The 113,306-nt window shown below is 45.9% G+C and overlaps 1 protein-coding gene across 7 annotated transcripts; it reads left to right on the top strand.

The window, feature by feature from the left end:
* The first annotated feature begins 13,986 nt into the window (after positions 1 to 13,986).
* On the top strand, positions 13,987 to 105,228 carry UNC13A (unc-13 homolog A). Of its 7 annotated transcripts, none has more exons than XM_078154023.1 (43): positions 13,987 to 14,264; positions 31,384 to 31,413; positions 32,179 to 32,278; positions 33,717 to 33,834; positions 34,681 to 34,804; positions 40,964 to 41,037; positions 41,289 to 41,343; positions 45,149 to 45,184; positions 46,956 to 47,172; positions 48,131 to 48,250; positions 50,108 to 50,611; positions 50,964 to 51,063; positions 53,147 to 53,193; positions 53,462 to 53,540; positions 56,154 to 56,225; positions 58,482 to 58,701; positions 59,602 to 59,829; positions 60,664 to 60,805; positions 60,978 to 61,147; positions 61,634 to 61,749; positions 61,972 to 62,135; positions 63,574 to 63,724; positions 64,318 to 64,386; positions 64,984 to 65,073; positions 65,468 to 65,602; positions 68,820 to 68,953; positions 70,527 to 70,612; positions 71,284 to 71,410; positions 71,619 to 71,715; positions 72,312 to 72,455; positions 75,846 to 75,929; positions 78,127 to 78,204; positions 79,881 to 79,969; positions 80,404 to 80,556; positions 82,027 to 82,150; positions 84,669 to 84,707; positions 87,335 to 87,364; positions 89,131 to 89,187; positions 89,549 to 89,629; positions 90,503 to 90,650; positions 99,070 to 99,162; positions 99,319 to 99,478; positions 100,361 to 105,228. In XM_078154023.1, the coding sequence occupies exons 1-43, from the start codon at positions 14,243 to 14,245 to the stop codon at positions 100,683 to 100,685; spliced, it is 5,232 nt and encodes a 1,743-aa protein (XP_078010149.1). In that variant the 5' UTR covers positions 13,987 to 14,242; the 3' UTR covers positions 100,686 to 105,228. The 7 variants fall into 7 exon arrangements, with proteins under 7 accessions (XP_078010149.1, XP_078010150.1, XP_078010151.1 ...); XM_078154024.1 differs by having other exon boundaries at positions 50,970 to 51,063; XM_078154025.1 differs by lacking the exon at positions 45,149 to 45,184.
* The last annotated feature ends 8,078 nt before the right edge of the window (positions 105,229 to 113,306 follow it).

Raw genomic sequence — 113,306 nt, forward strand, 5'->3', positions numbered from 1 at the left:
AGAGGAAGAGAGGAAGAGAGAAGGCGGGGAAGGAGGGAGGGAGATGAAAACTGGGGTGTGGATGTGTTAATCTAACACATGCCGGTCCAGTCTGGATTGAGTGGCCACCCACAGTCCCAAGGAGGCTGTCCTAACACACAGTCTGTGTGTCTATGAATGTGTGTGTGTGTGTGTGTGTGTGTGTGTGTGTGTGACTTGGTTCCCTGTGCCCGTGGTGGTTGGAATAATCAGACCAATAAGCAGATTTATGAATGACAGGCGGGCCAGAGACATGAATGGGGACTTCAACGCTCTTGTCGTGGTTTTGTGGCCAGGAAGGTCTGTGGCTTAGAGTTTGTTTCAATAGATTCTGCTTTTTTATAGAAGACACATCATCATCCCCCTCCCCATTCTGTGCTACAGACTTGTAGTCAGGAGACCTGGGTTTAAGCTCCAGTTCTGCTAGTGACTTTGTGAATTTGAATCATTTTACGTCTATTTTACCACCTGTAAAATGGGGTTAATAATGTACTACCTATATATCACAGGGTTGTTTTGAGCGAGATGGGAAAGCATTTTGTACTGTAAAGTACAACATATACATGAGACAATGCATGTGAGTGCTTTGCAAATCTTGCCATATAAATTCTAGTAATTATTATCATTATTACACTAATATGAGGAATGTATGCCTTAGTTTCCCCACCTGTAAAGGGAGGGGTTAGGTGATTTTTAAGGGCCCTTCCAGCTCTGACATTGTGTTGCATGATTTTATATGTACCTCATCTGAAACCATAGTCTTTAGAGTTGAAAGGGATCTTAAAGGTCATCTAATTCATTTTACAGATGATGAAACTGAGGCACAGATGTGACACAGCCAACAGAGGTCAGAATTCAAGGGTGGAATTCAAACCCAGGTCTCTTCTTAATGCAGGTCCAACTTCATACCACCTGTTGATACTTCTAATAACTCTAAATATTTCAGATGTACTAAACGTACTCAAACCTATGGAAAAGAAAGGATAGAGTTTTGATTACAGCTTAGGGAAAAACTGAATCCAACTGTCATAATATTCTGGAACTCCATTCCTAGCTCTCTTCCTCATCCATGTAGATTTCATTGATTCATTGATTAATTTATTCATTCAATAAGCATTATTGTGTGTATATATATACATATATATATATATATATATATGTAGGTATAGGTATAGGTCTTGTCTATCTGTATATAAGAACATACAGCTCAGAGGAGATACAAAGTTTAGATAAGAAATGGTCCTTACCCTTATAGAGTTTACAAGTGTAGTAGGGAAATAAGAAAGAATTATATAATAAAATATCTGAGCTCAAAGGAAACTTGCAAATCATTGAATCCAATCCCATCATTTTATAGATAAGAAAACCGAAATGTGGAGATGGGAAATGAGAGGCTAGCTAGGTCACAAAGTTGGCTAGTAGAGTCAAGACCAGAACCCAGGTCTTCTAGATCCTAGCCCATGTAGAGGCATCTTCAACCAGGCCAAGGTGGAGTCCTCAATGGCCCAGATGCACCCACTTGGAGTATTTGCCCTTCTGGTAATTATAATTTAACTCGGTACCATGTGGTCACGGGGAACAATTACCCTCTGGCGATGTGGTTATAGTCTGCATTCTGGCTCTGGTCAACAGGACTGAGCCTTCAAAGGGGATACAGATGTGGTGTGCTTCAAAAGGCCAGGCTGAACTGAGATGTAGCTCTCTCTCTCTCTCTCTCTCTCTCTCTCTCTCTCTCTCTCTCTCTCTCTCTCTCTCTCTCTCTCTCTCTCTCTCTCCTCTCTCCCTCTCTCTCTCTCCCTCTCTCTCTCTCCCTCTTTCCTTCTCTCTCTCCCTCTCCCTCCCTCTCTCTCTCTCTCTCTCTCTCTCTTCTCTCTCTCTCTCTCCTCCCTCCCTCTCTCTCTCTCTCTCTCTCTCTCTCTCTCTCTCTCTCTCTCTCTCACACACACACACACACACACACACACCACACACACACACACACACACACACACAGTGGTAGGGCAGCAGGGTAGATATGATTAAGAGAGAATTGGTGGTCTGGGTTCTATTTTCTTTCTTAGAACCCAGTAAATGCTTCAAGATCAGCAGCTGTTGGTCAGTGGCCCTACTCCTGGGGGGAAGGGAGAAATGAGATCAAGGTCTGTTAGGGGAGAAGCAGTAGGTCTTTCCAAAAGATATTTCTGGATGAAGGGCAGGGAGAGACCTAGAGACTGGATTCAGGGATGGGAGGGGCATGGGTGATCATCAAGGTGGCATCTGTTCCCCTACCTCTGGACAGAACTATACCAAAGTGGTCTGGGCAAAGAAAACTCTACAGGGCACCAATCTGATGAATTACTCTAAGCTGGATGGCTCAGATCAAACCCAGTTCTTTGTTCCTGACAGCTAGTTAGAAGACAGTGTGCAGGTATAGAAATTAACCAGATGGCTAGAGATTGTGTAGATCTGGGCTCAGACTATGGGGGTGTGTGTCAGTTTTTATCTTCTTAAGTTCCTTGGGAAAGGTTTGAATCTGCTTGACCCCAGAGATCACCATAGGAGAAATGAGTGGAAGCTACAGAGACACAGATTCAGCTCAGTGTAAGGTAATACTTCCTGGCAATTAGAGCAATCTCCAAGTGGAACAGGCTGCAAGGGGAGGTCCGGTTTGCTGGAGGATTTTAAGCAAAGTCTGAATGGCCACTCCTCGGGGGTGCTGCAGAGGGGTTTCTTTTAAAAGTACAAGTTGGACAGCCTTCCTTGGGGTGTGTGTGTGTGTGTGTGTGTGTGTGTGTGTGTGTGTGTGTGTGAGAGAGAGAGAGAGAGAGAGAGAGAGAGAGAGAGAGAGAGAGGCAGAGAGAGAAAGAGAGAGACAGAGACAGAAAGAAGGAGGGAAGGAGAGAGAGAAAAGGAGTGGGGTGTGGGTAGAGAGGTATTTGAGATGATGTAACTGATGACTCTGCAGCAGAATGTACACCTGGACAGCTGAGTGTATAGATGTGTGCAAGAAATCCCAGGATCTCCAAGTTCTTAGCTATGAAAAGTGATGGAAGTAGCTTCTAGCCTCTATCTTGGGGGAAGGAGTAGGGAGGGTTATCTTGCTGGTGGTTCTAGGGCTAGAAGAGGGCTCCAAGATCACCAAGCCCCTTTTCATACTCTGTGCCCAAAGAAGTTGGTCATGGGGGTGGAGGATGTGTGTGTGTGTGTGTGTGTGTGTGTGTGTGTGTTATTCTGTGATTTTAAGTTATAAATTGCTCAGAGCTAAGGGCAGAAGCAGGGGTGTCTTAGCTTGTTCAGCTCAGCTCAGCATAATTGTCTGCCTGGCAATCTTGGTTACAGGAAGCCAGCCCTGAGAGAGGCAGACAACATCTCAGTGGATGCCTGGAGAATGTTCATTGCCCTTTCTGTCTAACCCTCTCCCCTTCTCCTTACAGAGACTCAGAGAGCTGTAGACCCAGAAGGGGCTTATATGAGTAGTCCACCTCACCCCCACCTGACTCCCCTTCCTCCTAGCTCCCCTTATGATATCTTCGGTGTAAAAAGTGTCTGATGCTCTCACCCACCCACCTATTTTCTCCATGCTTCCTGCCCCCAGCTAGGGACCCTGGGAAAGAGAGAGATGCTGTTGCTCTGCCAGCCTCTCAAGGAACATAAAAATGGGACCTTAAAATATGGGACATAAAGGGGACCTTAGAATATAGAACATAGAATAGTGGCACTAGAAAGGACCTTAGAAGCCATCCAGCTGAGGAATTCTAAACCCTTTTTGTTCCCTATATCCCTTTGTCAGTCAGTCTTGTGAAGCCTATGGACCCTTCTCAGAATCATGTTTTTAAATACTTAAAACACACAGCCAATTATACTGAAACTAATTATACTAAAATGCAGTTATCAAAATATATCTTGAAAAATAAGTTCACAGAGCCAAGGTTAAGAAACCCTGATCAAGTCTACCCTCCTCTTTTTACAGGTAGAAAAACTGAGCCTCAGCTGGATCCTCGTGCCCCACCCTGTCTCCTATTGGAATCCATTTCTGTTCTCTCTCTAGGCAGCAGAGGGCAGTGCTTGTCAAAAGAATGAGCTGCTGGGGGTGGAAAGAGGGAGGGGGCTCTGAGATGGGAAGCTGGGACGTAGACTAGGGGTTAACTGAGCTGCTTGTTGGTGTGATAGGATAATATGCCTCCCCCAGTTTGGCTCAGAGAATCTTCCCCAATCGTCCCTCTCTCTGGTTCTCAAAGGCACATAACTCCCCCACATACACATACACATATGCCCACACAGGAAGCAGCAAAGGGGATTTGGAAAGATCCCTAAGGAAAAGCCAGGAAACTACTCTCATTCTGGGACCTTAAGTAAGTCACTTTCACTCTCTAAGCCTCAGTTTCCTCCTTTGTAAATTCAACTGAACAAACATTTCCTGCCTACTATTCCATGCATGATCCTAATTCTTAGGTTTGGGGTGGGGGAAGACATAAAGAAGAGACGAAGTTGAGGATCTTAGGCAAGGCAAACCCTTATCAGCTCTAAGATCTAGAATCAAAAACTGTGAGAACTGGGCCTTAGACAGCAGCCAGCACAATCCACCCATTTCCACTCCCACCCCAAGCCTTAGCCAAACTGAGGTCCAGGGAAGACAAGGGACTAGCCCAAAGAGAAGATTTCTATCTATGTCTCCTGACTCTAAGTCCTGTGTTCCTTCAATACCTCTGTTATTTGAATCCTTCCTGATGCTACCTGACAGTCCTAGAATACTGAGCTTGTTATTGAAGTCTGTATTCAATATCTTGAAGGAGGACAAGAGAGGGAAGTACAAAAGACAGTCCTTTGTTGGCTAACTTTGAGGTATAGAGTAGGCAGTGTTTGTTTTCAGTCACTCCTTTCTTCTCATCAAAGGATCTTCCCTCCTCCTCCCAGTTCTGAAGGGCTCTCAGCTATGGGATTGCCTGCTCCCTCCAGATACTACCAAAGCTTTTTCATTCTGGCCTCTCTGCACCCAGCTTTCTGTGCCAAGTAATGAATCCCTCCCTGGGCAGGAGGGACAAGGGGCTAATGGGGTCTTGAGGCCTTCTGGACAGATCCCAGTGCTGAAAAATCCTAAGTCAGGGAAGTCCCATCACCAGGACAGGGATGGCCCAAAAGGGCAGTTTATGGGAAAGCTGGAGGGAGAGGAGGAAGAGGAATGAATGCCCTCAGAGAGACGGAGGGAAGGAGAAAGGAGTGGGGAATATCTTCAAGGGAAGACTAGATAACCACACAATGTGGAATGTTGAAGAGACAGTTCTTGGTCAGGTACAAGTTGTACTGGGTGGCCTCTGAAGGCCCCTTCCAGAACTAAGATTCTGTGTTCTTGAAGGGGAAGGGTGAGAAAGAAAGGGAGGAAAAGGAGGGGGATGCTCTGCATCTGATGTCTGACCATACAAGCTCCCAGGGACCTTTAATGAAATGGTACTAAGCACCCCCCTTGGCAGCCAAGCTGAGAATTGTAAACCATTGGTTTATTGCCTCTGCAGTATCCTGTAGTGAGAAGAATGCTGGAGTTTCTGGGGTAGATTTCTGGCTCTGACACTTCCTGGCTACATGATCATGGGTAAGCCTTTTCTGCCATAAGTGAGGATAACACCTGTATTACCTGCCTCATGGGGCTGTGGTAGGGAAAGCCCTTTCCAACATGCTTTGGAAAGGAAGTAGAAAGAATTGGAATCTGTCTCTCTCTGTGTATGTGTCCGTCTCTGTCTCTATCTGTCTGTCTCTTTGTGTCTCTGTCTCTCTCTCTTTCTCCCCACGTCTGTTTCTTTAGTCATGCCAGGAACTTTTCCAGCCCAGAGCCCACGTCTTCTCCTTTTGTCTCCTCACAGGGTCTATGTAGCTCAGGGCTAAGTACACAGAGAAGCAGGGCTTACTACTTGTTTCCTGATCTGGCTCGAGGTAACCCAAATCTAGGGAGGGAGAAATAGAGAGGGGGAGGTGGGGCAATCATAGAAGTCAATTAAGGAGCACAGACTCTTGCCTTCAGCACAAGGTCCTGCACTAATGCTACAGAACATGTTAATATTATCATTGATAAGAATGATAAATAATCAACACCCTCAAATTCCAACCCATCGTCCATGCCATGGAGGGGGTAGTGTTAGCAACAGGAAAATAGGGAAATTCTTGCCAAAGCTTTGCACAATGGGGGTTTTGTGTGCCCAAGATGATTATGGGAACTGCAAATACTTGGCAAGAACTTGGAAACACTGATAAATTAGGCTCTGGCAGTACACCATTGATTGGGTTGGCACCCTGGTCAGTGTGATATAACTGCTCCCAAGAATCATAGAAATAGAGCGGCATAAGGTTGCACACTGGCCCTACTCAAAACATCTTGATATGAAGGATAATGGAACAAGTGGCTCTTCTTCATGCTCTAGCACCACAAGAAGGTAAGCTACATAAGAACAAATCACCTCTACCTGCTGGCTTCCCTGCTTCCTTCAAGACTCAACTCAAATCCTATCTTCTGAAGAAGACCTTCCTGCCACCCCTTCCTCCAAGTGCCTTCCTTCTGATATTATCTTACAGCTTCTCTCTGAATCTCTGTCTCTCTCTTCTCTTCCTCCTCCTCCCTCTCTCCCTCTCTCTTTCTTCCTCTCTCTGTTCCATACACACACACACACACACACACACACACACACACACACACACACTGTAGAACATTGTTTGTATGTTGTCTCCCTCGTTAGAATGTGAGCTTCTTGGGGCAGGGGGTATCTGGTTTTTGCCCTTTTTTACATCCCCAGTAGTTACTTAGCAGAGTACCCAGTAGATAGAGCTTAATAAATGCTTGCTGACTGACTGATTAGAAATGATTCAGTGAAGATGGTGATGACACTTTTGTCGCAGTAGACAGGGCAAAAGATTCAGAGTCAGAAACACTTTTGTTCCAATTTCACCTCAAACCTGGCTAAGTCACTAAACCTCTCTGTGGCTTGAAGAGGTTGACTTCAGTGGCCTCTGAGGTTCCTAAATCTGTGATCCTATGAATCTATGACCATTGAAGGGGCAAAGCATGAGTGAGCATGAAATGGACTGAGATGGTGAATATTTACATTATGTGACAGTACTATACTAGCAAAGTTAGAAGCAAATCTTTCCAGTTAAAGGAAAGGATTTCATACTACTCTTCATTTCTAAGCCCAGATTAAAATAGAGAGGAAATTGAGCAGTGACTCAAATCTAAAGAACCTAAGGTTACTGGAAATCTCTACTCAACTCAAACTACAAAAATGACACATAATAACAAAAAGTAAAGCGAAAAAGAACAATTATGTCTCAAATGATTTTGAAAAAGAGATGGGCATACTTAGACTGGAATTTTGAAAAATGTTTTTTCTGTTTTACAAACTATCCATCCAACTAACAGACCCAAAATATAGCCAAATATAACAAAATAAGGTAATTTTGGAAAGCTGGCATTTTCTAAAAGCATCATGAATAAACATAGCCTCCTATAACATTGGCAAACAATTTAAAAACATTTCAGGACCTGCACGCAGCAGTATATTTGGAGATCATTGCCTTAGTAAGAACCATAGAAGGAAAAGGGAAGATAGTAAGAAATACCCTTAACGACCAATGTTAAATATTAACATGGCAGAAGCAATTTGAGAAAGCTACAAAAAATCATCAGAAGAATTTATTACCTTGATAGGTAGTGCTGGATCATGTCCCAGAAAAGGATGTTGCCCACCATACATAACACCATATTACCCAATTAAAAGCAGCTAAAGAGAATCATTCCAGAATGGAATCTGGAAAACAAAAGTACATGTGAAATTCTAGATTACCTGAATCAGCAATTAAAGCAAAAGTCAGTCAATAAATATTTATTGAGTTTCTATTATGTTCCTAGCATTGTGCTAAGCACTGGATGAAAATAGCTACTATTTGTATAGTGCTTAAAGGTTTACAAAATGATCTACAAATATAATCTCATTTTATTCTCTTAACAGCCCTGAGGAGTAGGTGCTATTATTATCTCCATTTTACAAATGGTAAAACTGAGGCAAAAACGTGGTATGAAGAGTCAAAGCTATGCAAAGAACAGAATAAATGACTCAATATCAAAACAAAAGAGTTTACTACAGAGGTCTGAAAAATAAAGAAATTAGAAGAGAGTGAGAGAGAGAGAGAGAGAGAGAGAGAGAGAGAGAGAGAGAGAGAGAATTCCCAAAGAAGGTGGATGTGGAAAATTTCTGTTCATCTCTATGACCAAAGAAGTTCAACATAATGAATACACAAGTGGAATCAAATGAGAAACAAAGCTTGCACACAGTTCATATATTGAATAACAGAATATTGCCTTAGCAGGGAGAAGGGCCACCTCTGTAAATATTTCATGGTGGTCTGTGAATTATTAGTAAAATACATGACCATGTTCCTCTCAGATGCAAGTCTGGTCCCAATTTTTTTTAGCAGAAGGGATCACTCATTTACTACCAGAAGATGAGAACGTGAGGCATCCCTTCAAAGACAGGCCAACTGAGTATTTATATACTTTATACAAATCATTCACAGTATGTGTCACAAAAAAAATTATAAACATAAGAAAACAATAGATTAGATGAGGAGGTGAAAGGACGTGCCAAAAAGTGAGGTTGTAAAGACCAACTTATATTTCCTTTTGTGTATTGTCTTCCCACCTTAGATTGTAAGCTCCTTGAGGGCAGGGACTATCTTTTTTTTCCTAATTTGCATCTCCAGAGCTTAGCACAGTACCTGGCACATAGTGGAAGGGTATAAATAAATAAATATTTATTGAGGGACTATTATCCATCTGGCAATTATTGAACAAGTTACCTTGAAAGTACTAAAACATGTACATTGCCTTTATTGGTTATTGCAATGCTTCTGACTCAGTTCCACACTCATGGCTTATTCATGTACAGTACTGAAATGTGAAATAGAGCCAAATATAGTGAAAATGTGAGAGCATTTGTTGTCTCTATGGAAAATTGTTATGTAAAACATGTTGTGTATATGTAAAACATGCCATCAACATAATAATGGTGAGAATTGATATAAAATGTCATTTTTTTCCAAGGAGCCCATTTATACTTATGATTCTGCCTGTCTTTAAGCTCATTATTATATCTTCTGAATAAAACTAAATAAAGTGATGCACATGGATGTTCTCAAGGTATATGATTCTACTGCAAAGCACATTAAACAGCTCTTCATCAACTATGGAGCATTTATTTATTTTTTTCTACCAAGCATTTATTAAGCTCTTACTAGGTGCCAAACACTGAGAATACAAAGAAAAACCAAAAAACCCTCCTCCTCAAGGAGTAGATTCTAATGGACTTATATCCTAATTAGCTTACATTCATTTCAATGTACCTTCTCCCCCAGCTCCCTCCCCCAAGGTCCTAGAGGGGTAGTCGGAATATTCCTTGCTATCCACTTTCACTTTCACACTCTCCCTTTACCTCCTTCACTCAGGAACCTTTCCTCTTCTGAGGAAATAAACATTTTCCACATGTTCGTAATCATGATGGCTATAGTATAAAAACTCCCAGGTTATTCTTCCTCCTTTCTCAAGGATCCTCTTGGCTTGAGGATCTTCTCTTCCCCAATTCCTATCTTTTTATTAGGGGACTTTATAGCCACATCAATATTCCCCCAAATTCCCTAACCTTCCAATTCTTCAGCCTCCATAAATTTCATGAGCTATTCCATCACTCCACCTTAGCCACACATATAGATGGTTACATATTAGACCTGGCCATAATCCACAAGGGTTCTACTTTCCTAATTAGTACCTGACATTCCCTTATCTGAACACAACCTCCTATCATTCCACCTTGGAGAGGCCTTCCCACTCTTAAACCTGTTTTTCATCCTCATCAAGACCTCCAAACCCTCCACTTCTCAATATTTTCTTAGTTAATCCTTGCTCTGGCTTCACTTTCCTTTCTCTTGAATCTCAACCCAATTCATTTCAAACTCTACATCATTCTCTGGTCTTGAATCCCTTGCCTTTTCTGTTTATCTCTTGCCAAATTTCAGCCATGGCTTACTCCCACCATTGGCTTCTGTGCCTATTCATAAGTAATTGAAGACAGCTGGCAGAAGTCTCAAAACTGTGTCTACTAGGTATATTACAAATTCATGTTATTCAACCTCAACTGTAGAAAGGAAGTCCTTTTATTCTCCCCTGATTGATTTCCTATCTCACTTCCCAGAGAAGCTATTCCAAACCTTCTCTTTCTTCCTCAAGCCTCATATACCTCCCTCTGGCCCCCCCTCTCTCAGCTCAGGACCTCACCACTTACTTTACTGAGAAAACTGAGGCTATTTAATATATCTTCCTTCTTCTCCCATTCTCTTCATTTCAAAACCCCTTGACATCATTTCTCACTCTCTCCTTCTTTTCCCCATCCTCTAATAGAGGTGGCCCTTCTCCCTGCTAAGGCAACCCTTATAAATATACTCTTGAGCTCATCCTTTCCTGTCTTCTCCAAAGGATTGTATCGTTGATCATCCTCCCCTTCTTTCTCTAATAATCAACCTCTTCCAATCTACATCCTCCTTTGCTTTGTGACCTTCAAACACTCCCATTTCCAACACCCTTAAAAAACATTCACTAGACTTGACCATCTCGTCAAGCTACCTCTTCTCTCTTTCTCAGACAAACCCCTAGAAAAAAAGTTACTTATACTTTGCTGCCTCTACTTCCTCTCCTCCCACTCAATCCTCAACTCTGCAATCTTGCTTCTGACCTTAGCACTCAAATGAATCTGCTTTCCAAAATTGCTAATGATCTCTTACTGGCCAAATCTGATGGTCTTTTCCTCAGTCCTCATCCTTCTTGACCTACCTACTGCATGTGACATTGGTGATCTTTCCCCACCCCACCCCCAATACTCTTTTCTCTCTGGGTTTTTGTGTTATTGCTCTTTCTTTGTTCTCCTATCTGTATGATTGCTTCTTCTCACTCTCTTTGGCTGGTTCCCCATTCATATTTTGACTCCTAATTGTGAGTATTCCCTAGGGTTCTATCCTAGGCCCTCTTCTGTCTCTACATTCTCTCTTGATAACTTTAGAGGCTCCTGGGGGTTTAACCATCATCTCTGTGCAGGTGATTCTCAGACATTATGTCCAAAGATGAATTCATTATTTTCTTCCCAAACCCTTGCCTCTTCCTAAGTTCCCTATTTCTGTCAAAGGCACCATTTTCCTCCCAGTCTCCCAGATTCATAACTATGGCATTATCCTGGACTCCTTATACTCCTTTACCTCACATATCCAACATGTCACACATCTGACCACTTCTCTCCACTTGCACAACTACCACCTTAGACCAGGCCCTTATCTTTTCTCTCCCAGATCATTACAACAGCCACCTTCTTGATCTTCTTACTTCTGATCTCTTCCCACTTCAGTCCAACCTATAAACCACTGTCAAAAACTTTCCTCCAGCACAGATCTGACTCTTCTACTCAACCCCAGTAGCTTCTGATTGTCTTTAGAATAAAATGCAAATTTCTTTATGGAATTTATGAAGTTTGACCCAATCTGCCCCAGTTTACTCTTCCAACCTCATTGGCTATTATCCCCCCTCCCACACTCTGCAATCCAGCCAAATTATTCTTCTCTCTGTTCCTCACACACGGGAAACTCTATCCCTCCCATCTTTGTGCACTGGGTGTTCTCCATTCTTGAAACAAATTGCTTCTTTCCTCTCTTCCTTTAATATGTATTTGAACCTCACGGCAATCCCATGAGGAAATTATTACAGGTATTATTATCTCTAGTTTACAAATGAGGAAACTGAGACTCAGAGAGATTATGACTTGACCATCATCATACAACTAGTAAAATAAATCTGTCTCTGAAAGTAAATTCTTCCCAAGAATGAGCTCACAGAGATCCACACTTCCTCCCCTCTTACCTTCTACAAGTCAAATTAAGGAGCATTTCTTAAGTGCTCACTATGTTCCCAGCACTGTGCCTGTACCTGGGAATATAAACCCTGGGAGTACAAAAGCAAGCTAAAAGAAAGACAGTCCCCACCCTCACTGAACTTAAATTCTAATGGATGAAGACAACATAAAAAAAGGGAGCTGAAAAGGGTGTGTGTGTGTTTGTGTGTGTGTGTGTGTGTGTGTGTGTGTGTGTGTGTAAGGTGCCTGCTTGAAGGCATAATCAGCACGTCTGGAAAATGAAGGATGGCTGTTTGGGCTCTTCCTCACAATTCTGAGGAAGAAGGTAGTGGGAGTATGATGGCACCAGTGAGTGAAACAAATTGGATCTGTGTCCTTTCTCAAAATGGAGGTCCTCACACCCTCTCTCTTTCTCCCTGTCCCCAACTTCTGGAAAGACTGATTCAAGCAAGGGCCAGGCTCCTTATTCAGTCCTTCAACAGTCACTGAGTGTCTATTCTGTGAAGTCTTTGTCCAGCAGATTAATTAAGAGATGATTTGCTTAACAGAAGAATTGTTCACTTCACAAAAAGCCTCACTTAAATTGCTGCTCCCCAGAGCATTTCATATTAGGTTCAGATTTTTAAAATCCTTTTAGGTACAACAACTGCCCTTTTTTTTTCATCTTTGTATCTCCAGCATTAAGCAAAACACACGGCCAGACCAGTAAGCTTTTAATAAGTGTTTGTTGAAGCATGTGAACAGGGAGATTTGGTAAGTCCGGGGGCCCGGCCCCTGAGCATCTTCTTCACTCTTCATTTTGTCTAGTCCCTGGGAAGTGGGTGGGGCATCACAAGAGAGAAAAAGAGGCTCTTGCTACAAGGCCTAGCCTTTTAGAAAAAGTAGCCCTGGCTTTGTCCTAACCTCTTACCCTCAGCCTCCCACTTACACTATCAAGACTTTTCTCTGAAAAGAATTTCTCTGAGTGAGGGAGGCACAAAATGATACACACTCAGTGTAAAAGAAAGAAAGAGGAGGGAGGAGAAAAGAGGACAGGAAGGAGGGAGGGAGGGAGGGAGGGAGAGAGAGAGAGAGAGAGAGAGAGAGAGAGAGAGAGAGAGAGAGAGAGAGAGAGAGAGAGAGAGAGAGAGTTCTATGGTACTCAAATAGTATTTGAAAGACTGTCATTATTTGGAAGAGGGATCAGCTTGTTTGGCTTGGCCCCAGAAGCTAGAACGGGAAGTATTAATGCGAAAAGCAAACTTTCTCATAATGAGAACTGTCCCAAAGTGAAATGGGATGGAGATGGTGTGGGGGAGGCTCTCCAACAGTGGAGGTCATCAAGCAAAGATAACCACGTGTTGGGTCTGTTGTAGAGGGGATTTTTCTTCAGGGATAGGTTAGACTAGATGACCTTTCAGGTTCTTTTCAACTCTGAGATTATTATTCCCAGACAAAGAGACAAGAGAAGAACAAAGACAGATGGGAGAGAGACTGAGAGAAAGTGAGCCAGCGACCAGAAGCAATAATTAAGGGAAGAAGTAATTAAAGATGGAAAGACGCAGGTTTAATAAATAACTTTTGAATGAGTGAAGGTGTTTCTGTGAACAGAGGTGGCAAGTCTAAATGGTTAAGCTGATTCGAATGATAGCATTACTTGGAGAAAGGGAGGGGGAAGATTGGGCCATGAATAGTAAAGAAACAGTAGAAGAGGAATAGAAAGACATAGAGGGAAATGCAGAGTCAAAGAGAAGGTTGAAAAATGAGAGCGTGAAATGACAGATGAGACAGAGGCCCTCCGACCCAAGGTAAGAGAAAGATTCAGACCACTATGATTATCACCCTCTGGGGATTACTCAGAGGATACAAATATTTCCAGAATCTGCTTCCCCACCCCCCACTCCCCACCCCTCCCAAGCACCAAGCCCAAGCACAGGAATAGTAGGGTGCCTTTAAAAGCCCCGCCCCGTACTGTTCTCTCCTCCTCCCCCTCTCCCCATCTCCTACTCTTTTCCTCCCCCTGCCCCCAGATCAGGCGTTCCCAGGCCCCTCCCCTTGCCCCCCACCCCCCTGACGTCAGGAGCTGTCCGCGGCCCCCGGTGCTGAAACAAAATGGCTGGTGACGGTGGAGGCAGGGACCCGGCGTGAGCGGAGAGCCGAGCCCAGGGAGCTCGGGAGCCAGGGAGCCAGCGAGCAGGGAGAACCAGCGAACAGGCCGGGTAGGGCTGGGCTGGGATGCCACAGCCCCGCGGGAGGGCGTCGGCGCATAGGCAGCCTCCCTGCTGAGCTCCGGGTCCCCCCCACCTCCGCCCCCAGCCCCGGGCCCGGCCCCCAGGACCATGTCTCTGCTCTGCGTTGGAGGTGAGCTGAACCGGTGTAGGGATGCAGACCCACACTCTCCATCCCCTGTCTCCTCCTCGCTTCTGGGGTTCTCAAGCTCTGGGGTTGGGGTGTGGAAAGGGTGGGACTGGGTGGGGGAGAAACGCTGGGGTCACCAAGGCGCCCCATCTCATCGCCTGCAGGCTGCTCACCCGGGTTCACACTCCTGGGGGTGAAGGTTGAGCAAGACCTGGGTAGGAAGGGATGTGAGGGTCCTTAGCGCTGCCTTTTCCTTCCTCCTCCGGACTTCCCGCCAGGGTTCGTATGCCCGGGGTGGATAGGGGTGGGGGATGGGGAAGCAGGGATCTGGGGAGGAGAGTGCCGAGATTAGATTGCCCCGCTTCTACACCTACCCACCTGAGGTTTATCCCTGTCCCATATTCTCTCTGGATAGGGCAGGGTTCTCGGCCTGGGAAGGGGTCTACTCCCGCTCCTACCCCCACCCCACCTAGTGTAACTCTCTATTCTGCGTTTGGAGATTCTCCAGCATTGGGTTCTCTCCATTTCTCGTCCCTGTTACAAATTTAGGGCTCCCCCCCCGCCAGGGGTGGTTGTGTGTGTTTGTGGAGGAGAGCTATTTTTACTCTTTCTGTGAGCTGCCCACGCTCCGCTCCCTCTCCGGAAGCTGGGCCTGGGGGTGGGACTGGGTGTGTATTGGGGGCTGGAGATGGGGTGGGGCAGAAGACTGCCCTGGGGAGGGCAAAAAGGATTTTCGTGCCAGGGGCCCCAATGCTGGGGAAACTGTGAGCTCTCAGGGGCCCAGGCGCAGGAGCAGCCAATGGGGCTCAACACTCTCTAGGCACTTCTGCTTGAGGAGACTTTTGGAAGCAAAGAGTGGCCCTTCGAACCTCTATTCGGGCTTAAGCTTCAGAAGGCTGCCAGCTCCCCCTCCTCTTCTCCTCTGCAAGCGTGCCCCTCTCCCACTTCCGAAGCTTCATTCACAAACCCTCTCCCGCCGCGGGCACCGCCCCTCAGGGTGTCTCTCCCCCCATCCTTATGCAAATCGCCCCCCGACTGGCGTAGTTGGCACGCTTGCTTAAAGGGATAGGGGTACTTGGAAATCTGTCTCTTTCGCCTGTAAGGTTCGTGGGTGGGGTATGAGGAAAGGGAAGAAAGTCTCAAGCAGTCAGAGGTCCTGGAGTCCAGGGCCCTGCTTCCTAGAAGATTGGGGGATGAGGGTAACCAGGGAAAGACTATTTGAAGTGGGATGAATCATACCCCATCTCTAATCCTAGCTCTAGTCTGAGAGTCAAAAGATCATTCTCACCCCCAAAATGGGGATGAGAATAAGGGGTATGTGTGTAGGGGGTGAGACCCAGAGCCTTCTGCTCTTGGAACCACCTTCCACACAGGAAGGCATAAAGGATTCTAGCTATTCCAGCTGGCACTGGGGTGGGGGTGGGGGTGTGGAGTGTGGGAAGAAGGAACTGGGAAGCTCTTGGTTACCCCTGGTCCATCTGGCCCCCACCCCTCCTCTCCCAATTTCCTCCTCTGAGAGCCCCTTCTCCTCTCTCAGGACTGTTTCCTCCACCCAAGAGGGGAGGGAAAAAAGGGAAAATGTGTCTGGAAGATTCCCCTGGGGGAAGAGAAGAGGGAAGGGGAGAAGGGGGAGGAATCTTACCACAAACTCTGACGCAAATGTTTGGGGAGTGGAGAAGGAGGGGCCAGGGCCCTGGGGTTCTAGTGGTGGAACCAGGAGACCAGGAGCCTTTGCTGCCACCCTAAATCAAGAAACACTATTACAGACCTTAGGTCCAGGATCTGAGGAAGGCTGGTACTAGGGCTAGTCAGGGAGCTCTGAGCTGTCCTGATTGGCATCAAAAACCCAATGCAGAGAACTCAGGAAGCCTTGGCCTCAGCCTGAGGATCTTCCCACACCACCACACCAGCACTGGAGCTCAGCCTGGAGGAAGGGCTATTCACCGGGAAAGAACCCAGCTCTGGGCATTTACAATTTGTATTTAAAATTGTTGTCCCTGGGTAAAGCTGGGCCAGCATCACCTCTACCCAGATAAACACACATCCAGAAGCATACAAACATATGTGTACATGCATGTGTATGCAACACACAACACAAACATATGGTCACATTTATATACATGTACATATATGTGCAGATATTTTGTTACCTAGAGGCACATGTGTACTCAAAGGGACACATGTACAAAGATGCATACATACATACATGCATGCATGCATGCATGCGTACATACGCTAAATCATATTGTGGTATACCAGAAAGAGCACTGGGTTTCAATCCCAACTCACTTACTGGCTGTGTGTCCATGGGCAACTCATTTTACCACTCCAAAGCTAAGTTTCCTCATCTGTAAAATGAGGGCAATATTTGTGCCTTCTACTTCATATAATTGTTGTGATAAAAGTGCCTTGTAAACTTTAAGGCCCTGTAAAATGAGTAATTACACACACACCCCAACCATCCATGCAAAGAATACAAACATAAATATACATATATACATATATACACATATATAAAAGCATGCTTACATAGACAGAAGCATAAGTACATGTAGGCATATACTTATGTCTTACTTAATTTCTTGTAGTTTCAGTTTCCTTATCTACAAAATGGAAATAATACTTACAACTATATATTTAAATGGGATAATATATGTTAAATGCTTTGTATATGACTTAAATGTCATATACACTTATTATGGTTTTCAAAGATTTCCCCATTCTGGTCACTCTTCTCTAGGGGAGCCAATATCAGTTCTCAAATGTGATACCCAGAACTGAACTGAAGTCAGATGGGGATCTAACCTAAGTAAAGCTGAACTATATGACCTTTCTCATTTGCTCTACTCAGCTCTCAGACTTATTAGCTCAGACTCAGTGGGGCTGGAACATACCTCATTTGCTTCCTCATCTACATTTCCACCCTCCCCCTACATGGCCAGGCCTCTGGAAGGTATTCCAGTCCATTGAGCAGTTTCCACTCCCACTGGGACCCCAGAGACTCTTTAATTAGAATGCTCTTTTCTCGGAAGCCCTCAGAAGGAAGTGGGGAAATCAGTCTGACACAGAAGTTCCAACCTCATAGAATATTAGGGCTGGAAAGGCCCTTAGAGAGCATTTGCTCCAAATATTTAATTTTTACGGATAAAGAAACTGAGGCCTGAAAAAGAGGAACTGACTTGTGCAAGATCTTGCTCCAAACAAAGGGCATTATTGTGAGTTCCTGGCAGGAAGGAAGATGTGTCCATTCTCCATGCAAAGTCTTCCCAGAGAAAGTAGGATTTTGGTCAGATTTTGAAAGCTGGGTAAAGAGAATGAAGGAAGTCATGAATCAGTTATCCCCTACCTAAGTCTTACTGATGTAGACTTCAGTTCTGTTATGGGTACCACATTTTAAGAGGAACATTGTTCCTCCAGAGGAAGATGACCACATGCTAGAAGTTTTTGAAATTGAAACCATGTCAGACAATTTACAAAAACACGTAATCATCTCCATCTTACAGATCAGGACTCTGAATAAGAGAGAAATTAAGTGACTTGCCCAGTGTCACACAGCTCACAATATTCAGCAGCTGGATTCTCTTGAGGTTTCACCTCTTGCCTATTTACCACTACACCACACTGCTTCTCCTGACATGTAAGACTCAGATGAAGGAGCTAGAGATGTTTAACCCAGGGAAAAGCCAACTTAGAGGGGCAATGAGAGATGTCTTTAAGTATCTTCAGGGCTGTCGTGTGGGAGAAGGGATTGAACATACTTTGCCTGGTCCCAGAAAGCAGAACTGTGAACAGCTGGAGAGGACTAGAGTTAGTAATAGGGAGGCAGATTTTATCTCAGTAAGAACTGCTTCCTGATATTAGAGCTGCCCCTCAATGAATCAGCCTGTCTCAAGTAGTCACAGTTTCCAAATGGAGATATTCTATAGGTAGAACAGTGACTTCTTGCTACCTCTAGAAGCAACTACAGATGCTTTGGTTTGGCACTTAAAACCCTTCACTCTTCTCCCCTATCACTATCATTCCCTTTCTTGAACTATGCATTTCAGTCAGACTGACTTTCTGGGTATTCCTCACACATTACCAGTCATTTCTCATCTCCATGCCTTTGCGCTGGCTTTCCCCCATACCTGGAATACACTCCCTCCTCAACTCTTGGAATCTCTTAGCCTTCAAAAGTCAGCTCAAATTCTTCTTTACAACATAATTAATTTGAAAACATATTTAATAGAATGTATAATGTACAGCCTATATCAAATTGCACTCCATCTTGGGGAGGGAGGGGGAGAAAATTTAAAACTCAAAAGCTTATGGAAGTGATTGTTGAAAACTAAAAATAAATTAATTTTAAAAACTCAGCTCAAATACCACTTTCTGCATGAATCCTTTCTCAATCCTCCCAGCTGTTAGTACTCTTCCCCCTCTACATCACCTTGCATTTATTTATTTATTTATTTATTCATTTACTCATTCATTCATTCATTCATTCATTTAATGTGTATGTATATATATAATAAACATATAATATATATGTACATGCACACACATATATACACATATATTCTAATTATGTACATACATGTTTCTCCTGATAGAATGTAAGCTCCTTGAGGACAAGGACTATTTTATTTTTGTCCCTGTATACTCAGTGCCTAACATATAGTAGGTGTTTAATGAATACTTGTTGAATGAATGATGTTGTAGAGGGGTCTTATTCTAAAGTACCTTCCAGCTCTAGGATTTTGAAAAGAGAAAAGTCAGTTTCTTAATCTTATAATCTACCAGACCCCTGTGTAACAATCACAACAATCCTCTTTTGCTAAGCCACCTTTGTCTTCAAAACAGTCAGTTATTTTCCTCTGTTGGGTTCATGTTTTATAGAGCTGGAGGCATCCATCCCTTCCTCTTATAAACATGCTCTGGTCATCTGAAAGGGCAAAGAAGCCTTTATATCAACTCTCCACTTGCAAAGTCTCCAGGCTTCCTTATTCTCTAACAAACTCTCTGGTGCTGGAAACTGATCAACACAATACAACAAACATTTATTAAGTGCTTACTGTGTGCAGGGCATTGTGCTCAGTACTAGAAAGAGAAGAAGTTTAGCTAAGGTATGGTCCTTGCCCTCAAAAAGTTTCCAGTATAATAGGATCATAACTTTATAGGTAGAAGGGTCTTTAAAGGTCATTGAATCCTGTCCCTTCATTTTAGAGATGGAGAACTGAGGTTAAGTGACTGGCTCAAGACCACAGAGCTAATAAGCATCAGAGACCTGATTCAAAACCAGCTCTTGGTGGAGGCCTTTGAACACCAATCAGAAAATTCAATGGTGTTTATAAGGATTCTATAGAAAGGATACCTGTCTATGCTTTGAGGTAGGACAAGATGCCCCAGTACAGCAGAAAGGGTATTGGATTTGCAGTTGGAGGATTTAATTTAAAAACTAAGCTCTGCTACTTGCTGTCTGTATGACCTTGGACAAGCCACTTCACCTTTTTGGGATATCAGTTTCCTTATCTATAAAATAAGGGGATTGGCATCAAATGGTGGGGACAACACTCTGGAGTGCCACCTGAACCAGATGAAAATAAATAAAAGGATAATAGAGCATAGATGTGTTAACATATGATTTTCTTAGTCAATATGCAGCCTGCAGGGATCCTTATGGACCTGATTTTTTTGTTGAGTTTGATACCACTGAACTACATGATAGGTAAAGTTTCAACTACAAATCTAATATCTTATAAGCTAATCAATCAGGAAGCATTTATTAAGCACCTACAAGTGCCAGACACTGTGCTAAGTATAGGGATACAAAAAACAGGAGACAATTCTTGTCCTCAAGGACTTTACATCCTAAGTGGGGGGAGGGGCAATAAGACAATGTATACAGAATATATACAAAATCCTTAATATGTTCTATAATTCTCTTCTTTCAAGACTAGGAAAGCCAGATCCAAAGTGAGGAAGGTAAATCCTGGGCTTGTGTGTATGTAGTATTTTCCAGAAGACAATTTGGGCTCTATGGTTCTTGGTTAAGAACAGAACCAAAATTTCTCTTCTCCTTCTGGAAAAGCTGTATAAGTCTGGTGAGGAGTATATATGATCATCACTTGGCAATTCCCCATATCCTTGCAGTCCCTGCAGTACTCCTAGTGACATTGTGGAGATAAAGATCCAGGTTGACTACATTTCAAGGACTGGGGGAAATAAAGGAAGGCTTTGTGGAGGAGGTAGCATTTTAATTTAGCCTTAAAGACTTCATCATGTGAAAGTTTGAGGACATTTTGGGCACAGAGGAAAAGGTCTCTGAGAAAAGGAGTTAAGAGGGCATGGTGCACCTTTGGCTGAAGTGAAGAGCGCACAAAGGAAGGACCTTTCGTTCTTAACTTTTCCTAAACCCTTCAGCATCTAGCATCCCACTCAGATGGTCCCTGGTGGGTCCTTCTGCATCTGTCCTTAGCATTTTGTTCCCTTTTAGCAAGCATCACTGCCTTTCCCTTTACTACCTCCTTTCCATACCCTTCTGGATTTAGAACCCCTGTTTCCACAAGGTTTTACTCATAAATGAAGAGTTAATCAGAAAGCATGTGGAATAGTGTGCTCAGTTCTAGGAACTACATTTTAGAAGAGACATTAGCAAGCTGGCATATCCAAAGGAGCATAACCAGGGTGAGGGCATATGCTAATAAATGTTTAACAACTGACTCTCTAAAAATGTACTTACAACACACATTTAAGTTTATCCATTACTTTATTAAGTCTGGAAATCAACAAAACAATACATCAAGTCCTGATTTGTTGTGTTTTTCTGATTTCTAAGGTGTAAATTCTTATACTGAAATTTTAACATCAAGTTTGTATAAGCTCTGGCCCTAAGGGTGAGAGAACATGTAATAGGAGGAGATGTTTACCCTAGAAAATAGGAATTAAGGGAGGGCACGCTAGCTGCCTTTAAAAGCTGAAGGGCAGTCATATGAAAGAGGAACCTGTTTGGACCCAGAGTTAAGAACTAGGAGTGGTGGGTAGAAGTTGCAAAGAGGCAGATTTAAGCTTGAGACTAGGAAAAACTGACTAAATGCAAGTGCTATTCAAGAATATAATGGATTCTCCAAGTATTCAGTAGGTTCTCTTTCACCTGAGGTATTCAGAAGGTGGATAATAACTACTTCTCAGGGATGTCAGTGGTCATTCCTATTCTGAGATCATATGATTCCATCATTCTGTGATGGTGTCAAGAAAACTAGAAATGGAATCCTTTCCTTCCCCAACATTCCATCAAACTAATAGCCTGGTTGAGCTGACTCTGTATTTTTCACTTTGATCAATGCTTTCACTTATGTGAGTTCTGTTGCCCTCAAGCCCAGGGCAGCTGTTGCTTTCAAAGGCAGCCTTTTCGAAGAACACCTATGTGTTGAGGACAGATAAAGAATGGATTCTGGTCCTGGGCTGCAAACTTGTCGTTCAAATACTCACAGACCAAGCACAATCCCCAAACCTGAGACTAGAAAGGGCAACACTCTCAAGGAGATGAGCGGTCAGAAAAGAGAGTCAAGTGGAAGACTCAGCAATATGCTTTTCATTTAGTTCTATAGCTTTGCATCCTCAGAGTTAAGCCAGGAAAATTCTCTTTTACTCTCAGAAAATTGGAACATCAGAGGAAAAGACTTTGGAGAATATAAAGCCAACCTAACAGGGGTCAGAAGAGACCCCCAAAGCCACAGCCCTTGGCTCTCTAAATGCCTCCCAGGTTTGGGGAGCATTTTTGTTTTTGCTTCCTGAAAATCCACAACACACACACACACACACACAACACACACACACACACACTCACTCACTCACTCACGTAGTTATTCAGTTATTTATGTGGAAAAGATCAGGGGAAGTTAGTAGACTACAAGCTTAATGTGTCAACAGTGGGGGTTTGCTAAAGACAGCTCAAATAGTAGGGGAGAACAATTGTTAGATTTTTAGTGTAAGCATTTTCACCTCAGGAATCAGCAGAAGCTACAAATCAGGGCTTGATTTATTGTTTTGTTGATTGTCCCAAAGGTTCCCAAAGTGGATAATACCACCCTGTGGTGGGGCACTGGAACAATCCAGGGGGGTGGTAGTAGCCTTGGGTGCAACTAGGGAGCATTGTATAAAAATAAGGGGATAATGGAAGTGTAAGGAAAGAAGAAAAGATAAGAAAAATTTGAAAAACTGTTCCTACATGTTTCATTTGTTATGTAACAGAGTTAAAGTCATAGTGATTACATTATTTTCCAAATGAACACACAAAATGCAAATTATAACTGATCAGTGGTCAAGTCTGCTGACAGGTCTTAACAAGCAAGTATTGGCAAGCCAGCATATTGCACACTGTTGGGAAGTCCAGCATGCATCAGCAGGAGTATGAGCATGTAATGACTTGTTTACAATATGATACTATATAGTTCCATGATGCAATACTGCATCATCAAAATTTCAATGCAGGGAAAAAACTCCATAAGTTTACAATAAATTATTACATTTGAGATGCATCTTTTTAAAATTTTATATTTTTTGAAATGACACACATTCTTAAAACTGTTAAAGATAATGAAGGGCTGCTGAATAACTTTTTAAAAGGGGACAGTAGGCCATATAAGTTTGGGAACCTCTGGTCTAGACTTAAGAAAATGACGGAGCAGATGTTAATGCAGATTGAACTTTAAAATGTGTTGGAGAACTAGTTGTTAAACATTTACCTGCACACCCCTACTCAATGGTCTGATAGGAATTCCTTCCTCTTCCCACCCTCACCTGCCAAACCCCTTATGCAATGTTAGGCTACATTAATAAAAACCGAATATCCAGGGGGAAGGAGGTGATAATCCCAACTACTTCTGCTCTGGTCATACCTCTATCCCCAATCTGGACCATTGAGCTCATTTCTGGGCACCATATTTTAGGAAGGATATTGATAAGCGGGATTGTGTCCAAAAAATAGTGACAGGGTTATAAGGGTACTGGAGAGTGCGCCATATGAAGGTCAGCTGAAGAAAATGGGGCCATTTGGTCTAGAGAAGACTTTCAGTGGAGGCAGGAAAGGCACTGTATAGCAGGGAAAACATTGAACTTGAAGACAAGAGGCCTGCATTCAAGAACCAGCTTTGCTGCCTACCAGCTTTGTGGCCTTGGGTGTTGCCTAGATGGTCCCTAAGTTCCCTGCCAGCTCCAATGGCTGTCATCGAGTGTTTAAAGGGCTCTTGTGAGAAGAATTAGATTTGTTTGGCTAAGTCCCAGAAGGTAAAACTAGGACCAATGGGGGGAGTTTGCAGTTAGACAGATTTTAGCATCCAAAAGTAGAACTGAGCTGTTGTGATAAGTGGTCAGTTCTCTATCTTTGAAGATATTCAGGTTCAGGTTGGGTGACCCCTTATGGAAGATGTTTTATAAGGGATTCCTGTCTAAGTACAGGCTGGACCACATGATATTTGTGGTTCTTTTAATTCTACTATTCTATTACCCATCCAAAAATAAACTGCTTTAAAAATACCCCAATGTCATCTTTCCTGAAATTTGCCTTGTCTTTTTGGGGTCCAATTCATGCTTAGCACCCTGGGGTGAGTACTTTAGCTTATTTTTAAAAATTGAACCCCAATCCCAGCTTGTTCCAAGTGTACTGGTTGAGGCTTGATATGTCCCACATAGTCCCACATGAGCTTGCCATTGTGTGACCTTCCTTACTCAGGGATGGTAGTGGTGGATTGGGTGGTAGAGGAAGGAATACTAATGACTCTCATTTACATAGTAATTTAAAGTTATCATAGCTACCCTCTAAGGACTAGTATATTATTCCTATGTTTAAAAGGAGAACATTGATGCCCAGAGAAGTTAAAGGACTTGATTTTGGTCACACAGCTAGTAAGTGCCATGGGTACAACTCAAACCCAGGTCTTTGCTGATTCCAAGTCCAAAACATGTTATTACTAAGCGCCTTTCTAAATGAATGAGGGTATCAACATGAATAAAGTTACTCATTACCTAAAAAGGAATAGTTCACACCACTCCTCTCCCCTCATGCCCCACTCAATTCATCTGGAATCTCATTCTTCACAATCAGCTGACTCTGGATTTGGCCAGAGCTGCCTTGGAGCCAAAAGAGAATGCAAGTGGATAGAGCTTCAATGGGAAGATTTTCCTTATTTCAAGCCTTAACATTCTCTAAGGTCCTGTTTCTGCCTTCTCAACAAAAAAGGCTAATTCCTCCTCCAAATAACAGCTCTTAAAATATTTAAAGACAATTATCATTCCCCACCTAAGCCTTCTCTTCTCTGGGCTAAGGGTTCCCAATTCCTTCAAATGATTGTTACATAGCCTGAGGCTCCTCATCATTTTGGTTACCTTCCAGAGATCAGTTCATTAATGTACTTAATCTGTGGTGCCTACAACAGTATAATATTCTAGGGCAGACTACAACTGAAATACAATTTCTCTTTTGGACACTGCTTCTGATAATGTTTTATTTATTCTTCAAAGATTTTGCTAGCTATTGTGGTTGCCATTCAACACTGTCAGATCATTTATTTGGCCAGTTGATTTTTTTGAACCTGTGCATAGAACTTTGCATTTATCTTCATTACATTTTTTTCTTATATTTGACTCATTAGTCAGTGCTCTAGATGAGAGGTGTCAAATATACTGTGGGTGGGCTACAGGCAGCCAGCAATACCCTGCAATGTGTCAGGAACCAGATTAAAATTTAGTTGAGAAATATTTAACAAAATAGATAAAAATACAACACAATATTTTGAAATTAAGTCATTATGCTGCTGCAGGAGTCCTCGTATATGGATTAGTGGTCCTAGTTTCTATTTGAGCTTGACACTACAGATCTAGGCAACTCTCTAAATTTCAGAGAAGGTGCCAACCTTCAATAGCAGAGCACATTTCCTTATGTAGAAATTCCCTAAACCAATGAAATCACAGGTTCAATCCCTATCCTTCCATTGGTTCTACCTGTTGATCTTTTAAGGTCATAAACCAGTGTATTAGCTTCCCTTCCTAGCTTCATGTCATTCCCAGTTGCTTTCTACTTCCTCCAATTCTTCTATTTACTTATCAGCATATATGTTGCATTCCCTCAGTAGAATGTAAGTTCCTTGAGGACAAAAATTGTTTTGCTTTTGTATCTCCAGTACCTAGCATAGTACTTCAAATGTTTTTGTTGTTGTTGTTCAGTTGGTTTAGTTGTGTCAACTGTTCATGAACCCCATGGACCATACTGTTCATAGGTTTTTCTTGGCAAAGACACTGGAGTCATTTGCCATTTCTTTGTCCAGTGAATTAAGGTGAACAGAGGTTAAGTGACTTGCCCAGGGTCACACAACTAGTAAGTGTTTCAGGCTGAATTTGAACTCAGGTCTGTCTGACTCCAAACCCAGTGGTCTATTCACTGAGCCATCTAGCTGTCCTCCACTCCACTAGCTGCTCCTATCCACTAGCCATCAAGCATGCTGTTGTTTAGTTGTGTCCGACTCTTTGTGACCCCATTTGGGGTTTTCTTGGCAAAGATACTGGAGTGGTCTGCTATTTCCCTCTTCAGCTCATTTTACAGATGAGGAAACTGAGGCCAAAAGGTTAAGTAACTTGCCTAGGGTCACACACCTAGTAAGTGTCTGGGGCCAGATTTGAACTCATGAAGCTGAGTCTTCCTGATTCCAAGCCCAGTGCTCTATCCACTGATCACTCAGCTGCCTCTCAACCATATTAAGTGCCTAATAAATGCTTGTTGAATTCAATCGCCCACAAGCCGGTGAATACAGAGAGCCAGCCCACTCCAGCCCCTATGATCCTTCCTCTGGAGTGCTTCTTCCTAGGGCCCACTAGGAGCTGGGAGCCCACTACCCTATTTTATTGACCAGGCTCCATCTTAGAAAACGGCACATGATCAGAGCCTCATGGCAATTCCTCTGCCTTAGGTGGTTCCCAGGTTATGGGATAAGGGTGTAGCACAGAGTAGTATAAAATAGGACCAACAGCCCAGAGGATTGGGGGAGAGCAACATTCTAGAACTCCAGAATGTTAGTGGTAAGAGGGACCTCAGAGGTCCACCTAACCTAACAATACCTAAGCAGTAATGCCTTCCACAGCATCCCTGACAAGAGGTCATGCAGCCTCCACTTGAAGACATCCAGTGATTTGCTAATTTTCCAAGGCAGCTCCTTCCACTTTTGGGTAGCTCTAATTGCTAGGAAGCTTTTCCTTAAATGGAGCTGAAATACAACTCTCTTTCCACTTCCTTCAATCACTGCTAGTTCTTGCTCCTTCAGCAATCCAGAACAAACTGAATCTGTCTCCCTCTTCAAGTATGATTACAGTCATCATGTCGACTGTAAATCTTTTCTTTCCTCATATTAATATTCCCATCTTCTTTAACTAATCATCACCATGCATAGTTTCAAGTCCCCTCACCATTCTGGTCACCCTCCTCAGAACGATCTATCTACATCCTGTCTCAGAACCAAACAAGATAGTTCAGATGTGGTCTGACTAGGACAGAAGGCAGTTGGACTGTTGATTATTTCCCTCATTCCTTTCTTTTATAGCATATATTTGGTTAGGGATGTTATCTACTGTGTCTTACTGTTCAAGTCAATAGGACTTTATGGTTATTTAGTATCAAGTACTGCTGCTGGCTCGGTGATGAGGGATACAGTGACCACAATGAAACATTGCCCATCCTCAGGAGACTTCACATTGTACTTCAGAGAAACAATGTGGACACAGAGAAATGCCAAAATATACCAATATAATGTCAGGGGAGGGGAAAGAATTTCAGGAAAGGCTACATGAAGGAGGCTGCCCTTGAGCTGAGCCTTAATTAAATCTCAGGATTCCAAGAGGAAAGGGGAAGAGGGACATGGCATAAGAGACAGCCCATGGAAAAGTACAAAGGTAGGAAAAGGCATGGTGTATAACAGAAGAACAAGAAGATCAGTTTGGCTGGAATTTAGAGTATGTGAGAAGTGATGTGAAATCAGCCTAGAAATATAGGTTAGAGCCAAACTTTGAAAGCACATAATAAATGCTAGGTGACTGACTGACTGAAAGACGTTAGTGCCATACAAAGGAGTTTGTGTTTTATCCTTCAAGTAAGAGTAAGCCCCTGGAATTCTTGAGTAGGGGAGTGGCAGAGTCAGACTTGCACTTTAGGAATATCAATTTGGCAGCTGTGGAGAGAGTGAGTTGCAAAAGGGAGGTACTGTTGGCTCTTGTGGAGCATGAAGTCCAAAATCCTCATTCTGCAGATGGGGAGACTGAGACTCAGCTAGGGGAAGCAGTTGTCCAAGGTCACACAGTGAATTTAGTGACAGCCAGCACCAGAAACCAGGTCTTCTGATTACCCAGTCCAGGGCTCTCTCAGAGGCACCACACTGTCTCTGATCATTAGTAAATGGGTGTCGGATGCTGGTGGATCACAGCCATACTAATTACAATGAGACTTAATAATAAGGTGTCTCCAGGCTGCTCATTATCATTGGGCGGGCCTTGTTTTGTGTCTCCCCTGGGTCCCCCTCCCCCTCCCCATCTCTTTCTCCCTCCGCTTTCCCAGCCCATCCCCCATTGTTCTCAACTCAGACTTCCTCCCAGCGGCTGGCCGCATCACCCACATCCTCCTCTGGCGGCAGCTCAGTTTTAAAAATAGCCCTGGAGCGTGTGACTGGGAGCGGCAGTGGGGAGGGGCCACTGAATCTGGCAATAGACCTGCCAGGGCAGGGCTCTGAGCTTCTCTCCTGGCCTTACCCATTCAAGCTAGCCCTATGGTCATAGGCCAGGGGCAGTGAACTTATTAGTGATGAATGTGGCTGCCCACAATGCCCCATGGCTGCTTTCCCAGGTCTGTGGAAGGCAAGGGGAAGGGTAAATAAAGGGAGGCAGGGTCATAGAATATGAAAGAGCAGAGAAGCAATAAGCATGCAGACCATAGGTGACAGTTTGGGAAATTGTTTAAGACAGACCTGGGTCATTGGATCTTAGAGGATTTTTTTTTAAGCCTGGAAGAACAGGTAAAGATTATTTTTCATTTTAAACCCCTTGTTTCACAGATGAAGAAACTGAAGTCCAGAGGAGTTATTATGACCATCTCATTGATCACTAACACTGAAATTCCCTCCCTCTTTCTGAACCTTAATTCCCTTATCTAATCTTCTTTCTGCTCACTGAACCCCTATCCTCTAAGTCTCAATCCCCCCACCCACTATCCCTCTAGGTAAGACCCCATTCCTTTCATGGAATCTTTATTCCCTTGCAGTCTCCATCCCTATCACTGAGTCTGTCTCCTCTTTTACCTTCCCTCTAGATATTCCATAGTCCAGGGTTGTTGCCTCCTGAACGAAGCTTATAGATAGGTAGGGAAAGACACCCCTAATTTGCTGGGGATGAAACAATTCTAATTAGTCTCTTGAGGAAGGGGTTTACTTTGGTTTGTTTTTATATCTTTAGCATCTAAACAAAGCATCTTGAATATACTAGGCACTCAGTAAATGTTTGTCACATTGAATTTGTTATATAATTGATAATGCTAAAAAATTGTCACAAGTGTACAACACTTTCTTGCCTCCATAGCACCTTACCATGCATATTTAAAATTAATTTTTGTTGATATTTATTATATCACCAGAATTACTCTCAGTATCTCTATTCTTCCTGCTCCTAGAAAGCCATCCCATATAAAGAAGGAAGGAAGGAAACAATCATTTATTAAACACCTACTGTGTTACAGCCACTGTGCTAAGCACTTTACAAACATCTCATTTGATCTTCACAACAACCCTGGGAGTAGATGCTATTACTACCCCTATTTTACAGTTGAGGAAACTGAGGCAAACAGAGGTTAAGTGACTTGCCTGGGATTACATAGTGTATGAGGCCGGATGTGAACTCAGATCTTCCCGGCTTCAAGCCCAGCTTTGCTCCACCTAGCTGCCACATAATAAAAACTATTTTTAAAGAAAAAGAAAAAATGAAAAGGAGACAGAATAGGAAATGCGAGGAACTAGCTTATCCCCATTTTATTAATGAGACTCAGAGGGAATAAATTACTTACCTGAGGTCATACAATGAATTAGTGGCAGAATCAGAACTCAAGTTTTCTGACTTTCGAACCAAAACTCTGTACCTAGTAAAAATAAGGACTGTTTCCTGGGTAGGAGGAGGCCTGTGGTGCTCAGAACCAGAAACCATATTTCCATTTCTTGGACCTGGACTCAGAGCAGGCCTTCACTGCCCTGCTCTAGGCTGCCTACTCCCTGGGGCTTCTAGAAAGAGGAGACAGGGGAGACTGGGTCTCTTTTCCTTAAATCAAGTTTTGGACTCCTCTTCAGCCCCCTACCACATTTCCCAACAAGCAGGCAGCAACAGGGTCAAGGAGCTGTCCTGCATGTAGTGCTGAAGATGTTCTCTCTGGCGCTCCTGGTTTCCTTCTCTCTCCCCTTCATCTTTCTTTCCTCACACCTCTCTCCCTCTTCTTCCCACCACCCACCTGTTTCCTTCTCTAGTCTTTACCACTCCAGCTTGCATCTGCTTATCTCTCTCTCCAGCTACTTGTTGTACTTCCCCTCTTCCTCTATTCGTCTTTGCCCCAGTGCCTCTCTGTTTCTATCTATTCATCTTATATCTAATTCTGTTTCTTCCATTTCCTGTAACATGTCTCTCACCTCTTCTGTCTCATTTTCTCTCTCTCTCTCTCTCTCTCTCTCTCTCTCTCTCTCTCTCTCTCTCTCTCTCTCTCTCTCTTTCTCCCCGCCCCCCTTGTAATGTACTTTCATCTCCACTTCCATGAGAATTTGGGAAATGAGAAAAGATCCCTTTCCATCTCCCCACCCCAATCCCCTGCTGTGACAGATAAGTTAAGTCATGACTCTCCAGGGACAAAGGGCTGGCCTCAATGAGCCCAGCTGAGATCTGACTAACCAAAGTCTAACCCCAGGAGCTTGACTTTGTGATGTCTGTCTGGCCTTTTCCTTCCATCCCCTAACTTTTTCTCTTTGCTCACAGACTCTCTGCATGAATTGCTAGCCATAATGTCTTCAGAAATACATCCGTTTTCTCCTCCATAACTGTTCCTGGCAGTGAAAAGGGAGCCCCTAGAAGGGCCTGGACACTTTCCAGGAATGATTGCATTAGCCCAGTCAGGCCCCCTATTAAACTCCATTCTCCAGCCATTGATGGGAAAAACTTGAGGCGTAGGAGTAGGAAGTAGGGAGCCTGCTTTTGCCAGGGTATCACTAACCCAAAAGGAGCCTCTGGCCAAGTCCCTAGGGGCTAAAGGTTCAGAATGCAGAGTTCTGGGTAAGACAAGAATACCGGTGACTCTCCTTTTCCCCCTCCCCAAGACAATCCACAGACCTGAATAAAAGGATGAATACTGGGGATATTTCTGTTGGTGACAGTGCTTTGATAAACTTCATTGGCAAGAAGCTCTACTGGAGACAAGGGAGAAAATGGGTCAAATCTTCCTTCTCCCCTTAGGTTATTGACATCTTTACCAGCATCCTCTATCCTTCATTATGTATCTTTTTGCATACCCACATGCATGCCCTATTCTCTCTGGTGTAGGGCACAGAAGATGTCTCTATTTTAATTCTTTCTTGGCCAGATCTCAGAAAAGGGATGGCTGGTCAGGTTCTTCACAAGAGGGAAAGTTAAGGGTGGGGCATAAGAGGTGGTGGGAGGGGAACACCTGGGGCCAAGGGTTAAGGGTCCACTTTTCCCTTATCTCTCCTGCTTTCAGTTTATAATTTGTCTGTCTTTTCAATAACACTGTCCCTGTTCCTCTCTTTCCCTTTCCCCTCTCTCCTTCTCATCTCTCCCTCATATTTTCCTTTTTCATACTCCCTTGCCATCTCATTTCATCTCTTCATCTCTTCTCATCATTCCCTCTTTCTTCTACCTCTTCTCTCTCCCCTCCCACTCCTTTCTCTCTCATTTTTCCCTTTTTCATCTCTTCTATCTTTTCCTCTCCTCACTACATCTCCTCATCTTTCCCTCTACCTGTCTTCTCATCTTCATTTCTCTTCCTGTCATTTCATCTCCATGTTTTTCCCTCTCCCCGTCTCTCCCTCTCTTTGCCTTTCCTTCTCTCTGTCTCTTTCTACAGTTAAAAAAGCCAAGTTTGATGGTGCTCAAGGTAAGTGACCCCTGCGTTGTTTTTTTGTCATGATAGAGTGGAATGGGAATGTGTGTGAATGACCTCTCATTTGGAAGGGCAATGTTTAGGGATAGGAGGTGGGATGGGAGAAGAGAGGCAGCTTATCTCTCTTCTAACCCTCCCCAAATCCTTTGTAACAAAATAGTGTCTCATTGAAAGAGATACATCAAGTCTCTGTTGGGAAGGAGGGGGTTGGCTGGAGGAGAAGGTAGGTACTTTTCCACAGAGGGTTGATCTAGGACCAGTGGAAGAAAGTTGTAGGGAGATTCATTTTGGTTCAGTATGAGAGAAAACTTCCTAACAGAGACCTATCCAAAAGTGAAACGGTCTGCCTTGATTTGTAATGAATTTCCCGCCACTGGAGGTCTTTAAGTTGAGGCTGGCTAACTACTCTTCTTTTGCCTCTTGTAGATTGGATTCTTACTCAGATTCAGGTAGAACCAGGTGCCCGACCCTGAGACTATGATTGGTACTATGACTTGGGGGCAGACTCTTGGGCAATACAACAGACTCTGCTCCTATTAATTGAGCTGAGACTGTTTATGGGGATGTGAGGGCATGGGCATGAAGACTGCCTGTGTTCTTAATGCTTTCCACACACCCAAAGCCTGTTTGGGGTTGGTCTGGGGGTGGTTCAGGGATGTCTTAATGTTGATAAGTTGGAACCCGCAAGGGAGAGTCAGGGAGGCCCAGTGGGCTCAACCCCAACAACCTGTTCATTCTGCCTACTATCTCTTCCCCCAGAAAAATTCAATACCTACGTGACCCTGAAGGTGCAGAATGTTAAGAGCACCACCATCGCGGTGCGGGGGAACCTGCCATGCTGGGAGCAGGATTTCATGTTGTGAGTATCTGTGGTACCCTGGTAGCCAGCAGCTGTGAAGGGCTGCAGAAGCTGACTCAGAGCGCCTGGCTGAATGATAATTATTACTCAAATATACATAGTACTTTACAGATAATTTTTCAGTTTACAGAGCTTTTCTCCATCCATCCTCTCATTTGAGCCTCAAATACCCCCTGAGAGATTAGTAGAGTGGGGATTCTTATCCCCATTTCACAAATGAGCAAGCTGAGGTTCACATGGGGAAGTGACTTGCCTAAGGTCACCAAGGGATTCACTGGTAGAGCTGTGACTCACACTTGGGTCCTCGGACTTTAGGTCCATTACTCTTTTCACTGCACCACATTATTCAGCTACTTAGGCCTCTATTTTTCAGCTTGTAAAGAAAGCTGCCAAGTGAAAAGCTGGGCCAGCACTCACCAGACTCAATCACCCCCACCCCCACCCACCCCCACCCACCCCACTCCTAGACAGATAGCTCCTCAGAGCTGCTAGGATTATTCTTGTCCCTACCACCTACGGCCATCTGTCCTACCTTGTTGTTAAGGTATCAGATTTCTCCAGATCCCTGGCCTTCATGTGGACAATTTTATTTCTTTCTTCACCTTACTTCATGCAAGATGAAAGTTGGTTGGGCTTTTTTTCCTACCAGAAGGGCCCTTCTCCTAACTCACTAAATTTCCTTTGATCAAATCACTTTCTTTAAGCCTCAGTTTTCTTACCTATTAACTGGAGGTGGAGTTGGACTAGATTGCCTATAAGGCCCCCTTCTAGTTCCCAACTCGGTTCTTTCTGACTCCAAATCCAGCATTCTATCCATTATATCCCCTAGTTGCCTCTGGGTCTATGATCCAGGATGGGGTAAAGAGGCAAAATAGTTGGAGGAGGAGAAAGCTCCAAAGTACTTGCATTGCCAGGCTCTCTAGTGCCCTGTTGGGTTATGGGGAGCCTGGGTTGGGGAGGGGAGAGTAGAAAGATAGCTGCCTAGCTCAGTGATCTCTAATGTCCCCTCCAGCTCCAGATAGTAATAATCAAAGCTAGCATTTACTTGGCACATTAAGGTTTTCACATTTTTATACACACACACACACACACACACACACACACACACACACACACACACACCTTTAAGTGACTGGCCCAAACTGAGGTCTTCCTGACTCCAGGCCCAGCACTCTAGCCACTGTGCAACCAGCTGTTTATGGTAAGTGCTATCATGACGCCCATTTGACAGTTGGGGTAAGTGAAGTCAATGGAGTATAAATGACCTGCCCAAGGACACACAGCTGGTAAGTGTCTGAGCCTGGGTGTGGACTCAGGTCCACCTGACTCCAACCCTGGTACTTCATTCACTGTGCCTTCTAACTACCTTATATTCTCATTTCCGGTTATGGATCTAGGAATGACTGCTCTCCCCCTTTCCTTCTGCCTCTCCTGCTAGTGAAATTAATCGCCTGGACCTTGGCCTGACAGTAGAAGTTTGGAATAAAGGGCTCATCTGGGACACCATGGTGGGCACAGTATGGATCCCCCTCCGGACTATTCGCCAGTCTAACGAGGTGAGCACAAGGGATGGGGGATGAGCAGGAGCAAAGAGCCAGGCACTGTCTTTAGAACCTGAATAAATGTTCAAAAGCGGGGAAGGAGGCAGGGCAGTAGGAGGAGGGAGTAGTCAAAGGTGATGCTGGCAGATTTGGGAGCAGGGCCAGGGCTCACCAACAAGGCTTTCCGAAGGAGGTATCTGGGAGCTGTGAATAGTTCCTAGCTCATCTTTCTTATGGAATCCTCCCCTTTTCCCAAGGTAGAACAGGAAGGGAGTGGTGGTGTATTTTTTTGCTCTTTGATACGCAGCACCTGTTCAGTTCTTTTTCCTGCCCTCAAGCTTAGTTGCATCACTCTGACCCAAAGCCCTCACGCTGCTGTGATCCCCCTTTAGCCCCACCCACCCCAAAGAGATACAGTGGTTTTCTTAGAATAACATTGTATTTTGAATGTCTAGTAGTAAGAACTGGCTGAACTAGTGCACAGTGGACGGCTACCACGAGACTTAGAATGAACACTAGCTAAGGAAGGCATGCAAGGGTACCAGCCACCTGGTTCTCCTACCCTCCTCCAGGAACACCCATCCCAAAGAGATAACAATGGTTTTCTTAGAATAACATTGTATTTCAAATGTCTAGTAGTAAGGACTGGCTGAAATAGTGAGCAGTGGAGGGGTACCAAGAGACTTAGAATGAACATTAGCTAAGGAAGGAGTACAAGGGTACCAGCTACCTGGTTCTCCTATCCTCCTCCAGGAACATTTTTTCCTTGGCACTGGTTTTAACCTTTTGATATTCTCTTCTCTCCCTAACCTCCTTCTTCCTCTGACCACTTCTGGATTTGATGGGGGTTCCCTTTCTCAGGAGGGCCCCGGTGAATGGCTCACCCTGGACTCTCAAGTTATCATGACAGACAATGAGATCTGTGGTACAAAGGACCCCACCTTCCATCGAATTCTCCTGGACACCCGCTTTGAACTGCCTTTGGGTAAGTGCTCGAGGAAGAATTTTGAACCTACTGGTCAAAGGAGAGTTCCCAGAGTTTTTTCCAAGCTCTACTCTGTTTCCTTTTCCTTCACTCTGAGACTTGCTAGAATCTGACCTATGTCTAGCATTTTATATCAAGAAAATATACGCTATGTGGACATCCATGAACCAAAATGCAGAAAATATAATGGCGGGCATTTGGTTGAGGATTAATGAATAGAGAACACACATAATATTGTAATACCAGCATATTACAGACTGCTTGGCCAGAGGGAAGAAATGGATAATGATTTCTAGAAGCAGATCACAAGGAGGACTTATGTAACTGTGATGAGTGACTTCCAACCACCATCTGCTAAAGTTCTCTGCTAAAAGGTGGGTAGCTGAACATTGGCATGTGGACCTGATTCTAACCAATAAGGAGCACCTGGAACCCAAAGTAGAACTTAAGAGAATGTTAGAATTTGTGATAGATGAAAAAGGGCATTGTCAGGTATGTTTCCTATGTTTGACAGGACGGAGTTCAGAATTCAGAGAAAGGATAGGTAGTATTGTAAGGTTCTACAGAGGATGTCAGCTCAGGAGTGATGAGATTTTTTCAAGAAAGAAATTCTGATCATATAAAAGCAAATTATTCTAATACAGAACAAAAGAGCCAGCTGCCTTGAAACCACTGTGACTACACTGAAAGTTCATCCTCTACTGAGATTTAAAGGACACCTGAAGAAGAAATCAAGGACAAGTGATAGAGAATGAGTACAAAGCATGTTGTGATCCTTTAAGGATAGTGTTAGCCACACTAAATCCCAGAATGAGCTAAGGCTGGTAGTGAATGCTAATAATAATAACAAGGCCTTTCAAATAGATTCAAAGCTCAATAGGCCTCAACAATATATTGAAGTGATCAAAACAGTTAACATTAATCCTTTCTTGTTGTGGAGTCATTTCAGTAATGTCCCATTCTCCATGACCCCATCTGGGGTTTTCTTGGCAAAGATACTGGAGTGGTTTGTCATTTTCTTCTCCAGCTCATTTTGTAGATGAGGAAACTGAGGCAAACAGGGTTGAATGATTTGCCCAGGGTCACACAGCAAGTAAGTATCTGAGGCCAGATTTGAACTCAGGTCTTCCTGACTCCAGGCCCAGCACTCTACCCACCACACCAACTAGCTGCCCAATGTTATCCTACTCTGCCATTAAAAAGGCATGGTATCCAGAATGGAGGTGGTGAAGACACCCAATGTCCTCTGCTCTAATCATACCATATGTGGAGATTGTGTGCTATTCTGGGTATCACATTTTAGTAAGGTTATTGATGAGCCAGAATGTGTCCAGAGATCGGGGACCAAGATACAAAAGAAACTGGAAATCTTGAAATATGAACATAAGGTGAAGGAACAGTGAATGTTTAGCCTGAAGGAAAGATTTGGAGGACATGAGTATTGTCTTCAGGTATTTAAAGTACTGTCGTGTGCCAGGTCTTGTTGGCCTTGACCCCAGAGGATAAAATGAGGAGCAAGGGTACAAAGTCCATTCAAGCTCAGTGTAAGGGGAAAAAAAACTTCACAATTACAGCTAGCTAAAACAGGAATGGGATCCTTTTAGAGGTAGTGAGTTTTCTGTTATTCAAGACTTTCAAGTAGAAGGTGAATAACTACTTCTCAGGAATGTGACAGTAATGATTACTATTTAGGTATGGATTGGTCTGTATGACCTCTTTCTCTCACACAGATGCTGAGATTCTATAAGGATATCTCTATCTTGGGAACATTCTGAGCCCTTCTCCTAAAGCCAGACCCATCCCTTGGTCTTTTCACCTTGAGATAGAACTAAGAAATTCTGATCCTTGGTAGAGTTCTGCAAGTTGGCCTCTAGCTTCACCATCTTTGATAGACAACCTTGGCCTCTTTTCCTAAATATTCAGAACATCAAAGAAATCATTCCTCCTCTTGTCTCAGACTGGATTGTCCTACTTGCAGAAAGTCAACTTGTATTGTTAGGAAATAACGAGCTCCCCATCAATGTACAGATATTCAAGAGAAGATTGGACAACCTCTTATCAGGGATGTTGTAGAGGGGATTCCTGCTTGGGCAAGGGTTGGTGTAGGTGCCCTGAGATTCTGTAATAAGTGTCTACTGTGTACAGAGCACTTTCCTAGCTAGTCATTTTTCTCAGGTGGTTGGAAATGATGGCTATGGCCATAGCAATTTAGCTTAGTTACTGAGAAAGAGGGGACCTGAGGACAACTCTATCACCCTTCAGCTGGAGGCACCTTGTGCAGCTGCTTTCCTCAAGCCTACTTGTGCTTGCTATTCTCTCCACCACAGGGCCGCCATTGTTAGCAACTTCTCATTTCCAGGGCATCAGCCTTGGTTCCAGAGGGGTGCCAAGGAAGGACAGAGCAGCCATGGAATGAGAAGGGACCAATGACTAGCCTGAAGATTACCTTGATTGAGTGTTAGGGAAGAAGATTCCATTTATAGGGCACAAACTCTAAGAGGTCTTTGATGGACCCATGGTTCTATTGATGCAGTTCGTCTCTCCATTGACAGTGATCACAAGAATCTCATCCTATAAAATTCTTGTCCATGTCCTTCCATCAATTCTCCATGCAGGAGCTACTCAACTTTCTAGGAGCCTTTCCTCTAGATCAGGGGTGTTTAACCTAGGGGCCAAGGCCTTGGATTTTTTTTAATTGGTAATTATACTTCAATTGGTTTCTTTTGTAATTCTGTGTATTTTATTTTGTGCAGTTAAAAACATGATCCTGAGAAGGGGTCTGCTCTGCAGTCTGCAAAGTACACGTATACTTTGCAACTTTCCATTGCCTTTTGGGTCACTAGCATTTTTGAGATCTTGATACTTTATGATCTGAAGCCATATAGCATTCTGAGTAGACTGTTGATGTTTAAAAGGATGGACTTTTTCAGCCTGGGATCACTGAAAGCAATGAACAGCTTCCCAAATGCTATCCATTCTGTTCTGATCTTGTCCAATTTATTGTCCATCTGCCATGCCTATCCCAGGTATATGCACTGATGGACTAACTGAATGGGCTGCCCATCCTACTGCTTCACATTCTTTATCCACTTAGCTTTTTGGGTGCAGACAGGCTAGTTTTGTCTCATCTGATGGCTCATGGAAATCACTTTAGGAGGTCCTTTACTGTGCAGAGCTTGATGATTCTAGCCCAGTGTAAAAATAGGAATACCTAGAAATCCTTGCAATCAATTCAGAATCCTTCTTCCATTTAGCCTACATCATCCTTGGTTATATCAGCAAACACATTTGTCAAGTATATGTCTCTCTGTTTTATGCCTAACTTGCTTAACAATTTAATTCCATGGTAGCATGAAATAATGGAAAGAATTCTATACCGGAAGCCAGGAGACCTGCATTTAAATCCCACCTTAGACATTTACTTTGTTTGCCCATGGCAAGGCACTTAATTTCTCAGAGCTACAGTTTCCTCATCTATAAAATAGGGATGATAATTCTTTCAAAAACTGATAGGCTTATTGTAAAAAAAAAAGCACTTTGAAAACCTTGTAGTGCTATATAAATGAGTTATTATAATTCAACAAACCCTTATTAAGGACCTACCGATATTCAGAGAATTATTGAACAAAGTTATCTCTGCGATTGCATTTGTTGTGGAAGCTTGTATAATAACCTATGCAGGAGAAATACTTTATTGAGGAGAACCTTTAAGGGTACATTTTGTTCTACTCAGTCAAATGCTTTTATTTATTTTTTTTGGGGGGGTGGTAATGAATGAACAGTAAACACAAAGGGATTTTGTATTTTCTATACCTTTCATTGGGCTGTTAGGTGGTGCAGTGGAGAGAGTGCTGGGCCTGGAGTCAGAAACGCTCCTCTTCCTGAATTCAAATCCATCCTCAGACATAGCCATGTGACCCTTGGCAAGTTACTTCACTTTGTTTGCCTGAGTTTTCTCATGTGTCAAGTGAGCTGATAAAGGAAATGGCAAACCACTCCAGTATCTTTGCCAAGAAAATCCTAAATGAGATCACGAAGAGTTGGACACGACTAAGCAAGGACAAAAATACCTTTCACTGTGTGGCTATGAAGATGTGGTATGATACGGAAATTTGGTTGTAAAAATCTATTACTCCTTATATTTTCATCTGGGATACCCTCAACACCTATCTATGCCATTCTTACAAAGTTTTTACGTAGATGGGAAAGAAAGTATTGATTTACAGTTGCTGGTATCTTTTCAGTCAACTTCTCTTTAGTAATAATGCTGTCCATGAGGTTTCTTTTTTCATTCTTTTGGAAATTCATCACCTTTGCAATATCCTCAAAACTGATTCTTTCATGTCTTTAAAAATATCACGTCCATATGGACTTCTTGTGCATTTGGGTAGGTAAAGCTGTTCTCACTTCTTGAGTGCCAATTTCCACTTCCACATTGAGTACTGATGTGGTAGAGTCTATATATGGTGATTCTACTGTTATTTATGATGAAAATAAATTATATGGAAATGCTGGTAAGTGCTGTATTTCATATCTATTGTTGAGTTTCCCATTTCAGCTATAAATATTGTCAAGATTATGGGGCTTTGTTGGATCCTACACCAATTATTTGGAGCCTTCTTTTCTCATTCACTACTTTTCACTCTTCTGTAAGGCAATACTGTGAAAAATCTTACATCCTCTTTTTCTGTGATGTTTTGCAAATGAGCAAGTGTTGTACTCTAAAGTGGTATGGCCTTTGTTTTTTATACCTCTCTGGTTGGCAGAGATCAACGTTTGCTAGCTGAATTGCTTTCTGGGCTCTTTTAGCCTCCTAGTTGTGGTGACTGTTTTATATTTGTTAAATTTTTCTAAGAAATAATGATAATTAGACCCAATATCTTTATTTTTTCATTTTTGGATGATAATAAGAATACAGGATTATAGATATCTTTTTAAAAGAGGATTTAGAGGCAATAGTTTATCTTAATAGGTGACTTGGAATGGTTATAATTGTTGTAACTAGCTTCATGATGGCCTCCTTGCCTATGCTCATCATAAGCACTGCAACTTGAGGTGACCAAGTATACCATGACATGATCTTTCTTATCCATGGGTGAATTATGAAACCAACTCCACTAGTTACTTTATTTACCTCTCTGAGGGGAACTTGAGAGCCAGACTTCCATTTAGCTGCAACTTCTTGATGTCTTCTGGTTTCATATAAAGAATGTAAATGTGGATGAGGTTCAGTTCCTCCAGGACTGGGTCAGCTCACTGGTGATCAGATGAAGAACTTACATTTAGAGTACTGGTGTTTAAACTGATGTTTTGTAAACAACCTAAAAATGGTAAGATTCTCTTACCTTCTTTTCATCCTCTACATTCTTTTCAACCACTCTACTCTAGTCACTGTAGAATGAGAACCAAAGGCCATTTGATATTTTTATCTGTTCCAATGTATTGCCATGGCCAAAGAATTCATCATTTAATAACCAACAACCTGGTAATGTGAGTCTTTGAACTAATTTAGGCCAGTCCTAGGATTGGACAGCTTGTTGCTAGGACCATACCAAAAGTCTTTCCAGTTTAGTAGGATCTGCCAGAGCTTACATGTACACTGGCAAAATCCTCCAAACCTGGTTTACCTCCATGCCATAATGAGTGAGCAGATGAAGCCTTTTGTAGAAAGGACCTACTTTGGAGGTGGGAAAAGCAGAAGCAGGGGAACAGAGAGAGAAGAAGGAGGAGGAGGAGGAGAGGAAAGGAGAGAAGAAGAGTGGAGAAGACAGAAGAGAAGAGAGAAGACCCAAGCCTTTCTTGCTCATGCCTTCCAGGAACTGAATTTGCTGCCATGCAGCTGCCTAATTAATGCTAATGATGAACTACTTTTAATGATGAATTACCTCTTTCCTTGGTCATCCATCACTAAGAGTACCTGTAGGTGAAGCAGCTTTCTTCTCTCTCACACTTTTCTTTTCTCCCTCCCCTCCCTCCTCTCTTCCTTTTGCCCCATCCTTCTCCCTTCTCTTCTTGCATCCCTCCCCACCAGCCATTGTCTTGGGACAACCTGTTTTTCTCTCCCATGCTTCAATCCATGTCCCAGGGGGGCAAAGCCAGTGGGAGGTTCAGGGACACAGGACTTCCTGCTAGGCTGACAGATGTGGATTTGGTTTTCAGACATCCCTGAGGAAGAGGCTCGGTATTGGGCAAAGAAGCTGGAGCAACTGAATGCTATGAGGGACCAAGATGATGTAAGTAGACATGGACATGGTGCCCAGATTCTGTTTGCCCCAACACATGGCTATCTCTGGGGACTGTGTGAGCAGTTCACTCAGTCTACTGGTTGTCCAAATTCTTTTTCTTAGTGGAGGAGAGTGGGGTAAGACAGACCTGTGGTTGGGTAGGCGATGGGATATCTGAGTTCCACATTTCTGACTTAGGGCAGCCTAGAGTCCTCTGCCCTCCCTGAGCTTCCTTCTCCCATTCGCTCTTCTCCCTTCAGTATTCATTCCAAGAAGAACAGGACAAGCCTCTTCCGGTCCCCAGCTCCCAGTGTTGTAAGTACTGCTCTCTTCCTTTCATGGCCCTAAACAGCAGGGTCCGTCCCTGGGGCACAGGGCATTAACGGGCATAGCACATCCCTCACTGCCTTATTGCCTGACCGCCTGCCTGGGTCTGGTGCCACCTAGGATTTGGGTTTTGGATGTCTTCTGAGATATAATTCTTGGCTTTGATCCCTCCTGGCATCCCCTGGGGTGTATATCTTCACATTCCAAGGAGCTAGGCTTACTTAGGTCTGATTGCCCTTGCAGATCCTACGGGACCCACTTCTCTGAGGTAAAAATAAAATAATAAAACAACCCAGTAGACCTCTAATGACTTCTACCTTTGAACTCCCAGTTCAACTTACCTTATCTGGAATTTATACACCACCAGATTCAAATTCTCTGTTTTGGGGGAGTATTTCACCAGTAGAGTTATCTCTCATTTCTAGCAACCCCTGACCTCTTCCAGAGCCCTGGCCCTGCCATTCCCCAAGGCCCCTCTCTCCCTGGCTCCTCTTTCCTTCTATCCTTCTCCTATCCTCCTCCTCACCTTCATATATCTCCCTGTCATCCATTATCCCTACCACCCTACCCCGACTTCTACATGTGCCTGGGATAGATTGAGGGAAAGAGTTGGAAGGGGGAATGGCCAGTTACTCAGAATCTAGAAGAACAATCTAGTGGAAAGATGTAGGTCTAGGAGCATGGAGACTTGGGTTCCAGAAGTATCCAATAAACCATTGTGCACTATAATAACATGGGAAGAGTTTTTATTTTTATTAGCCACTTCTGCCACTAACTCACTGTGTATCCTTGGGCAAGACATTCAGTCATGTGCCTCAGTTCCTCATCTGTCAAAAGAACAGAATAATCTCTGCTACCTTCCCAAGTTATGCTGGGAATCAAATGAAATGATAACATTAAACTTCTTTGGGGAATTGAAAGCACTCTCCAGACATGAAGGATTTTTTTTTTTTGCATGGGGACCTGCTGTAGCTCCCAAAAAGGGGAAAGAGCAGGGAAATGGGGAAAATTGAGATAAAGAATGTTGGGAGCATGACAGGAGAGACTGCTCACCTCTTTGGCAGGTGGAATTAGGTTGGGAATTGGGTGAGATATGGAACACCAAAAAGATATGGAAGAGATCTATGTCAGGTAAATACCTTTCTTTTCCTCTTCCTCTTTAGCTGCTTAGTTGGTCAAATGCTCAGATAGACACTTAGCAACAAAGAGACCTATGGGAACTAAGAAAGTTCACCAAGAGAACAGCTCCCACTGTCAGATTCAGTTGTCGTTGGACCTCTCTTGTCCTAGTAAGGAACCAGTTGGCGTAAACCTGCTCGGGCTAATGCTTGCAAACAGCTGGCTGGCTGGGCAGGGAATCAGATGGATTGATAATAGACATATTTCCCTAACAACCAAGATCTCAGCCCAGCTTTGGATGCCAGGTTGAACCACTGAAGAAGGGAGGCTTCCATGCCGTACCCACCCAAGGCTGTCCCATCCATCTGGGTACACAACAGTCCAGGGCCAGTAGGTGAGAAGAAGTACGGCACCTGGATCAGCAAAGCTTCTGACAAGTAAAAGCTCAGGCAGTAACGCTCTTCCCCTGAAAACCCAGGGCCACAGCCAAATTAGAGTCTGAGGATTCTCTGTCCAAGCGCTGGGTTGAATCCAAGTGCCAGGGAAAGTGGGCAGGCAAGGGAGTTAAATTGGCAGTGGGTGTTCTGACCTCATGCCTGGCATCAAAGGTAGCATCACTAACTTCTGGAAGCCAGGGCAGTTTTTCTCATTGACGGGATGATGGAATCAGGCTCAGAGCTAGCCTGTAAGAGAGGCAACATGTCACAGGGGAAGGAACGCTACATCTCAGGTGGTGAAACTTGGTTCAAATTTGACTCTGCTCCTCATTAGCCATATGACATAGCAAATCCCTTAACTTCTCTTTGCCTCAGTTTCCTCACCTATAAAAGGAAGGGGCTTTATCTACCACATGAACTCTAAGATACCTTCATGTTCTAAATTGAGATTTCACCATGGCTAGAGGGCTGCGCTTGGAGTCAAGCAAGACCTGAGTGTGACCCTTGCCTCAGACACTTAATTACCTGTGTGAAATGGCAGGTCACCTAACATCCCTGTGCCTATGCATCTATCCAAGGAGGGGGTTGGACCTGGCCTCTAAGGTCCCTTCTAGCTCCAAATCTATGATCCTATGACCCCCTCACCTAGTGTCCCAGTATTGGGGACTTTTTTGGGTATCTATGCCATATGATATACCCAAAGGCCAAGAATCCAGTCCTGGCTCAACCATTAACATGCTGTGTGACCCTGAGTGAATCACTTCTCTTTCCTGTGCCTCATTTTCCTCCATCTCTAGAATGGACATAATCCCTACCAGGCCTCCTTTACAAGGTAGCCATGGGGGCCAAATGAGATAATGCATGTAAATTGTCAAGTGTGAATTGTCAAGTGATAGCTAAATGTCCCAGTGGATAGGGTGCTGGACTTGGTATCAGGAAGCTCTGAGTTCAAATCCTGCCTCAGACTCTTAACTAGCTGTGTGACCTTGAGCAAGTCACTCCACCTCTGTCTGCCTCAGTTTCCTCATCTGCAGAATGAGGTAACTGAACTCAATGCCCTCTAGGGTCTCTTCCAGCTCTACCGCTATGATCCCAGGACCCATAAAGTTTTACTCTTAGCATCTGAATGCCCTCCACCCAAGGGATGCTGGCAGATTGGCCACTTCCTCCTTTAAGATACAGGCTCCTCTCCACCCCCTCTCTCCCAAGAAAAGGAGGAAGAGACCTATTTCAACAAGGAGCATGATACTTGTGCCGTTACGAGCATCTACCCAGGTAGTATTAGGTAACTGAGAACCTCCAATGCTGTATCCTTCACAGACATGCATGTTTCTTAGCCTGAGTGATGCCCTAAGGCAGCATGGCATGTCCCATGGACCTGAAGTCAGGAAGATCAGGGTTCAAAGGCTGTCAATGAAAGTGGACAAGTCACTTAACTTCTCCCAGATTCAGTTTCCTCATCTGTAAAATGGGGATAAAAATAGCAGCTATCTCATAGGATTATTGGAAGGCTCAAATGAATTAATTTATGCAAACCTAAAAGAGCTATGTAAATATAATCTATTATTATTATTGATCCCATCAACATCCCCTGGCCCACACAAAAAAAAAAATGGTGGGGGAGGGGTCAAAAGGAGGATTCTCTCCAGTGAAATCAATCAGAGGAAATCCTCACCCACTGTATAAGACCCCCACTTCTCACCTCATAAGTTCTTTGCCTCTGAAACTGGATGCATGAGTGAAAAAAACCCACTTATTAAGCATTTACTATGTGCCTAGCACTGGGAATCCCAATAGTTCCTACTCTGCTTTGAGGGGTCTTTCCTTATGAGCAGTGTTCCTTCTCCCCCTAACCTAGCCCATGACTTTGGTCACACCTACTTCCTTAGCACGACCTTCATAAGATGCTCGGTACACCTCCAACTTTTCTCTGATTCCTCCCTCACCTCTCCTCCCACCCACCAACTCCTCCCCAACCTTCCCCTCCCCCCTCCTTCCCTTTCAGTCCCATTCTTTTCCAGTGTGGGGGAGGGAAGCTGGACTTTGGACTGTAAAATTCCAAACTGCTTTGGATCAAGGGACAGGGGGCAGTGATGGAGAGAGGGAGGTGGCCTGCGAACAATGGGGGAGGAAGAGAGCAGGTGTCCAGAGGGTGCTCACAATTCAGCCCCTGCTCCCTGTCCTGTGCCCTCTTCCATGCCCACTGCCTCAAGTCCTGCCCATATTTTTCTTTGTAGGCAACTGGAGTTATTTTGGCTGGGGGGAGCAGCAGAGTAAGTACTCAGCCGGCGATTTGTCCAGTGTGAGGGGGCGGAGTGGGGGCATATGGCTCCCCGGATAATGTTCCCCCTCCCTTCCCCACCCTACCCCTGGAGAGAGCCGTGAGGAGCCTGGGGACAGTCAGCCCGGCACATCCCTGCCTTTCCCCTGTCCCTTCACCCCCTCACTCTCCAGTCTCTGGTTGGCCTCCCCTGGTGCTGGCAGGAGAGGTGTCCTTATGTTACCTGATAAGCAGAGGAAGAGTATGGGAATTTGGGGCTAATCTTGGAGCCCGTGCAAGGCATCAGCCTGATAATGAGGGCTACAATTTGGGACTGGATGGGACTAGATGCCCACAAATACCACCTTAGGGACCTTCAGGACCTCCACCTCTGCCCAAATCTCTCTCCCTACCCTCTGCCCCCATGTCCAATCCCATATCTCTTTCCTTACCTGTCACCTACTCCCTTGTTGATTCTCTCCTCCCCCTTCCTTCTCTCCCCCTTCCTCTCATGGGGGAGAGGGATGAGTGTAACTCTGGACAAGTCTTCTCTCTGAGCCTCAGTTTCCCTATCTGTAAAATGAAAGAGTTGGACTAGAATAATATTCTAGTCAAACTAGATCATCTAGTCACTAGATGATCCCTAAGATCTTTCCGAGCTCTACTGTTACACTATTTTGTGAAAAGGGTCCAGAGGTGAAGCTAAAGATGGTGGCAGGGCTGTGGTGGTGGTTATTAGAAATCCTCAGTTACCTCTCAGTTCTGGAGGGATGGATGGGGATCTAGGTGGACATTATTCCAGTGGTCCTATGCCCTGAACTTCTGCCCATGCTGTGCCCTCAAACCCCTCACCCCAACAATTCCCTACATCTTCTCCTCCTGCTTCCAACAGAACATTCCAGCCAGTGGGTCAGTGTTGCTATACCTCTGAAGGAGTATCACCAAGGGGTGATAGGTGAGCCCCAGGCTGAGGAGGCAACCTTGACATTGTACCATGGATTGGACCTGGCCACCCCAGAGAGCACTTGTAGCCTCAGCACCATTGGGGATAGCTGGTTCTGGAAAAGAGTAAGGCAGGTGGAGCTACCATGCCACTTATGTCTCCTCAAGGCCCACTTGAGGCCTGGTAAACCAGTCCTCCTTACTTCCTTCTCCAGGCCTACTTAAGCCCTGGGTATATTTCTGTTGACCACAGGTCTGCAGGTGCCTCTGCCTCCCATATGATGCCCTGATATCCTGTGTCCTGTCTCCTCCCTTCTTCCTCTCTCCAGCTTGGGCCATCCATTTTCTATGGACTGTGTTCCAAACTTCTACACTTCCCATTTGCCATCATGGATCTCTCTATCACCTCTCTTTTATTCCTTTCTCTTTGCCCCTTGTTTTACTCAAAGCCCATCCGGCTCCATTCCTCAAGCACCACGAAGGCCCAGCTGAGCGTCTCTTCCTCCCTTCCAACCTTCCTTTCACGTTCTCTCCCATATAAGGAGTCACATGGCACATCCCATGTTAAAGAAAACTCCTTTGACTTGCATGAGATATTTAATCTTACTCTGTGTAGGGACAGAGGGGAGGAAAGCAGCTGGCATTGGGGATACCCTAGGTCTTGGGGGGAGTACCCCTAAATTCACAATCACTTTTTTGATCAAAGGCATTTTGGTGCCACACATAGTCCCTGGAGGGGAGGAGGTTGGGTTGTCTATTGGGGACAACCCTCCAGCCCACCTCCCAGCCCTTCATCCTTTTCCTTTCTGCATTCCTCCCTCCCAATTGGGGGACTTTTCCAGATGAAGACCCAGACAGCGCCGTGGATGACCGGGACAGCGATTACCGTAGCGAGACCAGTAACAGCATCCCACCGCCCTACTACACCACGTCCCAGCCAAATGCCTCTGTCCACCAGTATTCAGTCCGACCTCCTCCACTGGGCTCCCGAGATTCCCGGGATTCTTACAGTGATTCTATGAGGAGCTATGAAGACTACTCAGAAGCACCTCCAGTCAGGTACCTGGGTAGGGACTTGAAGAGGAGAAGGGGTGGCATGAGGAAGGACAGGCAGGAATGGAAGGAAAGAGACTGTCTAGTCCAATTCCTCTTTCATAGATGAAGGAACTCAGACTCAGCAAGGGGCAATGAACTTCCTTAAGATCACCCAGTTAGTATTGGAAGTAAACCCCAGATCTGACTTGTAGGCCAGCATTCTCTGTGAGACAAGTCTGCCTCCTGCTATATTGTTGAATGGAAGAGTAAGGTGCAGGGAAGAGGAGAAGGAGGAGGTGGATGGAGCTTGGGCTCTAAAGAGGAAATGGACCCTGCTTCTGGGCACAGGGTAAGGTCTAAGAGTTTTGATCTTCTGGAAAACTCTAGTCCAGAGGTTCCTAACCTTTTTATTTCATCATGGATCCCTTTGACAATCTGATGAAGCCTATGGATTTATCAGAATGATGTTTTAAAATGCATTAAATAATTACAAAAAATTATTGGAAAGTAATTATGACAAAAACAAGTTCATGACCCCTAAGGTTAAGGACCACTGTCTACTCTAGCAAGGAGTTGCCTCACTCACAGGTGCAGGATCACTGCAATGAGCATACTGCCTTGCACAGAGTTGGTGTTTAATCCAAAACAGGTTGGATTTTCAAAATTGAATTAAGTTGTCATCAGGACCAGGCAAGTTAAAGGGGCTGTTCTTGGTTGGCCCAAAGATGATACTGAAACATGGGCAAATAACCCAAATGTGTGGGGCCCTGAAAACGGGTTGTTATCTTGGGACATTCATGAGCCCAGTGTAGGCAAGGGGGAAGAGCTTAGCCCTCCTGCCACATGGCACCCAGCTGAGCTGATCCCAGGGTAACTCCACCCATTGACATTTGCCCTCCCCTCCCCCGGGGGAGCCTTAGCTAAATACTCCTCCCCTACCTGCTGACCATGTTCCTCCTCCCCTTTCCCCACTCCCTGGCAGACGCTTCAGTAGCGTCGATCCAACCACTCGGGGCCACAGCGACTCGGAGGCTGGCTGGGGCCGGCCAACCCGCCACCATTATTCCCTTGAGAACAGGCCATCCTTAGACCTGTCAGATAGGTGGGTCCTTTCCCTGTTGTGAGCCTCATGCCCAGTCCAGTGCTGTGGTCTGCTCCTCGTGGGCTGGGGCAGGCCGATACCGTTGGCCAATCACTCCTGGTCCATATAACTCCCTCTTGGGTGAGTGGGAGGGCACATTTTCCAGGTATCAGCAGAATGAATGGCATTTTAAGCAGATCTTTCTTCCTTGGCCCCTTCCCAAGGAGGCCCTGTCTCCTGTCTTCATGGGGAGCCCCTCCCAGTCCCCTTCATCCTTTTTCAAGAAAGAATGTCTCATAAAGTTGTAGCTCCCATAGTGAGAAAGCAGGCCATCTGGTCCAGCCCCCAAACCTTAAGGAAGGTGAGGTATTATTGAACCCATTTTACAGATGAGGCAGCAGAGACCCAGAGAGTTTAAGTGGTTTGGATAAAGTCATCTACCTGATGGGTAGTGGTGACTGTGGTTGGGTAGAAGAGGGAAGTTAGCACCTCATTCGTAATGTAGCGTGGTCTCCTTCCCACTTATCCGTATCGATGATGATGCTACTAATCTATATCGAGGCCGTTTCCCATGTTGTCTCCCATTGGAGCCACACACAGCCCCAGGAAGGGGAGCAGATTACAGGCTATTGTCCTTTCGCAGAGGGAGGAAACCCAGGCTCAGAGACTAGAAATATCTTACTTAGTCAAGGTTATACCTTCATTCAGTTACAGAGTTAGGACTAGAACTCAGGTGTTTCAGCTCCTGGCCCAGAACCTTAGTAACCACAGGGGCAGAATGTCTGAGTGAGAAATAGTTCTTGGGGGCTTTCTGAGCCAGCCAGACGTATCCACGGATGTGGTATCGGCCTCCCCCACACTGCCCCTGTCCTTGTCTGCATGGTGCGCTTTTCTGTCCCTTTGGGGGCCTCTTCTTCTTGTCCTTTGGGTTTGTCTACCTGTCTCTGTTTTGGATGTGTTTGCTGTGAGGGTAAGGGAGGAAGAAGGGAGGATGGGGTGGGGGGACTCAAGGTGGGTAGAAGGAAGAAAGATATTGGATATGGTCTTAATCTAAGATGGTATGGTGAACAGTTGGCCACTGATCTGTGGGACCTCCAGGGAAGGGAGATGGAGAGGGCAAAGGAATTCTGGGGAACAAAGACATAGAAATAAATTTGGGGGCAAAATGGCAGATGAGGGTAAGCAAATACCCATACCCACCTAGACTCTAGAGGGAGTCAGCACTGTCCACTTTAATACTTTCCACATACTTAGCCAGATTTTTAGAGAAAGTGCTCTTTTCCTTTAGAATAGTGGGTCCTTAGTCATATTGATGGAGAATGAGGCCTAGGGACAGATGCCAGTAGCCTTATGTCCTGGACTGAACTCCCTGGGCTGTAGGGTTGGCATCCAGGACATTTCTGCTCCGATGAGAGAGAAGGAAGTGGAATGGGGATAACTGTAGAGCTATCACCTTACATTATTTATATTGGGCTTTTATACTTCCCTGTGGAGAAGGGCACTTTTCCATATGGTTTCTCATTTATTCTTCACCAAAGCCCTGTAGAGCATGGACTATTCTTCTGGGGATACAGATTCAGAGAGGGGAAGCCTCACTCTATGTCCCACAGTTGGCCAGTGGCAGAGCTGGGGTGTTAATAAAGGGCTCTAGGCTCCCAGGCCTGACACTTTTCTACCATCTGCTAGTGTTCCAACCTTTTCTGACTTTGGGTTAGATGAGTACTTACCCTTAGGATGAATAACCCATCCCACTGAAGGCCATCTGGTGCTCAAGACTGGAAGGAAAGGGCACAGGCACTTCTGAATTGGAGACAACTGTACTTTTAACATCCATCTATATCTCCTCTCTCCTCACTCCCAACCCTGCCACCCATATAGCCCAACCGGTAGCAGCCACTACGCCTCCTCAGGGGAACTGAGCCAGGGCAGCTCCCAACTGAGTGAGGACTTTGATCCAGATGACCAGAGCTTGCAGGGCTCCGAAATAGAGGAAGAGAGGGACCGAGACTCTTATCACTCCTGCCATAGCTCGGTGAGCTACCATAAAGACTCCCCCCATTGGGATCAGAATGAGGAGGAGGAAGAGGAAGAAGAGGACTTGGAAGAGGACTTGGAAGAGGAAGACCTGGAAGAAGACTTGGAGGAAGACCTGGAGGATGAAGAGATGAGGCAGGGAGGCTACAGTGAGAATGAGGAAGAATACTCCAAGGAGGACAGCTACCTACCAGCTGTACCCACCTCCTCAGAAAGGGAGGAAAAGGTCTCTCCAGTGTCTGCCGAAGGCCCTGAAGTGACCAAGATGCCTCCAGAGCCAGCAGGAGCTGAGGAGGTGCCAGGGGGAGAGCGGGTACCTGAGTCAGAACCTCCGAAGCTGGAAGAGAGGTAAAGGAAGCATGATGCACAGGCAGCCATGGGAGGGTAGGGGAAGAGGAACAAGAGACAAGCAGGCTCAGAGTCTAGTCCTGGGCTCTAGGCCACACAGAGTACTGGGCGAAATAGTTATAGACCCAGAAAACAACCAGGGAGGCCCAAGATGCCTGGCTTCTCTACTCATTGCCTGTCTCTCTCCAGATGGGAGCATGAGGTCTGGCCCCCACCTCACCAGGGAACCAGGGAACCCCAAGCTGCTCCTCAAACAGACAGTAATATTGATGCATGGGAATCACTAGAGATCCAGACACTGGGGACCCAGGGGGGAACCTAAACGCTGGCCCTGGGGTGGGGCCGGTCTCAGTTACAGGGCTCGGGAAGATGAAGAGGGGCAAGACTCCATGTCCAGAGCCAAGGCCAACTGGCTACGAGTATTCAACAAAGTCCGAATGCAGCTCCAGGAGGTGAGTATGCCCTGTGAGGGGACCTGCCTCGCTAGGCAGAGACCAAGAACATCCGTGTCACAAGCCAGGAGGGGGTCTAGATTGGCTTGGGAAGTTCCCAGGTTTGTAGGACTAGATGTGGGGATTTAAGATTTGGGGTTAGGGTAGAGGTTAGGATTAATATCAGGGTTAGGGTTGGGTTCAAGATTGAGGTTATGATCAAGGTCAAGGTTGGCCTTGCAATCCAAGTTATGCTCAGGATTAAGGTTTAAATTAGGCTTGGTTTTAGGATTAGTGCCAAGCATTGAGTTGGGTTTATGATCAGGGTTGGGGTTATTGGGCAACTAGGTAGTGCAGTGGATAGAGTGATGGGCCTACAGTCAGGAAGACTCATCTTCCTGCGTTCAAATTTGGCTTCAGACACTTACTAGCTAGGTGACCCTGGGCAAGTCACTTAACCCTGTTTGCCTTAGTTTCCTTTTCTGTAAAATGAGCTGGAGACGGAAATGGCAAACCACTCCAGTATCTTTGCCAAGAAAACCCTAAATGGGGTCATGAAGAGTTGGACACAACTGAAACTACTGAACAACGTTGGGCTTAGCATTGAGGTCAGAGTTAGAATTTGGATAAGGATCAGGGTTAGATCTGGGATTAGGATAGAATTCATGATCGGGGTCAAGGTTGAGTCAGCATCGCATCTGAGAGGAAGGTCATCGTCATGACCAGGATTAAGGTGAAGGTCATCTGTCAGATAATGGTGAAGACTAATGTCAGAGTTAAGAACCATGGGTGGGCACATTTAGCGTGGGAGTCAGGAGTAGATTGGCAGGCAGGACTGGGTTCTGGGATGGGAGCCAGAGGGGAGGAAGGAACTGGTCTGGGTAGCTGAGAGAGTCTCAGGTTGGGCTGCATTTAATCAAAGCTCAGCTGGGCAGGGGTGGGGATTGTGCCTCTGTTCGCCCCTTGCTCCCTCCATTGTCTCCACTGAATCTCTTGTCCTCCCGTTGCCTGGCTCTAGCCACCCTCCCTCACCTCCATCAGCCATCATTTCTTTTTTGTTTGCCTTTGGCTGCCCTTCGGGTCCTCTCATGCTTTTCAGTTGCTCATCACCATCACTGCCCTCATGCCCTGTGAGCACCACTGGCACAGGTAGGTGTGTCCCCTCCCTCAGGGTCCCCAATGGACACCAGAGCAGGAGGGGGAAGAAGGCACAGTCCAGGAGATGGGCAGGGATCCCAAGAAAGCAGTTGGTCTCTCTCCTCTGCCCTGTTCTCATGCCCTTAGCATCTCTTTAGTGCCTGGCATAGCTTGCTAGGCTCCAGAATGGGATGTTTTGGTTTCAACTCAGAGATGCAGGGGAGACAAATTAATGTTTTGTCAAGATACATGAAACACTGAGATCCCTCCACTCTCATCCAGGCAGTGGGTGGGGAAACCTGCTCCAATTAAAACCTCTAAAATAACAGCCATCTTTCATCATTTCTATGGCATTTCCTCAAGGCAGACTGCTGTGAAAGTATCACCCCCATTTGACAGTCGAGTTCACTGTGATTTAGAATGGACAAGTGAATGACTTGTCCAAAGTCACATTGAGATAATGACTGAGTCGGGACAGAAGTTGTCCTATTTATAATCTGCCTTGTTTCCCAAGGGTCTCAGGAATAGGATGGACCTGGGGTTGGTTCAGACCCTCCTGTCCCATTGCCAGTGGACACCCCTTCCCCACCCATTAACACTCATTAATACATTAACATTAACCCTCTGCCTCATCCCAGGAATCCTTGACACTAAGGTCAGACTGGATAGATGAAAGCTAAGAGATTGGATTGATGGCCAGGAAGTCTTGAGGGGGAGGGATCAGGGCAGCAGGGACATTCCTCTCAAACCTCAGGCTACCGAGCTATAAGAAGGAGGCTGAGCTCCAGGGTCTTGGAGGGACTATGGGGGCTTTGCTCCCCTTAGGAGGCCCAGGCTAGGAGAAGAGCCAGGATCCTGGAGGTTCACAGAAATCCCCCCAGGGTGTCCATCTGTGAGTTGGAGGGGGGTGGAAGGGATGGTGACTGCCCTTTGGATAGAATGTCACAGAGTTGTGATTGTCCCTCAGGCTCGAGGAGAAGGAGAGATGTCTAACTCACTCTGGTTCAAAGGAGGGTAAGTAGCTAAACACAGGCCCCTCAAGCCCAAATTTCTCCCTCCCCTTCCCTGGGCACTGCCTAGAATGAGCTTCCTACTTTGGGAGGGCAGATCGAGGACTCAGGTTTGTAGGTACATTTGGGTGTTTAGAGATCCCAGAAGTGAAAGAGCATTGTGCCCTCATGCCTTGGAAGTTTGAGGTACCAAGGTAGGCCCCTAGGGTATTGTAAGGGGGCCCACAGGCATGAGCAGTGCCCAGGGGGATTCTTTGCTGTCTCTCTCCCAGACCTGGCGGTGGTCTCATCATCATAGACAGCATGCCTGACATTCGAAAAAGAAAGCCGATTCCCCTTGTGAGCGACCTGGTGAGTAAGCAGCATGCCCTTCTCTCCTAGTCCTGACCTGTCTCCAGAGCTGGTCCAAGGGGTCCACTGGGACTGTCTCCCTTTATTTTCCTGGAGCCCAATGCTACATCACATTTAACTCCTAGTAGTATCATGTCTCTGTCTCTTTTTTCTTGGTCCTTTTTTCCTTCTCCCCCATCCATAATAATAATAGCAACAACAATAATAATAATATCCAGCCTTGGACACTTCCTGACTGTGTGACTCTGGGAAAGCCACTTAACTTCACTGGGCCTCAGTTTCCTCATCTGCAAAAAGGACATCATAACAACACCTGCCTCACAGGGCTATTGTGTTGCTTTGTTACTCTCAGAGTGCTACATAAATGCTAGCTATTAGTATCCTCATTTTATTTCCTTGTTGAGGGAACCGAGGCTTAGAGATGTTGCTTGTGACTTTCATCAGGGTCATAGAACACAAACAATGTGGAGAATATATCCAAAAAAATGGCAACTGGTGATAGAAAGGGCTTCAAGATCACACCCTCTGATAATCAGTTGAAGGAACTGGGAATGTTTAGCTTGGAGAAGAGAAGGCTATAGGGAATGATAGTTTTGTTCAAACATTTGAAGGGCTGACATTTGGCAGAGAGATTAGGTTTGTTCAGATTGAGCATGTAGTAGGTGCTTACTAAATGTTTGTGACTTAACTACCTAAGGATATCTTTTCTTTGTCTAGTCAAATGACAAGTATTTCATAAGCACCTACTGTGTTCTAGACACTCTGATAAGTGTTGGAGACACAAAGAAAGGGGGGAAGGGACCAGTCCCTGCTCACAAAGAGCTCACAGTCTAATGAGGGGCAGGGGGAAGGAACAAGGAGCAAATGACTATTTGGGATGGGCATGGGCCCTGTCTACCAGGAAGCTCCCTCTTTCCCTCTCCATTCACTCTCAATCTGGCTCTTGATTCTCCTTTCCTGCCCTCTTCCTTCCCCTAAATGCTTCCTCAGTTCCATATCTGTAGCATCCAGTCCCATGACTTGGCCAACTGGTGCATATTTCCCATTGAGTACATTCCCAGAAAACCCTTGGGGGAATTTCTGGCTTCGGGAAGGGGAGGAGCAACTATTCTAACTCCCAGCGTATACCTCGGTGTAATGGAAGCAGAGTCGTGGTGAGCTAAGGCTTCCTGTTCTGACTATTCTGAACCTTCCCAACATCTCCCAGGAATGTGGCCAGAGATTCTGCCTTGTTGCTTCCTGGACTTTCCAGCATAAGTGCCCAGAGGTAGCATGGAGTGACGGAAAGAGCTGGATTAGGGCCCAGATCTCATCTGTGTTACTGTGCACTGCTATGGGCCTCAGTTTCCTCATGCCCTCATATAGGGCTTGGATTTCCTGATCTCCAAGGTCTCTTCCAGCTCTCCATCTATGATCCTATGACTGGCCTGCCATCCCCCATCCATCCCTGGCTACTGCTTATTCCCTAAAATTAACAGCATACAATCTCCACGTTAAAAATTTGAAGCAATAGCCAATCTCCTCCCTGCCCCCACCCCATTAAAGAGTTCCTTCTTTCTTCCTATAGAACATGGAAAGGCCACCCTGGAAAGGGCCTTAGAGCTCCTCTTCATTTTACAAAGGAGGAAACTGAAGCCTGGAGAGGATCCCTATTCCCTACCCCCAGACCACATCATACCAGCCAGGGCTATTCCTGGGCTGGGAGGAACAAAAGGGTGGAATCAGGCACTTTCCCATCTGACCCTGCCAAGGCCTCACTCCTTCCCTTTCTCTTCTCAGATGGGTCTGACATAAGTACCAGCTTCCCAGAGCACCCTTCCCATCCTGGGCCTGATACCCTTCACTCCTTACCACCTTGTACCATTGTAGTGCTTGTGACAGGTGGGAGTCACAACCTGCTTCTGTAGCCCAGGGAGGGGTAGGATTCTGGTGACTGGGCCCTTCCTTATCCTTAAGGTTGCCAGCCAAATGTGGGCCTTACTCCCATAGCATTTCCAAAGAAAACATTTGAGAGCAGGGCTTTCACAGACCTGGGCAGATAAATATGTCTGAAGGGGGTATGGTGTAAGTGTGTGTGTGTGTGTGTGTGTGTGTGTGTGTGTGTGTGTGTGTGTGTGTGTGTAAGGGAATGGTGGGTGTGGGGAAAGGCTCTCTGAAGCTAACACCATTCATTTCCTTTTCTCCTGCTGCCTGGATATTCAGGCGATGGTAAGTGACCACCATAGTTTCCTTCCCAACAATCCTACCCTCAAACACTCTCAATAGCCCTTCCTGCCTCTCCTACCTCCTGCTTACTGTCCCTAGGACACTTTAATATCCCAAAGAGCTTGTGTCCCACTATTGTCCTAGGAAACTAACCTTCCCACAGATGTGGGATGGCTAGGGGGTTCATGCCACAGCTATCAGTCGACAAGTGGGGGAGGTGCAAGAGGCAGTTAGCTCCTTCACCATGGTCCATGATACCAATGTGTGACCAGTGATTTCAAATGAAGACTGATGGTTCTGATTCTGTGGCTGGTGGTTTCATTCCATGGCTGGTGATGCTAACAATCATCATGATCAGGGATTCTGGTCCATAGCTGATTTCTTCCACCTTTGGCTTTCCTCTTTTAGTCCCTGGTCCAGTCCCGGAAGGCTGGGATCACCTCTGCACTGGCCTCCAGCACCTTAAACAATGAAGAGCTAGTAAGTGGGCATGGGTAGCGGGATGGTGGAGGAGAAGGGGCCCCCATTGGGAGCCTATGGATCTGGGCTTTTGCCAACAGATGCTCTGGCCTTGAGGATGGGAAAAAGCAAAATATAAGGTAATCCCCAAGTCAACAAGCATTTATAAGCACCTACTATGTGCCAGGCACTGTGCTAAGCTCTTCAGAAACAGAGAAAGGCAAAAGACAGTCCCTGCTCTTGAGCAGCTCATTAATGGTGGAGGCAACATGTAAACAAACAGGACATATGTAGAATAAACTGAAGATAATCTGAGAGAGAAATCACTAGTCTTAAAGGCCTCCTGCTGAAGTCTGGATTTTAGCCAGAAGCCAGGAAAACTAGGGGGCTGCGATAGAAGTTGAGAGAGTTTCTGGCAAGGGGATAGCCAATAAAAATGCCTGGAGTCCAGAAAATGAATGTTTGTGCAAGGAACAGCAAAGACGCCAATGTCTCTGAATTATAGGAAGGGGCCAAGTTATAAAGGGATTTAATGTCCAAAAAAAATTATGTTTGATCCAGGAGGTAATAAGGAGCCACTGCAGCTTACTGAATAAGAGTTAGAGACAGGAGGAAGGTGGTGTGACATGGTCAGACCTATGCTTTAGGAAGATCTCTGATGGCTGAGAGGAGGATACACAGGAATAAGGAGAGACTCAAGTCAAGGAGAATATCCAGAAGGCTACAAAAGTCCAGGTATAAGGTGATGAGGGCTTGCACCCTCAGGGTATTGGCAGAGTCAGAGGAAAGAAGGAGAGACGTTAAGAAGGCTGAAATGGTAGGACTTGGAATCTGACTGGATAGAGGAGTGGGCTAGGGGAGAGAGAGAGAGTAAGGAGTAAAGGATAACAGGTTTTAAGTATGAGTAACTGGGGAAACTTAGAAAGAAGGGACAGGATTGGGGAAGGGGGATAATGAGCTCAGTTTCTGATGGCTCAGTGTTGAGTTTAATGTCTATGGGACATCCTATTCAACAATCCTTCCTGACAACTCCCCTGACCAGCACCTATTTTTCAATGTTGCTCCTTACCAGGGACCAGGGTCTTCTTTGTAGGCATGAAAGGTGCAGGCTACAGGCAGGTGTAGACTCTCGGAGACTGGTGTCCCTGGCTTTTTTTTTTTTTTACTGCACAGTTTCTCAAAAGTGGTCCGCCTTTTTTGAGTCTTCTAGGAGAAGGAAAGAGGTGCCACAGTCAATTAAAAGGCATTTATTAAGTGCCTATGTGTGCCAGACACTGTACTAACTTCCAGCACAAAGAAGGGCAAAAAACAGTCCCTGCCCTCTAGGAGCTTATATCTTAATGGGGGAGATAGCGTTTAAACAACTATGTACAAATAAGCTTATACACAGGGTACATTGGAGATTATCTGAGAGGTAAAGGCACCAGCAATGGGGGGTGGAGCAGACTGGCAAACTTAATCAATGCATCTCTCTTAAGTACCCCCAATGGGCCAAACTCTGTTCTCTGCTGTCCTCGGAGCTCCAGAGACTGAGTAGGAAGCAAGACTCAGACCAGCAAAAAGACAGGAAACAAACAGAAGTTCCCATGAGCCAAACAGATCCTCAGAACTGGAGAATTTAGAGAGGGACTCTTGTGGACTGGGATAGATGGGGAGGGTTCCCTGGAGGAAGCAGGAATCCAGCTGGGCTTGAAAGGAGAATAAGAAATGGGCACAGAGGAAGAAGGGTCAAGGTGCTTGTTAGAAGTTAAAGGAAGTGTCGGAAGCGGACCAGGATGGTGAAGGGCCTGGAGACTATATGGTTATGAGGCTCTGCTGAAGGAACCAGGGATATCTAGCTTGGAGAATAAGAATTGGTTGGGGGGGAGGGAGAGTGGCAGGGGACATGAGCTCTCTTTTCAAGGATAACCAGCAGGTGTCCAACTATTTGAAAAAGAAGAGGGATTAGCCATGTTCTGCTTGGCCCCAGAGGTCAGGATTAGAAGTAAGGGGTGGGAGGAGGGGAGGAGTCAAAGAAAGGCAGATTTCTGGCACTAGGAGGAACTGGACAATGGGCCAAAGCAGGGGGACAATGAGCTTGCTGTCAGTGGGAGTCTTCAAGGGAAGGAGGGGTGAACCTTACAAGGAGATGACTTCTAAGGTCCTTTCCAGTTTTCAGGTTGTGATTCTGTGTTTGCCAGTATAAGAGGAGGGGTGTAGATGAAAGGGATGCTCTGTTGGTCCGGGCCCCTGCCATCAGATTCCCCTCTCTCTGTCTCTGTCTTCCTCTCTCTCCAGAAAAACCATGTTTACAAGAAGACGCTTCAAGCCTTAATCTACCCCATTTCCTGCACAACCCCCCACAACTTCGAGGTGTGGACGGCCACCACACCCACCTACTGCTATGAGTGTGAGGGGCTTCTGTGGGGCATTGCTCGGCAGGGCATGAGATGCACTGAGTGCGGGGTCAAGTGTCACGAGAAGTGCCAGGACTTACTCAATGCTGACTGCCTGCAGCGTAAGGACAGACCCAATGGGGACCATCTTGGGTGCACTCTCCCTAGGCCTTTTCTTCCCTCCCCTCTGGGGCACGAGGAGGCATTTTTCTGCCTCTCTCATCGTCTGTCTTCCCCTAAGCTGACTTAGGTCAACTCAGACACCAGCAGTGCCGACTCTCTTTATATCTTTCTTCCTGGATTTCAGCACCAGCTCCCCAGGTCCTACAAGGGACTTTGAGCCCAAATCCATAATCATCTCAGCTATTGGCATGGGCAGGCCTAGCATATGGCATACCAGACTCATGTTCAAATCTGCCTCACATTTGGTGGATTCCAGTGGCTATGGGGACCTGGGTATCCTAGGGCAGTGTAGGAGAAAGCAGGGATGTCAATAGCCAGGGCTCAACAGAAAATGGAGTAAGTGTGGAAGTGACCATTAGCTATGTGCAAGGTGAGGGATCTGGCTCAGTCAGGGGATGGGGAGAATGGGGATTCAGTAAAGAGAATGAAAAGCTCTGAGGGGAATGGGAATTCATTGGGCAAAGTGATGGGTGATCACTGGGTAAATGGAGGCTGCAGAGGCAGTGTGATACAATGAGAAAGAGTACTGGATTTGGAGTTCAAGTTTGGGTTCAAATCTTGGCTCTGCCACTGACTCCCTGTATGAATTTAGGCAAACCTCAGTTTTCTCATCAGCAGAATGACAGAGTAGAGCTAGATGGACCCTGAGGTCCCTTCTAGCTCTTAATTTTATCTGAGTTAAAGGGGGAGGGACGTCTGGAGGAAGGTGGGGAAACAGTGATGATGATTGGGGAGGGAATTGGGATTTAGTAAAGGGATTGGAGGATCAGTGAAAGGGACAGATGCTCAGTGAGGGTTTAACAGCCTAATGTCCAAGAGTTCTTTTGCTGCTACTCCAGGAGCTGCAGAGAAGAGCTCCAAGCATGGGGCAGAGGACCGCACACAGAATATCATCATGGTGCTTAAGGACCGCATGAAGATCCGGGAGCGGAACAAGCCTGAGATCTTTGAGCTGATCCAGGAGATCTTTGCGGTCTCCAAGACAACACATACACAGCAGATGAAGGCTGTGAAACAGAGTGTCCTGGATGGGACATCCAAGTGGTCGGCTAAGATCAGTATCACTGGTGAGGTCCACCTGGGTGCTGGGATGTATGACCCCAGAGGCATGGCAGTGGGGTGGGTGCCTGAGGGTAGGCCCAGTTTATGGTGTATAGTAGGCAGTGGTGGCATCTATACCCTTCACTAGTATCTCTTCTCAAATGGTTTTCCACCTCGCTATACCTACCCCAGGCCCTCTCTGGAATCACCAGGCTCCAAGCCACTTCCCAAGAAAAAGTTTTCTTTTGGGTCCCTGGGAACATCTCCTTGGCCCTCTAGTGATGTCCTTAGCACCCGCCTCTTAGTGGTTTTTTGTCTAAGCCAAGGTCCAGAGGCAACTTACACAGTGCTTAGGATAATGCCTAGCACATAGTAGATACTTAATAAATTATTAATTTGCTATTGACTTACTCCTTTGGATGCCCTGGGAAATGTCCATGCCACCCTGTGTCCTCAGCGTCCCCCTAGCACCATCTTATGCTTTCGGTATTACTTAGGGCCATCTTGCATTCCCAACACGCCACCAGTAGCACTTTGGGCATCTTGTCCCTAGGGTTGCCTTGTTTAGTTCAGTTCTATAGAGGCTTACAAGCATGTATGGGTATATGTACAGGTGATATGTGTGCAAGATTATGGTTTGTGTATTTGTGTCTGTATCTGATCATGTAATATATGTACATGTGAACACATGTTCTGGTATACATATGCACGTGTGTATGTATTATGCAAGTGTGCTAGTATACACACCCCTGAATCATGTACGTGTATGCTTACATTTGTGTGTGCACGTGTAATCTGATCTGGCGCATGCATTTGCATGTGCTCACACATGTGTTTGTATATGCATGTGTGTGTTCCAGTGGTCTGTGCCCAGGGCCTTCAGGCAAAGGATAAAACCGGCTCCAGTGACCCCTATGTTACTGTCCAGGTCGGCAAGACGAAGAAACGAACTAAAACCATCTATGGCAATCTCAACCCTGTGTGGGAAGAGAACTTCCATTTGTAAGTGCCCTCACCTGGGGGTCTCCCAATGCTCAGGGAGGACCCACCTGGCCCTGAAATCCCTTCTGGCAAGGAGGTTCAGTCCCCCTCCTTTCCCTCCTTCTCTCAGATCCCCCCTGGCACTGATGGCTGGGGCATGAACAGTTTCCCCTTCCCTCCATCTACCCCACAGTGAGTGCCATAACTCTTCAGACCGCATCAAGGTGCGTGTCTGGGATGAAGATGATGACATCAAGTCTCGAGTGAAACAAAGGTTCAAGCGAGAGTCAGATGACTTCCTAGGCCAGACCATCATTGAAGTCCGAACTCTGAGCGGCGAGATGGATGTCTGGTACAACCTAGGTGAGCACCCACAGAGCTGCTCCTGCTATGTTTGGACTTGGCGGGGAGAGGTGCAATGCTTTGCTGGGGGAAATCTCTGGTCTGAAGAAGAGACAAGACTTTTTCTTCAGGAAGTCTCCAGTCAGAGGAGAAAACATTTGGATAGGTCCTAATTATAGAAGGGAGACTAGAAAAGAATACATACACATATATGTATGTGTATATGTGTGTGTGTATATGTGTGTATGTGTGTGTGTGTGTGTGTGTGTGTGTGTGTATAATCCTTGCCCTTGGGTCTTCAATCTGATTGGAAGGATTTAAATGCCATCAAAAGCCAGGAATCATCTGGTTCTTTCTCCTGTTTCCTAATCCATAATCCTATCCCTAAGCCATACATAGGGCTAGGTTGTCTGCCTCATGATGAAAGCCTCCCAGGTCTCTCTTCACTGATCAGATCACTTTGGGGACACTTTCTGACCTTCTGTCTCTTTTTTCTTTGGTTCCCAGACAAGCGGACAGACAAGTCAGCCGTGTCTGGAGCCATCCGATTACATATCAGTGTGGAGATCAAGGGTGAGGAGAAGGTGGCACCATACCATGTCCAGTACACATGTCTCCATGAGGTGAGACCATCTCAGTGTCCTCATTCTCCCTCCAGGGTTTCTGGGCCCTGCCAGGTGTGCTTCAGGCCAATGCCACTGTCCTTGGACTGAAGTGCAGGTGGTCCTGTCCGCACGCCACCCTCTAAGTCTTATACCCCTCTCCTTAATCCCTGTGCCCCTTCCTGGTCTCAGTCCTGTCCCCTCTTATCAGTGATCTGATCTGTTTCCCCTCTTCCTCTTCAGAACCTGTTCCACTTTGTAACAGATGTGCAGAACAGTGGTGCAGTCCGGATCCCAGATGCAAAGGGTGATGATGCCTGGAAGGTCTATTATGATGAGACTGCCCAGGAAATTGTGGACGAATTTGCCATGCGCTATGGCGTTGAATCCATCTACCAAGCCATGACGTGAGACTAGCCATGGGGTAGAAGGGTGGGCTCTAGAAAGTGGGGGTAGGCAATAACTGCTTGGTATAGGAGTAGGTGGGAGGTGGGATGGATTCAAAACAGGAAGGAGAAGGGAGTTAGGCAGGCTGCTAGGATCAAACATCAGAGAGGATCAATTGGGAAACCTGGTATGATGAGAGTGGAGAAATGTGAGTCTGCATTAATCAGTCTTAAGTTCAGGATGGTATTGGGGAAGTGGTGGGTCACCAGTGGGGTTAAAGGTAGGAAGTCTGTTAGAAGACAGTTGGGCAGAACTTGAGTGGACAAGGATGTGGCCACGGGAAGGAGAACCAATCAGGAAAACATACTGGGAAGTGGAGGAGGGGAGGAAATAGCAAGTTTGGGATTTAGCAAAACAATGTCACTTAATGAGCAAGGAGAAAGAAGAACACAGAGAGATGGACAAAGAGAGACAGACAAAGGGAGGGGAAGAACAGATGAGACAGTGAGAAAGGCAGAGAGACAGACAAGCTGAGCAAGACAGAAATCGAGGAGGGAGATAGAGAGACTTTTTTAAAAAATCTGTTAAGTGGAAGTTATTTCTCAAGTCATAGGGAAAACTCCACATAATTTCAAAGATGTTTCAAAATGATTAGTTTTTATATTTTTGACACATTTCATTCTTTTTAAAATTTGATTTTATTATTTTTCTAACAGGCATTCATTCAAATGTCTCTCCCACTCCCCCACTGAACAATTTCTTAAAACCCTTATAACAAACATGCATAGTCAGAAAAACAAATTTTCCCGTTGGCCATGTCAAAAAAATGTATGTCTCATTCTGCATTTGAAAAAAGCATCCTTAATACTCAGAGACAGAAACAGAGACACAGATTCAAGAGAGGAGGAGAAACATATAGAGACTATGACAGAGAGAAACAGACAATATAAAATTAACAGAAAGGATACATAGAGAAAGACAGAAAACAAACTGATAAAGTGAGACAGGAAACGGAAGAAAGGAGGGGAGGGAAGGAAGGAAGGAGGAAGGAGGGAGGGAAGGAGGGAAGGAGGGAAGGGGGGAAGGAGGGAAGGGGGGAAGGAAGGAAGGAAGGAAGGAAGGAAGGAAGGAAGGAAGGAAGGAAGGAAGGAAGGAAGGAAGGAAGGAAGGGAGGGAGGGAGAGAGGAAGGAAAGAAGGGAAGGAGGGAGGAAGGAAAGAAGGGAAGGAGGGAGGAAGGAAAGAAGGAAATGAGGGACATATATTCCTCAGAGAAACCTTTTGTAGGGAGACATTTAAAATGACATAAAGCTATGGCTGAAGTCAAATCTGAATCCTCCTCATTGCAAGCCTTCCTGGAGGCAAGGAGGACAGGAGCTCAGTTCCCTGACTGGAGGGATGAGATGGCCCCTCTACAGAGCCCCCTGCTGACTTCTCTGCTTTGTCCCTCCCTTCCCCAGACACTTTGCCTGCCTCTCCTCTAAGTACATGTGCCCTGGAGTACCTGCTGTCATGAGCACCCTGTTAGCCAACATTAATGCCTACTACGCCCACACCACAGCCTCAACCAATGTCTCTGCTTCTGACCGATTTGCTGCCTCCAACTTTGGGGTCAGTACCCAGCCTCCTGGGCCTATTAGAGGGAGCCTCTTACCTCTGCCCTTTGCCCCATCCAACCAGATGGACACTCCCTGCCAGGACTGAAACAGAACTGGCCAAATTCCCTGTACTCCTTAATGACTGTGGGAAGAGATGCCAAATCAGTTTCTTACTATCCTGGAGTTCCCAGTAAAACTCTGCATTGAGATGTCAAGCCTAGAGACACCTGACCGTGCCCACAGCCCAGAGGAAACTGTTGAATGGTACAGGCTCCCTCTGGAAGAGCTTGTTCCTGAAGTCCTAGGTCCTCTGCCTTCTCAACTGGGCCTTTGAATTTCTGTCTTCAGTGCCCCTAGGTCTTACCAGGTCTGGATTCTGTCAAGATGGGGCAGTAGGTGACAAGACCACCATTCCTGTCTGGCAATTGCTACTGTTTCATGCAGGGTTGGTCTTGTCCTGCTGGGGAACACAAGGGTAAAGAGCCATCTCTGATCCTCTCCTTCCACCCATGGGTAGGTGAGGCTGTACCTGCTACCACGGTAGGATAATCACTGGCATCTCTAATCTTCCCCTTCTTCCCTGCCCCATGCCCATTGTCTCCTCAGAAAGAGCGCTTTGTGAAACTCCTGGACCAGCTGCACAACTCCCTAAGAATTGACTTGTCCATGTACCGGGTAAGAGACTCATGTGTGTGCACATGTATGTAAAGCACATGCTACAATATGCATGTACAACTACAAATCACAACACGTACACATGTTCATGAGGAAACACATAACCTATGATGTAGGTGTGAGCATATGGAGCAATATGCCCATATGTGCCTTAGTGCATACTCAGGGAAGATGGCACCAACACACAAGCACACATGAAAATAAACATACTACAACATCTGTACTTGCACATGCCATGGTACATAAGTCAACTTGTACACACACATACAGGCATATATCTTAATGTGGATGGAAGCTGTGGATTTCCATGTGGAAAACCTATATATATAGTTGCATACCCTTTTCCCTGCCTCCACCCCAGGCCTCTCTTTAGTTCTTGGTAGGGCCCTTCCCTGGACTTCCCTATGCTGTGGAGGTCCCATATCTTCATATCCCCTTCCCCAGACTCAGAAAAGTTCCCCTTTGCCATCCCTTATTCTCCTCCCAGACTCCTACAATCCTCAACTCCTTGGAATCATCTCATGAGAACCCCTGTGGTTGGGAAGGGTTTGGGGGGTTTCTGTGATCTCTGGTAATCCATGTTCCCTCCCCCTTCAGAACAACTTCCCAGCAAGCAGCCCAGAGAGGCTTCAGGATCTCAAGTCTACTGTGGACCTGCTCACCAGCATCACCTTCTTCCGGATGAAGGTAACAGAGAGGTCCTGCCTGGGGTGTGGTTAGCAGTCTCCTGGAATCTCCCAGGGACTCCTGGCTACTAGGTTATTATCATTATTATTATTATTATTATTGTTGTTGTTGTTATATTTTTTTGCCTAGGGAGTAGCACCATGCCTCTCCACCGGAACATACCATACCACATCATCATGTGCCTATACCTCAGAACTGTGTTTCTTTCCCAATGACCTGGTTTCCACTAGACAATTGGCTCTCTCCTCTGGCATCACCCCTTTGAAACTAGAATCTATTGGCCAGTCAGGCTTTATTTCACACCTGTATCCCCTCCTACTGTTCCAACTTCAGCTTCTGAGATGAGGACAGATCATTTTCTAGCCTTGCCCACCTAGACGTATCTCTCACATAGGTCCAGGAGCTACAGAGCCCACCTCGTGCCAGCCAAGTGGTAAAAGACTGTGTGAAGGCCTGCCTCAATTCCACCTATGAGTACATCTTTAACAACTGCCATGAACTCTATAGTCGAGAATACCAGACTGACCCGGTAAGGAAGTGAGATGAGGAGGTGCTCCATGGGAAAGGGTGGCTAAGGATAGACCACGGTTCTTGTAAGATTAACCCTTAACAGAGACTAGAAATTGTATAAGCCAAATGCAGTTGGGTTAAGTTGGGTTAAATTGCACTGGATAAGTATGAATTGAGTTGAATTGAATTGAGTTGGGTTGAAGTGTGCTGAGTCATTTGAGGTCATATTTGTCTGGGTTGAACAGGCTAGGTTCCACTGAGTTAGGTTAGATTGATCCATATTTGATTCAATTGAATTGTGTTCAGTTATATTGGATTAGGTTGAGTTGACTTGGGTTTAATTGCGCTGGGTTGGGTTGAGTTCAATTAGTTTAGATTTAGTTGGATTGGAGTTAAAAAGTTGAACTGAGCTGAGTCCATTTTGGTTGAGTTGGGTTATGTTAATTTATATTAGGCTGGATTGATCTGAGTTGAATTGGGTTGGGTTGAGTTGGGTTTAGTTAGGTTGAACTGGACTGGAGTTGGGCTGAGTTGGATTGGTTTAAATTGGGGAGGGTTTGGTAGATTCGAGTTAGCCTGGGTTGGGTTGAGTTGAGTTATGTTGAACTGGGCTGGATCAGGTTGAATTGGATTGCATCATGTTAAGTTGGGTTGGTTAGTTTAAACTGGTCTTGGCTGAGTTGAATTGAGTTGAGTTGAGCTGAATTAAGCTAACACAGGCTGGGTTAGGTTGAGTTGAATCAGACTGGCATAAGTTGAGTTGTGTGGGTTAAGTGGGCTTATTTGAGTATAGTTAAGTTCAGTTAAGTGAACAAAATTCAATACAGCAAATACTTATCAAATGCCTACTGTGTAAAAGGCACTATGCTAGGCACTTGGGATATGTATAGGAAGCAAGATTATCACTACCCTTAGTAGCTTATATTTTGCTGGAGGGTGTGACAGATGAACATATAAATAAATATAAGCTCATTTGAAAAGGAAGAGAGTATTAACAGTTGAGGAATTGGGGGAAGGCTTCATGAAATGAGGGGTGCCTGAGCCAAACTTTTAAGGAAGATAAGGATTCTACAAGGGGGAGATGAGGATGGAGTACATTTATAGACATGGAGGTCTATTGACACAAATGTACAGTTGTAGGAGATGGAAAACCGCATCTGAGGAACACCTAGTGAGACAGGCTAGAAAATAAGATATATGAAGAGAAATAATGTGAAATAAGGCAGGAATAGGAGAAAGTCTGATTTTGTGGATAATTAAACACTGGGATGAAGAATCTGTATTTTGTCCTAGAGGCAACAGGGAAATATTGAGTGTACTTGAGAAGCAGAGTGACACAGTTAGCTCTGTGATCCAGGAAGATTATTTTCGTAGCAGCATACTGGATTGGAGAAGGCTGAGCCTGGAAGGGAGATTAATTAGGAGACAATTGCAATGATGAGGGAGATGATGAGAACCTGAGTTAGGATGGTGGTCTTGGAAGTAGAAAGAAGAGAATGGATATGAATGTGACAGGTGCTGTGGAGGTAGAAAAAACAAATCTGATTGGGTATGGAGAGTGAAGGAAAGGAAAGAGTGGAGATGACTGAAATTATAACCCTAGGTGACTGGAAAATGGTAGTGCACTTGGTAAATAAGTCTGGAGAAAAAATGGATTAACTTTAGGGAGTTCATTTCAGTATGATTCAATTAAATTCCATTGATTTCAATTCAGTTGAGTGAATTTAGCTGAGTTGCTTTCAGTTGAGTTGGGACGAGTTCAGGCCCAATCCAAATCTAGCAAGCATCTATTAAGCACCTGTGCTAAACTGGTGACACAAAGACAAGTTGAAAGATTATCCCCACTCTTCAGGAGTTTCCATTCTATTTCTCTTATGATATGTAAGCAGATAAGCTTATACATGAAAAATTGAGTAAGAGAGAGCAGCAGAAATCGGGGCGGGGAGGGGCGGTACGGAAAGGCTTCCCTTAGGAAGTATCACTTGAGCGGAGCCTTGAGTGAACCTCAACCAGAAGTAGAGGTGAGGAAAAAGTGCTTTCCAGCCTTGCAAAAGTGAGTAGGCAGGAGATGGAATGCTAAGCTTAAGAAACATCAAATAGGCCAGTTTGGTTGGAAAATAGTTTGTGAAGAGGTAATGGCCACTAAACCTGGAAAGGTAGCTGGGAACCAAAATGTGAAGGCCTTTAAATAGCATCCCAAGGAGTTGGGATTTTTATTTTGTGGTAATAGGGAGCCAGTAAAGATTTTAGAGCAGGGAAGTGACATAGGATTGTACTTTAGGAAGATTATCTTGATAATTATGTGGAGGATGGCTTGGAGACAGGAGAGATTACAAGCCTGGACTCCATTTAGGAGACTGTTTTAATAATCCAGGCAAGAGGTGATGAGGGCCTGAACAAGAGTGGTGGTTATCTGAGTGGGGAGAAGCTAGATTTTCCTTCTATAGCAAAGATCAAGGATAATGCTAAGGTTACAAACCTGAGTAACTGCAAAAGGGTAGTGCCCTCAACAGAAATGGAAATGTTTGGAGGCAGGGTGAGTCGAGGGTGAAAGATAATGAGTTCGGTTTTGGAGGGGTTGAGTTGGAGATGTCTGTGGGGCATCTAGGCAGTTGGTGAGATAGCACTGGAGGTCAGGAAAGAGACTCAGAGCAGATGTACAGATATGGAAGTTATCTGCATAGAAATTATAACTGACCCCATTAAAAGTGGTGAGATCACCAAGAGAGAAGGGATAGAGAGAGGAAAGAAGAGGACCTAAGACAATAGTGTCCCACAGATATACAGGGGTGATATGGATATCACATCCCTTCCTGTTCCAATTCCTCTTCAAGAAGCCTTAAGAAAGATGAAGGAGGGGCAGCTAGGCAGCACAGTGGATAGAGCACTGGCCCTGAAGTCAGGAGGACCTAAGTTCAAATCTGGCCTCAGACACATAACACTCACTAGTTGTGTGACTCTGGGCAAGTCACTTAACCCCAATTGCCTCACAAAAAAAAAAAGATGAAGGGATTCTCTATATTATATGGAGGAATGGACTCTGTAGTTGCAGGGAATGGGGTTCAGGAGCAAAGAATTAGTTGGAATATGACCTCTGGAACCACCCAAACATCACATCTGAATTCCCTACTTTCTCAAAATAATGAAGCATCTTCCTCACCTTCCCCGTCAGCCTACAAAATAAGCAGATCCAGATGAATTGTCCTCATGATAGACATCAACATTGACCTTTTCAGGCTAAGAAGGGTGAGGTGCCTCCAGAGGAGCAGGGACCCAGCATCAAGAACCTAGACTTTTGGTCCAAGCTCATCACACTCATCGTGTCTATCATTGAGGAAGACAAAAACTCCTATACACCCTGCCTCAACCAGTGAGTGGAGGAAGGGGAAAAGATGAATGTGGGTGTGGGCAAACTTTGCAAATGTGTGTCATTGGGTGAATGTGTATGGCAAAGGGTATTTAGAAAGGGAGAGGCAGAAGGGGGAAAGGGAGAGAGGAAGAAAGAAGAGACAGAAAATGCGGCTAACTGAATTGCGTGTGTATACATACATATATGCATGTATGTGTGTGTATGTTCAGTTGTGTTTTTTAGTCATGTCTGACTCTTGTGACCCCATTTGGGGCTTTCTTGGCAAAGATGCTAGAGTGATTTGCCATTTCCTTTTCCAGATATATACATATACATGTATTGTGTGTATATATAAATTTATACATAGTATATATGTGTGCTTGTGTCTATGTGGGTAATGACTCATATGCATAACTTTGCATATGTGAATAATCATATATGGGTGCTTATTTGTAGGGAATTGTGTGTATGAGTATTATGTGTGTGTGTGTGTGTGTGCGCGCGCGCACGCGCGTGCGTGTCTGTGCAAGGTGCAACTGTATACATTTAGGTAGCTATATGTATTATCAAATCAACATTTATTAAATGCCTTTTATGTACCAAGTACTATGCTAAGTGCTGGGTATGTGTGGAATTGTGCATGTGGGAAGCTGTTTAGTTATATGCATGAGTGTAGCTCTGTGTATGAGATCCACCCTATCCTCAGGACTTTGAGTGGAGGAAACTGAAATTTATGGTGAAAATGAGCATTTAGTGTGAGTAAAAATGGGATCAGGCTGACCAATATTGGGAAATCAGCAAATCAAAAGGAAATGAGCATACACTCACTTTCCCAGAGGAGAGATTGTTGCCAGGTATAGGCTGGGGGCCCAGGAAAGGGGAGGCAGCTAAGACAGGAAAGAGGGGGTAAAGATGCTAGACTCTGAGAAACAACAGGGTCCTAAGTCTAGGAATTCAGAGTCAGAAAGAATAGTGCTAAAGAACAGGGGCGACCTTCAATCCTAGGAAGGGGGGGGGCTCTCAGCTGTGTTCTTATTCTGCCTATTGGGTGTGAGTGGCTCTGGGCTCAGAGGTGATCATTACAGCCTGAAGGAGGTCAGAGTACTGTGGAAGAACCATAAACCACAGGACCATAGACGTAGAGGTGGAAGCAATCTTAGTTCAAATCCGCCCTCAGACGCCCTCATTTTACATATGAAGGAACTCAGCCAGGAACCTCAAACAACTTGCCCAACATCTCACAGATAGTAAATAGTAGAGACAGAATTGGCATCTACATCCCCTGGCTCCAAATCCGATCCTCTTTCTGAGGTGACCCCAATGAGACAGACAGAGACTCAGAGAGAGACAGAGACCCAGAGAGAGAGAGAGAGAAAGAGAGAGAGAGAGAGAGAGAGAGAGAGAGAGAGAGAGAGAGAGAGAGAGAAAGTCCAAGTGTGTTCTGTCTATGGAGAGAGGATGGAGAAAAGAGGAAAGAGGGAGAAAGCCAGGGGCAGCAGAGGGAGCCCCCTGGTGGCCAGCTCCCTCATCTCAGCCTTTTCCTCCTGTCTCCTTCCCCTCCCTTCCTCCTTCCTTCCACACTCTTTGGCAAAAGGTTTCCCCAAGAACTGAACGTGGGCAAGATCAGTGCGGAGGTGATGTGGAACTTGTTTGCTCAGGACATGAAGTATGCCATGGAGGGTGAGGAACCTGTCCCCAGAGCCTCTGTCCCCCTGGGTGGCTTGTTTGCCCCCCAACCCTTTGCCTGGACTGCCAGGGGACAACAGAGTGCTTCCTTTGTACAAGACCTGTGAGCTGTAAGCGAGACCTGCTTCCTTCCAGTCCCCGCTTCTGAGGCCTGGAGAATTCCCGGCTTCTAAGAAAGTAGAGTACTTAGAGAGGAATCTTAGAGATCTCCTGGTCCAGTCCCCTAGAATTACAGAGAGTAACAATAACAACAGCTAATATTTATATAGGGCTTTGGTGTTACAAGAATAACAACAATGAAAGCTAGCATTTATATAGGGCTTTAGGTTGGGAAAACACTTTCCATACATTGTCTCATTCCACTTTACATGTTATCTTATTTGATCCTCTCAGTAACCCTATGAGGCAGGTGCCCTTATTATCCTCATTTTACTGATGAAGACATTGAGGCCCAGAGAAGGAAAGAGTCTTGCCCAAAGTCACACAGCTAGTAAGTGGCAGAGTTGAGTCTTGGGTCGAAGTGAGGATTCAACACAGATCCTCTGACTCCAGATCCAGTCTTGCCTGGGGTTGAGGCTCAGCCATGGGCTGGGGGAAGAAGACAGGACAGGCCTTTTCTCTGAGCCGTCCTGCTTCCTATCTCTGTACCTTGCTCCTCTTCCCAGAGCATGACAAACACCGATTGTGCAAAAGTGCCGACTACATGAACTTGCACTTCAAAGTCAAATGGTTGTACAATGAGTACGTGACCGAGCTGCCCTCCTTCAAGGACCGTGTGCCTGAGTACCCTGCGTAAGTCATGTTGCTCCCCTCTCCTAAGCTGGGCTGTGTGGGAGAAAGGGAGAGAGGAAGACAGTGGATTACCTACCATTCCCTGACCTGGGATAGGTGCTGCAGAGGAAGCTATGGTGGGGAGGGGGTCATTGTCCTGGCATGGATGCATTGGGAGATTATGGGAGGTGGGGACTGAGAGTAACTAGGCAGACATCTCCCATTGCAGGTGGTTTGAGCCCTTTGTTATCCAGTGGCTGGATGAGAACGAGGAGGTGTCCCGGGACTTCCTCCATGGAGCTTTGGAGCGTGACAAGAAGGATGGGGTGAGGCAGAGAGCCCCGGCAGGTGGGGAGTGAGAAGGAAGGTGTGGCTCCCCAAGCTTCCCTGACCCACCCCAAAGCCTAGCCTGGTGTTTATGAACCCATCAGAGTATCTAACCCAGCCCTTTTCTCCCACCCCAGTCTTGGACTAGCCCTGGAGCTGATTAGTCTTAACTCAGACATTTATCTCAGATGAGTTTGGTGGAAAGATGATATCCCCACCCAGGACGAAGTCAGACCCCAGACTTCCAGTTTCCTTGAGTGAGCATCAAAGACTCACTATTCTAGGATATTCCAAGGAAGCTCTTCTCCAAGTCCAGGTTCCTCTGGAGGCCCCTATTCTGTCACTCCGCAGACCTAGAATAGGGCTTCAAACATCTTCTTAGGCTCCAGGAGCCCAACCATGGTCTAAAGGACACAAGCCTGCATTCCCTTAAGGCTTAAGACTGGGGTAGAGTGGCGAGCAGTCTCACAATGTGGAAAGTGAAGGTCCTACATTCACCCCACTTCCTGTATACACTTCCTCAGTGTTCACTTGTGCCAGGTAGCTTCTATGCCCACTGATACAACCTTCTTCTTCATTCCTTGGCCCTCTACAGTTCCAGCAGACTTCTGAGCACGCCCTATTCTCCTGCTCCGTGGTGGATGTCTTCTCCCAGCTCAACCAGAGCTTCGAGATCATCAAGAAACTTGAATGTCCTGACCCCCAGATTGTAGGCCATTACATGCGCCGATTTGCCAAGGTACTGGGGTCAGATGGGGTGGGGGTAAATTAGCCACTAGGAGTCAGAGCCACTAGGAAAGGATTCAGCCTGCACTCACATTTTTATAGACATTAGAAAATATATCTAGGTGAGATCTTTCAGGTGGGAAGAACTTACACCAAGAGAAATCCCTATATGATGAGTTTTCTGGACAACAGGAAACTGGATTGATAGAGAAGGAAAAGAAATAGGCATTCCAGGAGGAGGGCATGTCCTGAGCAAAAGTGTGGAAGCAGGAATTTGCTTGACTATGAAGGATAGGAGTGGGAGGGGAGGGAAATAGTGACTAGAAGGACCTGACTGGAGTGGACAAGGCAGCCATGTGTTTCAGGCCAGATCGTTTGGCAATGAAGGTATCAACTAAATATAACCATCTACCCCGTTTCCTATCTGAGCCAAGGTCATCCATGGTCAGTGTGACCACGGGCAAGTAACTTCCCCCTCTGAAAATAATTTTCCTCATCAGTAAAACAAAGGGATGAAACTAAGTGATTTTTTGGGAATCTTCCAGCTCTAAATCTTACAATCCTAAAATGAAATGACATTTGGGAACTATGTCGGAAAAACCTTATAATGCTGTGTAAATGTAAAGATTATCATTACCTAGCTTGAATCTTTCTGGAAGTATTTTGAGAACCATTGAACTTTAGTTTAAATGTGTTTCCTGAATCTTCTTCCCTGGGTTTTCAGAGCCCTCAATGGATTGACCATCCAACTAAATGGCTTTTTATCATGGAATCATAAGGGAACTTCAGGGATTAGCGAGGTTAAGCAGGGATCCCCTCACTACATACTTGGGGAATGATAACTGAGCCTGCAATTGAAAACTTCCAGTGACACTACTTCTCAAGGCAGATCTTTCCATTTCTGGGTGGTTCTAATTGTTATAAAATCTTTCCACATATCAAGCCTAAATCTTCAACTTTCTCCCATTGCTCCTATTCGGCCATTGCTAGGACCAAGTGGAATAAGTTTGATCTCTCTTCGATTTGAGAGGCCTTCAATCACTGAAAAGAACTATTATGCCCCTCCCTCCCCCCAGACTTTTCTTCTCCAGACTAAACACCCCCAGTTCCTTCAATTGAATCTTCTATGACAAAATTTCCAATGCCCTTGCCACCCTGGTCACCCTCCTCTAAATGCTCTCCAATTTGTCAATGTCTTTCCTATGATATGCTGCTCAGAAATGAGGACATATATGGACTGACCTGAGCAGAAAACAGAAGGACTCTCATCTGCCTTGTCCAGGACTTGTCCAGGACAGAATACTTCTGTTAACACAACCAAAGAAGGCATTAGCTTTTGGAGGCTTCCATATCATGCTGTTAACTCTTACTGAGTTTGGAGTCTTTTTCACATCAATTGTCCATGTTTCTCCATCCTATACTTGTGCCACTGATTTTTTTTTAACATAAGAGAGAGACTTTACATTTACCCTTGTTTAATTTCATCTTATTAGATTTGACTCAACATTCTAACCTTTCCAGATCTTTTGGGATCCTGATTCTTAATATGCAACATGTTCGCTAATCCTACCAGCTTGTGTCATCTGTAAATGAGAATTCTATACGTACCTTCATCCAAGTCTTTGAAAAAAAATAAACAAAATAGAGATGGAGATAGAACTCTGTTCTCTCCAACAGTAAACTCCCACAAGATTGATATTGAACTATTAATTGCCTCTCTGAGTCTAGTCATTCAAACAGCTGTGAAATCAGCTATTACAATCTGGTCAATATGTCTCCATTTTGTCTACAAGGATACTATGAGACAGATTTCATGAATTCCTTGTTGAATGAAATCCGGTTATGTTGTGACTAAAGCATTTTCTTGACCTACCAATCTAGTAACCCTGCAAAAAAAAGGAAATTATGTTAGACTGGAAAGATTTATTCTTGCTAAATCCATGCTGGAATGTTGTGATTGCTACTTCCCTTTGTAAGTGCTCACAGACTGATTCTTTATTAATCTACTGGAGACTTTTGCCATGGATTGACATCAGGTTCACCAGCCTGTAGTCTGAAAAGCTATAGTTTTTCTCCCTTTTGAAAATCCACACAGTGTTCGCCTGTCTCTCTTCCTGAGACACACCTCATTCACTGCCAGACCACCAAACCCTCACAGATATATCTCAGTACCCTGGAACGTGGTCTGTCCAGGCCTGGTGATGTGATTTCATTGTGAACATCAAGGGACTTTCTTTCAAGCTCCTCATTTCCTGTTAGCCATTTTTGCTTCTATCGTGCTGAAGGTTGGGTAGTTCTGCCTTCTTTTTGTCCTGGTCTCATCTACTCCAAATCCAGCTCTGTTATGATTTCCCTTTGGGACGCTGGGCTGGATGACCGGTAATCAGGGGTGCTATCTATAGAGTGGACTCCTGTTCAAGTATAGATCAGACTGAGTTGTCTCTGAGGTCTTTCCCAACTCTGAGGTTCCATGATTACAGATGTGCATTCCATCCCTGCCCAAGAGATCATCATTCCTATAGCTGAAGTCACAATGCAGAGACCCAAATCCTATTCTCTGACATCATCTTCTCAGCCCACTGCTCATTTCCCAAATCCTATTTTCTCTTCTGAAGCCTCTACCTTTACTAGACAGCAGGAAGGAAAACACCACCTAGGCACCTAAGATCTTTAGCTTCCTGCCCAGCTGTTCATAACCCTAAAGATGATTCTTAGTTTCTTTATGGTGGTATCATCTGTCAGCCCATAAGTCACAAGAAGGTAATAGTGATTGTTGAGTTGTCTTGTCCTGGATTCCTGTCCCCAGGAAAACAGAAGAATTCCCAGTTGGTGATATCAGGTCAACACATAGCAGCTGCCACATCCCTCAGCAGCAAATCACAAACCAACAGGGTACATCTCTTTATCCTGCGTCCAATAATGGAAATCTTCATGATTAGTATCCTCATGGATGTGGGTTCTTTAGGGAACAGGGATTTAATTCTCTCTTCAGTTTTATTAGACATCATGAGCTATAATGAGCTCAGCTCCTGATAAACTATGGCTGCTTGGGCAACTAGGCGGTGCGGTGGACAGAGTGCTGAACCCGAGTCTTCCAGGCTCAAGATCTTTGGCTGTGTGAATGAGGCACATCACTTAACTGTTCTCTTCCTCAGTTTCTTCATCTGTAAAATGGGGATAATAAAAGCACCTACCTTGCAGTGTTGCTATGAGGATCAACTGCGATGTCTGAAAAGCGCTTTGCAAACCCGGAAGCCAAACAGAGATGCTAGCTGCCAACCACTAGTCTTATTGTTGTTTATCATTGTGAGGAGTTGGTTCATGGCCCTGTCCCACGACCACTGGCAGAGCCACGTGGTCCTCATCCTTTGTGTGCTGTCTTGTCTCTATGCTTCCCCCGCAGACAATCAGCAACGTCCTGTTGCAGTATGCTGAGATCATCTCCAAGGACTTCACCACCTACTGCTCTAAGGAGAAGGAAAAAGTGGTAACGTGTGCTCCCCTCCCCCTCCGGCTCCTGGGGCCCTCCTTGCCCACTCCTACTACATCACCCCCTATTTGGGTCACACAAACCTGAACACATTGTGTGTGTGTGTGTGTGTGTGTGTGTTCACATGTGGTAATGACCGTGGGTATTTGAAGATATATGAAACAGCATTGGAAACACCACCAGATTTGAAGTTAAAAGACCTAGGCTTAAGCCTTTGCTCTGTTAGGACAATACCTTATGACCCTGGGCAGGGCATTTTTCGCCTTTGGGTCTTAGTTTTCTCATATTATAGGGGAATTGGATTAAATGATCTCTAAGATGCCTTCCAACTTTAATTTCTATGAGTCTGTGTAAGAGGCAGAGAGAGAGACAGACAGGGAGAGAGACAGAGAGGGAGAGAGGGGAAAAGGAGGGGGAGGGGGAGGGAGGGAGGAGGAGAAGCAGATGGCAGAGAAGTATCAGAAGGAAGAAGAGCTGAGTCTGAGGGTGTGTGTCTATGGGGGTCTATCTATACAGAGTGTTTTAAGACTACAACCTAACTAATATTAAAAATTTAGACCATCCATTAGACTACCATTTAGATAGGTATAGAGGCTAGAACTGTGATTTCCTTGGTATAGGGAACTCCCTAGAGAGGAACTCCCTCTTCCAATGAAAGTTAGCTGTGTCTTGGTAACGTATTTCTTAGAATTGCCTTGTGTCTTAAGAGGTCAAGTAGGGGCAGCTTGGTGGCACAGTGGATAGAGCACTGGCCCTGAAGTCAAGAGGACCTGACTTCAAATCCAGCCTCAGACCAAACACTTGACACTTACTAGCTGTGTGACCCTGGGCAAGTCACTTAACCCCAATTGCCTAAAAAAAATAAAGAGGTCAAATGACTTGCCTAGGGCCACAGACCTAGTATGTGTTACCAGGCAGGATTTAAACCCAGGTCTTCCTGACTCCAAGGCTGGCCCCTCTATAAGCTATGTTGCATTGACCAGTCCAGCTGCAATGTGGTTCCCAAGTGCATCCTTTCTCCAATCTTTCACAATCTTTATGTATGGCCTTCCTGCCTCTTACCTCAGACCTGCTCCATAGACAGATAAATATAGATTAAGGTAGACAGATCTAGATGATATAGATATCTATATAGAGATAGATACATATGTACATATACACATACATGTATGCACAATATACATGCATGTGCATATACAACATGTGAGCATGTTCTTCTTTGGCCATACCCCAGAACTGTTACTAGCAGGCTGTATGCAGAGAATGGGGTACCGAAGAGTGCACTTCAGCCTCTCAGAGGGTATGTACTCCGCCTTTACTGGACAAGCATTCAGAGATTTGGAATTAACTTTCGAGCAAAGATGTATTCTATTTCTTTGAAGAAAAGTGTGATGAAACCAGCTCAGAATGCTATCTTACCTTGACCCACTCCTCTTGAAGGAGCAGTATCTTAAAACTGGTGGAGAGGGGAAGAGAGGAAGAGCTTTTCTAAAGAGGCAATATTTAGACCCATATCACTTCTTGTCCACATTTACTTCAATCATACCAGACATTCAATTCAACCCCTTGGATGTAGTATTTGTGTATGTGTGTCTGTCTGTCTGTCTGTCTGCAGGTGCATTTTTATGTCTAAGGGTAGATGGGTGTGTACAGAACATATAACTGATGTGACCAGATGTGCCTGTGGGTGACTTCCCTTTCTCCTACACCCAGTTGCCTCATCTGCCTACAGTCTCCATCACCTCCCTCCCTCCCTTTCCCTTACTTTGCCCCCAAAGTCCTTGCTCTATTCCTTTCCCTCAGGACCCGGCTCACTTGGCCACTGTCCTCAGTCCCTCCCATACACTAGGGCCATAACTTACACTTCCTTACCAGAAGGGAGTATGACTGTTACTCTATCTTCTTATCTCTGACTCAACTTTTGAGGAATCCTAGAGACCCCAAAGTCCACCTTTAGTTTCCAGACATGCTGCTAAATCCCAGTGTGATGCTGGGCATATCATCATCCTCTGTCTAGGTCTTTGATTCCCATCTCTGCCTAAGGACTCTGAAGTTACCGCAGCCCCTTCCCTGTTGCCTGGGGTGGAAGGTGGGGGCAGGGGTGCTGATCAGGGGTCTCTCATGACCTGTGCTTGCAAGAAGAGCCCCAGGGTATGGATTCTGACCCTCTGGTATCTCCTGCCTCACCCCACAGCCATGCATCCTCATGAACAATACACAGCAACTTCGGGTGCAACTGGAGAAGATGTTTGAGGCCATGGGTGGGAAGGAGGTAAGACTTGACTGGAGGGACATGGGAAGAGCAGGGGCCCCAGATGTGCTCTCTCTGATCCAGCATGTCCTCAATGATCTCTTCTGTTCTCTCTGACTTGCATCACCTCGGACCTATGACCACTTAGACTCCTTCGTCCCCTCTTACCCAGAACTAGGTTGTCCAGCAAGCTCCCTAGGCAAGTGCCCAAGATCAGTGGAAACAAAACTCTTAGCCTGGGTCCCTCCTCTTCTTTTTCTGAATCAAGGGCCCTGAGGTAGATGGGTGAGAGGCAGAGTCCTGGCTTCCTCCTCCACCTTTACTCCAGACTCACTCAACTTCATTTACCTTGAACACTAAGGAAGAGATGACTGACCAGGAGGGCTCATGGGATGGGATCAAGAAAGGAATACAGACCTTCCATGGTATTCACAGGGGCCAGAACTGGGAGGAACTTGAAGATAAATAGACAGGAAAGTCTCCTTTTCCTTGTTCCCTGTAAGAGTTGCCTGGATGAAAGCATTGATGATGGATTTACCAAATTTGCAGAGTGCACAAAGTTCAACGTCAAGGGCAACACCTTAGCTGTCAGGCTTAGGATCCATCAAACCCTTTGCATTTTATACCAATTTCAATAAGGTGAAATTAGAGACAAATATAAAACTCAACACTTAGCTTCAATCATTTTCACGTGTGTATGTGTGTGTGTGTGTGTATATGTGTGTTGTGCAGGGGAGGGAAAGGGACATGAGTGGATGAACGGTAATATCTGAAGATGACCTATGGCTCTTACTAAACTGAAAGTTGAACAGGAGTCATCTGTGTGATGTGGCCACCAAAAAATGCTAGCAGGATCTCAGGGTGCACTAAGAGAGGCCTGGTGTACGCATGCCAGCTGATGGACTCTTCGGACGTCTCAAAAGTCCAGACCACAATGAAGTCCTCCCGCTGCCCCCTTCCCTGGTCAGGGAACATCTGGAGCCCTGGGTTCAGTTGTAGGTATTAGGTTTTCGGAAAGCCACTGACAACCTAGAGTATGTCCAAAGGAAGGTAATCAAAATGGCGAGGGGACTGCAGACCACGCTAACTATAAGCAAGTGAAGGAAAGTGGGTATTTTCCTGGGGGGATGTGGACCTCCTTCAAGTATGTAAAGGGCTCTTTTATGGAAGAGGAATCAGACTTGGCCTCCCTGAAGGTGAGGCGAGGGACAACGTGGGGAAGTTGTAGGAAGGTCGATTTCAGCATCAATCCAATTCAACAAGTATCTATTATGTGCCAGGCACCAGTAATACAAAGACAAAAATGAAACAGTCCCTGTCCTCAATAAAGATATATTTTACTAAAAAGCGGGGGGGGGGGGAATTGTAAAGGAAAACCTCTCCAACAGCTAGAGCTACATACATGTGGAAAAGGCAGGCTCCAGCGTTAGGGAGGTTTTCAAGTAGAGACTGGATGACACTCTTCAGGGATGTTAGAAGGGATTCCTTCTCTGATTGGGCTCTAGGGCCTTAGAGATTCTATGATCTTCTGGGCCTCTGGTCAAAGGGCGTTGTCAGTCTGGCCAGTTAGATCAGTTGAGGGAGGTGGTGCCTACTGACCCCAGAAGGACTGAACCTCCAACTATTCTGACTCTTCCTTGCCCCTCTGAGTGCATGGGTCCACTCTGACCACAGTCTCCACCGTTCCCTGTCCCCAGCTGGATGCTGAAGCCAGTGACATCCTGAAGGAGCTTCAGGTGAAACTCAATAATGTGCTAGATGAGCTCAGTCGACTCTTTGCCACCAGGTGTGTGAGTATTTGTGTAGGTATGCCTGTGCACAGTGAGGGGAGAACGGAGGGAAGGGGAGAACTAGGCCTCTGGACTCCTGGACCTCAGCCATCAGAGGACTCTGGGAAGAGGCCCCAGGAGTAATAGGGCCAGGTTTGAGGTGGGGGTGTGTATGTGGTGGGGGGAGGGAAGTGTCTGCATGGAAGAATTTCAATCCCAAAACTACAGCCCTGACCTCATCACTCCATCCCTCTATCCCCTCAATCATTCCATCCCTATGTCTCCCTGACCCAATCACTCTGCTTCCTTTCCTCATTCCTCTGCCCCAGGCACTCCACACCCTCACCTGACCCCTTCTTTGCCTCTGCCCCCATCCCAAACCTCCCTGTTCTGGGGGATCAGGGCTGCCCTTCAGGGAGCCCCAGGCTGATGACTAGCCCTATGCCCCTAGCTTCCAGCCACACATAGAAGAGTGTGTCAAGCAGATGGGGGACATCCTGAGTCAAGTGAAGGGCACAGGAAATGTGCCAGCCAGTGCCTGCAGCAGCGTGGCCCAGGATGCTGATAATGTCCTGCAGCCCATCATGGACTTGTTGGACAGCAAGTGAGTCCCCACGCTCAGGGCCCAGAGCAAGGAGGGAAGGGATCACGTAGAGCCAGGAGAATGGGCTTGGAGGGAGGATCATTGGGAAGGAGGGCTTAGTGAGCGTGATGAGAACCGCAGAATCTTATTATGATAGATTCCTCGTCTATGCAGGTAGGTGGTGCAGTCGACAGAGCACCAGACCTACTGCCAGGAAGACCTGAGTTCAAATCTAGCCTGAACACACTTACTAGCAGTGTGTGACCCTAGCAAGTCACTTAACCCTGTTTGCCTCAGTTTCTCATCTGCAAAACGAGCTGGATAAGGAAATAACAAACCACTCTACTATCTGTGCCAAGAAAACCCCAAATGAGATCATGAAGAGTCAGACATGCCTGAAATGATGGAACAGCAACATTATCGCAGAAGCTTAGAATCATGATTTTCGACTCTTAGACTCACAATCACAACTCACACTTTAAGGCATACCGAGCACTTATCTGCATATCAACTCTTTGATGTAGGCGGTACAAATATCATTACTCCCGCTTTAATGACGAGGCTCAGAGAGAGGGAAATGACTTTTCAAGAGTCAGCCAGCTGTCAGGATTTGAACTAAGGTCTCACCCAACTCCAACACCCTACTAGTACCTTTTCATTTGAATTTCATGGGATCATAATACTTAGAGCTATAAGGAACCTTGTAGATCTTCTAGTCTAATCCCCTTGTTTTACAGATGAGGAAGCTGAGGCCCAGAGAAGGGAAGGGATTTGCCTAAGGTTATACAGGTACTAAGTAGCAGAATCAGAATCTGAACCCAAGACTTCTGACTCAAATTTTAGTACTCTTTCCAGGATACCATCAATAGAATCCTAGAATCTTAGACACTTAAAATTCTAGAATCTTAGCTTAATAGAATTCTAGAACTTTTGTCTCATAGACTGCTAGAATCTTAGACTAATACTTTCTTAGATTGTTAGAAACTTAGACTCGCAGACTCTTGAAATTCCAGAGTGCTACAATTTCGGAGTTTACTATAAGAGATTTTAGAGATGACCAGCTCCATATTTCCACCCAGCCCAGAAATCACTTGTTGGCTGAACTATAGTCAGAGCCTGGGGTTTGCAGGAGCCAAGTAAAGGGAAGGAAGGCTGGCAGTAGTGAGAGGGGTGGCTTTTTTGGGGTGGGGGGAGGAAGAGATGGAACCAGGGTTGCAAACTAGAGGGGAAGCATGATATGCCTGGAGACATGGTGGTCACCTGGGAACAGTGACAAGGGAAGCCTATACTTGGAATCCTCTCCAGCCTATCAGACGTGAGCTCCCCTTCCCCATAGCTAGAAGGCATCAGGAAGGACCTGTGCCACCTCTCTCTCTCCTCTACCTGCTGTGCTTTCTGAAGTGGGAAAGGGGAGAAGGTCTGAGACATGGGCGAGGTCCCTGCCAACCCATGGATGCCAGCCCAACTCCTCTAACCACTCCCTACCCCTAGCCTGACCCTCTTTGCCAAAATTTGTGAGAAGACGGTGCTGAAGCGAGTATTGAAAGAGCTCTGGAAGCTGGTGATGAACACAATGGAAAAGACGATAGTCCTGCCGCCCCTCACAGACCAGACGGTAAGTCTCAGCTGCGGGGTGCCACCACCCACCTGTGTTCTGCCTCTGCCTCTGACCAGGCAGGCCCCAAGAATTCAAAGTTGGGGCCTACTGAGTCACAAGCAGAACCCATGGACAGGTCAGAGAACAGAGACATCCAGGAACCAAGAGGTTAAGTGGAGACATGGGTTTGGGTCAGGGGTCAGAGGCATTATTAGAGAGTAAAAAGATCTGAGGACAGAAATCAGAGATGTCCTAGAGCAGAGACAGGAGAGAGGTCTGGAAACAGAAAGGTCAGAAGTCCCTTCATTTTCTTCCATCTCCAAGAAAAGGTTCATTCCTCCAAAAGGACACTTCCAAGATAGCTAGGGCAGGACCAGCGCCCAAGGGTAGGTAGGAGAGACTAGCCTAAGAGACTGCAGCCTTCACCTCCCTCCATCAGCCACGAGTTTGGGGCTGTAAGGAGGCCATCAGGGGCCCAAGAGAAACAAGGGATCTATGAGGAAGGAGAATGGCCCTAGAGAAGACACAAGAAGGGCTTTGGAGAAAGGGCGGGAAAATGGGGAAGATGGGATCCTTCCAATAGCCCTTTGTTGGATTCTTGGCAAGCTGTCTGAGCCCACCCCAAAAGGAGCCCCCTACCAGAGCAATACCCCTTTTGGGAGAGGGAGGGGTTACTCCCTGTGACTCCAGGACACCCAACATAGAAAGGAGGAAGGGGATTGAGTCATTAGGCCAAAGGTCTGAATGGGAACAGAGAATGAAGAACTGCTAAGAGTGGTGGAAGGGACCCCAGGACCAGTGGGGACCAAACCCCAAATCTGGTCACCAGAGGTGAAACTTAATAGAAGCCAGACGGTTTAGGACTGAACAGACAGTGCCTTCTGCAGGCCAACCTCAGAATGATGGGCTACACAGCCCTCTGTTAAGCAGAGACCACCTTAGACTGACCCTTAGAGGTATAGGAGAGAGTGGCCCAGCCTGAGGTCCAGCCTAGAAGGACAGAGACTGAGCCTCAACCCTTACCTATAGGAGGCAATCTTTTGCTAATTCTTGATTATTCCATCCCCCTGCGGCAGATGATTGTAAGTACAGCAGCCCATCTCTGTCTGTCTGTCCGCTCAGTGTTCAAACTTGGTTGGTCAGTCCCCTGTCTTGTGTGGCTGCACTCCACCTCACCACCCCAGCCCGGCCTTGGCCTTGGCCTCAGCACCTCCCCAATATCCTCATGTTCTCGAGAGCCCCTGCCTGGACGGACTGCTTGGTGCCAGTTGGGGTACTCACCACGGGCCCTGCCATTCAATGATTCTGCCTTATGTTTGTCTTGGGGGAGGAGGGGACCACTGAGGGAGGGAAGGGATGTCCCTCTCCCCCCCGGCCCCAGTCTTGCACTCTCTTCCCCATGCCCACAATGGCATGGGTAGTGCCCACAGCCCTGCCTTTGAACAACACAGTCTGGGGGGCAGAACCTATTATTCTATTTATTCTATAATCTGTATGCAATTCTGGGGATCCCTCTTTAGAAGCTGCCATTCCTGATTTCTCCTCTCCCCTTCTGTCTCTGACCAGAAATTACCTAGGAACAGGGTGGGGCAAATAATGCTATTGGGACAGACCAGTACCATGCCACCACCACCACCACCCCCAACTCCAACTGGAGACTTCATCTAGAACCCCTGATTCCTTTCCCAGAGAGTCACATAAACTTGCTTGGCCTGCAAGGATTTGGAATTGGAGGAAATGCTCCCTCTCCTTGTTCCTTCTAAGAACTGTCCTCTTCCCATCCCCACTAAGGGCTTTCCTATCCCTCCTTCCTGGCCTCAGAGGCTCTCCTCTTCCCTCTCCTCACCTCTCAGGGGTTCCCTTCTCCCCTTCCCTTCTCCCCACTCACCTACAAGCCAGGCCTTTGGGCCCCCTGGGAAACAGGATTCCCTGGGCAGATGGGAATACCAGACTTCCTAAAGCAGTGTGGGAGGGGATACCTAAATGACCCAGGTCAAGAGGCTCCACACCCCCTTTCCATCTTAGACCCACCAGCTCAGTGGGGGAAGGGGAAGGGGGAGAAGGCTTAGGGAGAAGAGGGGCCCCAACATAACAGTAACATCCATGTCCGCTATACACTAACCCCAGGCTCCCCATTCACACACACACACACACACACACACACTCACTGAAACATGCATTGTCATACACACATACAAATACTTAGAGATTCACACAGCTCCATAAATATGCTTATTCCCTCTCTAACACATAATTATTATGTGCCTAACACAGTTCTAGGCATGCCAGGAAGTTACAAAAGAAACCTAAGACAATTTCTGAATTCCTGTGCTCACACACACACAATTCTAATAAACACAGGAACATATGTGAATAGCTTCCTTTAAAGGTACCTCCACACACACATAGATATATACACATCATGCACCAGGACCCTCGAGCACCCACAGAAACACACATATATACATGCACAGCCTTACGATACCCCTTGACACCACTTGGCATAGTTGATGGACTTGTGACATTGTTTCTACAGGGAACGCTCTTGAGAAAACATGGCAAGGGATTAGAGAAGGTAATGAGGGTCGATCCCCAGCTGACCTGAGGCCCGGGCCCCACACTCAGCTCTGCCCGTGCTAAGCCTGTGTGTCTGTGTGCCTGTGTGCGTATGCTTGTGTGGGGAGTTAGACTGAGGATGGATTGGATAGAGAGAGTACAGATGGCTGGGAAGATATAGTCAGGGGACAGACAATCAGGGCTTGACTTTGTAGGGAGGTAGTTCTGTGTATGATGAGTGTAGGTGTGTGTTAAGTGCACAGGTGTCTGCACAATGAATATAATTCACATCCCCTCACAACAAACTACCAATGGCCCCCAGCATATGCTGAAATATCTCAGTATCAGGCAATGCTCTACCAACCAGACCATCCCCTCTGGCTTGGAGGGCTATTTCTTACACAACAATTTGCATTGTGATGGTTTGTTGAGATGGGATTTGACCTACAGAGAAGGTAAAGTGTGTGTGTTTATGTGTGCACATGTGTACATTTGTTCACATGCATGTAGAAGCAACCCCCTCTTTTCAACTTTACCTTCCTCTCTCACTGCTTGATGAGCAGGGGATGTCATTTCTGGCAGTGACTCCTTTGTTAGCGCTTATTAATGTCTTCCTGAGACAAGTCAATAGTGCATGGGCTATCAAAATAGTGTATCCTGATGATCTGTGCACTTTGGGGAGTGAACTTTAGGGATGTGTTTTGTTTAAAAGTTGGGGCTGCCTATTCCGTGTACAGGTATGTGTGTGTATCAATATGTTGGTGTATTTAATGTGTTTCTGTGTCTATATGTTTCTATGTTTGTTTCCTGTATCTTATGTTTTAACATGTATGTATATTTGTTGACATTTGTCATGTACATTTTTGTTTTCTGTTGATGTGCATTTGTACATTTTTCCGTGTTTGTATCTGTGTCTATGTCTGAGTCTATGTCTCTGTTTTGTTCAACAACTTGAATGAAGATATAAATTACGTGTTTGTCAAATTTGCAGATGCCACAAAGCTGGGAGAGCTACCACATTTTAAGAACAAAAGTCAGGATCCCCAAAGATCTTGATGCGCCAAAATATTGGGTCAAATCAAGTAAAAATGAAACAGTAGCAATAATATAAAGACCTATTCTTGGGTCCTAAAAGTCAATTATCAAGTACAAGATGGAGGAGATGTTTAGCAATCGTCTGTGAAAAAGGCCAGGGACTTGGACTGCAAATTCAACATGAGTCAACACAGGGTGATATGGCAGAAAAACAAACTAACTAGGGTTGCATTCAGAAATAGATGAGGGAGTATGCGTCATTGTGTTGTGTTGGATTTTTTGCACTCCTTCTAGCTGCTCTTCAGGGTTTGGGGGATGTGGGGGCTTTTTGTTTGTTTATTTGTTTGTACTCTCTGCAGGGCAGAGAATCTACCATATAGCACAGATACCCAAATAAATAATAATGGCTGTTTCTCACTGCACTAACAAACAAGCAAACAACAAAAGCAAATGAACAAAAACCCAACCTCCCATGAGGGAGGTAATGATCCTGCTGCACTCTGCCCTGGTTAGGGTGGCATTTTCTTTTCTGGGCACCAAAGCACTGGAAGCATTCAAGAGGAAGACAACCAGGATAGTGAGGGGGCTCAAGAGCATGTCAGCTGAGGATTAGTGGAAGGACATGGGCATGCTTAGCCTGGAGAAGAGAAGACTTAGGGGGACAGAATAGCTGTCTTCCAGGATTTGAAAGGCTGTCATTTGTGAAAGGGATTAGATCTGTTCTGCTTGTCCCTAGAAGGCAAGAATGAAGAGCAATGTAAGAGCGGGGATGGGGGGAAGTGACAGGAACATAGAATTCTGCTTTGTGTAAGTCTCAGCTTTCTCACAATGATCTCTCCAAGAGTGGAAAAGGCAGACAGAGGACAGTTAGACACTGGCAGGGAACTGCCTGTCTCCAGAAGTCCTCAAGCAGAGGACAGATGACCGTTTGTCCGGGCTGTTATGGAGGGAGTCCTGTTCAGGGACAGGTTGAACTAGGTTCAAAATTTGAGTTTCTGTGATTCTATGGATATAAATATGTGTGTCCATGCGTCTTCTTTGTAAAAATTTCTGTGTGTTGTGTGTATGGAATAAGTGTGCTGTGACATATGTGACCACGTATGAGGGATTGTGTATGCGGAGTCAAACTGTGATTTCCCCCCTCCCCAGGAGTCCAGAGCCAAGTTTTGTGGGGACTAGGGTTGGGGGTTGGGGGGGGAGAGCTGCTTAGCTCTCCTCTCAGAGAAGGACTCAGGAGAAAAGGGCACCCATTCCTGGTGTGGGTGGGGCTGGCTCTGGCATGGCTTAGAGCCTTTCAATGTGGAAGACAACTATATCCCCACAATCCTGGGTGCCCAGCAAGGAACCCAGCAGAAATAGAATGTTAACCTTGAGCCCTGAGTCCCCCCCATCCAAGGATGGAATGAGAGGGTTGATGGGTTGGGGAGTAGAAGGAGGATTTTATATCTAGCTGGTGGGTAGTGGGAGAATGAGGGGGATGGGCAAGGGAACTGGGCAGGCTCCAGAACTGTGCCAGGTTGAGGACAGAGGGTGGGGGAATAGGAAGGGAAGTCCTACTGACCCCCACCCCCAGCAGTCAATGAAACCTCTGAACTCCTATTCTCTCCACAGGGCAGGGTGAAACTCCCCAGCCACTCAGACGTAAGATGTTGGTCTCTCACTGTCTGTCTGGCTTCCCCCTCTATATATGACCTTGCACCCCACCACTCCCTTCCCAAACCTCTTGCCTCTGTGATCCTGTGTTCCCCAGAGTCTCTCCCTCCAGCGTGGGGAGAGCTGGACCCCTGTGCTGTCCCTCTGTCTGTCCGCTCTCTTTTCTCTGTCTGTCCGGCTGGCCGACTTATTCATGTTGGTGGGGGGAGGAGGAGTGGATGGGCTGGAGACTGGAGGCCCCTACCCCCAGAAGCCTCCCAAAGATGAACACAATCCATTGGTTCTGGGCTTTCTAGGTTCTTTTCAACACCCCTTTGTCAAATTAGTCTCATAACACCTTCCCAGAGGTAGGCCAGGAAGGGATTATCATTACCATTTGACTGAAGAGAAACCTGAGAGAGGCTGTGATTGAGGAAGGGATATTGCTCTAGATCACACAGCCAGTTAGTTGAAGAATCATAGAACCATAAAGGAGACTTTAAGTACTGCCTAATCCAACTTCTACATTTTAGGGACAGAGAAATAGAGACCCAAAAGTAGAAGTGATTTGCCCAAGACCACACAATGAGGGCATGGCAAGGATGGCACTAGGACCGTAGGATTATTCTCTTTCAGGAATGGGGAACCTGTGGCCTGGAGGGCACGTGTCCCTCTAGGTCCTCAAGTGTGTCCCTCTGACTGAATCCAAACTTCACAGAATAAATCCCCTTAATAAAGAATTTGTTCTGTAAAACTTGGACTGCGTCAAAAGGCCATACCCAAGGACCTAGAAGGCCACACGTGATCTTAAGGCCTCAGGTTCCCCACCCCTGTATACCATACTGCTTTTTATGGACAGCCCACACCCCCTGCCAGGACCTCACTTATTGTAACATCCAGGGGTTGGGATGGTGGCAGAAGTGGGGACCAAGAGGGCAAATGGAATGCTTTTCCATGAAGGTCATCAGCGGCTTCTCCTGAAATGATCACACCTATTCCTGCCCAGGGAGACAGAGCCCAGGGGGTCACATGGGAGGGGCTACCTCCCTCTCTGGAAGCCCCTTCCCAAATCCTGTACTTGAGACTCCAGACAGGACTAAGAACTGGTACATGACCAGCTTGCCTTCAGCCTCTGCCTAGCCTGGGCCTAGTAACATCTGGCCTCTTGCCTCCCCCCACACTCTACTCTTTTTTCCCCCTAATCTTTTTTCTTAACTCTGGCTCTTTGGCCTCTTGAGGAGAGGGGCATAACTTCACAGGACTCTGCATTTGTTGGGGTGGGGACATGACTTCCCCAGATAAAATCCTACCCTAGAGATGACGGCAATTTCTGAGAACCACTGTCCACAGAAAGTTCAGCCCCAAACCAAGCACTCTTGTCTAGATTTTACTGGCATTACAGGACAGTCAGCACCGCCCCCATGCTCTGGGGATCCCCTCTGAATGGCCCACAGTGGCATCCTCTGCGTTCAGGGATCTTGAGACTGAGCAGGGATGGAGTCAAAGTCCTTGGAGTCCATGCCCAGCCATGGACTGCCTTCACCCTTTCCTCAGGTGGCCATCTGTGCCAGCCTCCATCTTGCCCTAATGCCAGGAGGCCTGGTATTTGCCTCCCTGCCACCATGGCCCTGGGCACATCAACTCTGTAGAGGGTAAAGTGGCTCAGCCCAGGTCCAGTGAAGGGGTGATGCTCAGTACAGGAGGGTGGGGTGGGACCCAGGGACATGCAACCATATCCTTACCCCCTTCCCTGGGTATCTCTGTATGTTCTGCAGGGGACCCAAATGATCTTCAATGCTGCCAAGGAGCTGGGTCAACTCTCAAAGCTCAAGGTGAGCTGGGGGTATGGGAGAACAGACTTGGGGAAGTCATGTGGTAGTAGTTGGGGGAAGGAATCTTCATACTGACTTCCTCAGTTCAGGTTTCAGGCCATCCAGAGTGAGCCTGGGGTCAGGGATTAGAGACCATCCTTGACCTCCAATTTCATTACTCTGGAACCTGCTCATAGAATATAGAGTGCCAGAGCTAGAAGGGCCCCAAAGGCTGAAAATTTCCCATTAGCCTCCCCCGAGAGTCCAATGCCCATGGGCTCCTTGCTGCCAAGGCTTGGGCAGATAGATCATCAAGTGGCTGAATTAGTGTGTCAGCAGACAGAATCATTCAACCTTTTCCCTTTTTGCTCTGTTCTTCTAGGACCACATGGTACGGGAAGAGGCCAAGAGCTTGACCCCCAAGCAGTGTGCTGTGGTAGAGCTGGCTTTAGACACTATCAAGGTTAGTAACCACAATCCCAGGACCCTCCCGCTACAGGGAAGAAGGAGAAACTGGGAGCTGGAAGGGCCCTTAGAACACTGTCAGAGCTGGGAAGGGCTTTAGAACACGGAATGTCAGGGCTGGGAAGGCCTTTAGAACATGGAATGTCAGAGCTTGGAAGGCCCTTTAGGACACAGAGTATCAGAGCTGGGAAAGCCCTTAGGATACAGTGTGTCCTAAGAGCTTATCCAGCTCTGACACTGAGTGTCAGAGCTGGGAAGGCTGTTAGAACATGGAATGTCAAAGCTGAGAAGGGCAGGATTTGAAGAGGAAAGACTTGAAGCTAGGCAGTGAAATCATGGAGGAAGGAAGGAGAATATCATTTTAGGACATACAGTGATGAAGCTGGAAAGAACCTTAGAACATGAAATATTAAAGCTGGAGGGGAGATTAGGACTTAGTTACAGAGCTAGAAAGAAGTTTAGGACTTAAAATGTAGACTATCAGAGATAGAAAGTACCTTAGAGATCCTCCTGGCCTTTGCTGGACGTATATGAGTCTTCAGCATTAGAACGTGAGCTCCTTGAGGGAAGGAACCATGCTTTTGCCTTTCTTTCTATCCCCAGTGCTTACACAGTACCTTGAAAATACTAAGCACTGATTGAGTGATACGGTAACAGATACGGTAGCTGGGTCCAGAGATCAGAAGGGATTTCACCAGTCACATTACAAGTCAGGGACAAGAGCTGAGAACAGAACCCAGCCATCCTGATGCTCCTTCCAGGAATCATCCCACTACATTAATCCTGGCACCCTAGGAAAATGTGGCTTTGATTCTCCTAGACTCAGAGGGAGTCTTGAGAGCCACCCCTGAGCGAGTCTCTCCCTTCACAGCAATACTTCCATGCGGGGGGTGTGGGGCTCAAGAAGACCTTCTTGGAAAAGAGCCCAGACCTGCAGTCTCTCCGCTATGCCCTGTCTCTCTACACGCAGGCCACAGACCTGCTCATCAAAACTTTTGTCCAGACTCAGTCAGCTCAGGGTAAGGTCTCCCCTTCCCTTGCCCAGAGCTGGGCACAGTATGGTGGAAGGGGAGGGAGGTTCATGCCTAGTGCCCAAACCGAGGCACTGGGAAGCACAAAGAAAGCCCAGGTGCTCCTCAGTCCATTCCTCTAACCAATGACAGCTGTCTTCTTCTTTTGCCCTCAAGGTCTCTGCTCCAGGCTGGGTCATAAAGTGGGGGTGGGAGGAGGAAGGAGCAACATTGGATGAGGTTTGGTAAGAGCCTCTATGATACCACAGGAGAAAGGGCAAGATCCATAGGATATTAGTACAAGGTTCAGAGATCATAGGAGCATCATTGTAGAGTTAAACATTGCCGGTAGAGGACATTGGACAGTCACTGCTGGGTGGGGATGAGGAGGCCACCCCAAGTTAACTTCTTCAGTGCCAAACTCTTTTGCCAGGAAGCAGGAATTCCCATGTCTCTTGGCTTGGGTTAGGGATGGGGAGGTTGAGGAAGGCTAATGTCTCTGGCCTCCTGTCTTCTTTTTGGTTCTCTCCTGGTCCCTTTCTGGGTCAGTGCCTAAGGCTGGGGTGATTGGGTTGTGAGAAAGGGGGGGAGGAAGTGTCTGCCCATGGAAGAGGCCCTAGGCTGCCTCATAGAGCTTCTATGCCCCCATCATCAACTACAGGTCTAGTGGGAGGCAGGTCCGTGTAGATGGGGGCCTGAGCAGACCCCTTGGACCTATTCTGAGCTGGATCACTGACCCTCTGGGGGTCTCCCTGTTCAAAGTGCCATTTTCCACGTCAGAAATACATTTCAATAGAACCTTTGAGGGGGTGCAGGTACATGAGCACAGGATGGGATTTTGGAATGGTCTTCTAAAGTGGTTGTTGTCAAGTGGGACTCTTCCTCACTCCTGTAGAGAGACCCCTGAGAAGGTTGGGCCTGGCTCAGAGTCAGGCTGGGGCAGGAGGATAGAGGCTAAATAGGAAGGACTTCTTGACTTTCACCTGACTTAGCCCAATCCTGGATTGTACAAGGCCATTCATTATAACTCAGAAGCCAGGAAGGAGTGATGGAGATGTCCTCCGCAAATCCCCACCAGGCCTTGGGTTTGGGGGAAGGGGTATCTAGCAATACAAGGAAAGTTACCCACCCAACCTGAGACTGCTGAGGAGGAGGGCTGGGGGCCATAGACCTTCCCCCTTCTCTGCCTGCCACTCTAACTCCTGCCCCTCACAGCCCCAGGGGCCAGTCTGTCTCATCTGTCTATCTGTCTGTCTGTTGGGAGCTGATGTTTCTCTCTTTCTTGTTTTTTCCTTCCTTTCAACTCCCAACCCTCTCCTCACTCTCCCCTCTCCCTCTATAACACTGTTGTTCTCTCCCTGTCCCTCTTCTGCTTGTCCTTTCTCCTGTCTCCATGTCTCTGGGGTCTCTCTTTCTGCTTATCAATCTCTGTCTCTATGTTCATTTGTGGGCCTCATTGCCTTTCTCACTTTCCCTCTGTGTCTCTCTGTCTCTGTCATTTTCTTCTCTATTATTTCATGATCTCTACCTCTTGGCCTGTCTCTAATTGTCTCCTGTTTTTCTGCCTCTGTGTCTCCCTCATTGTCTCTGTTTCCCTGTTTCTTTCTTCATCTTTTTCCTCTCTGTGTGTCTCTCCTTTCGCCCTTTACTAGTTCATGGTGGAAAAGGTATTAGGTTTACTCTTAGTGAAGAAATTTATCCTGAGAAGGGTACGTCTCTTTGCCCGCCTGCCCGTCCCTGGTACCCTCTCCCTGCACTTTTGGTGCCCTGGTCGCTGCCCCTCACTCCCTGAAGCACCCTCCCAATGCCCTAGCTAGTAAAAGGCCCCATCCCTTGCTCCCTCCCTCTGTCCTAGTGGCTGGCCTGGTGGCTGAGCCAGGCCTGCTATGCTCATACCTGCTGGGGTGTACCCTGGCCACCCCAGCCCCAACTTCCTCCTCTCCACCATGGGGCCAGGGATTTAGGATCTGAGCTGTGGGAGGGACAGGAGGGTTGGGGGATGGGAGGGCACAGCAGGTTGCTGGTTCCAAAGGGGAGGGTAGGCTAGGGAAGGGCTCTGGGCCAGAAGATCATACCACTACCCCTCCACCAGCCTGGCTCAGGAACCACTGGGAAGAAATCCCAGGGCCTAAGAACCAAGATTTTCTAAACCACTTGTAAACATCTTTTCCAAACTAAAGCAACCCTGATTAGAATCATAGAATGCCTGAGCTAGGAGGAACATGAAAGACCATCTAGTTGAATCTTCCCATTTCACAGAGGAGAAAACTTAGATGTAAGAAGAGGAGAGGGAAGGAGAGGGAAGTTGAGAGGGAGGAGTCCTATTTCTCCAAGATTCAGTTATCTTGATCTGAATTTTAGGTGCTCACTCTACTGAATTGATTCATTGGTCTTGGCCTTCCTTGAACCAGTTCAGCTCTCTCCCAAGCTGGATCTTTCTTGTTCTGAGCTAGATCCTATTTTTTTTCATACTAGATCCCAGTTCTCTCAGTCTGAATCCTAGCACCACTCACTGCCTCATTTGGTACCTGCCTCAAATTCCTAGTGGTCAGGTCCAGTGGGACCAAAGGCCTTCTGAAGAAAAGAATGAGCCTTTTCCCCTCATTTCCCTGAACCAGACCTTAAGTATGGGGGCAGGGGTAATTTGGCAAGACCCTTCCCCTTGGAGCCAGCAAAACAGGGTGGGCCTCAGGCTCTGACTCCCCCAATCCCATGGTGGGGGACCCAGCACTTCTCTCTCCCTTGCCTTGGGGGCCTGGCCCTGCCCGATGAGTGACCCACCTTCCAATCCTCCCTTCTTACCCTCTTCACCCCTTACCCTGAACTCCCTTGGGTCTGGTTTGACGCTTGCATAAAAAGCATCGAATTCCAGAGGGGAGGGAGATGAAGCTGAGCATGTGACTTGTTGGGAGTGGGGGGAGGGGCTCAGGGTCTGAGCCCCCAGGGCAGGGAGATCCATGGACTCCCCCCCAGCCTGGATCTACTTCTCTTTAGCCTCCAGCCAAGCTGGCCTGGTATGGTTCTGCTTGGAATAAATGATTCCCATCTCATCCCCTTTGCAGCCACCACCTCCTCCAGTGCCAGCCACCTGCTGCATGTCCCATCTGGCAAGCCTGCCCTCATGGGGGATGGGAAGCTGCCTGCGGTGTGGTGGGGGGTGGGAGAAGGGTGGGCAGAGTGGGAGATGAATTGGGGCCCGGACTGCTGGGGGCAACAGGTCCCACTTTTGGGCGGTCACTGGTCCCACTTGAAGGTAGATCCTGATTCCTCTTTCCCTACAAGGCCATGTTGACATTCAGCGAGGAAAGGATGCAGAGGAATCCTGAGACACAGCCCTGGGGCTGTGACAGTCACTCTTATCTGTCCTCTGGATAGACCACACTGGAATATTATATTTGGGGAACCATATTTTAGGAAGGACATAGACATGCCAGAGCAATTACAAAGGAGGGAGAGCAGGGGACTGGAGGATCCTGGGGAAGGAACTGGGAATGCTTGTCAAAAGAGAAGACATAGGAGGAAGATGCTAGCTGCTTTCAAGTAGGTGAAGGTCAGTTACGTGCAGGAGGAATTTGTCTCTTTCTTTCCATCCCCTAAAGCCAAAAAAGAAGCAGGAGCAATGGGTGGAAGTCATGGAGAGACGAGATTCAAGATCAACGTAAGGAGGAATTTCCTAATCATCAGAGCAAACCAACAATGGAAGGCGAGGGATGCCTTGTACGTAGTGAATTCCTTGTCATTGGAGGTGTTCAAACAGGAACTAGAGGATGGCTTGTCAGGAACATCATTGAGAAGATTCCTGCTTAGGCCAGAGTTAGAATTGCCTTCTGTGGTCCCTTCCAGCTGTGCAGTTCTATGGTCCTATGATTGTTAGTTCATCACAGACACCACGTGAGCCCTCAACATGGCAGGGCACAAGAACTAAGGCTTAACTCACAAAGCTGCTTAGGGTGGACAAGAGAGTGTTCTGGCTGGGGACCACATCAGTGCTGTGGCCACTGGCCCAGGGCCTGCCTTTCAGTATTAAGCTTCAGTGTTATGTGATCTACTCAAAGGTGAGGAGGCCCTGAAAGGTCCATTCAAGACATTTCCCAAAAGATTGATTGAGATACCAGACACCAAAGAGCTGGAACTGCCCAGAAAGATAAGAGACTTTAAAACATGGACCACAGAATGTTAGAGCTGCAAAGACCTTAGAACATGGAAAATCAGAAAGAGAAGAAACCTTAGAACATAGAACACAAAATATAGAACAGAACAAAATGGCAGAACTGGAAGGCACTTTAGAATGTGGAATGTCAGGACTAAGAAGGGACCTTGGAACACAGAATGCCAGATCTGGAGGGAACCTTAGAATGCTGTTCAAGAACTGACTCGATAATTCTGCATTTTCTGGTTTAAAGTCATTTCTGTTGCTTGTGGCTATAAGAGAAAGCCTGGCCTATGGACACCATGGTCAAACTCTTCAAGCTGAGTAGAGCTTAGATATTTATCATCTTTTGAAAATAGAGGGGAAAAAATCAAGTGAAGGTGATAAAAAGTTAGTTGGGAGGGGAAGGTACAAAGTTAGGAGGCTGATCAACTCAATTCAATAAACATTTATTAAGCACCTATTACGTGCCAGGCACTGTGCTAAATGCAGTGATTAAAGTATGCAAAGTTGGGGGAAAACAGTGAGGCTGAGCAGCTGAGTGATAGGTTTTGGAATATTCTGAGGAAAAGGTCGTATATTGACAAATAATTGATGACAGCAAGTTAAGCAGGTTCTTTGCATCGGCTTGCCTCCCTAGAGGGAGCACAGTTCACAAGGGAAAAGAGAATTTCTCCCAGTACCTCAGCGAAGTAGCGTCCAGCTTGTCCCTAATTTGTTGCACTAATGTCAAGCTCTGTAGAATCACAGCAAAGTAAGACAGGCTTCGAGGTGATTCTCTGCCACATAACATCGAATCTTAAAATATAAAGTGCCGAAGCTGGAAACAACCGTAGGGATGATCTGGTCCAACCCTCTTATTTCACAGCTCAGGAAAGTGAGAGCAGGAGATGGAACAGCACGGAAAGGACAGACTAGGATTCCTGTCCCTGGTTCCCAGTCCAGAGATCTTCCCATTGTATCATGTGACCTTCTAGAATAACAAAACTCCCTTTATCCCACTAACGTAACAACTGAAGACCAAGCAACTCGCATTTCCATGTTTATTACTGCAACGTTTCCAAAGTGCTTTCCTTCTGACCACTCCATGTGATAGGGAGTACAAGTGTTTTTATACCCATTTAATAGATGAAGAAGCTGAGGCTCTGAGAGATTAAATGACACAAACCTAGTAAGTGTCCAAGGCAGAATTCAAGTCTAAGTCTCTTGATTCTAAGCTCGAGTGTGTTATCCCCTACCCCACAACGCCTTCCAAGTGTCCCTAGTTATACAGCAAATTAATTCTTTCTTCTTTAAGGGAGATGCCATGGCTTCCTGCTGAGATTTAGGAAAAAGCCAAGTTATATTTTTTCTTTCTCTTTTAATTTTTATTAATTTATTTTGATATATCAACAATCACTTCCATATGCTTTTGAGTTGAAAATTTTTCTCCCCCTTCCTCCCCCCCCCCAACATGGCGCACAATCTGATATAGGAAAAGCCAAGTTATATTAGTAACATATTTGCCATTAGGATGTGTTTTCCCAGTTGAACCCAACCAGCATATATTGTGTCTATTGTACCAGACAATAAGAGATAAGGACAAAATAAAAAAGATCCCTGTGCTTCAAGAAGCTTACAGTCTACTGGGGTGGTGGAGGGGTGTGTGGAAAGGTGCCATATGTAAATACGTAACTAAATACAAGGTAATTGGAGGAGGAGAAAAGCAGCAAAAGGCAGGGAGGTGGTGCAGAAAGTCTTGTAGGAGGTGACACTTGGTTGAGCTCTGAATGAAGCTGAGGATTCTAAGAGATGGAGGTAAGGAGGCATTGCAGGCATAGGAGGCAGCTGGTAACTGTAAAGGTAAGGAGGTAGGAACTGGGAGGTCAGTCTCTACCCAGCAAACAGACTGAAGCATTGAGGGTATGAAGGGGGAGTAACATGGAATAAATTTGGACAAGTAGGTGGCAGCCAGACTGTCCAGGGCTTTATATACCTGACTGAGAAGTTGGTATTTTAATGATGATGATGACAATAGCTAGTATATATACATAGCTCTTTATACATATTATCTCACTTAATCCTTACAACAAGCCTGTGAAGCTAATATTATTATCCCCACTTTGCAGAGGAGGAAAGTGAGAGTGAGGGAGGTTAATTGACCTGCCCAGGGTCATACAACCAGCAAATATGTGAGAAAGGCTCTGAATTCTTATCTTCCAGACTCCAGATTCTATACACTAAAGGCATCAAATGAACAGCTCCCAATACCCCCAAGAACAGCCTGAACCAGATTAAAATGTAATGGGGAAATATTGAAGAAAATAAAAATACAATAGAGCATAGATAATGTTAACATGTGGTTTTCTATGTTAATATACAGTCAGTTTGGATCCTTATGTACAGTTTAATGGCCCCATATCTATTGGAGTTTCATGCCACTGCACCACCTAGTTGCTACATATCCTAAAGGCAATAAAGAACCACAGAAAATTCTGCCTCAGGCCCTTAGTAGCTGTGTGACCCTGAGGGAGTCATTGAACCCCTTTGAGCCTGAGTTTTCTCATGTGTAAAATGAGGCTAGGCGCTAGGTGGCACCATAGTGCAGAGTGCCTCGCCTGGAGTCAGGAAGACTCATCTTCCTGAGTTCAAATCTGGCCTCAGACACTTACTAGCTAGATGACTCTGGGCAAGTTATGTCACTTAACCCTGTTTGCCTCAGTTTCCTCACCTGTAAAATGAGCTGGAGAAGGAAATGGCAAACCACTCCAGTATCTTGGCCAAGAAAACCCCCAAAAGGGTCACAAAGAGTCAGATACAACTGAAAAAAAAAGAGGGGGATAATAATCTCACAGACCCATTGTGAGGATCAATTGAGATATTTACAACATACTTTGCAAACATTAAAGCACTACATAAAGCATAAACCATCATTAATAGAACAATCGACATTTATATTCTGCTTTAAGATGTGTGAAGCACGTAACATTATTTCCAATAGCTGCTTGAAAATGATCTGGAGGCTTTAGTGGACCACACGCTCAATAGGAGATAAATGTGATGTGGATGTGAATCCACAGTGGGATATGGCAGCCAAAAAGGTGTATTTGAGCTTAGTCTGTTTTAAGAGACTCGCAGCTTCCTGGAGTCAGGAGGTGATAGGTCCTTCACACGCTGCCCTGGTCAGACCACATCTGCAGTACCACATTTAGTGCAGGATCCCACAGTTCAGGAAGGACGTTGATAATCAGGAGAGTGTCCAGAGGAGGGCAAACAAGACGCTGAAAGATGCCACATGAAGAAAAGCTGAGGCTGATTAGCCTGGAGAAGAAAAGACTTGGAGAGACATGGGAGCTGTCTTCAGTTTCTCTAAGGGTTAAGATGGAAGAGATAGTAAATGTCCTCTGCTGGGCCCCAGAGGGCAGAACCAAGAGCAGCAGGTGGGTGTTGGAAAGAAACAAAAACAGGATTGATAGAAGGGGGCAGAGGAGAAAACGAGAATAATCAGAACTCTCTAAAACTGTAACAGGCTGCATCAGGATGCAGTGGTCCAACAATTAATTTCAGCAAGCGTTTATCAAGCATCTGCTATGGCCCAGACGATGCGCTGGGTGCAAAGCGCACAAAGGCAACATAAGGCTGTTACTGCCCTCAAAGAGCTTACATTCGATTAGTGGAGTCTGCATGGCTTTCCCTAAGGACCGCTGTCTCCTCAAACACTTCTAGTGTCTGAGTAATGAAACTGTAGTAAGCAGAGTAGCAGAAGGGGTGACAACCATTTAAAATAAGAGCCACAGACTTTCAAAGTTGTCCCTTGTAGGAGGTCTTCCTGAAGAAGCTGGGTGACTCCGTGGTGGGTGGGCAAGCTGTAGCGAGGATTTTATCCCCAGTACTCAAGAGCCTAGTGACCTCAGATGGTCCTTCTGATTCTGGTTTCATTTAAATCTCACAACAACCCGGTGAGATACAGATATGATTATCCCAACTGCTGATGAAGAAACTGAGGCTTGGACAGGTTAAGTAAACGTGGCTCAGTAAGTGTTAGAGGTGGAGCTGCCTGCCTGACTGATCTCATTCTCTCTATCCAAGGTTCCTAGTCCAGGACTCTTCCTGCTCCCGCTGCATTGCCTCCTCTCCCCATCCCCCTCTTGAATGACCTGCCCCATAAATGTGGTTGACCTGAGGCCGCCAGCATGGGTGTGGTTTTGGGGTGGGGTGAGGTATGTGAAGAACACTGCTTGTGGTCTCCAAGTGGAGGACAGAATTCATATCCATTGTCTCCTACCCCACCACCATCAGGATCAGGAGTGGATGACCCTGTCGGTGAGGTTTCTGTCCATGTGGAGCTCTTCACCCACCCAGGTACTGGGGAACACAAGGTTACAGTGAAAGGTAAGTGTGAGTCAGATGGTGTGGGCTTGAGCCTCCTGACCTCTGTCCCCTAGAAGGCCCTCAACCAGTTCAGCTGGGAGGCCAGATCGGGGGGGGGGGGGAAGACCTGGTATATCTGACTGGATTCTCACTTGCCCTCTCCTTCCTCTGGAACAGTTGTGGCTGCCAATGATCTCAAGTGGCAGACATCAGGCATCTTTCGGCCCTTCATCGAGGTCAATATCATTGGGCCCCAGCTTAGTGACAAGAAAAGGAAATTTGCCACCAAGTCCAAGAACAACAGCTGGGCTCCCAAGTACAATGAGACCTTCCAATTGTGAGTAGGCTGGGCCAGGGAAGACACATACAAGTATTTAATATGTCACGTCTCTGCTAGTAGCATCTACATGGGACAGACAGTTGAGTAGGGGTAAAAATATAGTCACAAATGTAACATCCGTACAAACATTTGCTGTAAAGAAGCAGCTCTATAGGAAACATCTGCCTTGGCATAACTATCTGCACAAAAGTAACACCCGAACAAGTCCATTTACAGGTGCAAAATTTGTACTGGCCTAAGTATCTGCATAAAGTTAACACCTACACAAACAAGTACAGATGCAAGATCTATGCAGGCATAATCATCAATGTGGTAGCAACATCTGCCCTGGGTAGGCCTAAGCAACTACACTGGAAAAACATCTGTCCTGGTATAAACACCTGCACAGGAAGAACATCCCCACAGAAATAACACCTGCCCAAACATAAGCATCTGCATAGGAGTAACATCTGTACAAGATCTGTACAGGCTCAAACATCTGCACAAGAATAACATTGGTACAGGGGGTAACGCCTGTACAGCAAAAATATCTGTATGGAAGTCCCGTTTTTATCGAATTAACAACTACCTAACAGAGGGGGCATAGCACAGCAATTAGATTGCTGGGTTTAGGGTCAGGAAGACCTGGATTCAAATCCACCTCTGACATTTGCTAATACTGTGGATCTGGGCAATACACAACCTCTGTGTGCCTCCAGCAATGCTCTGGGATTTATCTAGGTCCTAACCAGACTGGTTGGTTGGAGGGAGCTATTCACTGTGGCGCGCCCAAGTCAGGTGTGCCTGCCCAAGGCGCCCCGGGTGGCAGCGCGGTTGGGAGGGCTGGGTGCGGCCCGAGCCCAGCCTGCCGGTTCTCACCCCTCTCTCCCCTGCGCCCAGCACGTTAAGCGCGGACGCCGGCCCCGAGTGCTACGAGCTGCAGGTCTGTGTCAAGGATTACTGCTTCGCTCGCGAGGACCGCACGGTGGGCCTGGCTGTGCTCCAGCTCAAGGAGCTGCTGCAGCGCGGGAGCTGCGCCTGCTGGCTGCCGCTGGGCCGCCGCATCCACATGGACGACACGGGCCTCACAGTGCTGCGCATCCTCTCCCAGCGCAGCAACGACGAGGTGGCCAAGGAATTCGTCAAGCTCAAATCGGACACCCGCTCAGCTGAGGAGGGCGGAGCCGGACCCGGGCCCGGGTCTGGGCAGGGGCCTGGGCCCTAGGGAGCTGGGCTGGGCTGGGCTGACGGGGAGGGTCCCCGGGCCTGGCAGGGTCTGGCTCGGGGAAGCGCTCTCGCTCTCTCTCGCTCGCTCTCTCTCTCTCTCTCTCTCTCTCTCTCTCTCTCTCTCTCTCTCACTCACTCTCTCTCTCTCTCTCACTCTCTCTCTCTCTCTCTCTCTCTCTCTCTCTCTCTCTCTCTCTCTCTCTCTCTCTCTCTCTCTCGGCGCTGGGCAGCCCGGGAGGCCCCTCCTCCCACTGGCCCCAGCCCTGCCTACCAGGGAGAGTTGGGGAAGGGGGGGACCCCCTGCTCCTGCCATTCCCACTAGGGGGTTAGGAGGGCTGAAAGAGATGAGGCGCATCCCACTCCATCCCACCCTAGGGAACCGGGGAGGGGGCGGAGAGAGAAGGCTGAGAGCCTTTGTTTCACGGCATACTCCATCCACTCTGCCCCGCTGGGCAGCGAACAGAGGGAGTAGGGGAGATTAGGGTCTGTCTTGAGCTCCCAGAGACCTATCTGCTAAGAGACTGGGAAGGTCAGAGCCTCGCCCCAGGAGGCAGATTAGGAGGGGGAAGACGTGCCACGGGAGGGGCAGCCCTAGGATATTCCTCTTTCCCGGGGACTCATACCCACACCTGCAGAAAAGCCATACAGGTCGTCTGCCCTACATCACCACCAGACATACCCCTACCCCAAGGCGTGTGGGTGGGGGAAGGGGAGCAGGGCAATTACCCAGGGAGGACCTCAGAGCCCTTTTGTGGGGCTGGGGACAGTGAGTCAGGACTCTAGGCAGGGGCCTGAGGCCCCAGCCATTCAGGGAGGGGGGAGGGGGGTACTCAGAGGCTGGGCCTTTGAAAGGCAAGCTGGGAGGAGGGTTTGGGGAGGGACCCCCAGATTTGGTGTTTGCAAAAAAAAAAAAAGTGACGTTTAAAAGCACACAAACCCTCAGGCACCCAACTCCATTCAGGGTTCTGAGGACATCAGGGGCCAGGGCTGGTGGAGGTTGGAGGGGAGTACTGAATGGCCTATTCTGGACAGATGTTGATATAGCTCCCCTTCTAATTCCCAAGAGCTCCTGGGTCCAGGCCCAGAATGGCCCCTCTTCTCCCCCCCCCCATTGCCTTCTGGATGCCCCTGCTCCCAGCCTCTTTCTCATCTCAGACAGAGGATCCAGAAAGAGGGGAGGAAACATGACCACAACCATCCCATTCCATCACCACTCCCCAGGGGGGCCCCAAGGGGCTGCACCTCAGACCCCTGCTTCCAGCTGCTGCTAAAAGTCCCCACTGGGGTCCTCCCCCCCAACCTTGGAGGACTTTCACTGTTCCCTCCTTCAGCCTCATCTGTCATCTGAAGGGCAGGGCAAGAAGGGGAGTTTACTCCCAGTCTACAAGCCTCCTCCATCCTCTCCTCTACCCACCCCACTCAGCCTTTCCTCTTCCCCCACCCACTGAGCCAGGGGGGCCTCGGAGTTATGGAAAGGCATTGCAGGGGTAGAGAGTGGGAATATAATCCTCTTTGTTCTTGAAAGGCCCCTGAACTTTCCCAGGGAGCAGATACTCCCATCTACCACTTTCATTAGAAATGCCCTCAAAACGTCAATATTCCTCACCCCTCCCACCCCCAGCACATGATGAGTCAGAAGTGAAGCTGCCTGGCCACACTGTCCCCAGTCACTAAATTTACTCTGCCACTTCCTTCTCCTCTCCCTCCAACTAGGGGCTCCTCTGCCTTCCAAGGGTTGGTCCTCCACATGGGCCACTGAAACAAAAAGAGGCTGTGTGCCTCTGGGCAGGGGCACATTTCTGTTTTGAGTGGGCACATGCACCCATCTCTGAGCATGTCCATTCATTACCATAGGTGCCCATCTGTGTGTATTTGTCTGTGCATGTGTATGGGAGATTGTACGTACCTATCTATGTGCTTTACTGTGTTTGTACCCATTTGCCTCTGTGTGTGTGTGTGCCTGTACATCCCATCTGTGTGTGGCTGTCTGTATGAATGAGCATGTCTGTGTGCATGCAAGTTTGCCAACATGTGAGTTTGTGTGCCTGTCTTGCATGTGTGTGCATGTGTCAACACATCTATCTGCATGTGTGTGCCTGTCGGTGAGAGTGAGCAAGTATGTATCTGTCTTAACTTCCTACCTGTGCACCTATCTATCTTCCTGCCTCTCCAGCCTGTATCTCAGAGGACCTCCATGGAAAGGAGAGGAGAGAGGAACCTAGACAATAGTGAGGGACCAGAGAGATGGGGGGGGGTGGAGACACAGGATGGAGAACTCATCTTTTTATAGAAGAGGAGGAAAGTCATAGAGCAAAAAGAGAGGAGGAAATGGGGGAAGAGCAAGGATACTTTTATAAGGGAGAAGGGGAGGTTCACAGTTCTAATCTGGAAAGCAGCAGGAAGAAGACAGAACAGAATGAATCAAGAATATCAGAGTTGGGAGGGCTCTTGGAATATAGAATTGAGAGACAGAGAGGAACTCAGGACACAGATTGCAGGGCTTTAAAGAGCATCTAATCCAGCCTCCTTGGTTTTTCAGATGAGGTACCTGAGGCCCACAGAAGGGAAAAATTACTCCAGGGTCACATAGCCAATCAGCCCTGCTGAGCTCAGGGAAGGTATAGGCTCCCTCATCTTTCATCACCCAAAGCCTGGTTGAGGGGGGCTCCAAGCAGTCTGTGCCTTCCTGGGGAGCAGGAAGGCACTTGGGGCATACTAAGCCTGAGGAAGGCAGACCTCATTTTACACAATGGCAAGCACCTGAAGAAGTCCACCACTCTCTTCAGCACAGGAGGGAAGCTCATTTATAAAATACTTCACTTTCCCCAACTCATTCCAATGAAGCCTTTCAGTGAATTCCAACGTCCATTTGGCCAGTTTGCTCAAAGGGGACCTACCTACTGGAAAGCAACTACCCAAAGACACTTGCTAATGGGAGATACTAGACCAAATGTCCTGAAGGGGCCAAAACTGCTCCCCTCATAGTCTCCTGGGTCCCAACCTGGAAGCCATCTGCCTTCAGCCTGGATTACATAAGGGAAGAATGCCATATGTTTGCAGGCAGAAAAGAGACTGAGATGAAAGACAGAAAAGAGCCAGATTAACGGGATCAGATTCTCTTCCTACCCAAAGGAGAGGTTCAAAACCTGAAAAATCAAATTAGGAGAGATCTCCTTTCTTTCTTCTATCCCTTCCTAACTTACTAAAAGGTAGGGATATTCCTAAGGCCATCTGTTCTTTCTCCCACCAGGGCCAAGGATCAGAAATGCAATATGCAAAAGGGGGAGGGGGTATTAGAGCTGTGAGGCACCTTAAAAGCCATCTAGCTTAATCCTCTCATTTTACAAATGGGAAACCTAAGGGGCAGAGAGGGAAGGGACTTGGCCAAGGTCACACAGTGAGCCAGTGACAGAGGGGATGACTGTGTTGCAGTGGTAGGGTTCAAATCCTGGTTCTGCTACTCACAGCTTATATTACATATATTTTATATAACATCTCTTGGTCTCAGTTTCCTCATCTGGTAAAATGTGAGGTTGAGACTAGATTCCCTCCAGCAATAAAACTATGATCTTCTAAGTGAAACCCAGGGCTCCAGAGTCTTGAGACTGAGACAGCACAAAAGAGACAGGTAGACGGAGAGCTGGGTTGGGGGGGGGGGGTGGAGCAGAGGATCTGGAAGGACCAAAGGGCTGGGTGGGGGGAGGGGCGACAAGCAGCCCCATCAAGGGAGCATATATGGGGAAGCCCCAGTTTTCTGTTACCACAAGATTATACCCCACCCCTTTCTTCAACATCCATTCCTTTTTCTAATACTTGCCAAGGACCAAAGTTGTAGGACATTGCACCTGTTTTCCATTCATCTTTGCCTTTTAGAGAAGAGCACTTGTGTCAGATGAGGAAACTTTCTCTCCTCCAAGCCCATTCCCACCCCCTTCCAGCCACTGCCCCCTGTGACAAGCATTTAGTTTGCTGCCTTCAGTAACAGGACCTTAAAGCTGTAAGGACCTCAGCTCTAGCTCAAACTCCTGTTACAGGGAGGGGAAATTTCAGCCCCAGGATAAGGGACTTGCCCAAGGTCATGCTCTGAGCCAAGGTACAGAGCTGGGACTGGAACCCAGGTCTAGGGATGCCCAGCCCAGGGCTCTTTGAACTGCTTCCCTCCTTCCCCAATGCCTCTCAGTCCCTTTCCTAACAACTTGGGCTCCCTGACTAGAGCAGAGAAGGCTTTATTGGGGGGAGGGTGTGCCCCCACCCCACCATACCCCAACCCTTGGTCCCAAGAACAGTTCCACAAACAAGTGTTTGTCCCTGCTACAGGATTTCTCTGGCATGTGTTTGTGAAAGAAACACCTTCCACCTAGGACAGCAATGATGCCCTGGGTTCCTCTGTAAATATATGAACCAGAACAAAAGTGTTAAATCGATCATGGATGCATGAAATTGAGATGTTTTGCACTATTTTGACTTTTTGGTCTCTGTAAAAATATTTTATTATTAACGGACATTAAAAAAAAAAAAGCACACCCTCTCAGCTCTCAAAACCCTTGACCCCTCCTTTACTGCCCCGACCTCACTAGTAACAGTAATAGAATCTCAGAATGCCATAGCTGGAAGAATCCTCAAACAATCTGATTTAGAATTATGATTTTCTTAAAGACAGGCGAAGGCACCGTGACAACACATTAGTCTCTGCTGATCCCTGCTGGGTGTTCTACCTTCCTCTCCCCTGGATTTCTCACAGCTGACTCCTGCTGAGATTCAGCTAAAGGCCTCAACTGAGGGGCTTCCTCTTTCCCGTATCAGTACTGGCTTTTGCCATCTCTCTTAAGTGAGAGACAAGAAGTTTCTACCCTTTCAGTGAAAAAGACAGGCCTTTCACATACTCAGTCATCTTTCCACAAGGACAAAGGGGTCTAGGAGCCTTCCTGTGGCAAAGCTCTTTTGCAACACGGAACAGGAAGCCAGTTAATTAGAATCCAGGGGCATTTAGTCTGTCTTTTTGAACTTCTCAGTCCTACTACCAGCATTAAAAATTCTCCTAAGTTTCTATCTGATTCAGAGCTAAAAAACCCTATAACTCCTATTTAACCGTTTATGAGGATCTAGTGTCCCCAAAACCCATTTCAGGGGGCTGTTCCAAAGAAATTCCACAGAAGCTATCTTCAGCATGCCCTCTCCCTGACAACCTCTGGATCTCCCATGCAAATGAATGAGTAGTGTGGGGGGAGGGCAAAATTAATCAGCAAAATAATTTACTGAATGCCTACTATGTGCTTATCACTGGGGATATATTATAGCAGATTTGGTTGCCCCTGCTAATTCAGTTACCCCTGGAGGGTAGGTGCTATTATTATCCACATTTTATACGTAGGGTACAGGGACCCTTGTCACAGTTCCAGGGCAGAGAAGAATACTTGTGATTGCTCAGAGACCAGAGCACAGATCAGGAGAGAAGTGACCACACTTCTCCTTGGATCATGCCACTTGGAAGACCTGAGGGCTTGCAGACACCCAGAACTAGCTCTTTAAAAAAAAGCACCTGGCAGGAATGAAAGTCTCTCTTGGAGAAGGGTGGGGAAAGATGAGGTTGGAGATGTCTGTTCTGCCTCCCTTGCAGCCACACACAACTACAGCCCCTCACCACATGTGGTCCCTCTCTACTTGGGATGCTTATCCTTACATGTGGGTGCTCCGTAGAAATGTAATTTTTTAGTTGCTTATATTTTGTAAGATATTGTGGGGTTGGGGGCTAGATTTTTTTTTTCTAAAAGCTGGGACAATTTTTTTTTGTCCTGTGCAGTTTTTATTTATGAAGTCTTGAAATATAGCTCTGAAAAAACAGGTTCATAAAAAAAAGTAATGGTTTTAAAGAAGCCCAATGATTCTTTGGACCATTGTGTTTCAAATGGAGCTACTTGACTATATCTTTCAAGCTGAATCATTCTGGTTTTCATTGAGCGGCCAATACTAGCCCCCAGCCCAAGCCTCTATGGCTCATTGTTTAGGTTCTGATGGCTCAGAATGAGCGTAAATAGCAAATGTAGCTGTTCTGGCCAGAAACTTTGAGGGTCTTCCCCTGCCAGACTGACATTTTTGTGATGGTAAGTTAGACCATCTTCTGTCTCAATTCTTACCTAGACCTTAGCCACTGAATGGGTGTTGCCTCAGACAAACTGAGGCTTGGGAAAGACCTTAATTTAGAAGGCCAAAGTCATCCACTGTATTTGAGGCCATCACCAGGTGTCTTGACTTTTGCCTTGCCACTGGACTTTGATGATTTTAGAGGAGAGAGTGAGAGTGACTTTAGTTAAATCCAATTCACAAGAAAGTCAAGACATCACCCTCATGATGTCATTGGTCCTCTTCAAGAACAAAGGACCAACAGCAACAGTGACAGAAGCAAAAACAGGAGCTTATAGTCTAATGGAAGAAATAATGAATACGTATATTAGGTACAGCCACCTGATGTCACCATGACTGAGGAGCACTCCCTTCAGAACATCAGGTGGTACTGATTCTTCCTGGCCTTTCCAGGCTCTACTCCCTGAGGCTCCCCACATCTACTTCCTCTTCCTTCTCTCCCATGCAGGATGGAGCAAACCCAAAGGTCACTTGTTCAAAGTGACCTGTCTCCTGGGAGAGAAAGAGTCTAACTCATGAGTGTTTTACTCTAGGGCAAGGGGCCCTGTTCCATATGGCTTCTTTTCTCTTCAAAATTAAAAAAAAAACAACAACTTAAAAATACAGACCATCAATAAAATTCATAAACTCTCTGAGGTCCCAGGCAATCTTTTGGCTGCGAGGCTGGAAATGAGGCTTGCCTGCCAGTCAGATTCTTCTGTGTAGCCAACTATCCATTGACCTTCCCCTCTTATCCACATTTTCTTTGACAAAGACTAACACAGAATGCAATTAAAATTATCCTAATCTATAAAAAAAAAACCTTTTTTTTAATACAGAAAAGTAAGCAAATTTAAACAAGCAAAAGAACCATGAATAAACACTGGCACCCATGGCACGGGCCAACAGAACAGAAGAGAGAAGCAGAGGATGCAGACAATCTGCCATTGCTCTAGCTGTTCACTCCAACAGGGATAGTTTCATCACTCCCTGTTAGACTTTAAAACTGAGCTGGGAGCCAAGGAAAAGAAAAGGCTTCAGCCCCTACGACGGTGAGCGTCAGTTCTCCTGGAAAGCAGACTGACTCTGTCACCACTACTCAATGCTACTGAGGTCTCCACTCTCTGTCATTCTTGCTGACTCTTTGGATCCCTTCCTGTGTCTCTCAGAGAGCATTTTAAACCACTACTACAACTTGAAATTTCACCTATCGCTTCCAACCCCATGGCAGCTTTGTCTTTTTTCAGGATGAGAAAATTCCCAGTCTTTAACAACTTAGTCCCCTGACAAGACAACCAGCCTAAGCCTTGCCTGAATGACTGTCACATTGATACACTGTATAAAACACATATACTCATCAAAGTCAAGGTAACCTTGAAGGGGAAGCACATGGAAGAAACTAAGAAAAGCCTCCCACAGTAAGATGGGTCTTGAAGAAAGCTAGGACTATCAGGAGGCAGGTGTGAGGAGGTAGAGAATTTCAGGCATGGGGGACAACTAGTGCAAAGCTCAGAGATGGAAGATGGCGTGTGATATGTGAAGAACAGCAAGAACACCAGTGAGGCTAGACCATATATGGTACATGGAGAGTAGTAATGTGTCAAAAAAATGGAAAGAGACCTGGTCATGAAGAGCTTTAAATGCCAAAAAGAGGAATTTATATTCTATCTTAGAGGTCACAGGAGTTGATTAAGTAGGGGAGGTTGACATGATCAGATCTATGCTTGAGGAAAATCACTCTGGTGAGGAGAAATAGGCTGGAAAGGGAATGAACTCAAAGCAAGAAGTCCCATTAGAAGGTTATCAAAATAGGTCAGGCAAAATATAATGGCTTGAAACAGACTGTAATGTGAGCGTAGGGAAGAAGATATATGCCAGAGACATTATAGACAAAGAAATTACAAGACTTGGCAATTGATTAGATGTGGTGTGAAAGAGTGAGAAATCAAGAATGACATCAAGGTGGTGAACTTGGGTGACTTGACTGGAAGAATGATGGTGCCCTCAAAAGTAATAAGTGAAATTCAGGAGAGAGGTGAGTCTTAGGAGAAAGAGAATGAATTCTCTTTTAGATATGTCAAATTTGAGATGCCTATGGGACATCCAGTTTGAAATGTCCAATAGGCAGTCCAATAGGTAATGTGGGACTGGAGCTCAGAAAAGAGATTAGGGCTGAATACGCAGATGTGGGAATCATCTATGTAGAAATGATAACTGAATCTATGGGAGCTGATACACACAGTAAGCACTTAATAAATGCTGGCTCTGGGGCAGCTAGGTGGCGAAATGGATAGAGTACCGGCCCTGGAGTCAGGAGGACCTGAGTTCAAATCTGGCCTCAGACACAACACTCACTAGCTGTGTGACTCTGGGCAAATCACTTAACCCCAACCGCCTCACCAAAACATAAATAAATAAATAAATGCTGGCTGATTGAATGATTGATAAGATCAACGAGTGAGAAAGTATGGTATGGTTGCTGTCCTTTGTTCTCGAAGAGGACCAAAATAACATTACTATGTTGGGGTCAAGGTACATTGTGTCTGACTGTGGCTAATCAGACAAATCCAAGCTCAAGAGGCTCTACCACAAGTCAGACACAAATAATCCACATGAACATGTAGAGATATCTCTAAAATTATGCATCTTGAGTTTTTTGTTTGTTTGGTTTGGTTTTTTTAGCTACTGCAATTCTGCTTTGCTCACAGAGCACAGTACCTTCTTTGAGGCCATGCTGGGGGTCTGCACCAGTGTCTCCCACGTCTCACAATCAATTCCAAAGTTCTTCAAAGAGACCCAGAGAGGATTTTTGTATACTTCTTCTGACCTCTGTGTGAGCACTTGCCTTGTGTGAGTTCTCCATAAAATAGTCTTTTAGACAAACATACATTTGGCATTCAAACAATGTGGCTAACCCATGAGAGTTGCGCTCCCTGTAGTACAGTGTGTGAATGCTTGGCAGTTCAGATCAAGAAAGGACTTCAGTGTCCAGTACTTTATCTTGCCAGGTGATCTTCAGAATCTTCCTAAAAACAATTCAAATGGAGGCAATTCAGTTTCCTGGCATGGCACAGGTAGACTGTCCAGGTTTTACAGACATACAACAATAAGACCAGCACAACGGCTCTGTAGATCTTCAGTCTGGTAGGCAGTCTAATTTCTCTTCTCTCCCACACCTTCCTTTGGAGCCTCTCAAACACTGAGCCAGCTCTGGCAACGTGTGTGTCAACCTCATCATCTGTGTGTACATCTCTGGAAAGTATACTGCCAAGGTAAGTGAACTTATTCATTGCATTCAAAATTTCTCTATTTGCTGTAATCAATGGTTCCACATATGGATGGTGTGGTGCTGGCTGATGGAGAACTTGTGTTTTCTTGGTGTTAACTGTTAGGCCAAAATTAGCACAATGAAAAAGTATAGGGGCAGCTAGGTGGCACAGTGGATAGAGTACTGGCCCTGGAGTCAGGAGGACCCAAGTTCAAATCTGGCCTCAGACACATAATACTTACTAGTTGTGTGACCCTGGGCAAGTCACTTAACCCCACTGCCTAGCCACCCCCAAAGAAAGAAAGAAAGAAAGAAAGAAAGAAAGAAAGAAAGAAAGAAAGAAAGAAAGAAAGAAAGAAAGAAAGAAAGAAAGAAAAGAAAGAAAGAAAGAAAGGAAAGAAAGAAAGAAAGAAAGGAAAGAAAGAAAGAAAGAAAGGAAAGAAAGAAAGGAAAGAAAGAAAGAAAGAAAGAAAGAAAGAAAGAAAGAAAGAAAGAAAGAAAGAAAGAAAGAAAGAAAGAAAGAAAGAAAGAAAGAAAGAAAGAAAAAGTATAGCAAGAAGTGAGCTTTGAAGGACAGTCAGTTACTGGACATGACTTGGCTGATGATCCAGTAAAGGAAAGTGAGAAGGAGCAGTCATGCAGGAAGGTGGGAAACCAGGATAGAGCAGAAGTCAAGAAAATCCACAGGAGCCAAGATGGCAGAGAAAAGGCAGGGACTAGGGGAGGGCAGAGCCAAGATGGCCGAGTAAAAGTAGTAACTTGCGCTCTCCCCCAAATCCCTTTACCTACCTGTAAAAAATGACTCTAAATAAATTCTAGAGTAGCAGAACCCACAAAAAGACAGAGCAAAACAAATTTCCATCCCAAGACAACCTGGATAATTGATGGGAAAGATCTGTTGCACAGGGCTGGGAAAGGCACACAGTTCAGCATGGGCAAAGACAGGGCCTGAGCAAACCAAGAACAGACCTCAGGAGACTGAATTAAGGGCAGCTCTTGTGGTTTCCAGACTTCTCAACCCACAGATGCCAAAGACAACTTAGATGGTCAGTGGGAAAGGTCTGTTTGACCTGGCTGAGAGAGGAGGACTGCCCAGCCCTGGCCCTAGCACAGCCCTAAGGCAGCGGCCATAGGGGCAGCGATTACTTCCAGAGCTCTCGGCCCACAGACAGTGGGGAAATCAAGTGGCTGATCACAGGGGCACTGTGGAGATCTCTTTGCTGGAGCTGAGGCAGGATTCTCTTGCTTTGTCAGTGCCTGGATATGGGTCACAGTTCTAGGTGGTAGTCCTGGGTCGAGGAGGAACACTGACATGGTGGAGCTTGTGGCCATGGTAAAGAGTGAATCCTCCTCACAGTTCCAAGGCAGAAAAGAATGCTTGTGGTCATTCACAGACCAGAGCACAGGCCAAGAAAGGAGTAAACACCTCGCCCTTGATCATACCACCTTAGAAGAACTGAAAATTTACAGGTCCCTACAAGTATCTCTGAAAACAGCTGCACAAAATCCCCAGCTCTCCACACTGGAAGTAGTGCCCTACCTTAAGAAAGAGTTTAAAAAATCAAATAATTGGCTGGGAACATGAGGAAACTAGAAAAAACCTCACACTATAAAATCTTACTTTGGTGACAAAGAAGATCAAAACATACAACCAGAAGAAAACAACAAAGTCAAAGCTCCTACATCCAAAGCTTCTAAGAAAAATATGAATTGGTCTCAGGTCATGGAATGGCTCAAAAAGGATTTTGAAAAGCAAGTAAGAGAAATAAAAGAAAAACTGAGAAGAGAAATGAGAATGATACAAGAAAATCATGAAAAACAAGTCAACACCTTGCTAAAGGAGACCCAAAAAAAATACTGAAGAAAATGACAGCTTAAAAAATAGACTAGGCCAAATGGTAAAAGAGGTCAAAAAGCCAATGAGAAGAATGCCTTAAAAAGCAGAACTGGACAAATGGAAAAGGAGGTCCAAAAGCTCACTGAAGAAAATAATTCCTTAAAAATTAGAATGGAGCAAATGGAAGTTAATGACTCTATGAGAAATTAAAAAAATTATAAAACAAAACCAAAAGAATGAAAAAATAGAAGAGAATGTGAAATATCTCATTAGGAAAAACAACTGAACTGGAAAATAGATCCAGGAGACACAATTTAAACATTATTGGACTACTTGAAAGCCATGATCAAAAAAAGAGCCTAGACATCTTCTTTTAAGAAATTATCAAGAAAAACTGCCCTGATATTCTAGAACCAGAAAGCAAAATAGAAATTGAAAGAATTCACTGATCACCTACTAAAAGAGATCCCAAAAGGAAATCTCCTAGGAATAGTATAGCCAAATTCCAGAGTTCCCAGGTCAAGGAGAAAATAATGTAAGCAGCCAGAAAGAAACAATTCATGTATTGTGGAAACACAATCAGGATAACACAAGACTTAGCTGCTTCTACATCAAGGAATCGGAGAGCTTGGAATATGATATTCTGGAGGTCAAAGGAGCTAGGATTAAAACCAAGAATCACCTACCCAGCAAAACTGAGTATAATCCTTCAGGGGAAAAATGGACATTCGATGAAACAGAGGACTTTCAAGCATTCTTGATGAAAAGACCAGAGCTGAATAGAAAATCTGACTTTCAAATACAAGACTCAAGAGAAGCATGAAAAGGTAAACCGGAAAGGGAAATCATAAGGGACTTATTAAAGTTGAACTGTTCACATTCCTCCACTGAAAGACAATATTTGTGCTCATGAGACTTTTCTCAGTATTAGGGTAGTTGGAGGGAATACACACACACACACACACACACACACACACACACACACAGGGTACAGGATGAGTTGAATATGAAGGGATGATATCTAAAAAATAAAATAAAGGGGTGAGAGAGGATTGTACTGGGAGAAAGAGAAAGGGAGAGGTAGAATGGATTAAATTATCTCACATAAAAGAGGCAAGAAAAAGCTTTTATAGTGAAAGGGAAGGGTGGGAGGTGAGAGAGAATGAATGAATTTTACTCTCATCGGATTTGGCTTAAGGAGGGAATAATATACACACTCAATTCTGTATGGAAATCCATCTCACTCTATAGAAAAATAGGGAGGAAGGGGATAAAAGAAGGGGGATGATAGAAGGGAGGCCAGATTGGGGGAAGGGATAATCAGAAGCAAACACTTGAAGAGTGACAGGGTCAAAGGAGAGAAAAGAATAAACAGAGGAGTGGGATAGGATGGA

This window comes from Phascolarctos cinereus, unplaced genomic scaffold, assembly GCF_003287225.1.
Source record: "Phascolarctos cinereus isolate Bilbo 61053 unplaced genomic scaffold, phaCin_HiC Scaffold_4;HRSCAF=312, whole genome shotgun sequence".
Classification (NCBI taxonomy): domain Eukaryota; kingdom Metazoa; phylum Chordata; class Mammalia; order Diprotodontia; family Phascolarctidae; genus Phascolarctos; species Phascolarctos cinereus.

What these genes read in the sequence shown, in the direction of transcription:
- UNC13A (XM_078154023.1), top strand. Translation starts at nt 14,243, where the DNA reads ATGTCTCTGCTCTGCGTTGGAG. An exon ending in CCTCCGAAGCTGGAAGAGAG is followed by an intron (nt 50,612 to 50,963) that starts GTAAAGGAAGCA and finishes GGCCGGTCTCAG; the next exon opens with TTACAGGGCTCGGGAAGATG. An exon ending in TCCGAATGCAGCTCCAGGAG is followed by an intron (nt 51,064 to 53,146) that starts GTGAGTATGCCC and finishes ATTGTCCCTCAG; the next exon opens with GCTCGAGGAGAAGGAGAGAT.